General features: G+C 52.8%; 1 protein-coding gene across 2 annotated transcripts; it reads left to right on the top strand.

The window, feature by feature from the left end:
- Positions 1-13,404: 13,404 nt before the first annotated feature.
- On the top strand, positions 13,405-115,434 carry ADGRD1 (adhesion G protein-coupled receptor D1). 2 transcript variants are annotated; one of them, XM_033098034.1, is made up of 26 exons: positions 13,405-14,389; positions 14,479-14,515; positions 23,343-23,426; positions 25,507-25,602; positions 27,192-27,314; positions 38,910-39,089; positions 41,347-41,601; positions 45,272-45,336; positions 46,011-46,166; positions 47,452-47,511; positions 49,877-49,994; positions 50,963-51,073; positions 52,115-52,190; positions 55,905-56,046; positions 81,900-81,973; positions 86,499-86,622; positions 90,932-91,035; positions 92,450-92,561; positions 93,291-93,444; positions 101,133-101,199; positions 102,648-102,714; positions 108,569-108,660; positions 110,406-110,532; positions 111,657-111,698; positions 112,759-112,851; positions 113,391-115,434. In XM_033098034.1, the coding sequence occupies exons 1-26, from the start codon at positions 14,324-14,326 to the stop codon at positions 113,484-113,486; spliced, it is 2,721 nt and encodes a 906-aa protein (XP_032953925.1). In that variant the 5' UTR covers positions 13,405-14,323; the 3' UTR covers positions 113,487-115,434. The 2 variants fall into 2 exon arrangements, with proteins under 2 accessions (XP_032953925.1, XP_032953927.1); XM_033098036.1 differs by lacking the exon at positions 25,507-25,602.
- The last annotated feature ends 12,721 nt before the right edge of the window (positions 115,435-128,155 follow it).

Here is a 128,155-nt window from a genome sequence, read left to right as displayed (position 1 = left end):
GAAAGGAGGCCAACCAGGACTGAAATCTGACAGCTGGGGAGTTCGTTAAATTCTTTTCTCCCTTTCCTAAGGATTTGAGGACCAGCGATGCACAGGGATCTCTTAGCTATGTTATCAACGAAATTCCACGTCGAATTGTCTTCTTGGCTTTTTAAAAATGAAACTGTCTTCTGTGGGATAAAGTGAGAGATTAGGAAAAAAACATCCTGATGAGATTCCTACTAGCAAGGAAGGGCGGGTTTTAATGAGTCTATTTCTCTCCCCTTTTGTCATACCTCCTCACTGAAATTGCTTCTAATCTGTAGAATTCTGAGCGATATCATTGAAGAGCAGAGTTTGGCTGGGATCTGAAGGCTCTGAGATTGATATGGGGTCTAACGGTGCTGCTCTCGGGTAGAAGAAAAGATAAAGGAAGGTGCCTTTTTATTCCGGAAAGACTCACGATAGCTAAGAAAGGAAGAGAGAGACAGAGGGTGTTTCCTCCTTGGGTTTTTTTTTTTTTTAAGTTACTTTTAAGGAGTTGATTGTGGTGTCAGCTGCCTCCTTCCCTGTTCTGTTCCAGCCCAACTGGCAGGAGAGGCACATTCCACGGACACTTAGCAAAAACACTACACTGGAAACAAATAAACATGGGTGAGCCCTGTAGAAGGATGCTGGCTGATGTCTCAGGGGCAGTGAAAGGTTCTTTTGTTAACCCCAGCCGCTGGGACCCGGGGAAGGACAGAGCGGGGCCCCTCCACAGAGGCAGAGATGACACACTTCAGAAAGGCAGCTGGGAAGTGGGTGTTTCCATCCCCTTGGAATTACAGACCCAAAGTCAACAAGGACATTTTTAGTTATGCAAGCGGTTTCTGGAACGGTCCTTGTGGGCACCGTGTGAATTCTCCAGAGCTGCAGCCTCGCCAGCCCCTGATGTGGTGTGGACCAGGGACGGGTGGTGACATGTGATTTGACCTTGAGATGTGGGGGCTCAGGAGGCCCCCTCTGCCTCGACATCCCTGCTGGTGAGCCTGTTCCCAGAAGACGTCCACGTTTTGCCGATATTCTCACAATACCCATTGAGTCTCCCCAGTGTCCTCAAGGGCCCCCAACGTGGTGGCAGGGTCAGGATGTGCTGCACTCAGCCCTACAGCTCGCACGGCTCACAGCAATCCCCATCCAAGCCCGCGTGGCTCTGGGGGGGCAGGGGTCCCCCTGGAATTTGGTTGTGTACTAATTCTGCGTTTCCCGTGGCTTCAGTGCCTCCTTGCCCTCGATCCCAGCCCCTGGCTACCACCAGCCTATTGACGTCCCGCTTCATTCTTCTTATTAAATTGCACCACCATTTACCTGGTTGCTCAAACCAAAACCCAGGATTCAGGGTCCACTTCTGAGTCTCTCCTTGGTCTCGTTCAATGCATCATCACGTCCCACCTGCTTTATTTCCCAAAGCGTATCTTGAATTTGACCTACGTCTCTATTCCCAGGGCCGCCACCCTGTCCGAGCCACCATTTCCTCTTGGTTGGCTGTCCCCAAAAGCTTCTAAACTCGATTTCCTGCTTCCAATGGTGCCCTGCCCTCCAGTAACCTATGAACCACGCGGCAGCCGGAACAATCTTTTAAAAACGTAACGTAGCTCATGTCCTCATCTCTTTGAAACCTTCCGGTGGCTTCCCCTTCCACGTTGAAGCCAGTCCGAACTCTTCCCACCTGTGAGCGAGCTCGTCGCGCTCCAGACCCTGCAAACCTCCAGTCTCCTTGTGGACCTTCTCCCTCTGCTCCTGTGTTTTAGCCACATCAGTTTTCCTAATTCTCTTGACAACCACGCTCATTTCTGCCTCAGGGAGTTTGATGTCTCCCTCAGCTGGCACAGTCTCCCCTCAGTTTCACGTGTGTGCAGCCGTTAAACAACACAGGGCTCAGCTTAACCGTCGCCTGTCAGGCAGGGAAGAACTTCCCAGACCGTCAGCCGTGGGAAGGCCGCCTCCGCTCTCCCGCTCGCGGACACCAGGTGGTGCTGTATTTTATTGAAACACCGCAACTTTCCACCTTCCTGTGTTTTGTTTACTTGGGAGCTGTGTTCTTCCTCCCCCCTCTATTGGAATGTAAGTTCCTTGAGGGCAGACACCCGTTTCTCTTGTTCTCTCTCCATCCCCATGCTTAGAGGAGTATCTGGTATGCAGCAGATGCCCCTAAGTGTTTACTACTAAACCCACCCCCTAAAAAGGCAAACAGACTGCGGAGAGCAGGCTCTGCCAAGTCCACGGGCTCGTGGGTGCACGGGTAGCTTGTCCACACGTCGCTGTTGCCCAGCTCTAGCGGAAGCTTCTATGGGGGTGTGGATACAGTAAAAACAGTTTTGTTGTGGGAAGGGAGGTAGTAGTTGCAAGAAAAAAGGCTGAAGCTGAGCCCTATCTCATGATTTCTCAGCTTCCATAATCACACAAGCCAATCCCTTGTCTGTCTGTCTGTCTGTCTATCTGTCTGTCTATCTATCTATCTATCTATCTATCTATCTATCTATCTATCTGTCTATCTTCTGTCTATCACCTTCTGTTTCTCTGGAAAACCCTAAGACACCTTCTTCTCTCCCTCCATCCCACAGATATATGTATTAAGCCTGAATTGGATGTAATTGGAAGTTGGTACAACCTGGCCTTCATGCTCTGGGAACTAATAATATAATAAGGGAGTGAAGATGAAGACACAAAATTCAAGTCGTAACTTAGGACCGTCAGAGAGGCACAGATACAACACTCTTGCGTTCACAGGCAGGAGGTATAACCACAGAGTAGTAGGAGTGTGAACTCAGGAGCCAGGCTGTCTGGGCTCCATGACCTGTTCCCCTTTTTCTTTCTTGTGTGATCTTTGGCGAGTGATTTAACGGTCTGTGCCTCAGTTTCCTTACTTATGAAACATAGAGTACCTACCTCACAGAATTATCAGAAATATTAGACAAAAATAAGACCCTTAAAACAGCATCTTAATATTAAGTATTCAATACGTAGGGTTGAGGTGGAGGCATTTTGTCCTCAAGTTGGGAAGGATTTGCTTTAAGATGAAGGTGGGCAAGGAAATTCACGTGGCGCCGTGTGCCCAGAAGGAGCAGATGGGGGGCCAGCGTGCATGGCTGGCAGCAGTTGAAATGTTCCATCTGGAAAGCAGGAAGCAGGAGACAATAACATTGGGAACTTATGGCAGGTCGTAACGGGGTGGGTCATGTTAGTGACCGTCCTCTTGGGTGAGTAATTCTGTGTCACTGAAGATATCTAAGCAGAGAAATTGTTGAGATGCCTTCATTTCTGCCACAGCTCGGAAATCTCTAGTAACTTATAATGACTTAGTAAAACTGATTTCTTTCCTTCTGCTTGATTTGGGTTTATTTTCTAGTTTCTTAACATTGACGTTTAGATGATTGATTTTGGGACTTTTCCTTCTTTTACTATAAACGTTCAATGCTATAAATGTTCCTCTAAGCACTGTGTCCCACCCATTTTGATATGTTGCATTTTCATTTTCACACCGTTAAAAGTATTCCCTCATTTCCCTTGAGTGTGTCTCTTTACCTATGGATTGGTTGGAAATATGTTGTTTAATTTCCAAGGGATTTGAAATTTAACTTATTTTTTCTGTTATTGATTTCTAGTTCAATTACATTATTTCCACAGAACATACTTTGTATGATTTCACTTATTTAAATTGGTTAAGATTTGTTTTATGGACGAGGATATGGTCTATCCTGGTGAATGCTGCACGTGTATTTGTATATTCTCTGCTGTTGGGTGGAGTGTTCCATAAATGCCAATTAGAATAGATGGTTGCTCATGTTTGTTTCTTCTAATTTTCTGTCTCCTGCTTCTATCTGCTATTGAGAAAGGAGTGTTGAATCTCCATTTCTGTGGATTTGTCTATTTCTCCTTTCAATTCTGTCAGCTTTTTCTTCATGTGTTTTGTAGCGCCACACAGTTAGGTGCATACACATTTAGTATTGTTATGGCTTCTTGATGAATTGACTCTTCCATGTATGTATTATTCCTCTTTATCATTGGCAATTTTCTTTATTCTGAAGTCTATCTTGTTTGACATTAATATAACCAGTCCACCGTTTTTTCTTTGGATTAGTGTTTGCATGGTATACCTTTTTCCATTCTTTTACCTTTAAGTTACCTATAACATTATGTTTGAAGTGAGTTTCTTGTAGACAGCACATATAATACTTAGATCATTATATGAAATCTAATCTGACAATTTCTGTCTTATAATTGGTGTGCTGTATATCACTTAATTATTGATAGTTTGGATTTAGATCAATCATTTTATTATTTTTTTCTTTTTGTTTCCTTTTCTGGTCCTCTGTTTCCTCTTTCCTGAATCCTTTTGGCTATTGGAGTGTATTTTAGCATCTCATTTTGTTTATCATTTTGATTTTGACTGTGTCTCTGCATACTTTTTTAGTGGTTACTCTAAGGGTTACCAAATAAATTCTCAACTTTTCACAGTCTATTTAAAATAGTATTTGACTACTTCAATTTGAATGTAGAAATCTTGTCACTCTATAGGTCCCTTTATCTTCCTCTCTTTATGTATAGTTGTCTTACATATTACATTTGCATACATTAAAGACTTCATCAGTCAATGTTTTATATCTATATATATACACACATATATAAATATATAAAATTAAATATGTAAAATTAAATATATATATATATATACACACACACACATATATATGTGTATATATACACATAAAATTTCAATTGTCAAACATGTTCAAAAGAACTTCGGAGGGGAAGAATAGCATATTATACTTACCCATGTATCTACTCTTTCAGTTGCTTTCTCCATGCTTAGAGAATGGAGCCCACAGAAAGTAAGTGGGGACTGAGAAATAGAAACTACATTCCCGATGATACTGACCGAGTCCTGGATATACCTATACTGTCCTCTGGACTTTTCATAACTTGAGTAAATACATACTGCGTTTCCCCGAAAATAAGACGGGGTCTTATATTAAGTTTTGCTCCAAAAGACGCATTAGGGCTCATGTTCAGGGGATGTCATCCTGAAAATTCATGCTCGGGCTTATCTTCTGGTTGGGTCTTATTTTCGGGGAAACAGGGTGATACACCCCCGCCTTTTGTTTTGAGTTGGATTTTCTGTCATTTGCAATTGAAAGCACCTTGATTGACACCATCTTAGAGGAGGAGGTTCTGGAGAAGGGGATTATGATAATTTTATGGCTCTGGTTTAATTTAGGCTGATACACGACAAAACTGGTGAAATTTAACTGGATTTCAAATCCAAATAGCTTCCTTTTTGTGTGTGATTTCTAGTTTAATCCCATTTGTCGTGTCTTTAAGAAATCCAGCCTTAGAGCCTGTGCTGGCATTGGTTCTCCCGGGGACGCGTGCCTGGAAGTGCAGCAGTGTTTTGAAGGTTGACATCGTTACTCTGTGACACAGCAAGTACAGCTTTCATTAATTGCTCGTTTTGCTGCAGTGGTTCAGCAGGATTTTCTAAAAGGTGCGAGATAATTGATTGTCTTTTTCTCCGCCACTGATTGGACTTCTAAATGGCAAATCACATTGTTTGCTGGATGATATGCTAACTGCTCGTGTCATGATGGGGTTGGTAAAGACGGATGGTGGCGACTCACTTAGGGCCTCATTGTCTCTTAAGGTCTCATCTGTTAATGTCCACAGTTGTTCGTTTCTCAGTTGCAAGTAGGTGAAAACAAAAACGGACTTGTAGGTAAGGAACCCAGGACTGCTTTTGTGGCTGAGCTCAGAGACAAAGTAGAAAAGTCTGGACTGAGACATCACCTGAGATGAGCAGTCAGGATGAGGCCGTATCAGCATGTCACCCAGTAGCAGTTGGAGATGATTTTCTCGCACATGTAACAGAAACTGGACTCCAACGGTTTGGCCAAATAGAGGGGAACAGATGGCAGTTCCGTGACGTCACCGAGGCCCCAAGCTCCTTCTCATCTTTGGCTCTGCCATTCTTAGCCTCCAGGACTTTGGGGGAGGTTTATTTAGATATAATTCATAGGTAGAAAAAAAATCACCCTTTTTAGAGTGCCATTCTGAGTTTTGACAAACAAAAAGAGTTTAACAGGATATAGAACAGGCTCGACACCCCTTGCAGTTTCCCTCGTGCCCCTGTGTAGTTACAACTCCTTTCACCCCATCCTGACAAGCACTGATCTGCCTCTGTCTACTGTTTTGTCTCCAAGAATGGCATATAAATGCACTCATCCAGCGTGCAGCCTTCTGAGCTTGGACGCTTTCACTTGGAGGTAATGAATGTGACTTTATGCTGTCATGTGGATCAGTATTTTTTCCTTTTTAGAAAAACTGAGTAGTACTCTATTTCATGGACATGCCATAGTTTGTCGAGCTGTTGACTCGTTGAAGGACAGATGATTGGGTGGCTTCCAGAATTAGGAGATTACGAATCAAGCTGCTGTGAGCCTCTGCATACAGGCTTTTGTGGGAACGTGTTTCATTTCTCTTGGGTAAGGACCTAGGAGAAGGGTTGCTGCGTCATACGGTGGGTATAGGTTTAGATTTATACAAAACTGCAAAATCATATCTAGCGGCCAGACCATTCTTCCCTGTGAGGTACACAGCTCCCGTGGTTCTGTCTCCTCACCAGCAAGCATGACTGGGAGTTTTTCCCTAATCTAAGAGGGCTGTGGTGGGATCCCCTCGTGGTTCTGCTTTGCATTTCCATAATGGCAAAAGCTGTTTAGCATCTTTTCATGTGTTAATTTTCCATCTATATGTCTTCTTTGGTGAAATATCATCTTCAGATCCTTTGCCCATTTTTTTTTATTATATTGGTTGTTTGATTGAAATTTGAGAGTTTTATCAAGATACACGCTTTGCAAATATTTTCTTTCAGTCTTTCATCTTTTTATTTTCTTAACACTGTCCTTTGAAGAGCTGAATTTTGATGAAGTCCAATTTCTCATTTTTTTCTGTTATGGTTTGTCTTTTTTTTGCGTCTTTTCTAATAAGCTTTTGCCTTTCTCAAGGTCACAAAGATTTCCCCCTATGTTTTTCTAGATGTTTTATAGTTTTAGGTTTTAAGTTTAGGACTGTGATTCCATTTGAGTTCATTGTTGTTATGATGTGAGGTATGAGTGGAGATTTGTTTGTTTGTTTGTTTTGCATGTAGATGTCCAATCATTCCAGTTCCATATGTTGAAGAGATTACCATTTCTCCATGGGGTTCCCTTTGCACTTTTTATGAGCCTATTTCTACATTTTCTTTTCTGTTTTATCCATATATGTGTATAACTGTTTGCTAGTAACACTCTATTGATGACGATAGCTTTATGGCAAGCCTTGAAATCAGGTGTTAAAGTTCTCTAACTTTGTACATAATTTTCAGAATGGTTTTGATTGCCCCCAGTTTGTTGCCTTTCCATTTCCGATTCAGCAGGTCACCAAAGGTCCTGGTGGGACTTTGGTTGGGGTTGTATTGGCTGGAATCTGAGAGGGGTTACTTGGGGGCAAACTGACATCTTCACAAAATCCAATCACCCACTCCAAGGACACGGGGCATCTCTCCATTAATTTAGCTGCCCCTTCACTGATACCTATTTCATTTTTTGTGCTATTATAAATGATAGTTTTTATATTTTAATTTCTAATTATTCATTATGAGCATATCAAAATACAGTAATTTTTTATGTTGACCTTATTTCTTATGACCTTATAGCCTCATTATTAGTTCTAGTAATTTTACATACTATAACGTTCATCCATTTAAAGTGCACAATTCAGTGTTTCTTGGTGTATTGACAGACTTATGTAACCATCACCACAACCTAATTTTAGAATGTTTTCATCACCTCAAGTCCAGATACCATTCTTTCATTTGGATTTCTAGTTTAATTCCATTATGATTAGAGAACATCCTTTAGATGATTTCAGTATTTTTTTTTTAAGTTTTTTTAATGGGTCAGAGTGTGTCTACTTTGGTGAATGTTTTTTGTGCACTTAAGAAGGATGTCGTTTTTCTGTTGTTGAGTGGAACGTTTTATACATGTTGTTACTCCAAGTAGGTTGGTAATTTTGTCAGATCATCCATAGCCTTAGTGATTTTCTGTCTGCTTATTTTATTGATTCTTGAGGGAGGTGTCTCCAAATACAACTGGGTTTTGTGTATTTCTCCTTTCAGTTAGCAGCTTGGTAATCATGCATTGTGTAGTTCTTTTGTGAGACGTGTGCCTGTTTAGGGGTGTTATGTGTGGCTGAATTTGTCCCGTCATCTGTATGCAGTGACCCGGTTTTCCCTGAGAACATGCCCGCTCTGAAGTCCACTTTGTCTGATAACAGACCCTCCGGGTTTCTGTTGTGTCGTGTTTCCAGGACCTATCATGTCTGTCACTTATACTTTTAACCTAACTCTGTATGTGCATTTAAAATGTGTTTCTAAACATTAGATGGTTGGATCTTTCTATTTTGTCCAATCTGGGAAACTCTGTGTTTGATTTGGTGTGTTCAGATAATCTAAATTCAATGCAATGATTAGTATGTTTGGAATGACCTCGATGTTCTTGCCAGTTATCGTCTATTTGTTCCATCTGTGCTTTGGTCTCCCTTTATCCTTCTTTTTGCTGCTTTTGGATTAGTTCAGAATTTCCCGTGCTTCCATCCTGTCTTCTTCTTAGCTTAGCACTCACACCGCGATAGCATTTGCTCCACTGGTTGTCCTGAGGTGTACTTCACCTCTTCACGCAGAGGCTGTCATGGGATATGTCTCTTGAATTAATCACATCCTACCACTTGAGGTACAGTGCAGACACCCCACAGCTGTACACTCCCACTTCCTCCCTCCCAGCTTTTGTGATATTTTCATACATTTCACTTTTACAAACATATGCTATTAACTCACAGCACATTCTACTCTTTTTATTAGACAACGGTATTTTAATAGCAATTAAAAATAAGAGAAAATGTCTTTTGCATTTTCCTCGGTTGTAGCGGTTTCCGGATGGCTTCCTTTCTTCACACAGACCCACGTGTCTGCCTCGGGCGCCACTGGCCTGCCTAAAGGACTCTCACGTTTCTTGAGGTGCTGGTCTCCTAGTAACGGATTGTTCCAGTCAGCGCTGCTCTCAGAAAGTGTTTGTTTCTCTTTCATTTTTCATTGAGATATAATTCACATACTACGAAATTTATTTGTTTAAAGTGTAAAATTCAGTGACGTTTACACCATCACCACTATCTAACTAGGAACACTTTCATCATCCCCACAGGACCAGGAGGAGCCACACCCCCGCCCACGCCAGCTGCTCCCTCCCTCGGAAAGGCTGGTACCGGACACGGAGTCCTGGCCGGCCAGGTCCCTGCCCCACACCTGCATGTTGTCCTTTTGCTGCCTTGTTTCTGATAAGAGTGCACGGTGATTCTCGTCTTTCTCCTTCGAATGTCATGTGTGTTTTCCTATTGCTGCCTTGTGATTTCTCTTTTATATCTTATTTTTAGCAGTTTGATGACCATATCTCCAGATGTTTGTGTTGTGTGTGCTGTGTGGTATGTGGTGTGTGTGGTGTGTATGGTTTGTGTGAGGGTGTATATTTGTGTAATAAGTGATATGTGTGCTGTGTGCTGTGTATGTAGTGTGTATGTTCTGTGTGTGTTGTTTGTGTGTGTGGTTTGTGCAGGGTGTGTGTGTTGTATGTGCTGTGTGTTGTGTGTGTAGTGTATGTGTGTTTTGTGCGGGTGTATGGGTGTATGTTGTGTGTTGTATGTGGTATGTGTACTGTGTATGTTTATGGTGTGTGTGGTTTGTGCAGTGTGTGTTGTATGTACTGTTTGTGTTGTTTGTGGTGTGTGTGGTTTGTGCGAGGTGTGTGTGTGGTGTGTGCTGTGTGTGCTGTGTGATGTTGTGTGTGTGTGTGTTTGGTATTTATTGCTTGGGATTGTCTGAGTGTCTTGGGTCTGTGGTTGAACTTATTTCCTTATTTTTGAACATTCTTGGCCAATGATGTCTCTTCAAACATTTTCTGCCCCGTTTTCTCACTTCTGGGTCTGGAATTCCAATGACAAGTATCAGATTATTCGACCCTGTGACCCTGCTCCTTCACGACTTGACTTTTCTGGCCGTGAGGCTCAGGGACCGTCCCCTGCTGTGTTGTGGGCTGGGTCCCCCGCCTTGTTGTGTATCCTTGCCCTGTGTCCTGGGGGTACAGCGGTCCATCTGCCAGTGACTTAAGGACTTTGCTCGTTGGGGAGAAAGGTGTAGGCAGGCTTGTGCATTTGTACAGTGGATGCCACTCCCTTCTGCACCTGTGTCCGCTGAGAGTCTGACTCCAGGCCCCCACCTGCGTCCAGCTGTCCCCTGAGTATCCTGGGAGGGGACGCGGACTCCCTTGTGTCTGTAGCGCCAGCGTCCTGTGCTCTCAGTGGCCTTCAGCGGCTTTTCCATGTTCATTGCGGTTATTTTTCTGAGTTCTTACTTGTTTGGGCCCATCTTCCTCCCGCGTGTGAGCCGACGCTCATGTCCCCTCTCTCCTTAGCGGCGTCCGTCGTCCTCAGGCGTCAGGTGGTCTTCCTGAGCCTGCTCACTAATGGGCTCAGGAAGGAATGACAGAGGGACAGCTGGCTGTGTGAGGGGCGATGCTGTTCCCGGCATTCTGCGTCCCTGGAGGAAAAGCTGTTCCCATTCCCGTGATGGCAGGACAGCCACTCTGCATAGTGACTCTACTTGTCCCTTCCATGTTCCAGCCAGAAGAAAGGTGCGTGCCTCTGGGGTGTTCACCACTCCTTGAAGCCAGTGCCTGAGTGACCGAGACCCACAGGCCCAACACCTGACAGTCACAGGGGTTCTCAGGAAGCAGACCCCCAGGCAAAGACTTAGGCTTCTGGGTGTGATTCCGGGGTGTTCACGGGGGGAGCAGCTGTGGGTGGGGACTCCATTCAAGGACGTGCTGTGATGTTGCTACTACCTGTACCACCGAGTGAGGAGATGGGCGTTCACCCCCCGGGCCCTCGCCCTCACCCTCACCGGCCAGTCACGCCAGGTTGTTACCCCCCCACCCCCCTCACACACACCGGTTTCTGGGGGCTCACGTGCCAGCCCCCATGTCACCGCCTCAGTGGTTCATCCCTCAGATGCTCAACCCCGTAATCCACACAGAACCTGTGCTCTGGGTGTGTCCCTTCTCGCGTGGCTCCTCCTGGTCGTCTACCTTGAAACCTGCCGGCAGCTCCCGACAACATGGTGGTGGATTGAAGGAGGCGTGGCTGGGGGTACAGCTGGGTGGTGGGAGCTAGGCTTTGAGAACGCATTGTCCCTGGCTTGTCCAACCTCCTCAGCATTGGGGGACCCTACAGCGTCCTGCATGAGGTCCCAGGCTGCCCTGCTGGGCACAGGGGAAACGTACCTGCTCTGAGTGAGTAACCAGGCTGGTGCCCACTGTCAGCTTCACACTTCACTCCTCCCTGTAAAAATGCGTTGAGTGAAGCCTAATCGGTACTTCTTGTCCCCTCTTCTCACTCTCATGTTCAGTTTTATTGAGGTGTAATTAACAAGTAAAATTGTATTTATTTAAAGTGTGGACGGTAATTTGATATACGTGTGCCTTGTGACGGGCTCCCCACAGCAGAGTTAATTAACACATCTGTTGCCTCACCTGGCAAATTTCAATCACGCCGTGTGGTATCCGGGCTACACACTGGACCCTCAGGCCTGTTTGTGTCACACCTGGAAGTTTGTCCCCTCTGACCCCCCCACCCCAGCCCCTGGCAGCCACCATCTACTGTCTGTTTCTGTGAGTTTGACTCTCTTTTTTGTTAGATTCCACAGCGAAGTGATATTAAGGTCCCATTTAAAATATTTAACTAACGTCTACCTCAGTACCAACGCACCATACTGTCACCAAAGCATCACAATTTTTTCCACCCCTTACATTAAGCACACATGCACATATTAAAAAAAAAACAGCACTTATTGAATATTGAGTATTAAGTCCGTGGCGCAGTTTTAGGGGCTGAGGATACAGAGGGAACAAGACAGAAAAGTTTTCCCTGCTCATATGGAGCTTCCCTTTCCATGCGGAGACAGTGACAATAAATGAAATAAGCATTTCCAATATACAGGATTTCTGGTCGTGAAAAGTGACACAGCGGAAAGAGCAAGGCGGGCTTCGGGGGTGGGAGGCTGCAGGACGAGATCCCAGACGACCCGAAGGAGGCAGCACTCGAGAAGGGACCCACGAGCTAGTGCCGGTCTCAGAACCCCCCACATTGGGAAGTGCTGCTGTAAGTGGAGATGGGTTCACGGGACGGGGCGTGTGACCCAGGAGTGAGGACGGTGAGGGCTGTGATGTCGCTTGCTCGCGTCTGGGAGGTGAGCCCACGGTGGTGACAGCTGGAGGCCGGGCTCTGCCGGGCTTGTGTGTGGTTTTCTGACTGCCATTGGATTGGGGCGTCTCCCAGTGCCCGATGATAATTCTCGTGATTGAGAGAGGAACACATGGGCTTTGTTCAGTCTTGGAAATGGGAGAGAGCCATGTATTTCACAGGCCATTTCATGCTCAAGTTGAGACCTGGATGGGGAAACCCAGCCCCTGCCGCCCCTCCGTGCACAGCGCTCGCTTTCTTCCCGACGAGGCGAAGGGACAGACCGAAAACTCAGGGAATGCAAAGGCAGAGGCTGTAAATTAGTTTCTCCTGGCAACAGGATAAAGGTCGGTACAAACAGCGCCGTGCATTTGGGGTTCCCGGCTTCTCAAGAGCCCCAGATGAAAGTTCACAGGGATGGTCTGGAGACAGCTGCTGGTCTCGGCTCAGTGACAGCCTGGGCCCCACGTCGGACACCACGCTTTTCCTCCCTCACAGACACAGGAAGACATTTTCTTTTCCTCTTTAGGCAGGATCCTTGGGTCAGGGCTCTATTCCCATTTAAAGTCAGGCCCAAGGCAGCATATCGGCTAACATTTAATGGGTGTTACTTTCTACTGTATAATCACCATCAGGGCTAACATTTATTGAGGGATATTTTTGCTTTGCAAAGAACAGCTAGCGTGTCCAGGGTGCTCCGTAGTTCCCAAGGTCTGCTCTGAGAGCCTTGTATGTATCGGCTCGTTTGCCACTGTAGCCTTCTCAGGAGGAAGAAGTCCATTTTACAGACACATTTTCAAACAGAGAGATACAGTAACTCGCCTGAGAGCTCACAGCTAGTCAGTATTGGAGGTGGTACTGAGAGAGACGTGTTATTTAAATCACACAGCAAATTACAGCCGTGACTATAATTGTGTGTGTGAGGGGGGCGGGGTGTACATATATTTGGACCGGATTGGAGAAACTTCTGGTCTTGACTAAAGCAAGGCGCAGGCTGGCTGAGGGTCCAGCTGTTACCACATTCCCGGCTGTTGTGGGGGGTCTGGAGTCTGGTGCAGTTACACGGGGTGCCTTGTAAATAGTTGCACAGCTTTCATTCACCTCTGAAAGAGTTAAAGAGAAAAACGTGGGCCGGCACTGGTGTGGAGGCACACGGGTGGGGTTTATCTTCTCTCCATCCATAGATCATCTTCTTTCTTTCTCTGGCAAGTAGGACTCGGTGCTCCATACACCTCACGGTTTGTTGTACTTGTTCCTGTTTATGCTGACTTGCTCGGTGCCACCAGAAGGCACCCGGGGCTGAGGGTCCTGGAACTGCTCCCCGTTGTTCTGAACAGACTGGAGTTAGGACCCAGGAAGGACGCCGCAGCCCCGGGATACAGGATATAAATAGAGGACAGAAGAGAACAAAGTTTGAGGCGAGAGCCTGACATCACTCTGTCTCTCCACCCAGAGAGCTGCAGCACGAGAGGTGTAAGCTTGAGTCAGACCAGAAGGACTTGGCCGGCCACCAGCCCAGGAGCGGGCTGGGGCACCGGGACAAAGTTCCTTTGGAAGTCCTCTTGCTCTGCTGACTTCGAGGAGAAGGAGACGTCCAAGTGCAACCCTGGATGGAGACAATAAAGGCTCTTGAATAAGGGGGACGCAGCGACCGCAGACCGAGCCCCCCGCCCCTCGGCGTGCCGCTGGTCGTCTGGCATCGCTTACCCCGGACCCAGTGTGGCGTGCTGACGCCTCCTGAGTGCCACGGCCCGTCTGCTCGTCGCGATGTGTGCACTGATCACTGAAGACTCTCAAGCCTGGAGACAAGGAAGGAGCACGCAGTAACTCTCTGAGACGCCCGCTTTCACACACACGGGAGCAACAGATTTGTTTTTTTCTCCGGAACCTGGGGAAATGTCCCTTTCCCAAGGAAGTGAAAGTTAAAGTTTGTCACCGACCCTCAGGACTTTCACGTGGCTCACGTTCCACCTCTGACACCATGAGGCAGGGGCTGCCTGGATGCCGCTGGCACTCCTGGATGCTGCTATTTTATTGCAATTTTCAGGTAATGTCCCCAGGCGGCCGTCAGGGTGACGGGAGGAGGCTCTGTGGGGAGCTGCCCGTGTGTCTCACCCTGTGGTGTTTTGTGTGCAGGTGCATCGAGCCCACTCCGGGTCACAAGCACATCCAGGTAAGGACCTTCCTCCTTGTACAGTGAGCTGCCTGGTCTCCCGGCCGCAAGGGCATCTGCCCCGGGTGGCTTATCTCCCAGGCTGTCGGGTGGCCCTGCTTCGGCCTCCTGTGGCCCCGCCAGCTGCCTGCTGTACTTTGCCCCCCCGGGTCGCTCTGCTCACCCTCCATGTTTGACCTCAGTGTCCCCAGCTGTGGCTCAAGAGGCAGGTGTCTGTGCACCCAGGGCCTCTCGCTGTTGGTCATTTGAAACCTTGTGGCTAAGGAAATGGGACATTCTCAGGCTGAACGTTTTCTGTCTGTCTGTCTCCATCGTGCGTGTTCAGTGCAGCCACTGGAGCTGACGTAGGCTCAGTCTTTCAGCCTCAGGGCGCTGTCTCTCCCCTCTGTCACCGACCTGTGCCTGGGCCATTCATTCCTGCAGCCACTCTGAGATCACACAGTGTTGGGAGGAACCCCTCACCCCCGGCCGGGCCCCCTTTCGTTTGCTGTGTGAATCCTCGGTCTAGAAGCATTAGACTTTCCTGGGGTGGGGTGGTGCGGGGAACAGAGGAGGCACAGCTGTCATGGAAAGCGCCTGCCCTGTGAGCAGCCCTGCCCCCTCTGGGCACCAGTCTTTAACGACCCACCGGACGGCTGGCCCAGGTACAAAGCAGGTCCTCGGACGCACCGGGACCTTGTGAGGTGACGTTAAACCTGGGGGAGCACTTCTGTTGCCTTTGTGTTGTGACGTGGCACAGAGCTAGGGCATTCTGACCGTCGAGCTGCCTCAACTTACCCGTGTCAGAGGCAGAGATGTTGCCAGTTGTCTCTCACCCACATGTTCTAGTTAAATTTGTTGAAAAAGGTATGAAAGCAGTGAGTTTCTATGTGTTCTCCTTCTCTCAGCCACAATGCTGACAGAAAGAAGAGGGGATTTCTGTGGCTCGGGAACAAGTTACATCCAGCATCGCATTAGACAGAGGACGTCTGTGCCATGAGACCCTCCCCTTCTCCAATCCCCTCATGGAGGGGAAAATGACAGAGGAGGGGACAGTGCCCCACTAGGAATGTCAGGGTTGACGGGGCAGCCCCCAAAGACCCGGCCGCTGCTGTGTTAGGAGTGGAGCTGGGAGGGGGTCCCAGATTGGGCCTGGGCCATGTCACATCCACATGCGTCCACACGTGTCCATGCCTCGTCCACACGTGTCCACATGTGCCCATGTCTCACTCACAGGTGTCCACACATGTCCACATGCATCCACATGTGTCCGTGTCACATCCATGCACATCCACATGTGTTCACGCCTTGTCTACACATGTCCACACATGTCCACATGTGTCTATATGTGTCCACTCCGCACCCACACAGTCCACACATGTCCATGTCTCATCTACATGTGTTCACCTGTGTCCACACATGTCCACACATGTCCACACGCATCCACATGGGTGCACATGTGTCCATGTGTGTGCTTGACCATCAGCTTCAAGGAGCGGTTTGAATCCACTCTTTGTTCCATATAGAAACTTGACTCCTCTCACGTCCTAATTTAGGGCAGAAGGAACCATTTCTGGACCAACCAGCCACCTTAGAGAAGTGACAATAATTGTGGTTTTCCCAAAAGGAAGCAGTGAGCTCTGGAGCCTCACGGAAACTCAGGCAAAGGGCTAGTTGCTTCTCAAGCTCTGTGTCACCTTTTGAACAGTGTGCCACGTGGGCCTGATTCCTTTTCATCTAAGTTTCCACTTTCTAGCATTCTGTCTCTCTTCCTCTTGTTCTCTCGCACTCCCCGCCGTTCTTTGAACCCTCCACTTCCTTGTCTTTTATAGAATAATGAGGAGTGTACGGTGCTGAGCCGTCCAGAATCCTTAGCGGGATTTCCCCTGAGGGACGAAACCCTCGTGCTTCCTTTCCTTACCCTCCTCCCTCCAGCCTTTCACTCTTGTCTCCTCTTCCTGTATCTTGGCCTCTGCTCTCCCCTTTTCCTCCCTCCGTCTGTGACTGCTCAGGCCGCAGGGTCCCACGAGGAGCCCCAGGGGAGGAAACATCCACTCGTGGGCAGAGCAAACACACAGCAAGCTGGTCCTCGTAGGAAGAAGTCTGGAAACAGCCTGGATGACCGAGCAATTGATTCCAAGCAACACTAGGTGGGGACCCAAAACACCAACAGGCCAGTCTTTGGGGTGCTTGTACAAAACTCCATGCACTCCTCGCACATGGAGCTGGTTCCTCTCCTACCGGGGTACCCGGTGAGCGCCCCTCCCTCTCAGAGAGTGGTTTGCCCAAGGCCACAGCTGGCAAGGTAGGGTGCTCACGCTTAGGAAGACACAGCTCGGAGGACGTGGGGGAGACGAACAGAAAGAGATGGTGGAAAACAGCGAGGGAGGTGAGCTTGGGGTGTCGGGGGCCTTAGCAGGGCACCCCCCACAGGCTGGGAGCCGAGTCTCCTGACCGCCGGCCTGTCTCCCACCGCAGCCACACCACACTTTCCTTTTCACGGTTCTGACAGGCCTCGTAAGTCTGTCCCCTTCTGCCCCGGGCACCATGCCTTGTGCAGGGTCGATGCTCACTCACGTCTGTCACCTGCTGACGTGACTGCACTGTCAACAGAACACTGGCTGGCCGTCGGGGTGCTGCCAGTGACCTCAGCCCCCATCAACACCAGCCCAGGCACCTAGACATTCGCCATGTAGACAGATGTTTAGTTTGATAAATCACTGAAAAACAACTTCAAATAGTTTGGAGCCTTTTCGTTATCTGTATTAATCTGTGACCGTGGATGGTCCCTTGAGAGACATTAGAGCTCACTGCGGTTCAAAGGAGTGCCAGCAGTTACTAGCCTGCCTCCCATTTGATCACTGATGGAAGTGAGGCTCAGAGACGGAGAACTGGGACCCCCCACACCACCTCTGAAACCTCTCCTCTGGCCCAGTCTGCCTGATTTCTTGCTCCATTCCCCCATACAACGCTAGGAAACCGTGATGGTTGATGAGACTAAATCCATAAATGGCGCTGGCCAAGAAATTGCAGGTCATTTCTTAAAAGTTTATAAACATACCCTTTGCAGATCACTTTTGTAATGAGGAAAAGGGAACTTCAAAAATAAAGCCATGTCACTATCCAGAAGTTTCCCGGTCCCGGAGTGTGCAGAGCAGCTGGCTCCAGTCCGCTTCTAGGAGGTCGGGCAGCTCCCTTCCCGTCCCAACCCCTCCTCTCTCCTCCCCTCAGCTTGCTTCACCTCACCTCACCTCAGTTCAGCTCACGTCACGGCCCTATTCAAAGGTCAAGGAGGTCAAAGCAGATTATCGTAATTACAGTTCCCTATGTTTACTTGGTGGTGGTTTTTCTGTTCGAATCAATAGTTTGCTCCCTTTATTTTTATATTTTTAATTGAGATAGAATTGACAGGACATTATAGTGGTTTCGGGTGTTCAACATCATGATTCAATATTTGTAAATATTGCGAAATGATCACCACAATAAGTCTAATTAACATCCGTCACCGACATCGTGTTGCACAGTTTATAAAGGACCGTCAGAACCACCAGGTCAGGGTGGAAAATTCATTCTTCCTAGTGCAAAAACAAGTGTTTGTGCTGGAATTTTATGCCCTAATGAACAAACGGAAATTCGGCAAATAGAGATTTGGGGAGAGGGGGCATTAGAATCATATGTATATATATATGGAAGGCAGAGGGGGAAGAACCACGGCCGTGCTGGAGCGACCACTATCCTCTGGGTGGGGAGGCTTCAGCCACGTCAAGTCCAGGGACACTGAAGATGTGTTTCCTGCCAAAATTCAAGGGGTCAGGGTTTCCCTTCGCCGGCACAAGGAATAAGTACTAGGGAGATCTGGGAGAAAAGCTGGAAAGGAAAAATTCAAGGCTTTATTACCTTTCTTTTTGAGTATTAATACTCCTGTCTGTCTGTCTCTGTCTAAACTGAACCAATACAATATGAAATATGGACGAGAAATTACGCCTGAAGGACGGATCATAATTCTGGCGCCGTAGGCCCACTCTCCCTCTCCCTCCTCGCACCCCCATCTTATTTTTTAGGGCTGGGGGATGTTTTGAAGTCCCCAAATAAGCCACGTTGTCACTTATGGTCTGGTCTGAGTAGACATTTAATCTTTATGAGAGTTTATCTGGTGAAAAGCAAGGCCCTTATATAATTAGGAGATCTCATGTCACCTTTTTTGGAGGGGAAAGACCCGCAGTGTCTCATTCACAACGGAAGGAGATGTCCTTGTTCTAATGACACTCCGGTGTCTGGGTTGTTGACGGCTTAGCTTGTGAGACGGAATCTGTGTGTTGAACTCAGTTCTTTGGCATGTCTTGTTAACACCACACAGTGTTTTCATCAAGCAAACTTAATTCCTAACATTAAAATTGGGGGAGATTTCAAATGAAAAACTCAGGATTTCTGACTTCTCTTTAAAAGTGGGAGACCTGGCAGTGCTGGGCAGCTTCCTACGGGGCCCCGCAACTGGGCCGGGGCAGCAGCTGCCTTCATCAGACAGGATGCCTGTCTCCATGTGGCACAGCTTGCGCCACCCGTACATCTCAGGTGACACCGGGCTCTGTCCTGACTAATCTGTGCCTGTGCCTTCCAGGCTGGTAACTGTACCGGGCAGCATCCCGGCCGCAGGCCCCATGCACATTTCAGAATGCAGCCCCTACCAGTCTGTTGGACTCACTCAGTGTGGCTAGTTACAAGACCTCTGGGGCACTTAGTGGGAGTTTTACCCCTGTCTGAACTGCAATAACTTGGACCAGCAGACACTCTTCCCCACCACGGACACTGATGGACACCGGGGAGCTTGGGGATGAGTCTTTCCACTTGGATAAGACACCCTCCCTTTACTCTCTCAGTCATCCTGCCCAGAATGGACTCTGGCCATTTGCAAATGGAGATGACAGGAACACAGGGCTTGTTTTGTGAAGATGAGGATTCTGAAGACACAACATCTGTTCTTTGTACAACAGATGTCCTCTCCCTTTCCGATTTCTTCTCCCAGATGCATTGAATAACAAATCAACGATGGCTTCCCGCTTCCACAGGGGCAGCCTGGATTTTAGGAAAGGAAAAGCCTGGTAGAAACTAAAACGAGTAATTCTGACTCTGACGTTTCAGGCTCTCTCTATGGCATTGCTGACGGCCACGCCCAGCGGACGTCGGCTGCAGTCAGGTATCACTCTCTACCCCTCACTGGAGAGTACGGCTACTATTTAGCCCATATGAATGGAACCAATTCTGTTCTCGGCTTATGTTTTGGTCTCAGGCACATAACACTTTGAAAAAAATGGGACCAGCGACCTGGATGTGTGCTGGCGTTTGGCGCCCTGTGGACAAAAATTCCAATATTAGATGGGGTGCTTCCATTTTCACCCGAAAATTTAGTATGGACATTACCCAGGGGTTATTCTAACTGTAAAGCAAGTCTTAAAACACTTCTAAAATAAATATAGTCTGCATTCAAGGAGAACACGAAGGTCACGAAGTCTCTGAGTCCTCTTACCTCTCACACCGACTTCCTCAGTCTCCTCAGCCCCAAAACACTGGTGCCTGTCGCCACAGGACCCATGCAAACACCTCTCCTCCCCTTCTCTTCTTCCTACCTTTCCAGCTCCCTGAGCCACTGTGGTTTACACAAATAGCTCAGAGTACACACATATTTTTCTCACCTTGTTTTTTTTTTCTTAGCTTAGCAATAAAACTCAGAGAACATTCCATACTAATGCCTGTGTATCAGCCTCGTCATTCATCCAAGCGTCACGCCAGTCCACTATGCTGACGCTCAGTACTCACTGAGCCAAACCCCTGGTGACAAGCGTTTAGGCTGTCTCAGGCTTTGGATACTATGTATATAAAACCTGCAACAAATATCCTGTACATAGGTCTCTGGTCATACTATGTGTGAGTATATCCCCAGAATGGATTCCTAGGAGTGGAATTACGAGATCAAAGGGAATGTGCATAATTTGCATAAATATAATTTGCATAAATATTTATCAATTAGCTCTCCGGAAAGGCCCTTCTCATTTGAACTCCCACCAAAAACAGGATAGAACACGCCAACTTGTATATCCAACTTTTTGTTTGGACGGTCATAGGCTCTCTCATTGTCGTTTGAACACTCTTTTGAAAACAATGAACAAGTTTGAACATCTTATCATACAGTTAAAAATAATTTGTATTTCTTTTTCTTTATGCCCTTTGCTCCAATGTTCTGTTGGTTTAAATTTTCTTAATAATAGGAGTTTTATTAATATAATAAATGTAACACCTCTAAAAAGACATCAGTACGTCTCCATCCTATGTGTTACATATACATCATTCCCCAGTTCAGTTTTGCTTGGTTTATTTTTCTGCACAGACATTTAAAAAATTTATGTAATCAGATTTACAACCTCTTTTCCTCAGAAGCTTTTCTGTTTTATTACATTTAAATTTGATCATTCGAAGTTGTTATGGTATAAAGAGTGAAGTAGGGGTCTTACAGTTTTTAGATGGCTAACTGGCTCTAATACCTTTTGTTGAGTAATATTTCTCCTCTGATTTGAAGTAACCACCTTAATGTAAGCTGTATTTTCATATGTGCATGGGGGTGTTTGTGGATATTTTCCCACTGACCTCTGTGTATGTGTGTATTACCAAATCTCTATTTTGTGGCTTTATAGTATGTCCTACTATCTGCGAGTTTAATCTCCCCTCAGCCACTGCTGCCCCCTCTCCAGATTTTCCTGATTATTCTTGCTTATTTATTTTTCTATATACGCTTCACATTCAGCTTTCTCCCTTATAAAAAACTCTCTGCATTTTTACAACAAATTTCCTAATATTTATATATAAAGAGTAATTGATATTTTATGGTTTTGAGTTTTCTTTTCCAAGAATAGATCAAGTACTTCATTTACTCAAGGGTTCTTTTACGTCCCTCAAAATTATTTTATTGTTTTCTTCAGGAGGATTTTGTACAGCTCTGATTCTTTTGTTCTTAAATGTCTTCTCTTCATTGGGTGAATTTATAAACGAGATCTTTTATTGTGTTTTAGCGTTTCTATTTGAATACAGGGAAACAGATGACATTTGCCTATGAAGTCTGTATGAGCCGCCTTACTAAATTCCTTCATTGTTTCTAACAGTTTTTCACTCACCAAATTCTTTTCTTATTTGTAATGGTTTTTCATTTTCATTATGAGGCACACATCATTTGAAAATAACGATCATATTATCCTCTCTTTAAAAATGTGTATTACAATGAATAACACATAGATGATTAATTTTTAGTTTTCTATGATCTGGCAGACATTTAGGGCAGTTGATTATTATTTAGCCATCTGGACCATTCTTTCTTTCCACTTCTGGGAACTGAGCGCAGGGAACTAACCCAAGAGGAGACTAGAGCTGGGAGAATGGCGGAGTACTTGGTGGTGCCGCCCGTCAAGGGACCATTCTCCACACTCGTCAGGATGGCGAGATAGAAGTAAATAATGAAATACCACACATGGCACTAAGCGAGAGCGCACGCGAAAGGGCTGCGTCTGCACAAAATTATGTCTGCTCAAAGCCCAAGGATCACGAAGGAAATTGTGAAACGAGTAATTTTTAGTGGGAAGAAAACACAGAGGTAATGAAAAGGTGAGGACCGAAGTGAGAGGGCTCGTGTGTGAGCATCGCATCGAAAGCCAGCTGGCTGGTGATTGCCGAGGAAGCGTTTCGTTCCCTGTCCTTACAAATGGGTCAAGAATACAGTGACCTTACAGATTACAGGTAGGGTGGGATGAGCAAGGGTTTGTGCAGCCTTGCACAACCTCTGGCACACGACTGGTGTTGGTTGGCACCTCTTTTGTTTTCAACCTTATTTCCTTCTCTCGTCTGATTATGTCAGGTATTTCCTTAAAACAATATTTTATATATATACATATATATATATATATATATTAATTAAATTTATTGGGGTGACAGTGTTTAGTAAAATTGCATAGGTTTCAAGCGTACATTTCTATACCACATTATCTATGTCTCACATTGTGTGCTCACCACCCAGAGTCAGTTCTTCCATCACCATGTATTTGACCCCCTTTACCCTCTTCTACCACCCCCTCCGCCTTACTCTCTGGCAACCACTAAACTGTTGTCTGTGTCTATGAGTTTTTATTTATTTATTTGTTTGTCTGTTCCTTTGTTGCTTTCAGTTTTATATCCCACATATGAGTGAAGTCATATGGTTCTTGACTTTTTCTGTCCGACATATTTCGCTTAGTATTATAATCTCAAGATCCTTCCATGTTGTCGCAAATGGCACTAGTTCATCTTTTCTTATGGCAGAGTAGTATTCCATTGTGTATATATACCACATCTTCTTTATCCAATCATCTATCAAAGGACATTTTGGTTGTTTCCATGTCTTGGAAGCTGTGAATAAAGCTGCAATGAACATCAGGGTACATATATCTTACTGATAAATGTTTTCAGACTTTCTGGGTACATACCCAGGAGAGGGATTGCTGGGTATAATAATAACGTGATGTTCTTGTCTTTTTCCTGACGCGCCTGGGCGTGCTTCTGGTGTTACAGCATTAAGCATGATGGTTTTATTTTCTTTGGTTCAAAGGTATCTATCTATCGCTATTTATCATGTTTTATCCAGTTAAGGAAATAGTCATTGGTTTTTAATTTATTAGGACTTACAAAAAACACAACCCACCAGGAGACGTTGTTCAAACGCCCTTGCGGTGTGTCCCACCGTCCCCAGGACGCTTCTGCCCGCAGACGCTGCAGGTGGAGAACGGCCGTCACGCTGGCTTCTTCCCCCCTAACTTGCTTCTTTTCTCCGCAGGCTTTGAGGTCTTGGCCTCTGCCTCCCATTACTGGCCCCTGGAGCATGTGGACGGGATCCATGAGCTGCAGGACACAACTGGAGGTAGATGCGGGTGGTGAGAGCACCGAGGCCACAGGGGTGGGTGCTTGGGGATCAGGGCCTTGGGGGAGCCCCTGCCCCACACGTGCTGTGAAGCCAAGACCATGGGGACAGACAAACATTTGTGCGGCTTCCTCTAATCATTGCCATTCCAAGGTGTCTTACTGGGACTTCTATATAAAGGTTTTCAGACTTTTAGATGTTTGGATGATTGAAGGACAGAACTTATGATTCAAAACATTGTTAAAAGGTATGTTTTCCCAAAAACCTTAAAACAGAAGCTGCTCTCTTAAGCTTTAAGCTGCAGGTGTTAGATCAACTTACGTATGGGTCCCAATGTATGTTTTCTGGAGAGAAACTGGCATAACCTCCTACCCAAACACGGGCCCATCTGAGCCCAATGCCGGAGGCTGTGCCAATGAAGGCCATCTCGCATGTTCGTGGGTCAGGGTCTCACTCAGCAAAGCCACCCCCACTTCCTGCCCTGCTTCTCCCCACATCATGGCGGCCCCCACTGGAAAGATCAACACCTGCGATGCTCCAGTGGTCCCCAGTCCCATGGACAGTAAAGCCTGTACCTAGTCCGACCCAGACATTTGCCGGAAGGGGAAACCCTACATGTCCCCGAGCACTTTTTTCCATTCCAATAAGAACTTTTTTAAAAGTGTCTGTTTTGAGTGATTTGCGATGCTTTTACATTTTTATTTTTGTTCCCTTTATTGTTCTTAGTTATGTCAAATGGTGGATGTGTACAGCAAGGCTTTACTTGCAAGCATCCTGCCATGTGTGCTCCAATTGTGTCTACACTGGAGTGGATTTTTTTTTTTTTTTAAGTCCTGCATGTTGCTGATGACTATGCTTTCCAAACCAGCATGTTGGCGTTTTCCTTATACCTGTGACTTCATGTGCTGCCATAAATTGCCACCTAAAGTTCTAAAATGGTCCGTGCTCCTGGCTTCCTTAGGGTGGAGGCAGCAGTGGCAGCCACGGCGGGAAAACCATCCCGCGGCTCAGTATCTTCTCCCAGAGCAGACCTGTACTTTGTCCCCCGGGAGTTTATTACACGACTAGCTCAGGTTAACAGACACTGCTTTCCCTTGTTATAATCTAGCTTCCTTTTCTCAGGGCCTTTATTTTAAAGCCTTTGAAAGGAGATCGTTCCACCAAGTGGAAATGTATTGTCAAAACAGTTCATTGTTTAGGACACAGAAACTAAAATTGTCGGAGTTATTTCGCACAAGAGCTCAAATAACGATCCTTGTATTTCTCTCCCCACCCCTGCTCTCCAGTCGTTGTTGTGATTAAATCAGTAACTATTGGTGTCTGGGAAACCTTTACCTATGAAAAATTCTTCGTATAAGGTGATGTAATTACTCAGACACAACTATACCATGGTTAAATTGTGTTCACTAAATGTATTCATTTTCCGTAAAAGTCTAACTATATTGACGTTTGCCCCAAAACACTCTCATTATGGAGATTTTACAGCCGTTTTCTATCGCATCCATTCTTTAAGGTAGAGTGCTGGCCTGGTATATTTCAATTTGATTACAGACTTCTGAAGGAAAAAGAACAGAATCTGTGAGCCCATTTTGCTGCTGGGGGCAGTTGAATGGCTTTGGAAAGCATTTCGTGGACGTGCTTTGTTATTTGTTGCCGGAGTCTCTGTCGTTTTGTCCAGTTGTCATCATATCATGTAGCTGTTTTCATGCTGTGTTTCTGTTCCATCAGTTCCTGTGACATCACCACCTTTAATCCATTTGTTAAGGGCTGTCGTTCAGCCAAGTTCAATTTCATATCTCTCAACTAAATGTCCGGGTGGGGATTGGAGCCAGCAAATGGGAACCAAAGGCTGTGGCCAAATTCAGCGGCCATCATGCTCTAGCGTGGGACCCAGCGGGGCCACTGGAGTCAGCGTAGTGTTGGCTGAGTGGGTAGGAGGTGGGAGGAAGGTGTGGCCAGAGGAGAAACTGGGAGATGAGAGGAACCCTTCCCAACACATTTGCGTTCCGTTGAGAGATATGTTGGCTGCATTTTTTTGTGTGTCACTCATTTGTTGTGCTTTTTTTGTTGTTTCTCCCAGCATCACGAACCCACAACCTCACTGTGCTCCCCTCCCATAATGCTACCTTTGTGTCCACCAATGACTCTGCCTACTCAAATCTCTCTGCGACCGTAGGTGAGCACGCGTCCACGTCTGTCCTGCCTCCTGTCCAGTGTGGGCCTACGCTGAGCGTGAAGGCCCATCGATTTGGTTCTGTATGAATTCACTATGTCTGGGCTAGCAAACACGCAAACACACGGAAAGAGCAGAGACCCAGAGTACTGAGAATTACCACTTCCACTTAGGTTGAGAGGAGTGTCACAGGTCGATGCATTAGAAGGTTTTGATAAGCTTTCAAGCGACCGGGCTCTTCCCAACCAGCTGCTTGTTTTCAGAACAAACCAGACATATGGTGAGAGGTTTTCTAATAATAGAAATTGTTTGGAATTTTTAAATGGATTATATTCTTTGGGGGAGGAAAAACATGCCCTCTTAATGGAAAGTTAAAGTTGATTTTAAAATACCTCATAAAAAATTTGATCTCTTACAAACATTAACATCAGCATTTCTTCTGGAGCTAGAATTTTTTTTTAATCATTAGAAGCTGTTTCATAAAACACACACCCACAAGAGTCATGGTTGAATTATTATCTTATTTAATAACCTCCAGAGCCAATATGCTTCATGTTTTTCCTGCACTACTCGAAGCAAAAGGGAGAAGAGCTGTGGTGGCCTCCGTCTGACCAGCGTCGAAAGTTGGCCCAGATCACTTCAGTGTCTCCCTTTGATCTGTTTTCAACAAACACAACCAATTGCTCTTTCAGCCTGGAGGCGTCTGGCTTCCAAAATTAATTTTGCCAGTCAAACGGTCTGTTTTAGGGGTTTACAAAGCCGAATTCAGTGACGCGGCTGCTAGCTGTCCGGTCAGGCAGGTGCCCCCATGGCAGAGGGGGTATCACAGCGACTTTGACCCTGGTAACCATAAATGCCCAACCAGCCTTGTTTTTACAGCCCTCGCTTATCGATTCTGCAAACCATTTACAACTCACTCACAGCGTCAGATATGTTCACTATGGCAAAGGGACAAAACAAAGTGACGACAGGGCAGTGTGCCCTGCTAGGACTCACGGCCCCTGGGTCCTGCAGGTGGCACTTCTGGGACGATTCAAACTGTGACTCACGGTTTTCCTCTGAGAGTCTGAAAATGGATTCCCTTAACATCACGGGTTTCCGTGTGCCTGGCTAGGGGCTTCAATGAGAACTCAAAGAGAGACAGAGAGAGAGCGCAGGTGTAGTTTTAGGTTCAAACTTGTATCTAAGAGTTTCGCTTGGGAAGTTTAGCGTGAGGTGGGAGGGAGGAAAGACTCAGTAAGCCTGCTGATGGAATTCAAGTCTAGGACTTTCTGTGTTACGTAAAGATTATAATTATGTCGCTCCTGGTGGCACAACTGTTGACGAATACAGTAATTGTAACATCATTTTAGTGAGGTACAGGTTCCACACTAATATTAGTATAGAGCATAGATATTAAGGGACATAAATTTATTTAATACTCAATTGTTAATAACTAAACATGAAGCGAGGCGAGCATCAATGTTAGAGCTGTTTAAGTCTAGCTGTAAACAGTGCGGTATCTTTCTGCGTATGTTGTGCGTCTTGCATGTCTTTAGACGTCCGATCACATAAGGTCATTAACACACGACATGGGCGTTCTTCTCACTTAGACATTGTCGAAGGAAAGGTCAACAAAGGCATTTACCTCAAGGAGGAGAAAGGCGTCACGCTCCTGTACCACGGAAGGTACAAGACCTCCTGCATCAGTAACCCGGCCCAGTGCGGTCCCGAGGGTGAGTAGCAGCCATTCGGCAGTTTTTCTGGGTCTCGTTGTCAGGTACCGTGTGCTCCCCTGGGCAGTGGCAGATGTGACTGTGGCCTTCTGGTCAGTTGCCTAATTCGGGAAAATCATCACGTATGGGTTGGAGGGGAGGGACGGTGGGATGCAGGCACCCAGGATTCTCACAAGAGACCGACCCATCCTGGAGACTAAAACATCATCTTACAGAAATGTGAGATCAAAGTATTTAATCTCGTAAAGGGGAAAAAAAAACCTTCCATAAAAAGCAGGCACAGTGATGTCACACGGGGATTTGGAGAGGCCCACGGCGTTTGTGGGAAGTGAACCGGTCGCATGGCTCAGTCTCTCTGGCCCCAGGATGGTGACGGTGGGTCTGGCCAGGGTATGTCTTGCAAGACACACATTTGTGTTGCATCCACGGAGATTGGGGGCAGTGGAGAGAGCTCGTGGTTGCAGGCCTGGGCTTAAAATAATGCCACAGGCAAAACACATGTATGCAAAAGAGAAATGAGGAATCAATTCTCTGTGATTTTCCTGTGCACAATAACTTGCTCTTTGCTATCTGAGCTTCAGACAATGGACGTCTGGGCCACATTTCAAAGCTTTCTGGGCAATTGTCCCTTGCCATCCAAATCAGCTTCCAGCTTTCAAGTTCCATTATCCTCAGCAAAAGGAAAATTTTTATTTCTAGGGGAAAAAAAGAGTTTAATGCAGTCCTGTCTGAAAGCTCTCAGGCTCTTTGGGCATCCAATGGCCTTATCGAAACAGCGTTCTGATGAATTCTTGTACACAAGCCCAGGACAAAGGGATGGCATTCCAACAAAAATAAACAACAGCTTAATAAAGCAAAAGCATGCAGGAGGATGCATTTTGGACTTTGCAGAACCCAGAGTTTGAGAAATGGTTCTGAGGTCCAAAACCACGGCTGGGTTTACAGAGCTGTCGTGTGAGCTGCTCGTGACCTCAGACAGCTCTGTACACACACGAGGCTGTTTCTTTCCTCTAAGCTGCAAACATCCCCAGGCTCGGCTGCAGCGACTCTGGAAGGACAGCTGTGTCTGTCCCCACCGGGGGGCTGCAAAGTGTCTGCTAGTTTGTGTCAGGTCTCCCGGAACAGCTTCTCTCCTGGGAGGGAAGGTGTCTGGACAGACCCTGCTGCTGATAGAATTTGTTTCCTGGAAGGCAATTGGTGCAGGTCCCAAGAATTCCAGTGTAGGGACCGTCCAGGAATAGCAGCCCTCGAGGGGGGACTGGAGGGGAGAGCATGGCGAATGGGGATCAGAGCTACTGGCAAGTTTTACCTGAAATGCGAGGCCACAGTTCTCAGGCCTCAGAGCTGATTCTGGCCTGGGGTTATGTTTGGCTTCATGGGCCTGGAGTTAAGATTTATTAATTAGCTGCCAACATTGAACAGTAGGAAAAGTTCACGTAAAAATATGGTTTCTCCTGAGACCCTCCCCCACCCCCCGACTCGGGGGGCACTGAACAGTGACGGCCCCTTTCTAACGGACCTGCTCTGGGCCAGGGTCACAGCCCCTTCAGGCTGCACCCTTTTCATCCTTGTGCACGTTGAACTCAGCATGTGAAGAGCTTGGGCTCCGAGGCCGGGCTCCCGGGTCCCAATTCCAGTTCCAATTCTTTCCGCGGTGACCTTCGGCCACCTCTTAACCTCTGAGCCCAGGCTCCTCATCTGTCAAATGGGTCGCTTGTCGTGCCTGACTCATGCGCTGTTGTGAAGACTACAAGCTGACATCGGCCTGGCATGTTGGCCCAGGTTCACGAGGACATTCGTCCGAATGACACCCCAGTTTACCCCCAACAGGGGCTAACACGTTTGGCCTCACGCTAATGATGACCCACGGTCGTTTATACCTATCAGTCTTCTAATCCTAGAACGTGTGTTTACTCATTTCATCCTAAAAAAGAAGAGAGGACATGAGCTCGGGCCCCGGAAAGGGTTGTGAACTCTGCCTCCACGTCCCACTCAGTTAATGACTTCTGTGCTGTGTTAACTGGAGCCTTGGAAGACATTTTTCATTTGGGCACGTTCTTTAAAGTATGGCCAGATATAAAACAAAGCCAGGAAACCTTAAATCAGCCTTGGCTCCCTGAGCCCAGGCTGGCCTGAGGCTTGATGCACTTGTAGAGGGAGTTTGGACATTTCTCAGTCTGTCTCCTTGGTCTAGATCTCGGCCTCTGGGCATTCTAATGTCACAAGGACCCCCACATGCAGGTCCCACCCAGTTCTGTTCACTGTACCCTCTGTTCCAGGGTTCCCTGGGGGCCCAAATGAGCTTGTATTTCTGGATTCAAGAAGAGCCAGACTGAGCAGGGAAGGTCGCCTGGCGTTTCCAGGTGAAGGTCTCTAGATTGCACGAGAGGTGACTATGCGATGATCTCAGACAGTGTGAAGGGCAACTTACAAATGAGTGGTTTTGTGTTCATTTCAACACAAATAGCTCATCAGAAATGTGCTCTCGTGGGCATCATTTAGGCTGAGACTGCAGTAAGTAGTAAGCTTCAAAAACAGTATGACCTGACGCCTCATAATGGTATTGGTGGTAGTCAGACACCAGATTACCTTTTCAGGTACACGGCTCTGTTTTCCCTCCCCTTTTTTTATTTTTTTGGTGGCGATGGTGGGCACAAACTTACTGTGCATTATTTTTATAACAGAAATGAACATTTAAATAACGAGAGAAACACTCCCCACTCCTAGTCCAAAGGGTCAACTGTTTCCATATTTCTTATTTCTAAATTATCTTGTGGTCTCCAGCCATATTTTTGGCTGATTTTTTTTTTTTTTTTTAAGAAAGAATGTTTTAGGAGACAGACTTGAAGTCTGAGCTTTTCAAATGGGAGTAAAACATCCTTTTGAGGAAGCGACGTAGCTGCTCCATTGGAGTTCTCAGACAGAAAATGGAAGCTGAGCTCGCCGTCAGACCGTCCATGCCGAGTTCTTCCACCAGCGCTGGCTTTTTCTAGGGCTCATCCCCACCTGCTTTTCCACCTCCCTTTGTCTCTGTGTGCCATCGTGGGTCTTGCTGTTTGGCAGATGGAGCCTTCTGGGAGCTTTTCACGTGCCCTGGTGCAAACGTAGGGAGAGAAAAAGGCCATTTGATGCGTGGCCATTCTTGAGGGTTAGCCTGAGGGAACAGAGTCCATATTTCTCAAATCCCGAGGGGTCTATCCTGCAACCCCTAGGACCAGTGAGCACACAGAGTAGGTAGGACCCTTCCTGGAATGTTCTAGAACCTCGTTTCGCCTACCTGCAGACCCTGAGGGCTCAGCTCAGTGTTCCTTTGGCAGGTGGAGTTCCAGAGCAGGTGGGTTTCTCTGTTGGTGCTCTCACCCCCTGCACTTTCCATCTCTCCAGCTGCCTAGTCTGACGGCCGCGGACGGCCTGTCCCCTTGACCTCCGCCTCGGAGGGCAGGACTGCGTTTGTCTTGGCCATCGCTGTATTTTCAGGGATGAAAATCAACATCGTCGCTGCTTCGCTCACATTTCTTGAACAGATCCGTCTCCTCTGTCTTTCCAAGGCTTAAATCTCTTGGAATGCTGTTTGACGAGCTGTCGTTTGAAAATTGCCCAGGCTTGGCCCCTCCCCCCTCCATCTTTGCACCCCTGACTTTAGAAGGTCGTTTCTGATACTGGACTCAACTCCATCCTGAGTCACTTCCTCCCACTGCTGCTGATTCAGCTCCAAACCGCTGGCTTCTCCGGAAACAGCATCTTCCTGTTTTGCCCTCAGCACTCCCATCCCTCCCCTGTAAACGCCGTCGTCTTTTCCTCGTGTGCATTAGGACTTCCTCTACTTATAAACACCCAGAAGGCTGCCAAGGCTCTGTAGCAGCAGCTGGAGAATCTCAACGCTCGTGCTCCCTTCTTCTCAGCTTTGATACGAGCGACTCTTCCCTTAGCATCAGGTTACTAAATTTAAACACCTGTCAACAAAATGCTAAAATATTTGCAGGATAGAGTTTCTGGATAGAAACTCGGATAGAAACTCCGGATAGAAACTCTGGTGGATGCAGGCAGGGCCTGGATCCAATGGCTGCCTTCCTCAGATGACCTGTGGGGTACGTGGACGTTGGAAAGCCTGGTGGAGCAGATGGCCTCAGGCAGAAGTAGTCATTCAGTACCCTGCCTTGACAGATGGGGAAACTGAGGCCAAGTGAGCTCAGACATGCCCAGAGCTATGCAGTGATTTAGAGCAGCGTGTCCCAAAGCATTGTTTACAGAGCACAGCAGCAGTCAGTGATGGAGAGCGTTAAAAATGGAAGGTCTTAGGCTCTAACCCAGGACCCAGTGAATCAAAGTCTGTGGATGAGGCCTGGGCACCTGTATTTTAGTTCAGACCCCCAGTCACCCTCATGGACCATGTCTCAAAACCAGCCAAGGCGGACTCGGTCCCACAGGTGTGTTTTGCTTGTGGCGTTATGTTGGTCCTCCCCGGTTTTAGTTTTCAGTTAGCTCTCTAGATCGTTTTCCGCAGGATGACTGGGTCTCAATATCCTCTCAGAAACAGGTCCTCTTGCAGTGCTCTAAATATCCTTTTCAAAGATTGATGCCCAACTCCCACAAAAGAGAACAGTTCACTTAAAAACCTGTCCTTCGGACTTCTCTTTAAAAATCAGAAAACCAGCTGTATTCCTGCCCACCTGGCAGCCACTGGTTGGAGGCGGTGGCTGTCCCCTCTGGATGGGTCCGTAGCATCTGGTTTCCTCAGCCACCAGCACTCACGATGGCTTCCCGGCCGAGACTGAGGGCAGGGCCACTCGCCACACTGGCTCGTGCTGTTGCTGTCTGAAAGGAGGCCCGAGGACAGAAACAGGGACACTGAAGGAGAGTCCCACAGCACCAGGGGTTTCATGGAGGGGCCAGAGAGAGCCTTTGGGGAGGGGGTGGGAATGAGTGTGTGACCTACAAAGGGAGGCGCATGTGGAAAGAATGCAGCCCATGCTGCCTCCGTGAAACAGCGCAAGCGTCTTACACAACTGGATGGGCTTCTGAGTTCATGGCCCCTCGACCACACGAGAGTCCAAAACACTGCCAATCTGTGTCCGCTGCCTCTCTGCATCTCTTCTACGCGTGTTCTCCTCCAGCTGTCTCAAACTCAGGGTGGCTGGGCACGGAAGTCATCGTGTCTCCCGCTGCCTGTCTGCTCCCCTGATCCTCTGTCACTGTGAACTCCAGCTCTTTTTCTCTCCAAATGTTGCCCTTTGCTGCATCATTTCTCCCTCCTTACCTGGCTCTTCCTTGTCTTCTCGTCATGGAGCTGGAAAAACAACCTACCAGTGTAGTATAGAAGTTCACGTCCCCATGGCTTCCCTGTGTCAAGTCAAAATCAGGTCTCGTTAGGGAAGAATTCACTCCGGACCGTGGACTCGATACTCTGATCTTTCCCTTGCAACAGTCAGGTCTCTCGTAGTCACAGTCAAGCCCATGTAGCCTGACTGTGTGCTCCTCGATTGTTCTGTGTTTTGTAGGATGAATAGCAAGTCTTAGGAACCACCCTCCTTGTGTTTTTCGGCAGCTGGGTCTCCTCGGTATTGAGAATGGCTGATCATAGATGACTTGAAAATTGTCCCAAAGGCACTTGTACAGCCAGACATAGCCTCACAGTCCCAATGTGGACAGAAAAGGGACATGTCAGACCCTGAACTCAACTTACCCAACCGACCGCTGAGGTAGCGAGCCAGGACGGTGTGGTGCCAAACAATGAGGAAGTCCGAGGGTGGGTTATTTAGTGAGTGGAGGTTAAGGATGCATTATCTAAACCTCCGATCATCGTCGGATGTTTCTTAGCACAAGAGTCTTGAGTTTGACTCACTTTTAAACCACGTTTACAGTTTTTTGCCATAGACCCATACCACCTGAACTCTTATAATACTTCGTATTTTTCTTTAGATTTTATCCAGTTAGATTTAATTGAAAAGGAAACTATATCATTGCCATAAATTGAAAGCCAGTAGACATCCCGAAAGGAAAAGATACCTGTGTTATTGAATTCTGCTCGGGTATCACTGTCCACTAAGGGTTCTGCATTGAGATGTGGGATTTCCTTGTTAAAATGGGGGTAGGCGAGCGTTACTCACGTACGCTCGGACTCTGTCCTTGTCACGGTCAGAAGAGCTGACAGACAGCGGGAAGGGAACGAGCTGATACTGTGACTTGTGTCATATGAAGACACGTCGGTACGCTGAAACTCTCTTGGACAAAGTGCCCAAGGTACTGGGGTGTGGAATGACCAACTCTCACAAATATGTGGGTGGAGCCTGTCATACCAAGCAGTGCTGGGCTAAAATGTGGGGGTAGAAACTGCCTTTTTGTGTCCGACAAAATCAGAGTTGGGACGTACGCAAGGCAGCCATCGCTTTTCTCAGGTTAGTCAGGGGCCAGGGCCCCACGTCCCCCCGCTCCCAGCCTGTGCTCTCGTGGACATGCTTGCCAGGCGGCTGTTGCACAGTGGAGAACCTGGCGTGCCTGCTTCTCCTCTCCTGCACCGTGACCACACTGCGTGGGAAACCTGCTTAGGATGCTAGGTTTGGAGATTCTCTTGATGTCTGTATTCATTTTATGGCCCAAGAAGCCAAGGCCGTGATGCTGAAAGCCTCTCAATCCACTTCCCTGCCTGCGAGGCTCTGAGAAGCTGCAGGTGGAAGCAACCCCGTCAGAGTAAAGCCCTTTGCGACCGAGCAGTCTCTTCTGTTCTTCTAGGACTTTATTCTGAGATAATTGTCAATGACATGCAGTTGTAAAAATAATGCAAAATGTCCCCGTGTCCCCGCAACCCATCTTGCAGAGGTGAGGAAGTTCAGGAACCCGAGGTGGGCCCACAGGGGGGGATTCACGCTGTATCAGGAGTGGACGAGATCGGGGCCACAAGGAAGGCTGCGTGAGGACAGAGCCAGCAAGAGGCCTCCCCAGGAACCCGCCCAGGCCGGCACCCTGGCACAGGCGTCCAGCTGCCAGACCTGTGAGAGCCAGTGTCTGCTGTGTGAGCCCCAGTCTGTGTACTTGGTCACAGCGGCCTGAGCTGACAGACGGGATGCGAGGCCAGACCTCAGCCCAGAAGTGAAACTGATGGCACTGGTTCTTGAGGCCCTGAACAGTCCTGAGCCTGCTCTTCTGGGGCTAAGGAATTCTCGTGGAAACTTGCTTTCAGGCAGCTGTCAGAGTCCACAAGGTGTGGATCAGCTCCTGTCCTCTGATGTCACCACGTTGTAGGTAGACGTACGTCTCACACAGACCGGAGCTGCCCCGGCGGAACCATGGACATTTGTGCACAGGAGAGGGGGGAGGTCTCCCTGATCTCCCTCCTCCTCCTGCAGTTTCCTCTCCAGTGTCCTCCCCTGAGCCCACCCGGCAAAGTAGGCGTCAGGAAGGAAGGAGCGAGCCACGTGCCCCGCCCCGTGGTGGCCTGTGGGGGGCAGCGGGGTCAGGAAGGGCACGTGCCCTCTGGGGGCGGCCAGACATGATCTGGGCAGGTACCAGCGACTCAACCTGACCAGACAGAAGCCACGGGGGGAGATTGGCTCAGGGAACTGAACGGCTTTATGCAGGTGGTTTTCCGGTTACGTATTGCTGTGCCGCAAGCACCCCCAAACTCAGTACGTCACAGTTTGGTGTTTTCCGCGGTTCGGTGGGGCAGCAGGGCTGTCACACAGCTGCAGTCAGGCGGCCAGGCTGGGCTGACTTGGTGCCCGACACGGGTCTCCTCACTCCCTCCCCGGCACCGCCGAGCTCATCTGCGCGGTTTCTCTTTCCAGCCCCGGAGCCGGCACTTCTTCCGTGTGGTTGGAGGTCTGAGAGACAGAGAGCACAGGCTGTTGCACAGAACTTGGCCTGTGTCGCTTCTGCTGGCACCACTTGGTCCAGTCAGGCAGAGGCAGGTGGAGGCACTGGCTCTGAGAATGGCTGGAGAGTGGCACAGTTGTGGCACGAGAGCAGATAGGATGGGAGACAGTGTGTTTGCCTTTGAAAAATACTGCGGCCACAAGCTGGGTGCAGGTGCCCAAAATGCCATCAGAAACCTGTATCTCTCTGGCTCTGTCCTCAGGCTTTGCAGGTGGGAAACAGTGTCTGCCAGAAGCACCAGGCTATCATCCCTGGGCCTGCCCGAGTTAGCCCCAGGGGTGTGGTCGGTCCCACCCACACAAGAGGAAACGGGAGTGGGACGGATAGCCGTCCCAAGGGACATACATAGCAAGGCTGCACCCAGGTGAGGGAGGGCGGCTGCCCGGCCAGGACAACCCCTGCAGAGCCTGCCCCCCGAGCCCACTGCCGCTTGGGTCCACTTTTGATCACAAACACGGTGCTGAGTCTGTGGGTCTGGGGAGAGCTGCTCCTGTCCCCGGAAAGATTCCCTCCCCAGCCTTGCCAGCCACCCCTGTCCCTCCCACCAGAGACACAGCGAGGACAGACCTGCAGCCAGACTTCCTTGCTGGCCCAGGTCTATAGGGTACATTTTCCCCCTGGAATTCCTGGGAATCTCTTTTGTCTGGTTCAGCGAGTGAGCCCTCTCCCTCCCACCTCCCCCGAAACCCCGTCAACTAGGAAAGGTTACACAAATGTGAGCACTGTGAGCACAAATGCAAGCTCCAGAGCCAGGCTGCCTGGCTCACATCTGACTCTCACCAGCTGTGTAGCCTTGGACAAGTCACTTTCCCTCTCTGTGCTTCCATTTTCTCCCCTGTACAATAAGGACCATACCAACACCTACTTCGTGGGGCTATTGGAGGATTCATTCTTAGAACAGTCAAACTTGTTTACGGCAAGGTCCCATTAAATGCCACTGATCACACTTTTTAAAAATAAAGTGTTTTTTAGATCGTCGGGAAGTTCATTTCTTGTCTGTTAAATGTAGGACAAATACCCCGCTTCCTCCCCCTGGGTGGTCATCTGTCTTCTGACTTTGCTCTGGGAAATTTTTTGCCTTGCAGAACTTTGTCATATTTATGCACTCAAATCTATCCGTCTTTTCTTGTGACATCTGGATATTTTTTCTTTTTGTTTTTTTCTTTTAATTTTTTGTCCTGTTGAGAAAGGCCTAGGATTAGGATCACAAGAAGAAAACGTATTGAGTCGATTTGTTGACCCGTTGCCCTGGTTAGGCCTGCCTTCAGGTTTTTCCTTTTTGTATTAATGATCCCAGTACCTGAAACAAACCCCCGGCAAATGCTAATACGGGAGGCTCCTTGTGAATCTGGTCAGACTCTGAAGACGTAAATTCACGTTTCAGTATAAGCTACTCCCCAGATGGACGTGATTATGTTGCAGGTGGAATTACCAAAAAATGAAAAGCTTGGCTCCGGCACATTGTTTGCCTTCATTCTCCTCTCTCCTAACACTAAGTTCAATGTTTTATTTTTATTTTTCTTCCTGGACAGAAAGACATTTGGCCAAGACAAGATTGAATGAAAGGAATTTTTAAACGCAGCAAAGTGTTTGGAAAAAATTGACTTCCATGAATCCTACTGGGAATTCATTTCATAACCGAAATTTCACAATGTGCTGTGTTCATTTCCCTGTGAAATTGGTTTTTTTTCTGGGGAGAGGCCCGGCAGGAGGCTCAGAGTGTATTCGGGACTCAGCTCAGCACAGGAGACGCCCTCAAACGTGGTCGGGGGACCCCGCCGTGCAGTCCCCACCAGCCAGCTGTGCAGGGAGCCAGCGCGGGAGAAGGCACGGCCCGGAGACAGCACGGCTGCCCTCTGAGTGCCCTTCCAAAGTCCCGTCCTGCTCTGGTGACCCACGTTACTGGGTACTTCTGAGAACCTCCCGCTTTCCTCAGTGGCCCCGAGAACATTCGCCTTGTGACCTGGAGTTCTGCTCTGAGCCTCTCCAAGCTCAAGCAAAGTACAGGCCCCTTCCTTTTTGTTTTGAGGTTCCTCTTATAATGGAAAAGAATGGAGAAATTCCAAACCAGGGTTATAAAATTATGTATGTTGTATAGGCTTATATTAATTGTAACAGGGCTTTGAACCCACGAAAATATAATGCAATATAAGTGTCACAATTATATTGTCACAAGACGTTGAACAACTTGTAACAAATATGTTGATTCATAAAGCATGACAAAATGATCAGTAACGAGGCCCAAGTTTATAATTGATGACAAATGGCTTCCTTTAGTTCAGTGACGCTCTGAGAGTTTGTCCATAATTTCATTCGAAGATAATGTCCAGAGTCGAAATGTGGTACCATTTGTGTAAATCAGGCCCTGGGCAAATGGCCCTCACCTCACTCTGTCCACCCCGTCCTGGGCCTGTGTTGACCAGCTCTGGGCACTGTCCACTCCCCAGCGTCACCAAAGTGCTGTGCCCAAGGGCAGGGGGCCGGGGCTGGGGGGAGGCAGCTGCATTTATTTCCAGTTTTCACACAGTGAGCGCAGGCAAGTTGCTAGCTAAGCACGCACACATGCGTGCACACACACACACACACACACTTCACTCACGTGCAAAGAAAGGGTAAATGTCACCGGAGTCAGAGAAGCAGAATAGACCCAATCAGAGCTCCAAAAGGGGATGACAGGCCACTTAAGGTCCAGCCGAGCGTCCAGCCAGGTCTGGCCATTGCCTCTCCTCCCTGGGAGCCCGGCCCCAGGCCGCAAGGTAACCTCAGGCCAGGGTCTTCACACTCCCCCGGCCCCATGTGCTTCCAGAGATGGAGACACACGGGTTGCCGGCAGCTGTTTAGTCGCTGTGGATGGAGCACAACCTCAGCCCCGGAGGGGCTGGCTCAGGGCTCAGGGATTGGCAGGCAGGTGTCTTGAAAGAAGCTTTACCGGCCAGGCCTCTGTGTACCCCACGCTGTGGCTCTGCTGGAAGTGAGCCGTCACAGCTGCCAAGCCCTTCAGCATGGGCTGCCCTTTGCCTGGACGCTCCCTGCTGGGGTAGCCCCCAAAGGCGCCTGGTTTGAGAGCGCAGAAAGCTCTGGCTTCCAGTCCTGTCTGGAAGATAAAAAGCCGAGGGAAACCTTAAGACCCAGGGGGTTACCAGCAGCACAGGGTTGTTTAAATAGTTTGTGCCCATTTAGGATGCAATGCTGTGCAGACATAACAATGACAACATAAACGTGTATTCAAGGACCCAGCAGGGAGTTTGTGATGCAGTAAGTTTCTAAAATGTGGTTTACAAACCAGGGTGTGTGAGCTGTTCTTTCTTTTTAATAAATATCACGGACCACGATGCCTGTGGACTAACAGGAATAAAAACAGAATGGTGTTGGTTATTGAAAATAAGCGTTCTGGGGTCAGACTGCTTGAGGCTGACCGTAACCTTAAGCACCAGTTTAGTGACCTTGAGCAAAGTGGCCTCAGTTTCTTCACCTGCATAATGGGGATGACAGGGTCTTCGTGATATGCAAGAAGAGATAAGTCATTTAAAACTCTTAGAAAAGTGCTTGGCACTTAGTGACCTCTTAATAAACACTACCTATTATTTTTGTCTGCATTTTCCGAATTGAATATACATCGTCTCTAGAATGAAAAAAAATTGCTATTTTAAATGAAAAAGAGTAGAGAGGTGAAGTCCCTTCTGCTTGTCATTGGTACTGACCCAACGACACCTTTCCTTTCCTCAGGGGTCACATTTTCTTTTTTCTGGAAGACATACGGAGAGCCGTCCCGACCGACACCCTCTGCTTATGGGGGACAGGTCATTTCCGATGGGTTCAAAGTGTGCTCCAGTGGCGGCAAGGGCTCCGTGGAGCTGTACACACGGGACAACTCCATGCGGTGGCAGGCCAGCTTCAGCCCACCAGGTAAGGACGCCCTCAGCCCTGCGGGTCTGCAGGGAGGGGCTGAGGAGGCGAGACCCTCCCGCTGACAGGGAGCCGGTGAAGCTACCAGCCCAAGTTGCTCAGAGCCCTGTGCCTCCTGGTATGGGAGCCCCTTTCCTTATTGGGGGGCTGCCTGGGAAGGCTTCCTGGGGAGGGAGGGCGAGAGGGCGTCCTCCGCTGAGATGGCTGTAGGTGGCTCAGCGCTGCCGCCAGGCACCTGGGGCCGTGTGACCGTGAGCGGGTCCGTCAGCTGTGACTGCACCAGGCCCCCTAATGCACTGAGCCGGTTTCCGCACCTGTAGTGAAGGTAGTGACAGTATCACCGCACAGTGCGGGGGACCTTCCGTGCATCCTGCATGCAGGAGCTCACAGCACTGGTGATGGTCTCTCCTTTTCCACGTCTTCCTCCTGCTGCTCCTCCTCCTCCTCCTCCCTCTCCTCCCCCCGACTTCCTCCTGTTCCCCCCTCCCCCTTTGTACTGCTACAGACCTGGCAATGTTTACAATATGATACAGAAACGCTTTGGGGAAAGGAGGAGGATCCGAGGAGAGGGTGTGGCACCCGGACAGGAGGCAGGACGCGTGGGAGTCCTGGGACGGGTGGGGGCAGGCTGGGCAGGCACAGGCGTGGCCCTTCCAGGTGGGTGTTGAGAGGCTGCGTGGTGGTTCCGGTGTGAGGTCAGGGGTGTGGGCAGGGAGCTGGAGAAGAGGGCGGGACAGCAGACTGAGAGGTGTTTCAGGGTAGTACTGGGGGGGGCGGGGGTGCAAGGAAGGGAAGCGTGGAGGTGGAGGTGGCAGGATGAGGGCCGAGAAAGCCCTCCAGTAGGAAGTGACATCTTTGAGGTATTTAAGGAAAATTCATTTTCTGGCCCATTTAAAGTAGGCTGAGTGTCTCAGTGAAAACACATGCACTCTGGGCCCAAGTAGCCTGGGTGGAGCCCTCTCTGTACCCGCTAGCTGTGTGGACTGGGCACCTAACTTTCCCAGTTTGTGCCTCAGTTTCCTCATTCACAATATGAGCCTAATGCCAGCATTACGTCACAGGGTGACTGAGAATTCAGTCACTTAAGACGCATGAGCACCTACAATAACAGGACCCGGAGGGCACTGCCCTGTGGGAGCCGTGTGCTCGGGCCGGGCTCCACCCCTGAGTCCAGCAGACACAGAGTTTGAGAGAACCTTGCATAGTTGTCCCCTCTGGCCCCCATGGCCAGAAGCGACCTCTCCCCCGACCCCCACTCTACTGTACTGGTCCACGGCCCGGTCACGCTCTACCTGCATTCAGTGTCAGACGTAAGCATCTCAGCGCCGTGCCCCGTGGGCTGTCACAGTACCAGGCACCCCGCAGGTTCTTGAACGTGTTTTAAGGGAGCGCCAGCTGAGCCCCGCCTGTTTTCCACCCAGGGAAATGGGGGAGGACTGGAGACATTTCTGCTGGCAGCACACTCTTTGTTCAGTGGAGGGATTCGTTAATCTTGCTTCAGAGTCAAGGGCAGCAATACTTGGGACCTGTCTAGGGTCCGAGTGCTCTCCATCCAGAGACTCAGAATTGGAAAGTTGCAGGATCTTAGCAAACAGCCCTGATGCAGCTGCTGGGTGAGCCAAGATGATGCCTGGCTCAAGGACGTGTGTCCTAGGAAAGGACTACCCCGCTCATCCCGGCGAGGACAGCTGAACACAAGGCGCACAGAGTGAGGGGGGCCCTTGGGGGCAAAGTCTGACGAGCATCTTTCTGGTTGGTGAACGTGCTTCTCAGGCCAGAGACACGAGTGACCACACGAGCTCAGTAAAGGAGGTTCCTGAATGAGCCGTGACAGTGGCCCCACCTGCCACGGTGCCACCGTGTTGCTCAGTGTTACACGTCCTACGTCAGAGCACACAGTGGTACGACTGGCCTGTGGGCTGGGTCAGGCTCTCAGTGTTACTGACCTGCACTGAAGAGGCAGGCAAGATTTAAAACATGTTTTGAATAAGTTATGACCCTTGGCTATTATTTCATTTTAATTTAAAATAGCTGAGGGTCAAATTTAGAACAGGTCTTTGAACTGCTTCTGGAATGTTGAGGGTGGCGTGGTTTCTTTCCTGTGCTCTGAAGATCTGTATTACGACCCCTGTCGGGACTCACCAAAGGTGACAGGGACCCATCATCTTAAGAAAGAGGGATGTGCTGAGAAAGTGGGAAAACAAACCCACGGGGAGTTCATTCGCGCGTCTCAGAACAGCCATCTCTGCCTTTCCAGGTCCCTACTGGACTCATGTCCTGTTTACGTGGAAATCCAAGGAGGGCCTGAAAGTCTACGTGAACGGGACCCTCAGCACCTCGGACCCCAATGGGAAAGTGTCTCATGCCTACGGGGAGCCCAACGTCAACCTCGTGATAGGATCTGAGCAGGACCAGACCAAGCGCTACGAGAACAGAGCTTTCGATGAATTCATCGTCTGGGAGCGGGCCCTGACCCCGGACGAGATCACCATGTACTTCATGGCAGCCATCGGTCAGTGAGAGGGTGAGGGCGGGGCCAGGCCCGGCTCTGCTCCAGGGGGGCCCTTTGGGCCACCTCCCCTTGCCAGCCTTTATCTTCTCCCGACTCTCCTGATACAGCAGTAAATCCTGTGGGCATGACATGCGTCCTCAAGAACCTCGTAAAGACAGTGGCTTTTCATAAAATACCTGCTCCCTCAGGTAGAGGAAGTAACAATTTACTTCCTGAGATTAACACTCTACTGATATCAGGGAGTTTTTGAGGTCTGTGTGATGGATGATTGTAGAAAGATTTGGGGAGCAAATGTTCCGGGTCCATTGGTGCATTTGATCAACAAACGTTCCCCACGTGCCAGACTCGCTGGCAGGCCCTCGTGGAGCCAGGCCACCCCTCCCTGCTCAGCACAGGGTGGTCGTTCAGACCAGGGACCTGTGGGGCAGGTGGTCCTGGGTTCGAGTCTTCACTCAGCCAGCAGGAGCCATGGGACCTGGGAAGTCATGTTTTGGTTTCTCTTTTCATTGAGGGAAAACCCATGTAACGTGAACCCACCCACTTTGCAGTGTAGCGTCCGGTGGCACCGGCTGTGTTCACATGTGTGCATCTGTCACCTCTAGTTTCAAAATGTTCTCATCACCCTGAAGGGAACCCAGCGCTGTGAGCACCTGCTTTGCAGGATTCACTGTTTACGCTCTGTCTCTGGGTTTCCCTATTCTGGACACTCCCTGTAAATGGAATCCTGGAGCATGTGACCTTTTGTCTTGAGCTCTGCAAACCACAGCTTTCTGCTCTGAAAAGTGATGAAATTCACGCTCTTTCTCTGCCGGGGGCTGTGAAGACAAGCCGTGAGGCTGATAGCATGATGCCCGTTCAGGCATGTTTCCAATCCATGTCGGCTGCTGTTAGAGTTAGTATTTGTGTGTTCCCCACGTTCGCCTTCATTTACAAATGAACGCACTGTTCCTTTTACACGAAATAATCTGCCCAAACACAGCAGTCCCCAAGTGGCAGGTCCTGCACGTTTCTTGGTTGGCTGCTGCACTGACCACCCCAGCAGCGGGGGTTCAGGCCCGGCCTGCACGTCCCCAGGCAGACATGGAGCCCCTCACTTGTTAGGACCCTACTGACTGGGTGACAGAAACCCCAACGAAAATGACGTAAGCCAAGAAGGGCATTTTTAGTCTCACATAGTGGAAGTGACAGGGAGGAGTCTGCTTCAGAACTGGTTTAATCCAGTTGCCCAAATGACGTCCCCAGGGAGCTCCGCTATGGAGCCTGCCTTCCTTGCTTTCTTGTGGTGCCAAGAAGGCCACCATTCCCTCCAGGGTCACATCCTCACGCTCCAGCGACCTCAGCAGAAAGCAAGGAGCTTCTCCCTTCCGTTGAGTCCTCCAACGGTGCTGGCTGTGACTTGTATCTGCCCGAATGGGGCCATGTGCTCCCAGGTGCAGTGACTGGCTGGGTGTGGAGTACGCTGATGCCGGAAGCCTGGGTCACGTCCACCCTAATGTTGCAGGGGGTCAGCCTTGTCTGACACGCATGGAGGACGCCCGGGGATGCTGGTCTCAGATGGGGGTGGGGTGGGGGCGAAGGGGGGAGCAGCCACCGTGCACACGAAACCAGCCGGTGTCCAGGGCAGCCCCTGGCCTTTCCATCTTTCACCAAGAAAATGAAATTCATTCCCTTTCACAGAAGTGACATAGGACAAAATATCATGTCCTTTAGAAGGAAAAAAGGTATCAATCTACTGCGTTGTATTGCCCAGGAGTCAGAGATTTGTCACTCCGAGATGACCAAGATGTCATTGTGTTTTGGAAAGCCTTAAACGAATCCTGCCTTCCTGATAGTTTGCTGCTTTGATGTCATTGTTTCTGGTTCCTGTAGCTTTTGCAGCAGACCTTGTCACCGGGATATTTCTGGGCTTCGGGACCCAGACAGGGCAGCATTTCAGGAGGGCTCTGCTACTGACGTGTGTGTAGTTTACCTGGCCCTCTGCACTGGGGAGGGCACGTCCGATTCTCCAGGTGGTCGAGGATAGGTGTTCTACTAACGCTTAGCGTCCCAGGGAGCACATGCCCTACACCTTTGCAGAGTCAGAACTGGACCCATGGGACCCCCATGTCACTTGGGGATCTGGTTCTGATGTAAAGCACGTAAAGAAAAAGTGACCGGGAAGTCTCCGGGAAGGCCCTGGGTGGGGCTCCCTGTACCGTCACTCAGCCAGCCTGCAGAGCTGGAGGGAGCTGTACTTACACAGACAGCGGGGGCTGACAGCCAGCCTGCATCAGGCCAGGCCAGGCCAGGGCCCCGGTGGGGCTGTGTCCACAGGGGCAGGAGGACCTGTTCTTTGCTCAAGGATCTGGGGCTGGGGCTGCCAGTGACCTGTCCAGAGTGGGCACCCTCTTCTAATCCCATTGACTACAACAGGCCCCTTTTCTGAGGATCTGTTCGAAGGGGTGACCTTTTCTAATTCACACCAAGGCAGAGTGTTGACCATCGAGTACCTGCCTGGCTTTGCACTTCAGTGGTGGCTGTGCCTGCAGAGAACCAGAGGAAGTAGAAGACTGTGCTCAGAGTCACGTGCTTCAGACCCTGGAAACACACTGGGCTCAGTCACATGCTCCTGGAACACGTCCCTGGGCCCTGAGATGGACTGAGGGCAGGGCACGTCCTCGTTTCTCTTCTTTCTCATGTAGTCGTCAACTTCATGGCGGGCAGGACCTCTGGGCACATTTATTGTCCTTGACTTTATTGTGTGGACTCCCATGAGTTACATGTGAGATTGACGTGACCTCTATAAGTCCTTGGCACTCGCGGGATGGACGTCACTTGGACTTGGAGAACAGTCTTTTGGGCTCTCCCCACCGCGTCACACCTTCACCGTCCAGCAGCTGCACAGCCCTGCCCCACCCCAAGGGGTCAGTTCCTGGAGCCAACTAGGGGATGAGGTCACTTCTAGGTTACCCACAGCAACCTTGCGGGATTTCCCCAAAATGAGGGCGAGAATCAGTTAAGTCTGTGTTCCCGTCGGGGAACACTAAGAAATGGTTGGTGGCCAACGGTCAGAGAACAGCCCATCATGGCTGAATCCGCAGTCCCGGATGTCTTTACCGGCAGTAATTACCCACACTTAACCAAATTATGCATAATTAACTATTTGTAATTACTCACAATTAGCCAAATCAAGTCTTGAATAGGAAGAATTACTGGAATCCACAGGGAAGAAGGCTCAGGAGGGCTGTCCCCCCCCCACTTTTTGGGGTCACGCTTCATCTGTCTGATGGATGAGTTGTTTGGCCCAGTGATCACTCTGTTGCTTGTCTCTGAATAGTCCAGGCGCCACTGAAGATGGTGATTTCTTTTGGTTCTTTATTTCTTTGAAATCGGTGAAAGCTTGTGTAACGTCCGCTTTTCATGTGGTGACGCGTGTGAAGGGTGTTCAAAGGCAGCTGAGAATAGAAATGGAAACCTGACTGACCTGGGAAATTCAGACAACCTGTCCATTAAGCAGACTTGTTAGCCCCTTATCTTCGCAGAAACTTTCCTGCCCACAGCCGCCCCCAGGCTCCCTGACTTATGTCTGAAGCTGGTTGGGTTTTGAACAAGGACGGAACTTCCTTAGGATGACAGAGGTGCCCGTGGTTCAGTACTTCGTGGAGCATTATTGTTTTGGTTTTTTTTCCAGGAAAGCACGTTGCGTTGTCTTCAACACCATTGAGCTTCCTCACGACGCCCGCAGCCAACACCCTGGTGAGCAGACGCACGTGTCCTTTGCCCCCTCGTGGTGGTGTCTTTGTGCCTGGACTCTGTGCCAGGACTGTTGAAACTCCAGTAGACAGTCTGACTGTCTCTTACGGGCGGCATCATGTATGGAAGTCACACAAAAAGGAGGAGAAGCTAACGGTACTGAGACCTGCGGCTGAGAGTGGCTGACGAGAGAACTCGCGCTTCTGGTGGCCGGTGGCCTAATGAGCACTGAGGTGGTTCCTGGGGCAGGTGGCACCGTGGGCAGACAGCGAGGAGGGCCCAGCCTCCTCCAGCCCTCAGCTTCTCTCTGTGTCCTCCCTCTTCCCTTCTTGAGGAAGGGATCCATCGCACAGAAAACGTTCCTCTCTGGAATTTGTGTTTGTGACCCCACAACGTCCCTTCCTTGAGAGCAGGAACGTAATAGCGAGGGCACAGACACTTGAGCCAGTCCAGCACTTGTTTCTACCATGTCTCCCCGGGCTTCGCTTCATCTATCACGTAGGTGCATATCTCATGAGGTTGTCGGGAGGGTGACATGTGAGCGTGTGTCACACATCCACAGGTGCCCGGTCGGTAGCAGGTGCTGTTAGCATTAAAGGCATGCCAGCCATTGAACTTGGATGGCATGTCTTGACTTTAGTTCTTCGCAGAAACTCACGTCCCTGGTTTTTGTTTAGGTGCCCACCGATGCCTACCATCCCATCATCACCAACTTGACAGAGGAGAGAAAAAACTTCCAGAGTCCTGGAATTGTCCTGAATTACCTGCAAAACGTGTCCCTCAGCTTACCCAATAAGTCCCTGTCCGAGGAAACGGCACGGAATCTCGCTGAGGTAATGTTCTTGCATTTCTGTGCTTGGTGGCTTGGGGACGGCTGCCAGAGCACAGCTGACTGGTATGTATTGTCTGACCCACACGGAGTTAAAACAAAATTCGGAACTTTCGTATAACATCTGGCCTTCAGGCCTGGCGGGAACAAGCAGATGGTGTAGCCGCTGCAGCCGCCCCGGCAGCTCAGGGGGACCCCCTTCTGAGGAGACCCCCTCTGCACTTTGCTTCCCTACCTGCCAGCCTGGCCGTCTCTGCAGCCGCCTGGCCCTGTGGTCACTGGGTTGTCAACTCCTGTCTAAACTCTGCTGCCTCCCTTGGCAAGCAGGTCAGAGAGCAGTGGGGTCTGGGGCAGATTTCGCCGTGGGGCTGTGGACCAGTAGGAGCCCGACTGTGACCCACAACTCAGCGGGAACCCCAAAGTTACCTAAAGCTGTGCGTGAGGGCACCGTGTCATCAGGGGCTCTCTTCTTATCGTCCTCCAAATACTTCCCAGGTCAGCATAGAGGTGGGTCCTGGCCTCGTGGGCACGTGATACATTCTGTCCCAGCACCAGGGCTCTTGGCTGATGTGGGCGGAGAAGGGGTGTTGGCAACTGTCTCACCTCGAAAGCCCAGTGTCAGGGTTCAGAGCTGGGTGTCCAGGGTCTGACTGCGGGTGGAACTCCCTTCTGCCAGTTGTTTGCCCCATGCCCTTGGTCACGTTACTTGACATCATTCTGCCTCCGTCGTGGAGGAGATAATAGTGGTCCTCACCTCAGCGGGGAATAAATGGGCCCTGATGTGTGTAGAACAGTGTTCAGCTTTTTACCGTTCTTAATTCCTTCTGGTTTCCTTGCCGAAGACACACCACAGAAGCACGTGGAAAAGCACGTGTGTGGTAATGCAGCACGTCCTGCACAGGTGACAGGAGTGAGCTAGACTTCTCAGGGTTCAGTCACTCGTGCAGAGAGTATGCTGGGTTCCAGAGATCCAGGGTGAGAAAGAACCACTTCCTGCTTCCAAGAGGCTCAGGGTTGAGAGGATAAGATGGGCCCTTCAGTCTGAAAAAGGCTGTCACAGTATGTTCTGAACTGTGGGGGCTCAGACAAGCCTGGCTGGGCCCCCAGCTCTGTGTCCTTGGGCAAGTATTTTAACCTGTGTGAGCCTCAGTGTCTCCGTCTGTGACATGGGGGTAATTCACTCACCCACATCTCTCTGTTACCATGGTTGATAGAGTGGAAAACTACAGGTCTTGCGATTTTGTGGCTTGAGGATACATTCTAAGCAGTGTCGTTCTGTCTGCTTTTAGACCTTCTTAAAAACCATGGGAGAGGTTCTTCTGCTGCCCAGTTGGACTGCTGTGTCACAGGTAAGAAAAAAGAACATTTTGATCTTCAAAACATATGAACCTGGGGAAACATTTTGTCTTCCTAGTAGAGGCATAAACACGGCCCAGTTTGCAGCCGTAAGAAGGACGCGTCTCTCAGTGGTGACGTCTGGGATGTTAGAGTTCGTTCTGACTGCATCCCCGCTGATCTGAAAGGCCACGTTTCCGTGTGGCTCGGCAGCTGTCTGAGCATCCGTAACACGTCACCGTGCTCAGCACTGAGCCGGGCCGTGGCTACGTTTCCTCACGAGGAATGCACACTGGGGTGACCTTTGTTTATCATTTTAATAACCCATTTTTTACCATCACATTGTCCTTGAATGGCAATAAAAACATGTTTGATGTTTACAGATCACTAGATGAAGTGGAAAAAGTAGAACGTGTGACACAATGCACTTCATGATTATAAATGAAAAACAAAAAAGCTTCTTTTCTGTATTTGAGTAATTGGAAAGGAGAGAGGACTAATTTTTCTTTTCTTTTAAAAAATTATTGATTTTACTTCTTTAAAAAATAAAACAAGTGACTATGTTGTGGAGATGTTCGAAAATGCAGATCATAAAAAAGTATATACAAAGTAAAAGTCAGCTGAACTCCTAAGGCTGAGAAATAACGACTGTTAACAGTCTTGTATTGCTCTCTTACCATCCAGCTTTTAATTCACTTACATATACAGTCATTCGACAAATAGACTGTATATCTGACCTAACCTGTTTCTCCTTAGTTCAGTCAAGAACATTTCCCAACGATACTAAGTATCCTGCAAAGCTGCATCAGTCAGGCTCCGCTCGCTGGGCTGCAGTGACAAGCAGACCCTGCATCTCAGTGGCGTTAGCACAATGGGCATTCACTTCTCACGCAGGCAAAGCCCCAGTGGGTCAGAGGAACCTCTTCTCCACCCAGTGATTGATGGGTGACCCCGGCTCTCTCCACTTTCTGATACTTCTGTCTCAACACTGACTTCCGGGGTTGCCCGCAAGGGTGGAGAAGGCTGAGGTGGACTCGTAACGGTCTCGCCTAGAATGGCCACAGCCACACCAGTGTAATGATATCAAAATCAAATGGCTCACTCTCCTGACCCCCGATAACCTTTAAAAAATATGTGCCCCTTTGAGGCAGAAATGACATCCTGTTCTCTCATTATAAACAAGCTTGCACAAGGGTTTACATTTGATTAATTTTTATTTGAACAGTTTTTAAATATAATGAGATTGGACTTAACACTGGCAAAGGGAGAAAAAGGATTATCAATGTAAGAAGGATATAATTTTACTTAGAAACAAATTCATTTTTAAAGGCACAACTCTCAAGTGTTCATGATTTCCAGGGGTGCGGAGTGTGCCGGCCTGAGCTTGGGGACCCCCTGAGGACGGCAGGGGAAGTCCTGTGCAGACATATTAAATTAACTTTTTCTGAATGCTTCTCCACAAAATATGAATAATCGTGGAATGATTCAGACTTAGGCAGGCTCTCTAACGTGGAAGACGAGGTGCGGACCAGCCGCTCCCTGCAGAGCTGCGTGCCGGAAGCAGGATTTCACGTGCTCACCTGTGCTTGGCTGATTGAAAGCAAGCTACGGGCCTGAAAAAAAAAGCCTAAAATTGGCCTCAGTGTTCTCTTCCCTGCTGGTTCAATTCTCACGGAGCCTGCGTTTGCGAGAGAAAGCCAAGGACACTTAGCAGCAGATAGACGCTTTTTCAAAAGGCGGGAAGGAGAGAAGGGGTGTGACGGGGAGAATAACAGCCCCTGGCCTCTGCCTGGTAGACACTTGTGTGACGATGAGGGATAATCAGCCTGAGTCTGTGAACTGGGAGGGGAGGGGAAGCAGCAGGCAGGGCAAGGAGGCCAGAGACAATTGTGGGTGTTGACACCTCCAAAGCACCTCGTCCCTTCAGAGAAGAGGACGAAACTGTTGGTGTCCTTGTGCCAGAGATGACCTGAAGGTGGCTCGCCCCCTCCTTGTGGGACGGTGGGATGGGGTGGGGGCAGCTCAGAGACTTGCTGAGGTTCGTCGGTGCATTCAGAGCAGAGCTACGAACTGTGTGTGGGCGCGGAAGCCAGGGTGACCGGCGTCCACCTTCCAGGGGGTTGGCTGGCCTGGGTGACCTCAGCAGTCCCCTCGTGTCTGTGAAATGGGATAGCCGGCACTCTCCCTGCTCCTCCTCCCCTGGCCTTGTGAGGACAGAGCGCGGCCCGCAATGACTCGGCAGACGCTGGGTGTCCTTCTTCCTTTGGACCCACGTCCACAGTGCAAGCACACACTTGATGATGTGCGTCGGTGCACCCGTCCCGCGCGATTGCTAAGCCAGGTCCGTCTTCAATCTCCCTCCTACCGTCTTGTTTTCAGGACAACGCCGTGGTGCTGGGCTTGATAGAGACCGTGGACGTCGTCATGAACCACATCTCCTCCAACCTGCACGCCAGCGAGCCCCACGTCTCCATCATGGGCTCTTCCTCCATGGCAGGTACTTGGCAGGTCGGCGGTGCAGGCAGGTGGTGCAGGCAGACACGCGAGGGGCAGCTTTCCTGTGGACTGCACCGCGCGACCCGGGTTCTGTGACATGCACACACACACACCAGCACACACGGTGCCTCGTACACCACGGGCACAGATAACCTGCTCCGCCTTCCCAGACTCTGTTGTCTTATGTGAAATTACACTCAGGGGAAGACACAGTGAGATCAGGGCAGGTGTGTTCAGCTGTGATGTGCACATGGGCTCATGTAGCATTTGAAGGTGACTTGGGCCAGAGTCGTGTTACGTGACCGTCATCTCGGCTCAGAACGGGAGTCGAGCGGCTGTGGCTCCTTCGAGAGTCTGTGGGATGAAAGGTGCAAAGCGAGCTGGAGGCTTGGCCTGAACCTGCTTTTCTGGGGTCACTGTCACACAGTTCCACCCCAGCAGACGGCAGTCCCTTCTACTTATGTTTCTGTGGGGAGCATGGTGCTGCTGAGGTTGTGTCACTAGAGCTGACTCTGAAATAAGCTAACTGACCCACGTGGGCCAGTGTCAGTGGGGCCTGCCTGCCAGGATGGCTGCCTCCGGCACGGACACTTGTCTGATGTGTAAAACGCAAATGACCCAGGTATTTCCATTTGCTGTGTCTCCGGGTCCCCCAGAGCTTGGCGAGGGGCAGCCCCTCATCCCAGGGGTCTCATTACACAACTGAACACATTCGGTGATGAAAACTGGGGGGCAAAGAGGGGTCTCCTCAGGCAGAGAGACCCTACAAGGTGTGGCCAGGTGGACACGTTAGCTACGTGGTCGCAATTACTCCCCTGCACTCTCATTATTTGAGGTCCTCCTTTTCTGAAGGTAATTACACTCCCCGGGGGAGTGTGTTCTGCTAAAAAAAGCAAACGCAGATGGGTTTGCAGCCCGACTTCCTGCCTGGCCTGCATTGACGAGCTGCTCTCTCTGGCTTGCTCTCAGAGTTCTCAGTGGCCAAGCTCCTGCCTGACGCCATGAACTCCTCCCACTACCGCTTTCCAGCGCAGGGACGCAGCTACATTGAGATTCCCCACGAGGCCTTCCACAGCCAAGGTGAGTGCACCTGGACCCTCCGGGGAGGGCGCAACCACGGCTCTTTCTCAGGAGGGTTGGGAGCTGGCAACTGGCTGAGGCGCTGCCCGTGGGCCTCACCTGCTCCTGCGGGAGCGGCTCTGTCCTCAGAACACAAAGTGCATCATGGGAAGATCCTGAGATGTTCACTCATAATCTGACTCCAAGCCCACTGCACCCTAATGAACCAGAACCGGAGTGCAGACTGGGAACCTGCATTTCAGATAGCACCGAGTCTGTGCCTGGAATCCTGGGCTCAAATCCTGGTTCAGCCACTCACTGGCCATGAGCCCGCTGTGCCTCAGTTTACTCATCTGTAAAAGGGGGACAACATGAGCACCTGTCTCATAACACTGTTGTGAGAACTAAATGAGCTAAGCCCTTACACCAGTACGTGGCACGTGGTGTGCTATGAATTGTTAAATACATTCCTGAAATTTTAACATGGTCAACAAATGTCCCCAGAGAACTCAGGAGTCGGCTAATGGCTTGCTCCTCCCACACACCCTCCAAGCTGTGGGGAGAAACAACAGAATACGTGACTCATTTCAAGGTGGTCATATAACAGAGAGGGGTTCCAGCCGAAGGTGCAAAGGGCGGCTGGCGATTGCCACCCCCGGCACACCCTGCATTGGTGTCGCTGTAAACACTCCACGTGCAGACGTGCTCGCTGCTGCAGAGCTGCAGGCTGGCGCTGCCATCCCCATTGGCGGGGACGCTGCCTTCACAGGCTGGGTGCTGCTCCTGGCGAGTCTGGCTCTCTCCTGAGAGCTGCAGCCTCTGTGTGTTTGGAGTGGGCTCAGGGGAGGAGCAGGGGGTCACTGTCACCATCAGATTCACAGTCGAAGAGTCACAGAGTCTCTATTCAGACGACTTATGAGTGTCCCTCACTTCCTTCTCCCCTGGTTCTGGGGTATGAGGGTCTATGTTGCTGGGCGAGGGGGTCTGGCGGGGGCCTGGTGTTTTTCCTGTTTGTCACCTGGGACGTTGACCAGCATCTCTGATGCTCTGCTTCTTCCCCAGCCTGGACCACCATCGTGGGCCTCTTCTACCACTCAATGCACCATTACCTGAGCAACATCCCGCCAGACGGCACCAGGTGACTGTCGGGGTCGGGTTGTGGGCTGCTTATGGGTGGCTGGCCAGCGTGATGGCCCCTGTCCCCACACCACAGGCACAGACACTGTGTCAGAGAGCACTCACTGTCAGGGCAAGGACATGCCACAGCCTTTCAAAAGAGACGCAGGAACTCCGACACTGGGGGTTCCACAAGCCCCAGGGGGTAGGCTGACAGTGCACTGGTCAGGAACGCCATCTGAGTCACCATATTGACCCCACCTGGGGCTAACTGCATGACCTTGGACACATGACTTAACTTCTCTGAGCCTCAGTTTCCAGTTTTGTAGAATGGGAAGACAGCAGCATATGCCTACGTCAGTCAGGACTGTGTTGGATCCATCAGCTTAAGCAGAAGGCCGGGGGGACAGAGGGCTATTCTATTAGGTCTGAGAAGGGCAGGAGTATGCTGGCTTCAGGCATGGCTGGACCCAGGGACTCAGAGGCAGCTGTATAGACTGGTCTCTCTTTCTCTTGCCTCTGCTCTCTCCTGTGTGGACCCATTTCCAGGAAGGCCCCGGTATAGAAGCATGGTTGGCTCCAGTGGCTTTAGGCCCATGTGGGTTTGGGTCCTGAGATCTCATAAGGGTAGAAGTCTCTCTCCTGAATGAGCCTGTCAAGACCCAGGGAGAGCTGTGATTGGTCTGTTTGGGTCATGTGTCCATCTTGGCACCCCAATGATTGTGGCCAAGGGATCATGCTCTCTCGTTGGTCAGGTTTGCTCATGCAAACCTCTGTGGAGACCCAGGGAGAGCTTTGATTGGTTCATTTAGGTCAAGTGCCCATCCTGGCCCCCCAATGATTGTGGCCAAGGGATCCTGCTCTCTCATTGGCCAGGTCTGCTCACATGACCCCTGAAGCTTGGGGGTGGGTCAGCCTCACTCAGCCCACAGGGAGGGGCTGGTTCCCCCAGGGAGAGATTAGAGAGGCAGGAATATCATCAGGGGGTGGTCCAGTTTTCCCCTTTCATGGGGTCCCTGGGAGGGGCAAGGATGCAGAGCCCAGGGCCTGTGCAGAGAAAGTGCCAGCAAGGTGTGAGCCGAGGGACATGTTTCTGCAGTCAGTGTTTGGAGGATGAAGCTATTTCTGAGGGGCTTTGCCGAGGGCAGCTAGCGGCTCCTGCCTCCCCTGTCCCGGGAACCTGGCACCGCCTGGCTCAGAATAGGGTCTCAGAAAGGTACCTGGAGAGAGAGCCATGCATCTCAGCATGAGCCTCACAGCCCTGTACCCGGGCCTTGCTGAGGGTCCACTCCCCCACTGAGACAGCGGATGGCAGGAGGGCAGGGGAGGGCGTTCCTGCATGACCCCTGCCTCCCACCCATGGGAGGAGCTGCGGGGTGCGTTCCAGACGCTGGCAGTAGTTTGGTATTTAGATCCATCTGTGATGGAAAGCTGGCGGCACTTTCCCACCTACAGATAAACAGTATCTGACACACAGCGCAAATGCCTGAGCCCTGACGTCTCGTGTCCGTCAGTGCCGCTCCTCTCCGGTGCCTGGATGTGAGGGAGGAGTCTGGGGAGAGGGTGTGCGGCACACGGACTCCCTCAGCGTTTTGCTATCGACCTGGCCGAAAAGCCGGCTCCTGGGCCTGACTGGCCTGAGAAACTTGGACAAGTTTCCTTCTAACGGAAGGAAGGGGACCTGTCACTCTGTGTGTGATTTCCAGAATTCTTCAGAAAATTGTCAAGGGAAAACGCAACCTGGTTTCCTCTGAAAGATGCCGTTTCCACCCCTTAGGGACAATTTCTCCAAACCCAAGTTCATGAATGAAAAGTGGACCCAGCCTTGGCTCCTCTTGATTCATTTTTAGCTCTTGCTTCTGGAGGTTCAGATTCTTTAGTAAATGACATGAAACGTGTATTTATGAGGTGTAGCCAGCGGCTTCTGAGGACCACGGGGAAGGAGCGTACAGGACCGTGGTGTCTGTGCCACCATCCACGTCTCCCCCCTTCAAATAGGAAAGGAAAGACGCGTGCCAGTCACAGCCATCCACGTGCATGTGTCATGCACTGGGACCAGGGCGGGCTGCCATTCTAGCCAGGTGCCAGCTCACTTTCTCATCAAAGGCCAGACATCAGCATTTTTGGCTTCACGGGCCATGACGTATCTGTCACTGCTCAGGTCTGTACTGGGGGTTTGAAAGTGGCTGCAGATGGTACGTGAAGGGATGGGACTGGCTGTGTGCCAATAAAACTTTATTTGCAGACCAGGCGCCCCCCAGGCCTATAGTTTGCACACATCTGCTAGACCCGCCTCTGTGCTGGTACAGCAGTGGTGGGCGGGGAGAGGCCGCGTGTGTCCAGCTCTAGGGAAGCAGCTCGGCAGGCGGGGTCCCTCTGTCCCCTCTGCCATCCTCACTCCCAGAAGCCTCGGGACCCAACCCAGCAGGACCTGGGTCACCACGGGAACTCCCACCTCCCGCTGACACTCTGAGCCACACGGGTCGCGCCCCGCCCCCAGCCCCTGCCACGAGCGTCGGCGCCCAGCGACCCTGTGAACTCCACCAGCGGCAAATCCAAATCCTCGGTGGTTTTCCTAAAGTCAGAACAGAATTATTTCTCAACGATGAGAACCCATTTTTCATGTGTTGACTCTTCAGCTTGGGTGACATTCTGAAGTCAGCACTTAATGCAGAGGTGTCTTATTGTCACATGAACCTTGAAGAACCATCAGCCCAGCCGCTCACATGTGTAGTTGTTTGTCTGTTGGGTCCTCTCCTGTCACGTAGGAACAGAACAGGAGAAAGGGCAGAGGCGGGGCTGACCAATAGCGTTGGGGTGCACAGTGCAGATTTGGGTGCCGGGTGCCTGGCTTCCCCTGACAGCAGGCATCCTGGGTGGTCATGGGGACGTGGACAGGCACCTGTTGGCATCCAGGCCTGTTCTCTCCTCTAGAAGAGGGGTGACGGCCCCGACTTCTGAGGGTCACGTGAGCAGTGAGTGAGCTGACGGTTTAAATAAAGCTTGGTGCCCTTGACCACGACGTGTAAGAACTGGGAAGATGATTGGACGTCCCCGACATCCTGCCTTTAGGATAATTTCTGAATTCCACGCAGCAAACGGGCAGCAGAGAGAAGTGACCACCTCAGAGCCAGCATTTTCCATCTGACTGTTGGCATCAACAACAGAGCACATGGGACGCAGGTGGGGGAGGAGGTTGTCACCTGGAGGGAAAGGAAGGGGCCTCTGTCAGGGGAAAAACAAATGGATACTGGGCGGCAATGCAGCAGGTGTTGCCACACTGCTCTTTGTCACAGCCCCGTTGTCATGAGAGAGATTATAGCTCAGACAGGGTAGGTCACTGGCTCAAGGTCACACAGCACATTAAGTGGGTTGCTGAGATTCAAACCCGTCGTTTTGCCCTTTGTGCTCTAACACTCCCCGAGCCCTATCCCCTGCTTCTCCTACTAGATTACATACGCTGTGAGGTCAGAGGTCAGGGCCTGTCTCCCTGGAGGTGTTGGCAGGTTCTGAAAGATAGAATTCAAGCTGCAGGAGTAGAATACCAGTAGCAGGATGGGCAGCAGGCCCCCCGCCCCCCAGCCTGAGCGAGAGCAGCAGGTGCTGACTGATGGGAATCGCGTTCCATCTGAGGGACCCCAGTTCAAACCCTCAGGCTTCACACACCTGCTGAACTCAGCTTCTTACTGGGCACCCCCCTTTTCCACCAAGTAATGATTTTTCATTTGTTTCCTAGGATTCCCGAGGCGGCGAATTATAAGAGCTGCCCGCTGTCTGCCGCCAGCTCTCTCATCTCCCTAGAGGTCACCCCACCGCCCACACTCTCCCAAAACTTATCGGGTTCCCCGCTCGTCACCGTCCATCTCAGGCACAAATTGGTGAGTTAAAGCGAGTCCGTCCTCGCTTCTGTCCTTTGATTTGGTTTTGCACCGAGCAGTAATGGGTCGTCTGTGGGATTGTGTCAGGAACCTTCCATAGTAGGGGTGCTGGACAAAGTGGGTGTTTCTCTCTCGCGAGAGCTCCGTCTTGGGGAGCGTGTTTGAAGTGCAGTGCGAAGTCCTTCGGGTGGCGTGGGGCTAGTCACACAGTTTGGACGTTGGGTAAAAGGCCTCTGAGGCCACGTCGTAGCTTTCAGCCCTGTGTGCGGGTGGATGTTTTTGATAAGTGCCCCTTTTGGAGGAGGAGCTAAATGGCTCAGATCTTACTCACCTCTGTACTGGCCGATAGCAAGATGGAGAACGTTTGCCGTTCTCCGCACACACTTCATCTTTGTCGGTAGATCAGAATGACAAATGTGCTGGGACACAGACGTGTCACTGTCCCTTAGAAAAGGCACAGCTTTTCCCGTGCTGAGATTTCGTCCTGAGATCATCGTGTTATGTCAACACCCAGAGGTCGTGGCTTTTTCCAAGGAATTTATTGAAGAACACGATAGGTCTACGGCATTGGACAACAGACTAAAGCTGTTTCCTGCCAGGATTTCTGCTTCATTCCGTTCCATCCTGACCCATCCCATCTCCCCCACCATTAACCGAAGACCCACTATGTGCCAGCCACTGTGCTCACGGCCCCTTTAGTCCATTCGACATGTATGTTTTCACCGCCTTCTCAAAGCGGTCGACCCGTGGGCTGCTGAACGAGGTAGCTCCTGGAACACCCTGCCCTGCGCCCCGGCCCGACAACCTCCACCCCCTTTCCTGGTCTCCGAGAAGCCAGCTCCACCCACCCAGCTGTCCACAGTTTGGCCACCGTCCGGTGGTGCTTCCCCAGGGGATCGGTGCCCCAGCAGTGGCTGCTCCCTTTCCATTGTTCACGTTACAATCTTACGGTTTTCTTATCCAGCCCTCGTCCTCCCTCCTTTCTCAGGAAAAGATGGTCGCCTCCTCTTGTCAGAGCTGGCCTTCCCACATGGACCTCCCCTGCTCTCTGCACGACCCCACCCGGCCCTCCATCCACCGCCCCACCCCAGGCGTGCTCCAGCACCCTCTCTATGAAAACCACAAACATTTAAAAAATTTTTTAATTGTGGTAAAATACATAGAACAGAATTTCCCCTGAAGCGCACAGCTCAGGGGCATCAGGCAGTCACATTGTACGGCTGTTACCACCCTCGTCCCCGTAACTCTGTCATCTTCTCTAACTGACACTGTCCCCCTCAAACACTCCCCCAGCCCTGTCACCTCCACCTACTTCCTGTCTCCATGAATCTGATGAGTAGAAGGACCTCATATACATGGAATCCTACAGGGTGTGCCTTTTGTGACCCACGTACGTCACCGAACGTGACGTCCTCAGGGTCCACTCGTGCCGTAGCCGCTGTCAGAGGCTGCCTGGCAGCCGCCTGTTCTGTCGTCAGTGCCTACGTCGAGCTCTGGCACCGAGCTGGCTCGGCCACACCACAAGAGCAGCCTGTCCGACTGCCGTGTCATTGCTTGTGAATTTATGTCTTTGGGGACCACACTCATGGCTGGGGCAGGGGCACTTCCCCTGCTGCCGGCGTGAGAATGACACCCACTCGGGCTGGCACGAAGTAGGCACATCTTCGTGCTTCCGGTGTTGGGATATGTCATGTGGCACGTCTGTGACCAAGCGTGCACGGCAGCAGACAAGGCCTCCGTGAAGGACCCAGAGCCAACACCCCCCATGGAGGGGTCCCGGGGGCCGCAGAGCAGGACAGCTGGCGCAGACTGAGCGGGAAGGCGGGGGACGTGCGGCATGCGGACGTGCGGGGGGAGAGCACAGGCCACCTAAACACTGGGACTTTGTGGTGTCCAAACACCGGTGTGTTCACATGGGCACATATGTGTCCAGGAGCTCACACACCCCACCCTCGTGCCACCGGGCTGGTGTGAGCCCTGCGGTTTTAAGAGTGAGGACATTTGGTTTATTCGTCACAGTCCCTTCCTTCCCATCCGTCTGGGGGGGGCCCGTCTCCAGGGCACTTGACCTGAGGCCCTCACACCTGGCGGCTCTCACCTGTGCAGCCCCCGTCCCTCCTAGAACGGGCCGCTCCACATTTCATTCCCTCAGAACTCCCACCACCGGCTCCCAGCAAGGCAGCAGGGGGTAAACCAAGTCAGCTCACGTTGCTAGGCTGTGGAGCTGACCTTGGCATTTGCCTGAAGCCTGCACTCCCGGCCCTTCCCCCATGGCCTCATGACCACGGGATTCTGGGTGCTGCAGGAGGCATGGAGTCCCTGGTTCCAGTTGCATCCCACCACACCCCAGCTACGGACACTGCGCCCTGCATGCAGCCTGATCCAAACTGTACTTCTAGCAGGTGGTTCATTCTGGAGTTTCCCAAAAGAGACTTTGAATGAGTCAGTGAGACAGAAGCTAAACATTTCACACGGTTAGCCGGCCCTGCTGTCTGGTGTTCTTACTCAGATAACGTCTTTTCTGATGTTCTGCCACCGGTTTATTTCATGCCACCAGGATCCCCACATTAAAAAAAATAATAATAATAGTTTCACTATTTTCTTAGGGAACCAATTCAGGTCAGCTACTGGTCCGAAACACCAGAACCTACCTCTCTGATAATTGGAGGGGCTGTGCTCACTGGGTTCTGTGTGGGCCGGGCCTGGCAGAGTCAGGCAGGTGACAGCCAGTGTGGCCGGGCCCCTGCTCTGTCCAGTTCAGAAGCGCCATGATTGGCTGAGCCTGGAACCGAGTGTACGAATCAGACCCCAGTGTTCAAGTGCCTGCAGGCTCTGCTCCCCAAACCACCAAAGAATCCATGTTCTGACCTCTGTCCTCGGTTGGCCCCGGTTGTGCTGACATGCCGGTGCCGGTGGCCTCTGCCCACGGGCTCCTGCTGCTCCTTCAAATGTCCTGTCTGGCTCCCAGGAGCCCGCTGGGCTGTGACCTTTCAGAACTCAGGCCAGTTGGCCGTCAGGCAATAGTCCAGCTGGGAGACAGGCGCACACCACCCTTGGAAAGTTCCTGAGGGCACTAGCCTGAGTCCCAGGCAGCTCCCAGGTAGTTAGCTCCCACGTGGTCAGCTCCCCCCACAGCAAACGCCCAAGTCCTCTGATTTAAAGACGACCTGCCCAGAGCGTGTCATCGTCTTAATTTGTAAATCAAGGTTGAAATGTCACCTTTCTGGACGATGAAGATGAAACCTTTGCTGCCTGTCAGTTCCGACTACTGGTGTCTAAAACTCACTCCTCAATGGTCTTTCGCTCCGTCCGACTGTCTGTCCCAAAGCCAGGCCAACCATCAGTGTCGTCCTAAAGTTTGGAAGGGGTCAAGTCCGATGACAGTCCTTGGTGATGTTCCAGCAGCAGGACTCGGAGAACTGGCCCAAATGGAACGTGCCGCCTTGTGCACGTTCCGACGTCCCCCTCCTGAGGACCAAGCTGGGCTGGCTGCAGCCCCGGGTCAGCGACGGGCCCAGGTCAGAGCACAGACTGGGCTGGCTGCAGAGCCACCGTGAGCCACCAGCCGTGAGTCAGTGGGGCTGCTGGGGCCACCAAGACACAGGAGGGACTGAGTGACCTGCTCAGAGACTCCAGGAGGAGTGGCTGCCGTCCTAGGGTGGAGGGGACTGGCCTTTCAGAATGAGAGGGACGCAGTAATCTGGGTGGTGAAGGAAACCTACCTGACAACCTGTTTCAGGCAAACACGAGGGTACCTGTTCTCCGAGATGCCTGCTCATTGGCCACACACCCTGTCACTCACTTATTCAGCCAATGCCAGCTCTGTGCGCTCGGGGAGGGTGCAGCCTCTGTCTCACCCTTTATGGAGGGGTGACAGCCCCCAGCCCATGGCTTACTTACCGCCTGTTAGCCCCAGTCCCCCAGCAACAATGGGAGCCGGCCTCCCTAAGTTCAGCGAGCATGGAATTTTCCAGAAGGACACCTCTTTGGTAAAAGGGGAGCACAGCGGGGGGTGGTGGGAAGCGGGTGACAGAGTGCCACCTCCATGTCCCTGCTCAGACGCAAAGCCCCAGGAGAGTGCGGGGTGATGCCAGCTGGTCTGTGTGGGTCGTGCACCCGCCCTGGGCCACAGGGTGGCAGGGAAGTCAGTGCAGCCCCCCAGGGCCACACGCATAGGGCTCATTCCAGAGAGAGGACCCGCATGCAAGTGTGGGCACCCTGACACCTGCCATGTCTAAATGTGACATGCAGCTCCCCGGCTGGGGACCACGTGTGCCAGAGACTCGGACAAGTTCTAGAACTGGCCTCGCGTCTGAGGGTCCGAGCCGTCCACGGTGCCCATGAACAGGGTCTGAGGGCAGCCTGGGCCTCTGTGAGCAGCGCTCGACCGTGTGCTGTGGGCTCCGGGGCTGGCCTGGGGCTGTGAGCTCAGAACAGGCGTCGGACACCGTGCCTCTTGGGGGCCTGTCGTCCTGCGGTTCAGTGTGTGGGGCGGTCCTCGGGGGTGAGGCCACCGCTTCTGATGTTTCACGGCAGCCATAAATCTGGGTCCCAAATTACATCTTTGGATGTGTATCGCTGACAGCTAATTCAAATTTGCTTTTAACACTGTCAACCAAAATAAATCTGTGGGTTGAATTCAGCCAGTATGGTCAGCAGTTGACAACCTCCATGTTTTTTTTTTAGCTTTTTATTTGAAATGATTGTAAACTTAAAAAAAAAAGCCAAAACAGGACAGAGTTCCCACACATCAAAGTACGAGGTGTGGTCAAACAATACAGTGAATGTTTAAATTGAAAAAATTTATTGCAGTAAAAGACACATTGCCATTCATCCCCCTCAAAATACCGCCCCGGCTTTGAACACACGTATCCCATCGTTCTGGCCACTTTCTGAAGCAGCTCTGGAAGTCCTCTTTCGCGAGTGTCTTTGGTTGTGTCCTCGTGGCTGCCTCCATGTCCTGAATCATTCTGACTTTGTGGTAGAGCCAGAAGTCACACGGGGCCAGGTCCGGTGAGGAAGGTGCATGAGGACACACTGTACTGCTTTAGTTTGACAGAAATTGCCGTACAGAAGCGATGTGTGACACGGAGCATTGTCCTGATGGAGGATGATTTATGACACACTGTAAAACACACTTTCTCTCAACCGTAGCTCACACCCGACTGACTGCACTGAACGAGTTGAAACTTGTCACACACTGTTACTAAGGTTCCACGTGCTGCTTCCCGTATTGAAGGTCCCTGCCTTTCCGTTACATGGCATTTGGCAGCAGCATTCACCGTATTTTGTGATAACGGAAGTCTCTGTGTCACACATCACTTCTGGTACGGCCATTTCTGTCAAATAAAAACATTACAGTGTGTCCTCATCCACCTTATTCACTGGATCTGGCACCGTGCAACCTCTGGCTCTTCCCTAAAGTCAAAATGATTCAGGACATGGAGGCAGCCATGACAGCGCAACTAAAGACACTCACGAAAGAGGACTCCCAGAGCTGCTTCACAAAGTGCCAAGAACGACGGGATAAGTATGTTCCAAGTGAGGAGTGCTTTGAAGAGGATCAATGGTGATGTGTCTTTTACTGTAATAAATTTTTAAAATTTAAACAGTCACTGTATTTTTTGGTCACCCCTCGCACGTGATGGAACCCAGGAAACTAACAGCGCTAGTCACTGATCTGTAGGCTTGGGTTTTGTTGTCACTTTTCCGGCTCAGGGCTCCTTCCTGTCCAGGCTCTCATCGGGCGTTTGGTCGTCATGTATCCTCGGCTCCTCTGGCCTGTGATGGTCCTTCAGCTTCTCTGTCTTCACCACCTGACACTTTGAAGAGCCTGGGCCAGTTCTAGAATGTCCTCAGCCCGGGATCCGATGTGTCCTCACAACTACCTTGAGGCTGTCTGAGCGTCCGTTTCTGACAAGGATGTGTGGATGTGATGTTGGATTACAGTGGTGCCCTGGTTTTCGAATGTCTCCATTGATGAACATTTTGCTTTATGAATGTCATAAACCTGGAAGTAAATGCTTCGGTTCTCGAACATGACTCAGAAGTTGAACATGTCACACAGCTTCTGCTGAGTGCAAGATCCTGAGGCCTAGCTGTCGGCTCTTTTTGAACATTTCAGAACTTGTGGATTACGTTCGAAAACCGAGGTGCCACTGTGTTTCTTACACAATGCCGTGGCCTTTCTTCTTATATTATATTAGGACTGACTCGTTTCCTGTGGTGGCCGTAGCAAAGCACCAGACTGGGGACTTAAACCACAGATAGTTACTGTCCCCCGTCCTGGAACTGGGGAGCCTGAGATCCAGGTATGGGCAGGGCTGGTTCCCCCGAGGCCTCTCTCCTCGGCTTGTGGACGGCTGTGTCCTCCCTGGGTCCTCACAGGGTCACCCTCTGTGTGTGTCTGTGCCCTGACCTCTTCTTCTTATGAGGACCCCAGTCATATAGGATCAGGACCCCCCAGTGTCCCCATTTTACTTTAATCACCTCTTTAAAGTCCCATCTGTAATGACAGTCACAGCCTGAGGTCCTGGCCGGGTGGGGGGTGGACGATTCAGCCCAGAACAGAGGTAGCACAGGACGTGATTATTCTCGCTGGTGACGTTTGCTTTGGTCACCTTGCTGAGGTGGTGTCTGCCGGCTCATCCTCTGTAAAGTTACTGTGTTTCGCTTTGTCTTGGGGGGAAGATACCAGGAAACATATTAATAATGACGGTGGCTTTGCCTAATGAGCTTTTCTGTTCCCATCATTCCTCCTACTTTTATTAATCAGACTCTAATATAAGGGCACATTGTTATTCATGCATTCAGCTATTTATTTGCATCCCTATGACTCTTGCGTAGTTATTGATATTTTATTCCATAGGTTATAATCCAGTGCTGTCATTATTTCTTGTGTTGCTCCAACCATCCCACCTTTGACCACTGGGAGCTTCTTCCGGTCGGCTCCTGTGTCCGTTCAATATGCCTTCCTTATTTTCTGCATTGGAGATTGTCTAGTCTCATGGAAACAACTGTTTCTTCTAGAAGCCCTGGTTCCCTCTGCCTGAGGGTGGTGTTTAGAAGCCAGGATCGCAGTGCTGGGTGTGCTCGCTGCCCCTGAGCAGACGGAGCAGAGAAATGTGTGTATGTGCACACACAAGCAAACGCACACGTCTGTGTATGTATGTGTATCCCTCTGTGCACGTGTGTTTAAAAATGTGAGTTCGTTCTGATCACCATTTCCAATCTAAGACGACAGAGTTCTTGTGAGCCTTTCCTTCTATGTCCTTCTTTCTCCAAAAGTTAGACACCTGCTCTCCTAATTGGCGATATTTTCACTTACTTGCTTCAGGGCAGTACACACGGAGAGTGCTTCCAGAATGGCTCGTCTACACCCCGTGGGATGCAAAAGCGGCACGTGGGAGGGGTGTGCTCAAGTTCCCTTTGCCCTTAGCTTTCCACTATTGCATTCTGTTTCCCAAAGGAACCTACGCAGGTTCTTTTTTCCACTGTTCCCTTCGCAGCGGTTTCATTAATCATTCATGATGCAGTTTGAGTCACCTGTGCTCGTCCATATTCCATGACGGGTGCCCCTGCCCCCCATTCTGGGCGATTGAGTTATTGATTGATTTGGGGGTTATATGAAACCACCTTGCTCTGGTCCCACTCCCTGCTATTTCTATCTACACCCTCCCGCGGAGCCGTTCTCTTAGTTTCTGGTTTACCTTTTCTCTGTTTCTTTTGTGCCAAATGAGTAGACACACGTACATTTCCTTCTCTCTCCTTCTTTCTTCCATGAAGGGCAGGGAGTTACAGAAATCCTTTTGCATGTTGCAGTTTGTCACTTTTCGGATTATCCTGGAAGTCACTCGAAACCAGTTCACGAACACTGTCCACTTTTTTACAGCTGCATGCTACTCCACCGCGTAGATTTCTGGAACCACCATGCAGTTTCTCCAACTCCTGTGCGGCAGACGGGCATTTGAGTTGTTTCCAATACTTTGTGATCGCAAGTTGTTGCATGAAGCGAGCTGTGCATCTGTATTTTCCTGTTGTGAGAGGTGCAGCCTCTATTCCAGGTTCTCTGGGAAGTGTCTCCTTGGCCGTGTGAGGGACCGTGCGGTCTGTACACACGAGGTAACTGAGAGATCCCCTCCCCGTACCCCTCCTGTGACCTTGTAGCTGGGGACGCACTTTCAGCTGTTGACCACGGTAACGCAGGCTGGATCTTACACGTTGATGATCTCGCTACAGTTGCCGTGATCCAAATGGATAGCGGTCTGGGGGCTGCGAGGCCTAGCGCTAGCCGCCCCAAGTGACAGGGCGCCCCTGTCCCACAGCCGGGCCAGGGCAGGAGTGGATGTGGACGCCCCTGCTGGGCTGTGTGACCTGAGTCTGGGCTGCAGGGATGTGCAGGGTGGCTTCCTGTGGTGCCAGAGGCCACAGGTCTTCAGGCCGCCAGACGAAGCAGCATCAGATGAAATGGAGTGTTCTGTCCTTGGAAGCACCATTTTTTCCTTAAGGACACCCACCATTCAGCCTTCCAGGCGCGAGATGCTAAGGAGAGAGAGTGTTGGGAGCTGCATGTCTGTGCTGCAGGCAGGGGCTCTGTGACATGGTCTCCCGCTGGTTCTTGACACTTGCTTGTCGCTGGAGCGTCCTGCCAGGTCCAGTGGCCGTGTAACTGCCTGGGGGAGGCCCGGCTTCCCACGCACTCCTGGCTCCCGGCTGCAGCGGGCTCCAGGTTCCACGGGCCTGGCTGCCATTGTAGGGTGCTTCTTGCAAGTCGGCGTTTGAGTCTTCGCTAGTCACAAAGCTGCCAGTTTGGAAACCAGAGAAAAAGAAAGGGTGGGTTTAAATGCAACTCTTGGCTTAATGGTTGGGTGCTGTAGTTATTTTTGAAAGAGAAAGTTTCTGAGTAAAGACTTGTGTCTTGCAGGGGGGCGGAGGGGATGTTTATCATACCAGCAGGGACCGAAATTGAGGCCCACAGAGCCAAGCTCTCCCCAGGGCGTTGGGGTTTTCCTTTGAAGGCTGAGTTTACATTTCTGAGGATGGTTTTGGAGGCTCACTTTTCTGAGTTAAAATGATTTCTCCGATGGGAAACTTTTGACAGAGGGGAACTAGTGGGAAGGAGGCTTTGAGGCCCAAGGTTGGGGTGCCTGGTTTTCCTGGCTCAGAGTGGGGTGCGGGCTCCACAGAGCACCCCCAGGCCTGTCCTGGAGGTCCCTTAGAGGATCCCTAGTTAAACTATTGGCCGTCCCCCCACACCCCCTGATGGACCAAGAAAGCCCAGCAGAGGTGCTGCCCGTGTGTCTGGGACATGTGACCATTTCCACGTACGTGGGGTCTGTCGGCTAATCCAGATGGTCAGGCTGCAGAGGGCGAGTTGGAATGGGATGTGCTCTGTGACAAGGCAGGGGGTCCAGTCCCTGGCTCGCGCCTGGCCCCGCACCCTCCAGAGGGCTGATGGGTGTATTAAGCTTCCCCTTCTGAGCTGACAAAGTGCCTGTTTCAATGTCTTGGGGGCACGTTGCTCACAGAGTTGGCGCACATGTGTCTCGCCAGTGGAGATGCTGACAGGGCGCATGTCAGAAGTGGACTCCACAGCGGCTCCCGCGGGACCTGAGGCTGTGCAGCGTCAGTGTCACCTCTGAACAGAATGAGGCTGAGATACATGCAGGCGCGTCGTGGGCCCACATGCCGTCAGCGTGTCTTTCACGCACTGGCCTCCCGACTGAAGCGGATTCATCCACGTCAGCCTTCTCCACATGGAATATTGCCGGGGGCCGTCCTATGCATTTGGGGTGTGGAGCAGCACCCCTGCCTGCTACCCCCTTGAGGACAGTAGTGCCCCTCCCCGGTCGTGACAACCAAGTATGTCCCCAGATGCTGCCAGAGCCCCCAGCGACTCACGCTGAGAACCAGGGTGTGTGATTGCCGTGGCGACAGCCGAGGCCCCCGTGGCTGTGTAAGAGTCCAGCATGCGAGGACAGGAAAGTCCACAGCTCACTGCCCGTGATTGGGTTGTCTCCGGTTTGGGACTAGGACCCACAGTCACTTCTCTGTGCTTCTTACATGATGCGATTCAGAACCAGGTTTCAGAGGGGTGCTGGTGAGAGGACCGACTGCTCTTTAGGGCTGAGCCCTCTTTCCAGGCACGTGGCACACAGCCGCTGTTTCTCCAGGGTTTGTTGTGAAGGAGGAAAGTTTTATTTTCTTCTTACAGTCATTCTTGGTGCAATAGAGACCAAGAGCATTCGTACGCTGTAGACTATTGTGCAAACCATGACGCCCATGTATGGCTATTGAAAAAAATACATGTGCACACACATGTACGTGCACATGCATGAACACACATGTGCACACACACATGCACACGTGCCCTCACACCTACCCGTAGCTCTACAGCATGTACATTCCGCGCCCCAGGGATAAGCCCTGTGAACACCCTGATGAGCTTGCTCTGGGAGTTTCTTAGGAGACGTGTGTGCTGCACACACAGTGTCGTATCGGTGGGGTTACGCCGGCCACGCAGTCGTGCAGCTGCCATGTCTCCATTTACTCGTCTGTGTTCCACGCCGATAGGTAACTAAACTGCGTGATCGTTTCCATGGCTGCATCGCGTCTTCATCGTGCGCCCACGGTCACACCCTGAGTTTGTTTCACGTCTCCAGTGTCATAAGCAGCACCCTTCGTCAGGCCCTTCGCCGTGCCTGCTGGGGCTTCTCTTTAGGCTACCTCCTTACCAGTGCAAGTGCTCGGTTACAAGCCCACAGATCTTTCTTCCCATGTTTAAATTTATTTTGGATGTCTCAGCCGGATCTACATTTCCTACCAAGGGAGCGAGGACTCACAGAAAGAAAACATTAGAGCCAGGCGCTCCCCTTATCCAGACAAACTTCTCGTTTCCCCCGTTTTACAAGGAGGCGTGTCATTGGAGGACAACACACTTCCAGGAATGCATGTACACATGTGCAGGACGTTTCACAAAAAGCACACGCCCTGGAAATCAGCCCCCACAACAAAGCCGCCTCCCAGAGGACCCTCTGGACCCTGCCCATGGGTCAGCCTTGGGGATGCCAGGCTGTGCTGGTTGGACACGTGTCTGCCACGCGGTGACGTATGTGTGCGCTTCTGCTTGGTGGAAACCTAGGCGTTACTAGGTCACAGGGTACCAGACGCTCAGCTTCAATAGGTGACGCTAACCAGTTTTCCCAAAGTGGACACAGGTCACACACCATCATGTATGAGAGTCCCAATTGCCGGCACTTGGTGTCGTCTCTTGTTTCCAGCATAGCCATCCCGGTAGCGAATGGTTTCTCATTTGGGCTTTACTTGCTTTTCCCTAATGACTAAGGAGGTGGATCACCTTTTTATAAGTTTATGGAACATTCCGATGCCCTTTTTTTTTTTTTGTCTAGCCTATTCAAGTCTTTTGCCCATTTTTCTATGGGGTTGTCTGATTTCTTTTTCTTATTGATTTTTTTTTTTAGGATTTCTTTATATACTGTGTTTTGGATGTGAGCCATTGGTTGGCTATATGAATTGCAAATATCTTTTCCGACTAGGTCTTGTCTTCCCACTTGTAGCAGGTCTCCTGATGTCTGCCGTTTTCAGTTTTAATGCCGTCCCACTCGTCGAGGTCTTTCTTTGTGCCTGGTGGTTTTTGTGTCCCCGGCAGGATCTCACGTAACCCAAGGTCGTGAACGTAGTCTCCTGTGCCACCTGAACACTGTGTTGTTCTCTCGTCCCGTGTAGATCTGTGGTCCAGCTCTCAGTGTTCTGTGTGTCCATGAAGGAGGAGACGAGCTTTATTTAGTTTTCCCATGTGGAGGTCTAATTTGCGTCACTTGAAGAGATAAGCTACCCTCACATTGCAGTGTCACCTTTGTCATAAATCCAGTGGCTCTGTCATAATCAATCATAAATCAAGTGAATTGTTTACATGTGGCCCTGTTTCTGGACTCTGCCCTGTTCCTGTATCCGATGTGTTTATTCTCGTGACAATCCACCGCTGTCATAACCGCGCAGCTTTCTAACAGGTCCCGAGATCTGCTCAAGTCCCCAGCTTTGTTCTTCAGGCTGACTTGGCTGGTGTTGGTAAGAAACGCATCTTGAAATTGATACACATTGCAAAGCTGCCCTTCGGAAATGCTGTAGCAATTTATTTTGTCAATTGTCACCAGAGGGGCCCGATGCACTGATTTTCCACATCAAACTCTGATAGGCAAAAAGTCCCACAGCTATTAGGATTTGTATTAGCATTTCTTTGATAACTCGTGAGGATGGACATGTTTCCCCGTGTGACGGCGCCATTTGCATTTGCATTTTTGATGTTGCTTGTTTCCTTAGTGACTTCGGAGAGCCCTCCTGGTTAGCCTGGTGGTTCTCGCAATCGACCGCCCTTATTTTTTATTTCAACTATTTGGTCCATGTGCAAGTTCAAGGTTTTTGGACCCCCTGTTTTCTCTGGAAGAAGGGTGTGTCGTTTCCTGTCGCTGCTGTAACAAGTCCCCGCTCGCGGAGTGGCTTAGAGCAACACGGCTGGTACCTTACAGCCGCGGGCAGCAGACCTCCCACCTCAGCCTCCTCCGCCGAAATCACGATGTCAGTAGGTCTGCGCTCCTTCTGCAGCCTCTGGAGGAGACGCTGTCCCCTGCCTTTGTCACTTCCGGAGGCACTGGCGCTCCTTGGCTTGTGCCCTCTTCTGTCTGTAGAGCTGGCGGCACCTTCAAATGTCTGTCCCGGGGACCTCTGTTTCCATTTCACAGCACCTCCTCCGGCTCCGAGCCTCCTCCCTCCCTCTTACATGGACCCCGGTGCTGGCACCGGCCCTTACGAGTCGTCCAGGATGACCTCCCCATTGCAAGGTCTTTGATCGAATTGCACCTGCAAAGTCCCTTTGGCCAGTGAAGTGACATTCACAGGTTCTGGGGGAGGACGTGGGTATTGTGGGGGCCCCCGCCATCTCCACTGGGGAGCTACAGCGGGCCCCTCCCTTTCAGAGGTGCTGAGACCCTCGGGGAAGCAGCCAGCCGCCCCTGCAGGGAGCACAGACCCCTAAGTCCTGAGACTCTCTGTATCTAGACCCGTGATTTCTCTGTGATTGATGTGAGGGACACGTAGGAACCTAAATGCTTGTCGCACAGTTTTCATCCTCCCACAGAGGGCAGAGCCCGATGGGAAGTCTGCTCAGGGGTATGTCAGGGCCGGGGCGTGGGGTATCCTGCACCCCGAGGATGGTGCTCGGCCCTGGCGGTGTGGCCACGCGTGGGTGTGGCCCACTCAGCGTGTAAGCCCCGCAGTGGGTCACAGTTACTCTGAACAGGCACAGGGTGGCCACGCTGATGCCCTGGGAGTGAGGCCTGCGGCCCCACAGCCAGGCCGGGTGGCCGGGTACCCTGCTTCCTATGCGGCCTGTTGTCTGTGTGCCGGCTTTTCCTGGGAGGAACTGCTGAGGTCCGGGGTCTGGTTTGTGTCTTTCCAGCCCTGCCAGCTCCCTCCCTGCATAGCGTGGGGTGGGGATGGGGGGTTGAAGCCTCTGACAGCCAAGCCAGCTCTGTCCGGGGAGGCCCCAGCCCAGCTCAAACTCTGACCCTTACCTTATTCCTTTTATGCTGAATTTCCGCCAGGACTGGGGCCAGGGGTCCTGCAGCGGGGTTTGTGGCTTTAGGATTGATGGGGACTGTGGGACATGCTCAGAGTGTGGCGAGCTTTTGACCTGTAATTGAGAGGACCATTCCACAAACTTGATGCATAACTGTCCTAAGGCACTTATGCTTATTAGAGAAAGAACTGAGACTGTTGGCAGCCAGTTCATTTGCTAGGAGTCCATTTGTGTGGTCATTCTCCTCCCCAATTAAATAAAAATGTCATTAGCTGTTTCCCGAGGCTCCTGCTGAGGCTGTGCTGGGTGACACCAATGTGATGCCATCAGCCTGTGTTTCTCTCGGCCACAAAGAAGCAGGGCCCACGATGCCATTGTTTTCTGTTTTGTGCTCTGGTGGGTCCCCCGCAGTCACGTCCAGGCTGCGTCCAGGCAGGGCTGGCAGCCCCAAGTGGCAGGGGGCCCAGACCTTGTCATGGACGGGTGTGGACCAGACAGGTGAGGGGTGGGTCCCTGCAAGGCGGCCGCCTCCTGTCTGCCCTAAGAGGGACAGAGGATGGGAGGTGGGGGTCACTCAGCCCCTACCATGGTAAGCTCACTTTCCAGGAGGATGGACGTCCCCTCCACTTCTCCTTGGTCCCCCGTGAGCAGCAGCAGCTCACGGCCACCAAGCACATCCCCTGGAGGACTGTCCAGCCCAGAGCATGTTCTCTTTCCTCCCCCTGCAAAGTGGGGGCCCTTGTATCACATTCAGCCTCCCATGAGCTGGGCTGGTTCAAAATCAGGGGATATTGACCTTAGCATCTTAATCCCTAGTTTCTGGCCGTGCAGGTCCGGCCACGTGGCAGGGAGTGGTGCCTGTGCCCTGTGTCCCGTGCCCCCCAGGCGGGGCCATCGCACCTGACCGTGCGTGCGGACAGCTGGGTAATAACCTCTGACAGTGGCATGGCTGTGTCTCAGGGATGCCCGCGCGTGTCCTGGGTGAATATTCCTGGTGCTGTCACCAGGACGGGGAGCAGGTGCTGCCGCTCAGGGATGAGTCTGAGAATTAGGCCTTGGGGAGCCCCGAAGATGAAGTGAGGAGCCTCCCGTCGTTGTTCACGACCTGGCATTTGCGGGGAGCTTGCTGCAGATGCTGCACGTTGGGCATTCAGGGGTGGACAGAGGCAGCAGGGGGCCCAGGACCGCAGGGAGCTGGCTCTGGGCGCAGAGACGCCGGCTGCGGTGGCCGGAAACAGCAGCGCGACGGCTGCGATGAAGGCCCACGGACATGGCGGCCAGAGTTCCAGCCTCGCACTGTTTGCTCTGGACTGGCCGTGGCCTCTGTCCTCCCACCCACGCCTGCAGGAAGGGGTGTGACCTCGGGCCGCTCTGTTTCCTGGGCAGGAAGCCTGGGGCTGTGGGGTGCCAATGGCACGGATTCAGCATCAAAGCCGTGAGAAAGCAAACACTCCGGTCACATCTGGAGAAGCGTGTGTGAGGATCCCCGAGACTCATGAAAAAAACTGAGGTCCTGACCGTGGCCCTCGAAGGACACCAGGGGCTCAGGCTGGACACGGCCCGAGGCTCCAGAGTAGACACCTCTATGCGCCTGTCAGCTGGATGGGGTGGGGACAACCTGCAGCCCTGCCAGCCACCCTCAGCTCCAGGAAGGGCCAAAGGGCCGTGTCCGTCCCCCCCAGGTCAGGGTCAGACAGTGGATGGCACGAGGCCCCCCAGTCCTGCTCGACCTTGGACCACCTCCTCTCCTTCCCTGCAGCTCAGGCGGGCCGGACACAGAGAGGCTGCCCCTCACCGTCCCGTCAACCTGGATGCTGGGTCATCTCTCCCTCAGGGCTGCTGGGCATCCTGACCCCCAAATGAGAGCTCGGGGGTACAGTCAGGTCGAGAAAGCCCTGGGTGGGCGGTGAGGCCTGAGTGGAGCACAGGGAATGCACGTTCCCCTCAGGGCTGCCCTCCTGCCTCAGACAGTTAGTAAGTTTTTGGGAAAGGAGGGAAGGACGGGGGCAGGGAGGGAGGAAGGGAGGAAGGAAGGAAGGCAGGAGAGGGAAGGTGGGAGGGAGGGAGGACAGAAGGAAATACATGTGGGTCAGAGGGAAACCCACGTGGGTTAGGACTCCGTATGTTCTCCATTTGAAAAGCAACTTGACGACTGACCGCTTTGCAAAGTGGACAGGACCTGTTTTTACAGGAAACACCGCTCTGTATCAGTGTTTCCACTGGATGCGGCCACACTTGGCGCTGTCTCCCTGGGGACGGGGAAAGGCTTTCTGATTACAGGGGGAGGGGAGACCGGCAGAAGAGCCAGGGGAGGGTTTGGGTGAGCAGCACGTGCTGCCACGGCCACATTCCCATACGATTCCTGCGGCACAAACGCTGGGCACCTGTGTTTCTTCTCAGGACTTCTCAAGCAGCACTCGAGCCAGACCTGGACAATGGCCGCTTTCGGCCAGGCTGGTAATTTGATTTACTGGCAGCCGTAGAAGCTGGTTCAGTTCACACAGTGCAGACTTGGGGCCTGTTTGGGAAAACGCAGAGGCGGGGCTGGGCAGCCACATTCCTGGCTGCTAAGGGCTGTCTGCCGCCACCGAGCAGGGGCCACTCCTTGCATGGCCTGCTCAGCTCCCAGGGGCCCATCCTGCACACCCCATGGCCCTGCCTGGCCCCCGGGAAGGCGGGCTTCTTATTCCTGTCTCCAGGGAGTCTCCAGTGCTCATGAGTTAACTTAAAGCCACGTGAAGGACAGAGTTGGGGGGCTGGGGGACAGGCCTGGGGAGGACAGAGCAGCACCCACATCAGGTGTCAGGAGGGTGCATTTACACAAGCCACTTCCCCTTGGTTCTCCTCCGTGTCCCCCAGCCCCAGCCCTGGGAAGGAGCCGGTCTCACACCCTTCAGGCAGACGACCAAAGGGGTTTGCTGCTTCGGGGGCTCGAGTGCTGGGAACGTCCCTCTGCTTGTGCAGTGTCGGCCGTGGCTGCCCCGCCCACCGTGCACACGTGACGCATGGTGACCTCCAGGACAGAAGCCACGTGGGAGGGTGCTGTCCACCCTGTTGGTGAGGGCGGCGTGCCACGCTCAGTGATGGGATGACCGGACACCGGACACTGGACAGATGACATCAAAGTCGGTTTGTTAGTTGCAACTTGCACAGTCCGGGGAGGGGACAGACTCACCACGGGGCCACGCGGGGCTGCACTCAGGAGCAAAGAGTACACCTGGGGCCGTGGGTGGCCAGCTTATAGTGACAAGTGGGTGGTGGTGACCCTGCCCCATGGGAGCATGTGACGGCTTGTTTGAGTGACGGCAGAGACCCCACAGCCCCGGGTGTCACCGCTTCTGTTCTCATGTGACACTCGTTTAAGGTGACTCCCGCTCATCTCGGGGACACTGCAGGGGGACACTGGATGATGGGGCGTTCCAGGGACCCTCTGTCCCCTTATGTGCCCCCTGCTGCCTCTGGGACACAGGCTCCCATGACTGGCTCTCCAGTGGCCCTGACGGGGTGGCCGCTGATGGGACTTGTGTGAGGCGTGGGGACACAGCCCACGAGTCAGACCACGAAACGTGTCCCTCGCGGGTCAGGGTGAGGCTGCCGCCTTCAGGCAGAAGTGAGTCAGCAGCCGCAGGAGGCCCCGCATCCAGGTCCTCGGGGGGCAGTGGTGACCCCACAAACGCCCCAGCTCGGTGCTTCGCGGGACAAGAGGGGGGGCCTTTGGCTTCATGTGAAACCACGTCGTTGCCTCGTCACCAACTCCCAGGTGACAGCGGCCTAACACTGGCCTGTTTCTCTCTGAGGTGAATAACCCCAAACCTTGCAGGGCAGCCCCAGGCAAGCACTTCCCAGGATTGGGACTCTGTCCCCCAATTCTGATGGCACTGCCCTTGTCACCTCTATGTCACACATCACGGGGGGGCACGGGGGCTGCAGGGCCTGTCAGCTCCCCTGAAGGAGGGTCCTGGGACCCCACAGGTGTGTTCGGCGACACCCCACCAGTCAGAACCGAGTCACACGGCAACGCCCAGCTTCAAGGGCAGGAAGCGTGGCCTCTGCAGTGGTCAGTCAGGGGCCTTGGACTGCAGACCACAGAGAGCAGATGTCCGGTGTCCCAGGCCTGTCTTGTCCACACCTGGGCGCATGGAGCTGGAGCATCCTGTTTGCTGAGTGGAGCTTGTGGACACGGCGAATGGGGCGTGGATGGTGTGTGAGTGGGGACCCCGGTCATCTCTGAGTCCCTGTCCCAGGGACAGCGTGCCCTTCAGCTCCTCCTGCAGCTGCGGGGAGGCACATTGAAAATGGCCGTCATGCTCCGGCTCCAAGCAGCTGCTGCCGGTGACACGGCCGGATGGGCAGACGGCGCCCCTTCCCGGGTCTGAGCCGAGTCCTGGGATGGCGCTCCGTGCAATTGCAGGGTGGAGGCAAGTCCAGGTTAGTAATTACTCCCTGGTGATGACAGGGTGTTGACCCGTAACTTTTTATAGTTCACATGAAAGATTCCTGTCCTCTGAGGACCGTTTGTGGCTGGGAGGGTCGTTTTCAGATCAGGGAACACGCCCACATTCAGGGGCCGGGGTATCTGTTTGGGGCGGGGCCACGGGGCCTGCATTCTGGCTGGCCCTGTGACATCATCGTGAAGCACCAAGTGTATACCCTGGGGGGGTCTGGCTGGGTGTGACAGCAGGACGCGCTACAGGCTGTCCTAAGGTGAGCCTGGTGCCCAGCTTTTAGGAACAGGTTTTGTTGGATGGCAGCCAGAATGGCCACACCCTTCCCAGGGGTGAGTGATGAGCCGGAAAGCCCCCCGAGGCACTGTCTCTGGGGGCCGTGGAGCTGTGGGAGGGAAAGCAGCATGTCTGACAGAGCACCTGGAGCTGGAGAAGTCAGGACTGTTTGCAGCTTACACGTGTCACCCCGGGGGGTCCAGGGCATCGTCTCTTCTCTGCTTGGGCTTGGTCCCTGTGGGACTGGGCAGAAATGCCTCGCTTGCAGAGCGTCTGGAGCACATATTGGTTGCACGGGTCCCAGGAGTGTGTGCTGGAGGCTGGGACCTCAGCCTGTCCCAGGGGACAGCCCTGTGCTCCCACGGCCCAGCGTCATGGTCACCATGCAATGTTGGTCAGATGTGCTGCCTCAGTAGGAGGTCTCGCTGGGCGGCCCGCTGTTCTGGACTCGCTCAAGGTGAAGTGGGACTTGTATTTTTCTAACCCCAATTCCCAGAGAACGTGACCTATTTGTGATGGTCACCACGTCTGGCCAGCCGGGTGTGAGGGTGGCAGTGCCCTCTCGCTGATGTCCATACCATGCAGGGGGGTTTGCTGACACGCCCCAAGGAGCATCAGCGTTCCTCACGGCCTTTGATTGAGAGCCGCAGTCGCCACGGCACACTTCATTTCATTTTTTCCTTATCATTTGACTTGAAACAGAACTTGAGTATTTGCATTTCAATGGTAAATTTCCATCAAAATTCCTCTGCTTAAGCAAATTGGGGGATTTGTGTAACAACGTATGATTTTCTGGAGGATGAGAGCTCTCGGCACAGCCCCAGCAGTGGGTATCTGATTTCCTAGAGCCTGCTCAGCGGTCCTCAACCAAAAGATAACTGTTGAAAGGAAGAGGGGATGCTCTTCCAGCGTGGCTGAGATGACAGACTGAGACGTGCTTGTCTCCCCCACCTTTGTGCCTTAAGTGGTTTGTGCTGGGCCTGCTCCTCCTCACGCCACAGAAATCTGGGTCACAGGCCAATGAGCCCCGATCTGAGTTTCCAGCCCCTCCTGGGGTCTGTCTCTGTGGGAGACCCTCTGTAGCCCAGGAAAGGCCAGCTGTCGGGACAGGAGGGGCTGCAGGAGCAGAGCTGGGGGCGCTGCCCCCACCACAGGTGGACAGGTGTGCATGGATGGTGGACACTGGGTGCTGTCTCTGGCGTGAAGCTCACTGCCATCTCTCTCGGGCAGCATGGAGCCCCTGTTACAGCCCAGACTCGGAGCAAGATGGGAACCCGGTGTCAGAGGGACAAGCAGCGCTGCAGTGGGACGAGGCCAGTCCTGGGTGGTCTCCTGCCCTTCCACTACCAGAGGTCCAGGGCCGCAGTCGGCGTCTGTCACACCACATTCATGTCTGTGTCTTCTCGTCTGTTTCTGAACTCGGCCCCCAAGGGAGTTCTTGTGTCACCAGTACACCTGCCATCTGGGCAAGGACGCTGGTGTCCCTGACTGTGGAGCTGTCGCTCCTGCTGGTGGTCATCGGGGATCAGAGCAGGGTTCCCAGGCCCTTCCGGTGGCCGTGGTGGGTGGCAGGACAGACAGACAGGCTTCTCTCTTCAAGGAGCCGTCAGCTTAGCTTAGAGTCAGAGAGAGAAAGGAGAGGGGCAGGGGGAGGGAGAGGGAGAATAAAGGTAAAACTGAGAGAATGCGGACAGAGGCTGAGCGGCCAGAACACTAGGACTCCAGGGCACTGTCCCCTCACGCGTTCTCCTGCCTGTATGGTTGCGTGGCTCCCATGAGATCTGGAATTCTGCCCACTGAAATGTAAGCCCTGCGGGCAGAGGGGGAGAGCTGGTGGGGAAGCGCCTCCCCGGGGGTGTTAATCAGGTTGCCAGCTTTGTCTCCATGAAGCAGATCCATTCAGCGTTCCCGACAGCCTCCAACTCTGAGCGGTCACCCCCCTTCCCCCCCCAAGTGACAGTGCTGTCTCAGTGGTTGCCTCATTCAATAGAGTCAAATAATGTCTTTGATGTGTGTTCATTTCAGATGTTTGAGAGTGACGATTTTGCCCTTTTCAAAAGTTGTCTTTTTAATATGTGGGAGACAATTTCGGGGAAAAGGCTTTATGTGTTTTCTGTTGTCTTAAGAAAAGGATTTTTTTTTTTTTTTTTTTTTTTTGCATGTGGGTGTTTGAGGCCTAGAGAAATTTGGGCTGAACTATTTTACATAGGAACTTTAAAAAGAGAGTAGCAAACAGTGGGAAATGGGAAACGAAGGTCGTTAACCGAAATGTGTACCCCAGCATGCACTGGTCAGAGTCACAGGTTCACCTCGTCCAGCTCTCCTTAGACGGCTCTAGAATGCCTACTGTGCGCTTCTAAACTCCTCCTTTCCTCTCTGTGTAGACTGGTCATCGTTCATGGGACGTGATGTACAAGAGGGTTGGAGACCACCAACGTGGTGTGTTACTAACACCAGAGGTTGGTCTGTAAACAGCCCAGAAGTTTATAACCTTAGAAAGCCATCCCAGCATTTGCAGAGAAATAAAGGTATCCCGCTCCCTGGGCCATTCTGATGTGGCCCCTGGGGCACGGCCTGCCCGTCATCAGAATGTCCTGTCTGCCAGCCCTCCAGCCGCCACGCCCACACTGAGCGCTCTGCTCTGTAGCCTGTGCAGTGAAAAACCGTGTTTTCTCTTCCTGTCTGAGGACAACAATTGTGGGGACAGAGTCCTAGAGGCAGTTTCCAGGCTCTCAGCCTCTCGTGGAAAGGTGCTGGCTTGGGTAGTAGATGGCCGTCAGCTATAACCAGTTGGCCAATTAGCCACTGATATAACTGCTGTGGCTACACTAGCAGAAAAATGGGGGCTGAGCTAGCAAGAGTGGATTGCAGCTAGCAGGCGGAAAAGGGGACAGCAGGTTGCAGGTCATGTGGATCCAGCCTCCGGTGAGACTATGGTGGTATGACTCCCCCATCTATGGCTCCGTGGGTGTTCCTTTTTGGCCTAGCCACATTCCGCGTTCTTATGTGGGGAGCGGGACCAGAGACCCCGCAGGCCACCCTGCATGACAAATGGTGCAGCGAGCGGGGTGTCCCATCTGACACCAATACACACAGAGGCAGTGCTCACCTGTCCTTAAAAACGCTGTTTTTATAGTTACAGCCAAGGTTATACTTTAGTTTATAATCCAGGAAGGTTTTCTGGCTGGAGGAAAACCTTCCCACCCGCGGCATTGGAAACGAGACCCGATTTGGATGCCTGGCTGGGACCCACTGCCCATCTTTCCATAAGGACCGTCCTCGCGGGCCAGGCCCAGCCACACGGGGTCCAGCCAGAGGGAGAGGCCGGGCAGTCGCGGCTTGAAGCTGCGCTTTACATTTGGCTTCTTTTGTCCCTTCTTATACCTCAGGACACATAATATTAAAATGAACTTTGTGGAACCCCTTTGAAAAATTCAAAGCAGGTGTCTAGGGAAATGCAATTTATAATGCGAGTAGTCCCCAAGCATGAGACATCTGGGAAGAAAGATAATCCAGGAGGAGCCTGGGAGGCAAAGCCCAGCCGCTGGGCTGTGGGCAGCGCTCCATGAATAATCACCCCCTGGTTCTGGGCCCAGCCACAGGGACGCCTCAGGGCGAGAAGCAGACACGCGCTGGCGTGCAAATGGGGGGTGAGTGGAACAGCCGGGGCCAGAAGCGGGGCCACCGGCGTCCAGGTCTGGGGTGGGCCGGCTGGGGCTGGGGTGTCCGGCACTCGCACGTGGGACAGTCCCCAAAGGGTTGAGATTTGAGGTGCTGGGGAGCAGGGCGACGTCTTGTCTGCGATGATGAGAGTGACAGCATGTCACCTGTGGTCCCCTTGGCTGAGTTCACGTTCCTGTGAAGAGTTCAGCTAGTCCAGTGTTAAGACGCTCCTCAGCCAAAGCTGGCCTGGCGCTGGGGTCTCTTCCTTGGGGGGTTCTGGGGACACCTGGTGTCTCTGTGGTCAACTTGGGGGACACAGGGTGAGAGGTGAGGTGAGGTCAAAGGTTAGAAATCTGAGGCCAGGACAGCTGCATTGATTCTACTTGAACCAAACTGGAAGCACGTCTGTGTAGCAACCCCAGATTCACGGGAAAGCCAGAAATAAATAAAACTCCTAAAATTACAGGCAAGAAACACATAAAACTCCTAAACTTGTAGCTCAACACGCGTTGACTCACAGCCCCCTGTCCTTACATACTCCCGCCTCTTCTGTCTGGTAAGCTTTGCATCTCTAAGCTCTGAGCCCTGCGTCACCTCCTCTGTGTCCCCATCTCTCAGTCACAGCTGGAAACACCACACGCAGAGGGGGAGGGGCCAGGTCTAGCCCGTGTTAGCAGTTTTTCCACAGAGAACGTCCCTGCCAGGGGCTGCTGGGCATACGGACGATTTGAAAACACTCTGTTCAATTTTGAGGCAGGCTGTTCTAATTCCAGATCCCCAGGTAACTTCACAGGATTTTTTTCTTTGTTTTTTGCTTGAAGCATGGAAGCCATTTCTTCTGTGCATGTTCCCTCACCTGCCCTAGGTGGACACGTGACTACAAATTGCTGACTGAGTCAGGAGTCTGCGGGCTCCGTCCTTCACCCTGGGCTCCTGGGGTGACTGAGGAGGGGGCCTCATCCTGTGGGGGGGAGGGGTTCCCAGAATCCCACGCTGACAGTGAAGGTGGACACTTGGGTTCCGGGGCCTCTGGACCAGGTGGAGACATCCCGGCCATCAAACACCCTTCAGTGACGAGCCTGGTATGGTCGGGGTCCGACCCCCCAACCCCCAGAAGCCTTCACTGCAGAACCAAGAGGTCCCTCAGTAGGAATGTGGGTTTCCTGCCACCCTGATGAATACACCCCCATTTCCTGGTCCCTGGCCCCCCAGTGACTAATGGGAGGGTCCACATCTGTCCCCCAGGCTGATGGGCCCCGACGCCGCCCAGTTCCTCCAGGAAAGTGGGTGACACGCTGACTCACCGCCCCCGCTCTGGCTGCACCGCACCCCTATGTTAACACCCCCGTCCAGATAACACTTCTGGGAATGTTCCAGACCTTCCTCCTTGGAGAATGGTACACAGCCTTCCTTCCATTCGGTTGCAAACTCCAAACTCAGACGGAGGCGAGATGCTTTTCCCACGCAGGAGCTGGGCCGGGAGGGGCCTAGAGGACCCAGGGCAGCAGATTCCCGGTTCTGGGTGTGACCTTGGCCCAGCCCAGACAGCGCTGTCTGCCCTCCACCCTCTGACCACACACGCTGGGCTTGCGTCCGGCTGAATGTTACATTCCCCTTGATGAGCGCAATTGGGGTGTAGAATCGGGGTGGGGACTTCCGCCTCTGAGCTGGAGGCGATGGGGGTGACACATGGTCCCTCTAGCCCTGGCTTGCGTTAGCATTCTGTTTACATGGTGCAAGCAACACACAAACGCACCTGCTGTTAAAATGACACGTAAAGCTGTCCTGGAGGGCGTGGGTCCAGGCACAGGAGGCCTCACACATGCGAGGTGGGGTCCCACCAGGTTTCTATTTGTAGGTTTGATTCTATAGGTTTCTTGCATAACAGTTTCCCCCACTGGTGACCTTCCGTGGCACAGACAGGGCTGTGTCTGAGCAGGAAGTCACAGTCGGCTGAGGCATTCCACGGGGACAGAGGAGGAAGCATCCCTCAGCTTTCAGTGGGTCTAAATCCCTGTGCATTGTCACCCGAAAGGCTTCTGACACCCAGGGGCCGGCTCCCACCAGTTTCTGGTTCTTGCGGCCGTCCGACCAGCCATTCCAGGTCCTCCGTGGTGCTGGTGGGACCAGGTGTGGAAAACCGCCCTCCTCAGTGAACATGGAAGGGGTGCCAGGCACGGTGTCCCCAGGTGGCATTGCGGATGGCGTTGGGTGTCTTGGCCACAGACTAGAAAAACGGATGAGAAAAGAATGAAGGCTCGAGGTTTCAGGGGGTTTTTCCCATGGACTTTCTAGATCCTGACGTTGTGTCGTTTGGGCTCCCCGAGTTTCTTTATGGGGTTGGAGGTTCAGTTAAGCCCACTTACCTGACCCATGCGAGCTCAGACAGTGGGTAGCCCGACTGGCGTCTCACGTTGTCCTGCGGTCAGCGCCAGGCCCAGTCTGTCGGAATGGACGTCCCCTCAGGGGCCCTTCTTAGGAATCAGAAATCACACCTTCCCGCCTGTAAACTTACATTTCCTCAGTAAGTCACACACAAGTGCCTCTGAGTGTCCCACGCAAGCCACCATATGCTGGGCCGTGGGCACAGGAGCATTAAGACAGAGAGGGTCCCTGCCCGGGAGCTTTATTCTAAGGGGGGGACACAGGTGACAGACCGATGAACAGATAAATAACTAAAGACGTTTCACATAGTGTTCGGTGCTGTGGGAAAACGGAAGAGGCCACGGGAGAGAGAGACGGGCTCAGCCTCCGAGGAGGTGACATATGAAGTATTAGAGGAACTAGCCCCGGTCGGGGGAAGAATGTTCCAGGCAGGAGCTGCAGGGTTTTCAGGCAGTTTCAAGAGACCCCACAGTGTATTAAAATAACAAGGTACTAGAAGAAGAAAGCAAGAGGTGGGAAGATTCCATTTTGTCAAAACATCAGCAACGGACAGCGTTAATACGATTATAAATGCCACGGGGATGATCAGAGAAGATTCTAGAATCAGGAAACGATGGAGGAGCCCTCTGGTTTTGCGGGGGCCCCGTCTGGGTTGCCACAGGCTTGCCCACCATCAGGGAAACAGCAAAGCTTACGTGTGTGAGTTAGAATAGCGCTGAGGACAGAACGTCACCACTGCCCATCCTGCAGAAAAGAGCAGCGGACGTCTGGCCACCGCAGCCCTGAGGCCAGGGTGAGTGACGGCTCGTGAGCGGCAGCGTTTGCAGATGGGAGAATGCTCCGCGTTCTGAGCAATTAGAGGCCGGGAATCAATGAGACGCCCTTTGTCCCGCGAGCAGCCCTGGTTTCTGTGGAGCTGCTGGCTCCCTGAGCTTCTTGGGGACAGTTCCTGGAGGGGTCTCTGCGTCTTGTGTAGGACAGAGCGGCTGCTGCCATGTGCCCTGAGCTGGCATCCAGGAATGTCCAGGAGCAGAGTTCCATCTCTTGGGAGACAGCGGTAGTTGTAGGAAGCGGGTCGTGGACTCTTGTTCATTCTTCTGTCCACTCATTCAACAAATATTTAGTAAGCGCCTGCTGTGTGCCAGGCACTGCGGGTGGAGCCAGGCACTGTGGGCACGGCCTAGAGGGGAAGATGGCAGACAAACCAATCAGTCAATACGCAACCTGGGCTGCCTGGGGACCAAGGCTAAGAACCTGGAGATAAGAGGGCGGGGCCTGCAGGGGGGCGTGGCTCCGCATCGGCCCAAGGTCTGTCTGAGGAGACCTGAAGGGAACAACGTTTGAAGGGGCGGGCCAGCACGTGCCAAGGCCCTGCGGCAGAGCCCTGGACCACAGCGAGCATGAGCTGGGAAGTCAGTGGCTGTCACGTCAGTGCCGGGAGCCTGCTCCTCCGGCTGCATCACTAAAGGTGTCGTTCTCTCTCATTTCAGAGTAGGAGGCAGTACAGCGAGGCCACCAACCAGAGTAACCACGTCTTCCTGTACTGCGCCTTCCTGGATTTCAGGTACTGTCTGCATGGGAGACTCCCGGGCCAGGGGTGGGGGAGGATGAGCAGGGGCCATGCCACAGGGGTGCCAGGTGTGCACAGGCCAGGCCATGACCACGGCCCCCCATTTCTGGAAGCCACACGGTTGCCTGCTCTGTGAGTCGGGAAACGACACTGGACATGGGGCAGGTCACATCAGGACTTACTAGGAACAGCCTCTTAAAGCCCAGGGGACCTTCAAAACCCTGACCCCGTTCCGCAGAGACACTGAGGCCGCAGGACGGGTGACGCTGTTTGGGGAGCACGGTCCCTGCTGAAAACCCTGTGAGACCCCACCTCTGCCGCTCAGCCCGGACCCAGGGCCTCCCCCACCTCCCTCCCTCATGACCCCGTCCCGGCTCACCTGTGAGGCCTCACCTGCCGCCGTCCGGGCCTTCTGCTGACCTAGTCGTGATGCCCACTGCCAGTGTCTCCACACTCAAAGCAGGGATGGGAAACAGGTGCCCAGGGGCCAGGGAGGGGCCATCAGCGACCATGAAAGAGAACTGGGCGTGGGTGGGCTGTGGGCAGGGCGTGGGGCTCATGGACCCTCTCGGCTGCTCAGGTCTGGCCCCGTGCCTCGTTCCACGTGGGGTCCAGGCCCAGTGTTGCCGGAGCTTCTGACTGTTGGATTTTTATGTGAAGCGTGAAATGCTGCAGAAGCAGCAGAACACACCTGGGGCCTCCAGCTCACACCCCACCTGATGGCTGCTCACGCTTCCTGTCACCAGGGCTCCCACACAGGCACTCTTCCTCCGCTGTCCCCCCCCAGGGCTGTGCTGCCTTTGCTGGCGAGGACCCACCCATCAGAGAACCAGGAGGCTCAGGATGCTAGATTGGGGGGGGCCACAGGGCATTGGCTGATCCCCCTTTATCTCTGCTCCATGGGCGGTGGTGATTATGCACCCGGTCCTGCATAATGGTCAGCAAATACCTTTTTTGTTTTTGTCATCCTGGTGGAGTGGCTTTCTCTGGCTGTGACCTTGAGCAGTGCACCCCTCCTGCCATCTGCAAAAGGGATCGACGGCTCTGTGATTTCAGGGGTTCTGCCTGGGCCAAGCTCAGCAAGTTGCAGCCCATTGTTTGTAAATTATGAAAATTTGGAAGCATATTCTCTTAGAAAAAGCCATCCTGATTTTGGGGGCACTGCTTGTAGAGAAAAAAAAAAAAGTATGGCTAGAAAAAGGGAAACAGGATTTGGCAAGAACCCAATGGCATGTTGGGTTTTATTTCTGAAGAAATTTTAAGAACAAATTTTAAAAACAGAATAATGTAACACATGCAGATACCCATTGCCCCAAATTCATAAGTATTAGCAGGTTTATATTTTTAAGAGTAAAACTACTGAACCATCAGAGAAGGTGTGAAATGGCACTGTGACCTCCTGGCCTCCGTTCCCAGCCACCATGGGGGAAACAGCCTGTGTGTCCTCCCTGTCCATTTTCCCAATTGTTATTTAATAGGATACAGTTTACATTCAGCAAACCCACACTTTTCTTACACAGTTCTGTGAGCTTTCACACATGAACGTATTTGTGTAACCACTGAATCACGATGAAGAACAATTCCATCAGCTTCAAAGAGTCCCCTGTGTCCACCTGCGGTCGCCCCTCCTGCCCCCCCAGCTCACTGGGTTCATCTACTTCTCCTTTGCGTTTTATCGGTTCTTTTTAAGTGTATTTTGAAGCTTTGTTCTTAGGTGCATGCATCATCAGGATTGTTACGTCTTCTTGGAAAATTGGCCCTTTTATCATTCTCCAATGTCCCTTTTAATCCCGGGAAATATTTGTTGTTCTGAACTCCACTTAGTCTAATGTTGATGTAGCTATTCTGGCTTTCTTAATTAGTGTTTGCGTGTTTTATTTTTCCCATCCTTTTATTTTAGTCAAGTTAAATCTTTATATTTAAAGTGGGTTTCTTTTAGAGTGCATATGACTGGCCTTGCTTTTTTTTATCCAACGTGAAAATTTCTGTTTTTAATCGGTATGTTTAGATCGTTTATATTTAATATAATTATTGGTGTGGTTGGATTATAATCTACCCTCTTGCTAGCTGTTTTCTAATTTTCCGATCTTTGTTTCTGATGTTCTCTTTTTCTTACTTCATTTGGATTGGCAGGTATACTTTGTGATGCCATTTTATCCCACTATTCACTTCGATTGTGTACCTCCTTTAATTTGAGGTACAGAGTGTATATCTCTAATTCATCTGTGTCTGCCTTCAAATAGTTATTATCATGTCACATATATTCTAAGTCGTTACAATAATCTTTTTACAATTCCTTTTGACCATCGCTCATGCTATTCTTGCCATACATTTTCGATTTATAGATGCCATAAATGCATGATACAATGCTAATAATTTTGCTTTAGTTAATTAGTTATCTTCTAGAGCAATTAAAAATAAGAAAATAATAATTGCATATTTTCCCTTTGCAGCTGTTTTATTTCTTTATGTAGATCCAAGTTTCTGTCTGGTATCATATGCCTTTAACTTTTCTTGTACATTCCCAGGTTTGTTTGTCTAAGAAAGTATTCTCTTTCATTTTTGAAAGATATTCTCACTGGACTTAGAATTCTGGGTCATTCTTTTCTAGACTATACTTTAAGAAATGATACAAGCAATCTGCAACACTTTATTCCTTTAAAAAGTAAAACATCATAAACAAACACACATCCCATGGACCTTTATATCTTCTCTCAGTCTCCTTCCCTTTCCCCAGCAGTAACCACAATGTGTGTGGGGGTGGGGGGGGTGGGGGTTGAGTGTGTTTTCTCAATAATTTAGGTATGATTTATATTTGTGTGCAAAGGAAATATACGGTACTGTTTAGTGTCACATTTCCGGTGTCATTCCAGAAGTTTTGCCTTCTGCCCACAATTCTTTTAACCGATGTCCAGTATTTTATCATGTCCATGCATTGTTTTACTTAGACTTCCTGGGTCACAGGCTCACCCACATTTTCTCTGTAATATCGCGTGGCCTGGCTTCTGCGGCAGATTCATTTATGCACAGGCTGGGGAGCGCTTCTTGTTTTCACGGCTCCCTGGGAGTAGATCATGTGACTTCGGCAGCGGTAATGTCACTTGGGGCTAATTAAGGCACTCATTGTCACACCTTGGTGGCTTCATCTGGGAAACGTGACTTTCATGGTTTTAATTCCCAGCCACCCTTTGCATAGCAGAAGGTACAGTTTTTGTCCCCGTGGCTGTGTTTACCTAATTCAGTGCCTGTTCATTTCCAGGTCACCTTCTAGTGGAAGTATGGCATTCAGACCCTCAATAGACAGCCAAGCGCTATAAATAACACAGCAGCTGGAGCTGCTGACTCTGCTCAGGGCCTGGGAAAATTAGACCAAAAGGGATGGTGGGGAGGAGGACGTGACCCCACCTTTAAGTCCCTTTCCTTCTGACATGATTTGTAGGGTTCTGCTCCTCTAAGCTGGCAGGTTCCAGTGGCCCTGGCTGTGCTTCCTGCTAAATGCCCCCACCTGCCCGAGGAGGGCAGACCTTTCACCATGCAAACCACCCTGAAGCTGCTGTGCGGAGTCCCAGCCATCAGGCTCCGTGCCCACCCCCACCCGAGACTCACCCAGAGTTACAGTCACACCACGTCCTCATAGGGACACTCTCTGCCTCAGGGATGAAGGTCAAAATGCTGCCAGTGTGTGTCCCTGTCCCAGGACACCAGCAGCAGCAGTAAAGGGCTGAGCACTGGTCAGCCCATTGGGACACATGTCCACGGTTGGCGTCTTAGTTAAAACTGAACATAAAACAAAGAGAAGCCAGAGCCCCTTCATTTCTTCAACTTTACACGAGCTTTTCTCACAGGCCCCTGCCAAACACATCTGCCTTTGCTGATGATGCAAATTTGCAATATCCGGGAAGAACCACTTAAACATCATTTTGTTTTTTAATTTGAAAATCTAGAGAGATACAGAGAAGGAAGTTGTCATCGCTGATGGTCTCACCGTAAGGATTAAGCACAGTTACCCTTTAAGCATATTTGCTTCAAGTTGTTTTGGTCTAAGTTTATACTTTAAGAAGTGATACAAGTAATACACTGATACATTGTTCTTTTAAACAGTGAAGCATTATAAAAAAGCAAATCTTTTCTGTCTTATTCTGATCTCTTCCCCTGTCTCTGGAGGTAAGCACTCTGGGGAATTTTCTCAATAATTTATAATTTATGCTTATGTTCGTAGAAAATACATGGTCTTCTGTTTCACGTGTTAAACGTGATAGTACGTTCTGTTCTGTTTCACCCATGTTGGTGCACGTTCTGTCACATTTGTACGTCCCTTGTATTGATCCAGTCTCCAGGGAGGACGGACACTTCATGTTCTCACATGTCACCCATCACTCAGTGATTGCCCCGACCTGTCCCTGTGCATGGGGCTCAGAAACGCACCAGAAGGGGCTGCTGGGCCGACAGACTGGGACACGTCAGGATTTAACGGATTTGCTCCAGGTGTTTCCACTGACCACTTGTCCCATGTCTGCAGCTCCGGAGAGGGGGTCTGGTCCACCCAGGGCTGTGTCCTCACAGAAGGGAACCTCGGCTACTCCACCTGCCACTGCTCTCACCTCACCAACTTCGCCATCCTCATGCAGGTGGTCCCGCTGGAGGTAAGAGCCAGGAGTGGGGGACCCAGGCCCCAAGAAGGTACCCTTTCTACATCAGGCTGCAGGCAGGGCCAGAGCGACATGTCTTCCCCAGCAGTGCCCAGGGGGCTGTCAGCCTCAGGGGACAGATGGGGAGTGGACGGGGGCTGCTGGCCAGGAGGACCCCATGGTTAGGGACACCTGTGAGGCTCTGCTTATTGGCAAAAGAAATGTTTGCTTCAGGTGTTATCGTGGCCCCCAGGCGTCCTCGGGCAGCTCTCCCCCGCCCCCCACCCCCAAGAGGACCCCGTCCCTCTCAAGGAGTTGTGTGCAGACTGGAAGGCAGGCTCTGCAACTTGGGTGGGTGTCGTGGGGTGCACAGCTCAGTGCAATAAGCGAAAAAAGCCTGCGCACCATGTTTATAAGTATCAATCTGCCACCACTCAATGTAGGTGAACAGATTTAGACAAACTGTGGGTGTCTTCATGGAAGCAAACTATTTCTACTCATTGCCAGGAAAGGTCAATTTGAAATGGTTTACAATTACCCATGCTAAAAACGAACATAAAAAAAATGGAGGCAGTTATCACAGAAGACACCAGGTCCGAGGCGTTTAGAGAATTAATGAAAATGGCAGGAGGGGCCTGCCCCCCCCCCCACGTCAGGCCTTGTCTTCCTGAGCTCTGCCTTCTGGTGGTGAGAACAGGGCTGGGGGTGGGGGGTGGGGGAGGGCAGTGGGACAAACCGAGTCCAGAACAGACCCCGTCACCTACCAGCACACGCCTGGGCGTCTACGCCGCAGAACGGAGGGAATCAGAAAGCAAGGTGAGATGTAAGCGTGTCAAGTAGAAGGACCTTCACACCCTCCCCTAGAGTGGAAGTGGAATGGAGAAACACTAGTGAACATGACACGGATGATTTTGTAAATCCCGCCCAATTCGTCTACACCAAGGGAGGCCGCACCGTCCTGTGGATGGAGGGGATTGATCAGGAAATAACCTGCGGCTACTCAAGGATGAGTTACAACTATGCAAAGATTTGGATGGATTTCCATGTGAAAAGGGCAAGAGGGAGAGAACAATGGTGGACAGTCCCCGAGGCCCAGCCGGTGGGGAGGGGTGGGCGGTGGTGGTGGGCCCCCCCCAGGGCAGAACCCCCAGAAGCCCCGCGAGTGGCTGTTCTCTGTCCCAGTGGCTGGCCCCACCTGTGGCCGTTTCCCTGCACTGGCCCCCCTGGGCTGCTCCGGTGGGCTCCATGGGCAGCTGTCCTGGGCAGGGAGCAGGACCCAGGCGTGGGGCGGGCGGAGGCCGGAGGGGGGTGTGGCAGCCATAGGGAAGGTAGGTCAGTGAGACCGAGTCACACGCCAGTCTGGAGGCTGACCTGGGCCAGTGGCCATGCTGCACTTAGCCCACAGAGGTTTAAAAACATAGTTGTCAATATTTCGAAACTGACATATCTAAAATTTTGGATTTCTGGTTTTCTTAAACGAAGAAGGCTTCCACGCCTGACTGGTGATGGAGCAGCCACTGCCCCCTGCAGGCGGGGTGGGCTCAGTCCCCACCACTGCCATCGCTGCCCTCACCATCACGTCTGCACCGTTGTTCTGATTTTAGGAAGATAGTGAAATGTTTCCTGTTCTTCTCTAGGCAGGAAGATGGCATGTTCACCTAGGGGGACTCTTATCAAAAGAAAAGGAAGATAAATATATTCCTTTTTGGAAGGACAGCCCCACTTGTTCCGATGCAGCGCGCTCCCAGCTGGCCTCCCGTGTTATAGTAAATGCCTCTCCAGAGGCACTGGAGTTTGTGGTCTGTGACTCACAGCAGTCATGTCCTGAAGCAAACCCAGGCTTTTCTGGGCTTTTCTAAATCTAGCCGTGGGCTGGGAAAGGCAGGGCACCGCTGGGGCACAGAACGCCTTCCCACGACGGGAACTGTGGTGTGTGTGTGTGTGTGTGTGTGTGTGTGTGTGTGTGTGTGTGTGTGTGTGGTGGGGGGGGTCCCGCCTTCACAGGACCCCCTCCCCCACCCCTCAGGGCTACGTCCACTCGGCCCCTGATTATAGGACCTGGCCAGGTGCAGCCACCTGAAGCCATTGAGCCCGGCTCTGCCTGCCAGGGAGGGCACAGGCGAGTGTTGTGTGCAGCCCAACACCAGCGGGGAGCTGGTGAAAAGCCCAGCCTGGGAGCTGCATCTGTGTTGCGGTGGGTGTAGCACGAGCAGGCCGGGCCACGCAGCCGGTGCTGGGGCAGCTTCCCTCCTCCGGGGTTTCTGCGTGTGCCAGTCACTTACTCATGCAACTTCTGACACGTTCTGTCGTCACAACCCCTACCCCCTACGCCAGCCTTGGGTGCCGTCAGCAGTGGGTCCTACCCCACCTCTCCTATCTCCTGGTCCCTGTCGCCTTTCCCAGTGGCGCCTGTCTGTCACTCAACCCTCGGCCCCCCACGACTCCTTTACTGGGGTGACTGTAGCCAGAGGAAGGCAAGTCCCCAACATCTTTTTAAGGATGTAGGAGCCAAGTGCTGTGCTCCCTGAGGGCCCATTGGCCCAGCCCCCTCCTCCCCGGCCCCAGCCAGCAACCAAAAACCTCACCTGTGTCTGTCCTGGGCGGTCGGTGCATTTCTGTCACCGGGACGTGGGAGGCACCTGCAGCTGGCCTGAGGCACAGGCAGGCCGGCTGGGCTGCTGACAGATCTAGAGCTAGTTAAGCCCAGGGTGTCATCAAGCCTGGCTGCCTGGAGCCACATGCTCATGCTGTCCAGGGCCTGGAGGACAGAGGCGCGGGTCAGCACTGGGCAGCGTGGGTCGGAGCAGCTCCGTGGAAGGGCGACCCGGGGCCCGGAAGGCGGGCAGGGCCAGCCTTCCAGAGCCAGTGGGCGGGGGAGGCACAGGCCCAGGAGCAGCCAGGGGCCACTGCTGCGAGCTCCTGCCCTCTCACGTGTCCCCACTTGTCCTTGACTCTGTCTGAGGTTCCCTTTACAGCGGGAATGAGAGCCAGTGAGAGACGGGCACTGGGGGTGAGCCTGTGTGTCTGCTTAGAGCTGCTGGTGTTGGCTGTGCCCCTCTGAGTCCGTGCGCCCTGTACCCCCCGGCCCCCGGGCAGGCCTGTCCTGGTTCCAGCTCTGCCACAGCCCGGCCTCCCTCATGTCACCCCCTCCCATCGTCCTTCCATCCTACAAGCCCGGAGGCTCTCGCTGTGGCTGTCTCTGGGCATCTGGCCCATGTCTCTGCGTCTCCGTGCTTTCCCACTCTTCCGTACCTGGTTGTCCAGGTTAAGTCCCCTCCCCAGAGTGACTGGGAGGGTCTTGCTTTGCTGTCTGGCCCCTCCCGGCAGAATGACTGAGGCGGTGAGGCCTTGGGGAGCACGGGTACCCGCAGAGGGGCCCCTGGGGTGCGATGTGTGCTGAGTGGCCCAGGGTGCAGAGGATGGGGCACGGGAGGCGGCCCGGGCTGGAGGAGGTGGACACGGGAGACGTGGAGACACACATGGATACATGTTATGGTGTTTGAGGCGCGTGGCTCAGGGAGCGTGGAGCTCGCGGGGGCCCAGGGCTGGTGTGTCTGACTTGAGACCCCAGCTCCTGCAGCTGAGAGGGCTGCCATTTGGGGTTGCACAGTTCCATGAGCAGTGGCTTCTGTCACCATCCTTTGTGGCTTTGCCCCTTAATTTACCACGTTTTGTTATGGTCAACGGTGACAGGGATACTAGCAAACTCCCACACAGCCTCTCACACAGCACATCCTGTGACCCCGAACAGGCCTAGTCACTTTATACACCACGTTGGTGGAGTCCCCGCAGCGTCCCGGAAGTCACATGTCCAGGCCATCAGCTGGGATGTGGGCACACTGGGCCTTGAACCCGGCCTGTGGCTCCCGGGACCGGCTCTTAAGCAAACCCAGCATCTCCTCTGCAGCTATGGACACACCGCAGTCTAGACTAGGCGGCGTGTCCACCATGGGGATGGGGGTGTGCACGGCGGGGGTGGGGGGCGGCTCCCCTGTTAGGAGGGAAGGATTAGGCAGTAGTGAGGTGCGGCTGGCTGGGTGGAGAAGTTTCAGGACTGAGGGAGCCATTTGGAGCCTTTGAAATGTACAAACCCAATGGCTAACACCCAAGGACTGGACCTCTACCCGTGGCAACAACAGGACATTTGAAGGAAGAAGCAGGACCTGGTGGTCACCACACACTCATGGCCGCGCATTCAGCTGTGCATTCGCCCCGAGCCTTTCCAGCCTAAGCGCCCATCAGGCTCAGGCCCCACGAACCACCGCCCAGTTCCCATCCAGGACCCGGGCCTGCCGGCTGACCCTCTGCTCTGCTTCCTGCACAGCTCACGCGCGGACACCAGGTGGCGCTCTCGTCCATCAGTTACGTCGGCTGCTCCGTGTCCGTGCTCTGCCTGATCATTACTTTGGTCACCTTCGCCATGCTCTCGTGAGTCACCTTCCGTGCCCCTCCCCCCCACCGCCCTGCTGGCACTTGCACTCGGGAGCTGGAGAATGCCCCGGGGCCTCTTAGATTCTGTGCATCACCCACTTTTCATTTCGCGACATGAGATGCAGGGAGAGGCCCCAGTGGACTGGAGAGAGGAGAGGAGGGCTGTGGAATTGGAGCTAAGCTGGAAGGTTCTGGAAAGGTCCCTGACCCACGGGGCCTTCTGGCCCTTGGACTGGCCAGTGAGAGCCCGAACTGAGGACTTCTCCCCAGGACATCAAAGTGGATGCGACTTGTGGGGGCTGAGCGCTGGGAGGGGTCCCTGGTGTGAGGGCGCTGGCGGTGGGGGGGGGGCGGGGGAAGCACTTTCCAGGAGGCCCTGCCCCTCCCCTCTGAAGCCACGTGGTCTGGTCAGAACTCAAGGAGCCCCTGCACCCCCTGAGCGAGGGGGCAGCTAAGTCCCTCTGTGGCCTTTCCGAAGGGGGACAGGGAAATAAAATGGGAGATGTGCCTCTTGATGGACAGCTGTGAAGCCACACCCCCTGGGCCCTGGTGTGTGTCCTCCCTCTTGGGCTTCCCCTGGGGTTCCTCCTGGAGTCCTGCATCCTGCCCTCACCTGCTCTGCTGTCCTGAGGACCTGTCACCTGGGTGGTTACGTGACTGGGGCGGGGGGGTCCAAGCTGCTGCAAGGTCAGCAAGGGGAGGCCAGCAGCATCCCTGGGCCTCACCCACTGCTGCTGTCATCAGGACCCAGGACCTTTGGGACAGGGCAGGTGTGCATGGAGACAGATAAGGAGGTTCTGGGGAATCCCAGCCAGGGAGGAGGGGACGAGTACACGTCTGGAGGGGCCACGCCTTATGCTCGGGACAGTCAGTTTCTGATCCCTTGGTTCCTCTGCTGTTTGCTCAGCATGGCCCCCCACCCAGGTGTGGTCAGCTCTGAGGACACAGCTGTGCCTAAGACATAGACACGTCTGGTGGGGCCCGGCAATGACCAAGGCCACAGAGGCACGAACACGCTTCACAGATGGCAGTGCCAGGAGGTGATGGTTTAGAGAGTGGGGAGGTGAAACCCCTTCAGGGTGGGGCCTGGAGCTGATCCTAGAGGAACAGCTGGTGTGGAGGCCCGAGGCTAGAGCAGGCTGGGATGTGTGGGCACCAGAAAGGGCATTGAGTGCAGGAAAAAGGAAAGGACTGTGTCCAAGCAGTGGGCAGGTCAGGCCAGGCAGGGCTGTGTGGCTGCAAGGGGCTGGGTGGTTTCCAAGAGCAGCAAGGAGCCTGAAGGTCCAGGGCCGGAGGGACGGCACCGGGGCCAGCTTCCCAAAGGCCCCTTCGGTGGTTCTGGGAGGCGTGTGCAGCGGCCACAGCTGTGCCCACCCAAGCCTGGGCCTCAGCCCTGCCTGTCTGTCCTCAGCTCAGTCAGCACCATCCGGAACCAGCGTTACCACATCCACGCCAACCTGTCCTTTGCGGTCCTCGTGGCCCAAGTTCTGCTGCTCATCAGCTTCCACTGCCAGCCGGGCACGGTGAGTATTCTCCTGTCCTGCTGGCCTCCCTCTGCTTTCACTGGGGCTGATCCCTTCTCCTGCTGGCTAGAATGCTTCAACTCAGAATTCGGATATATGCCCCCAGAAAGCCCAGCCGTGGTTCCTCCCGGGAGACAGAGAAGATGACATACAAGTCTGCTTTCTCTGCTCAGCATCTAGGTAGCCAGCTAACACCTTCCAGTGGATGAACTGAAAGTTCTAGAACCTAAGGTGTAAGCCATGTCACAAGGCTGCTTCCTCTCTGTCTCTCAACTCCCTTCCCAGCCCCCCACCCCCACCCCTCGAGCTAAGATGACTTCCAAGGCCCAGGTGCCTGTCCTCATGTCTGGAGGGAGGATGGAGGATGGAAACCTTGCTCCCTGGTGGCCCCGCCCACCCTGGAACCCACCCCATTGGACCAGATGGGTCATGTGCCCACCCCTGAGCCAGAGGATGAGGATATTTAGGCTGATTGGCTCTGCCTCAACCCACACCTGCTGGAACCTATCACTGTGCCTGGGAGGGTCATGGAGCAGTGACTGGTGACCCCTGAGTCACATGCCCAAATCCTTCAGACTAGAAAGGGGAGCCGTGACTCTCAGGAAAAAAATGAGGCACCGTGACCAGAAGATGCCCCCAAAAAAGGATGCTGGGAGGCTGAGACAACAGGAAACACCCAGTGCACCACCCAGGCAGGTCTCACCTTCTACCTCTCTGCTCTGACCCCAGGTCCCATGCCAGGTGCTGGCCATGCTCCTGCACTACTTCTTCCTGAGTGCCTTTGCGTGGATGCTGGTGGAGGGCTTGCACCTCTACAGCATGGTCATCAAGGTCTTCGGCTCGGAGGACAGCAAGCACCTATACTACTATGGGATAGGATGGGGTAGGTGAGGCCTGGGTGGGGGGGTGGGGTGGGGTGGGAGGGTGTAGGGTAGGGTAGGACGGGATGGGATTTTCTCTTCATATTGTCCTTTGCAACTTGAAGAGGGCAAGACAGAAGGAGAAGGATGTTGGCCAATCAAAAGCAAAGTCTCACATCATTGGAAAACACTTTCTCCCAGCATTTCTGACTTATTTTGGTGATTTTTACTAAGATTGACCTATTTATTTTATTGATTCTATCTATTGTTTTTTATTTTATTATCTAGTTCAATAATTTCTGGTATAATCTTCATTATTTCTTCTCTTTTGCTTGCTTTTCATTTAGCGTGCTCTTTTTCTAGTACATTAAAGTGAAAGTTTAAGTTATTAACTTGAGATCTATCTTTTAAATATAGGCGTTTTAGCTATAAATCCCTGTAAGCATTACTTTAGCTGCACCTCATAGGTTTGGTATGTGTGGCTTCATTTTCATTCACCTGAAAGTATTTTCTAATTTGCTTTTAGATTTCTTCTTTGATCCGTTGATTATTTGTAGCGTGCTGTTTCATTTCCACACATCTTTGAATTTCTCTTTTTTTTTTCTGTTATTGATTTCTAATTTCATTCAGTTGTAGACAAGCAGCATGCTTTGTAAAATTTCAGTCTTTTTAAATGTATTCAAATTTGTTTTGCGGACTAACAAATGGCCTACCCTGGAGAATATTCCATATACTCTTGAGAAGAATATATATTCTGCAGTTGTTGGATGAGTATTCTGTAAATGCCTGTTATTTCTAGTGGTTTATAATGTCGTTCAAGTCTTTCATTTCCTTGTTGATCTGTCTAGTTGTTACATTCATTTTTGAAAGTGAGGTATTGAAGTCACCAACTATTATTGTTGAATTGTCATTTCTCCCTTCAATTCTGTTAGTTTTGCTTCATCTCTTTGGGGCTCTATTGTTAGGTATGCCAATGTTTATAATTATGTCTTCCTGGTGGATTGACACTTTTTATTATAAAATATCCCTCTTCATCTCTAGTAATATTTTATGTTTTAAAGGCTATTTTATCTGATGTTAGTATAGCCACTCTACTTTTCTTGTGGTTGCTGCTTGCATGGTATATCTTTTTCCATCCATTTACTTTCCACTTATTTGTGTCTTTGCATACAAAGTGTGTCTTCTGTAGAAAAGACAGAGTTAGATCTTGGTTTTTATAAAATCCAGTCTGACAGTCTGTGCCTTTTGATTAAATTGTTTAATCCTTTTACATTAAATATTATCTTATATAATTGGATTTATACTTGCCATTTTACTCTGTTTTCTATGTGTCTGTTTGGTTCCTCTATTTCTCCTTTTCTGCTTACTTTTGCATGATTTTACCACATTTTTGAGTTATTTTCTTAGTAATTGCTGGCATATATATATATGTATATATATATATATGAATGTATTTCAGATTTATGATAAATTATAGTGAGATATGGAAATGCCTTTTCTCTACAGCTCTTTTTCCCTTCCTTCTAACTGCAGTTATTGTTATATAATTACATCTGTATATGGCTACTGAACAATACATTGTTATAATTATTGCTTTATTTCATCTTACGTCCTTTAAAGAAGTTGAGAGAAGAAAGAACAAGTAAATTTTCATGGAGTTTGTTATATTATCCTTCTTATTTTCTATTTCTGATTCTCTTAATTTGTTTCTGTGGACTTGAGTTACTGTCTGGTGGTATTTCTTATCTCAAATACAGCTTTGCTATAATCTACTTCCCTTGTGTTATCATTGTCAAATACATTACATTTCTATATTTTATAGGTCCAGCAATACAATTATATACATTTCATTGTATACTGTTGCTTTTAAATCAGTTATGAGAAAAAAAGGGAGAAGAGATATGCATCTATCCTATCTTTTATAGTTACATAATTTCCTTTACTAATCTTGTGTGTGTGTGTGTGTGTGTGTGTGTGTTGTCTGGGGTCATTTTCTTTCAGCCTGAAGAAGTTTCTTTAGTATTTCTTGTAGGGCAAGTCTGTTAACAACAAATCTCTCATTTGTTGTTTATCTGGAAATATCTATTTCATCTTCACTTTTGAGAGATAGTTTTGCTAGATATAGCTTCTTGGTTGACACGGTTTTTTTTCCTTAGATTATGTCATCTCACTGCCTTCTGGCTCCATTGTTTCTTATGATAATTAGTCTCTTAATCTTACCAGGATCCCTTGTACATGAAGACTTATTTTTCTGTTGATTCTTTTAAGATTTTCTCTTTGTCTTTTGTCTTCCAACATATTTATTCTGATTTGTCTGGGTGTATATGTCTTTGTGGTCATCTTACTTGGAGTTTGTTGAGATTCAGTCTATCTTCAAGTTCACTGATTCTTCTGCCATTTCAGATCTACTATTGGGGTCCTCTACTGAATTTTTCATTTTAGTTATTGTACTTTTCATTTCAGTTATTTGGGAGGTTAGATGGAGCTCTGATCTCTCAGCTGTTCTTACCTGGAGTACAACTTCTGCAACATGGAGCTGAGGAATTGAGAAATGCTGGCAGCCAGGGAGATATTGTGGCTCTTGGTTGGGTGTTGGGGGAGAGGGAACCCTGTCTTCTTGGTCATACGTGTCTGAAGTGGTGCTTTGCTCATGCTGAGCTGTGCAGAGAGGTGGGTTGTATCTCAACTGTCTCAGAATCTTTGTTCTTATCAAGACTTAGTAGGATTTCTTGAATAAAGTTTTCTTAATTTGCTGTAGGCCCTTAGAAAAATGTATGGAGACTTTAAATGGTTGGGCTTTTTTTTTTTTTAAAAGCTAATTTTCACCAGTTAAGATTGTCTCACTAAGGCATGGGTCTATGGAGCAATGCATGCCATCATTCTGGAAGTCAGCTCCACACGAATGTGGCTTCTGTGTTTAATTTCCTTCTTGCCCATCCTTGCGAGCACAGGAGGTCCCACTTCCTGCCAGACTGTAGCAATTGACAACTGGTTTCTTGAATTTGCTATAAAGCATTCATCTGGCATTGGGGACCTGCTACTCTGCTTTTCTTCAAGTCGATTTAATTTCAGTCTTCATTGTGCAAAAAGCAGTAAACATGTTTATTTTTGCTTTGAGCTAGCTAATGCATTTACTTGAGGGTGAAGTGGAGGTAAATGATGCATCCATCATGGGTTCACTGGGTGATGTGAGAGAGACGGCTCAGCCCCCACTTCCCATGGCTGTGCAGGGACTCCGGTGGTCTCGCTGGGGTCCTGTACCCAGCCTGGGAGCGGGCCTGCTGTGTGTGCTTTCCACACCTGGACACCTTTGCCCACTGTGGGCTCCCAGCACAAATGTCCTATTCCTTCCACTCTCCGCCATGGTGAGCCCGGTTCAAGCATAACCTGCTCCTTCAGTCCTTCCATGACTCCCCGAGAGGACGCTTGTTCCTACCTGCAACTTCTGTCTTCATTTACAGGAAGGATTTATAGGACAGTATGTGACCAACCAACTGTGATTGCTAGTTTCTTTATGGATATGGGCATACAGTTAGAAATGTACACACACACACACACACACACCATAAGCCACAGCAAAGACAATGGAAGTGAAGTAAAGTGTTTATGAAATTTGTCTCTGCAGTGAAAGGAACCTGGCGAGTGGAGTTGTGTGTTGGTTATAAGATAGGGTGTGTGTGTCAACCCAATGTAATCCAGCTTTGAAGGCTCTTATTTGGTCTGCACAGTGTTGGAGAAAGACATAATTATTTGCCGATATTTTTAAATGGAGAGATTTTACATAAAATGACAGAGTTCTTTGGAGAAGTGAGGTGATCTGGGAACCCCGAGTTTACATTCCTCCTTGAGGACATCAGCTGGGACTGGGTGGTTTCTGATACCGACCCGGCCCCTGGAGGTCTGAGTGTGTAACCCCTGACGGGAGTTGTGTTCGGATAGAGAGCTGGCTGGGTTTCAGCCGCCTGCAGCCTCCGCCGCCACGTCAGCTCTCCCTTAATTAATTTCATCAGGGCTCATGAACTGCGTCCTTTGTTCTGATTAGGTTAGATTTAGCTTTGGGCCTAAATAAAGACGGTCTGCAGGCAGCTGTGCTCTCTCAACCTTCAGTTAGTAATTAAGAAGGAGCTGGAGGCTGAACCGGGCGTGCGGAGGCCACGCTGCAAGGCGCCCGGCGGAGGGAGCCCCCTCCCGTAGGTGTGTGCCCGGCTCTTGCTCCAACCTTCCAACAGTCATTTCTGAAACCCTGGGACTGTGTTTCGAGCTGAATTGGGATTGGAGGTGTCAAATCAATAGTATCTCTTGAGGTTCTGTTGGCTGTCAGCCCTGCGCTGGGACGTGCGAGGTGAATGAAACAGAATCTCCAGCCACGGCGTCCAGGTGGCGATGAGTGACAAACGTTTCAGAGTTTGCACATCAGTGCAGCAGACACGAATCTCCGATCACAGACTCGGAGGTGAAAGAAATGTAACTTGCTTGGTTTTTTTCTATTACAACTTCATTTCTTTTGGGAGCCCCCACTCATCTGGGGGTGAGAATTTATCATAGCTCATTCTCGACCCCCCTTTTCTCTGAATGGCATTTGTGCTCGGGGCTGATCACACAGTGCCAGGCTCTTGGAGCTGTACCAGTTGGGGTGTCACCGTGGCAACAAGCAGCTTCCACCTCTCATTGATGGAAAAGCAGCAAGTACTTCCTGTTTATGTGCCACATCCCCACCCGCCAGTGGTGGTGCAGGAGCTCTGCTCACAGCAGTCACGCAGGAGCCCAGGGGGTCGCAGAAGTCACCAGCTCGAGTCATTGCCAGTAGCTGTGAGAGAAGAGGACCCAGGACAAAGTCACACTGGAAATTCACACTCAGCTGACAGGCATATGTCACTTCTGTCTGCTCCTCATTGCCCTGAAGGAGGCTTTGGCCCAACAGCCCCTGGGTGCGGGCAGGCACACCTCCCACATGTCCAGAGCCGGCCTCCAGAAATATGTGGCAGTCGGCACTGGTGACTTCCACAGGAGGGGGCGTCTGTGTGCTGGTGATGTCACGCTCTGCCCCTCTCTCTGTTGAGACCACCCACGCTGTGTGGGGCCTCATATTAGCCCCGCTGTCCGCTGCTCTGACAGCCCCCCCCCACGTCTCCCCTCCCTGGACCTTAGGAGCCGCAGCCATGGAGGTGCCATGAGGCCCCCCTCCATGGTCACCACGTTCCAGAGAGCACATGTGGGACCCCATACATGGGCCAGAGGGACCCAAGCTGTCTGCAGAAGCATGTCACGTGTCTGTGTGGCTATGGGAGGCGATGCAGGTGACGGTACCCGAGGAAATGGGATCCAAGTCGCTTGATAACCGTGGGGGTTGCGGGTGAGCGTCTTCCCTCCAGTGCCTCATGCCTCACACGGGCACATCTGTGACCCTCACAGCAGCTTGGGGACGACGGGCTGCTGTGTCCATTTCCACAGTGAGAACGTGGAGGCCCAGAGAGGTCCAGCCAGTTTCCTGAGGCTGCCCCCTGGTCCCGGTAGCTCTGGACGTAGAACCAGGTGGTGTTTGGCTCTGAAGCCCAGACTTTTCCCAGCCGCTGTTTTCTCCATCTTGCTGACCTGTCCTCATTCACCCACCTGTGATTTCACCCAGTCTCTGTGGCCCCCACAGTTTGCCTCAGAGGAAGCAGACTGTGGGCCTGGCATCTTCTCAGACAGACCCTCTGGTCACTGCCCCATGGCCTGGCCCTGCTGGACATGGGGGCTGACACGGGGAGAAATGGCAAAGGAGCGTCCGGCATTGGTTTGGGGATCACACAAGAAACAAGTCAGTTGTGAACGCAGAAAAAGAACATCAACTCCTCCGTTTACAAAGAGTCCTTACAAAGAGGTGCCAACCCCAGACCTGGGCCCCTCGTCATGGCCAGGACCAGGGGAAGGGGTGCAGGCACGGACTTAAAGCAAAGCCTCAGCTGCCGAATCTGAAAATCCATCCTTGGGACCCCTGGCTGCACCTTCCAGAACCCATGAGATGGCCCTGGACTCATCACTCCTGGCAGAAGACAGACGCCGCGGCCTCTGCACCTCCCACCCCCGTGGGGCAGCCTCCTCAGTGCAGACTGGGGGTCTTGGTGGTGGCGCCACTGGGGGCTGGGAGGCTGGCTGACGCTGCCCCTGGCCTGATAGCCCCAAGGCCACTCAGCATCTCAGCCGTCATGTGATGTTCCCACCGCACTTGGACCTGGTAGCAAGGATTCCGTGTGACCCGAGCACAGGGGTGAGTGTGGTGCCGTCCTCACCCCGTGTGAGTCTGGTCCATTCAGGCAGGAGGCGCCAGGAGCATTCACCACCACAGAAAGCTCTGCCTCCCAACAGGCCGTGGTCATGCCTGGAAAATGCGAGTGTGACGAGGGTGCACGGTGAGGCGTGGGTCCCCTCCTGGCCCCTGGCCTGCCCGCCTCTCCCCCGAGGCCTCTGGTCTCCAGGGTGGGCCCGGTGGCTTTCTTCCAGACGTTCCGTAATACAGGTAAACTATTTTGGTATCAAAACAAAGTATTTGAGAGGCAGAAAGACTCTTCAGGAAAGTCCTTTTCAAGGAGATTATTTAAAACTGATGCAGTAGCTGCCTTATCCATGGTTTCAATGACAGCCACAAACATTAAATGGAAAATTCCAGAAATGAACAATCACAAGTGTTACATCGCATGCCGTTCCGAGTAGTGTGATGAGATCTTGCACTGTCTAGGGCAGCCCGGGACGTGACTCACCCCGTGGTCCCGCATGTCAGTCACTCCGTCCCCAGCTCGGGCATCAGATGGACTGTCACACTATTGCCGGGCTTGTGATCCAGTCGCCCTGTTTTACTCACGACGCCACATCCGCATGACACTCATTACAGTGTGTTGTCATAGTCGTTCCATTTCATTACTAGGTATTGTGGCTAATCTTTTACTGTGCCTAGTTTCTAAGTTAAACTTCATCGTGTATAAACGTATCATGTTTGTACAGGAAAGAACATGGTATATACAGGGTTCACTACTATCTGCAGTTTTAGGCATGCACTGGGGGTCTTGGACCGCATCTCCTGAGAATAAGGGGCCTGCTGTGCTCAGATGGACAGGCCCGGCGCTGGCGGTGGCACTGGGGGTCGTGGGAGAGCTGCAGCTTTGAGCGCCCAGGCCTGGAGCCAGGGCGAGCTTCCCGGAGCACAGATCCCCGCGGGCCGTGCACACTCAGCCGCCGGCTGGGCTGGCAACACAAGCGCCTCGAGTTTCCATGTATTTCCACCCCTCCGCCACCCTTTCATTCTAGGAGCCGTTTCTCGCGGACGCCCTCCCCAGGACAGCGTCATGGCTGGAATAAGGGACTGGGTCCTTTCTGTCTTTCCTCCTCATCCCCACCCTTCACGGCAGGGGGAGCAGAGGGAGAGGCTGAGCGCGGGGCAGCAGAGCAGAGCAGACATGGGCCCTGAGGACACAGGCTTCCTGAGCATCCGGACACGGGTCGTTTTCAGAAACAACAGGATCTATAAGGGAATTGCCTGAATTTCACAGGAGCATGTGCGTGTGTGTGTGTTAGCTCCTTATTTAGGCTGTGGGTTCTTGGGGGACGGGGCTGCTCCGCGTGTGGCAGCCAGCACCTGCCTTTTGTCTGGGTCAGGTACAAAGCAGATAAGTGAGCTCGTGACTGTGAGGAGGATGGGGCAAGCTAATGTGCTCCTCTGTCGGCTTCTCTGCAGGTTTTCCTCTTCTGATCTGTATCATTTCCATATCGTCAGCCATGGACAGTTATGGAACCACTAACAAGTAAGTGAGGTGTCTGCCATGAAGTCCTGTGTTGGCAGGGCTCCCGTGAGAGGGGGGCCTGGGAGGGGTCCCAGGGCCTTGGTGTCTGTCTCCCATGTTCTCCTGGGGCGGGTGTGTACGAGGCTGGCTCCCCCCAGGCCCTGGCTGTGAGAAAGGCCACACGGAGTGAGAAACAACCCCCGCTGTGCCCAGGGCACTGTCCCCCTTTGGAACTAGCAACTGGGGTGTCAAGGGGCCCCCAGGATGGTGAGGTTTCTTATGAGAACTGTGTCATCCACGTGGTCGTCCTAGATACACGGTCACCCGGGGAGCCTGATTCTGTGACCTGTTAGCCCTCTGTGGGGTGGTTGGCAGGGGCCCCCGACACAGGTACCGTGGTTACAGCCGCGTGAATATACGCATGTGTGGGGAAGTGTTGTCTGCTGTGCAGCACGCAGGGCCGTTGGTCGGGACCCAAAAGTGTTCGAGACCTCGTGCCACACTCCAGACTGTAGCTGACGGGCCCAGAGCTATGGGCCAGGTCCTGTTTCCAAGATCCAGGGAAATTGCCTGCCTTCCAAGAAAATGAAACAGATTCTAGCTCCAGTGTCTCCAGGAAGCTGCATCCTCCCCTCAGCCATGCTGAGGAAGCACCGACTGAAAACCAAAGGAGAGCACCATGGAGAGTGTTCACGAAGAGAAAAGGAGTTAAACATTTTTATAGCTTCAGGACGATGGTTTTTCAGCTGAACTGCTCAGCGGGGAGAAATCTGGCCTTTTCTACTTCAGGGCAACAATTTATAGGGGAAGAGACATGTGAAGAAAGTGCCGTCTGAGCACGTATCAAAACGAATGACGAGACAGACGGTTGTTCCGGTCCATTCCTTCCAAGCGTGAAAGGTTTCAGAAGTCGAGGCACTAATTAAAGAAGCTTCTTGTCGGATGTGTTTCCACGGCATTTGTTCCGCGTTGATCCATCTGGAGCGTGTGGGTGCCACGTCCCGCGCAGTGCGGGCCCAGGTCTGTGCCTGACACCAGCCTGTGTCCCTCTCACCTGCCCGAGAGTGAGGTGCCCGGGCGAAGGTGTCGGAAGCTGTCTCTGCAGAGGACAGGGCGTTGGCAGGCCCTCATCAGCGGGAAGTCCTCGTGGAGCCGTGGGCCAGCCTGGCTTTCGCTGCAGGCAGCTCACTCTCGGAAGCCTGAGTGCACGCGGCAGAAGCGCCCCAGACTCGCTGTGCCTGTAAAAGCCCTTTTCCCTGAGCCAGTCTGCAAACCTGCAGAACTCTTTCCACAACTGAAACGTGAGATCCTCGTGCACAGGGTCCAGACACAGTTGTTGGGATAAAGTGCCATGTGACTGTGCCCAGGCTGACCCTGGACTGTCCTGTCAGCTCCTCCTGGATGAAGGCGCCCAGGGCCAGGGCAGGGGGCTCGAGCTGTTGAAGTAACGGTCCTGCTTCCCTCCACAGCTGCTGGCTGTCCCTGCAGAGTGGTGCCATCTGGGCCTTCGTAGCCCCTGCCCTGCTGGTCATCGTGGTAAGTTCCCTGCCCACGTGGGCACAGGGCTGGGTGGGGGCGGGCCCTGGGCTGGGCGGAGACAGGCCTGGTCCCTGAGACCCATCCTACCTGGTGAGTGTCACTCCTGTGACAGGGCCTCGTGGGGGTGTGGCCCTTTCATTCCCGAGTGACACACAGGGAGATGGGCTCCTTTTCAGGTTTCCAGCTGTAGGTACGGCCGCTGGCCCCAGGGGCAGGGGCACAGACACGTGGGTTCTTCTGTAGTTTTCTCACCCAATCTCTTCTTGGTCACGGAGCTCTAGGACCCCAGGGCTGTGTTGGGGACTCTTAGTGAAAGCCTCCTGGGGCCCACACACGCCGCCAGAAGCCCTGTGGTTTCAGAGACAGGAAACCCCACTCGACGTTGAGCAGAAACCAGGCGCTGTGGGGGTCCCAGTGGGACAGCAGACGACAGGGAGCCATTGCCCCTCCCATGCCACCCCCTCCTGCCCTCGCTGTGCCCCCAGTGCTAGTCCACATGGACATAGACCAGGCTCCCTGCCCTCCAGTCTCAGGGACGTTTGGCCAGTGGGGGCCCCGGCAGGTCAGGGCGGAGGAAGGTGAGGCCAGGTCCACCCCCAGCCTCCCCCATGCAGCTGTGAGCAGAGGGGCTGCTGCGTCCCAGCCACACTCCTGTCCAGCCACAGCGCTACCCGGTCCCTACGTGTCTCACCGGAGCCTGTGCCCCAGGCACCCTGCAGCCCTGCCCGTCTGTCTCTCTGGTTGCCCGTTCCAGGTGGTGCCTGCTGTTCCCTTTGTCCATCAGCGATTGTCAAAATTGCATCCCTGCGTCCCCACTGTGAGCGGAGGGTCACCGCAGTCTGTCAGTCCAGGGGCCCCACACCTGTGCTGTAAAGGAAGTTCCTTCCAGGAGGGGACCTGGTGGGGACGGGGACCCGACTGTGCCCTCAGAGCGCCCTACTTTGTGTCACCACCGAGTTCTGAGGACACTGTCCTCCAGCTAATCGTTCAGGGGCAGGAGGCAGCGCGTTGTCGTGGAGATGTGTTACTGAGCTTCCAGAGCCAGGGCTGCCCTGTCCCCAGGGCTGCCCGGCTCGTCCCAATCACTTTGTCACGCGGCCTTTCACAGGATTACAGAGGCTTTGGGAACAGATCTGTGCTTCCTCCCTCCTGCTCTCCGGGCTCTGGCTGAGTTGTTCTCTTCTCCAACCAAAATGGAGAACATTTCTAGGACAGACATCAGCCACCTGCAGTAATTCCATGCCTGCCACTTGGGAGAGAGATTTATGGGGAAAACAATGACGGGTGTGAAGGGGGCACATATGTGTACGTCCCACGTCCCCCGCCGTCTCCCTGTCCTGACCTAACCCTCCAGATCTGCAGGCCTGGACAGAGTCGCCCCCCCAGATGTTTCTGGGTGATCTGAGTTTTTCTCTTGATAGGTCAGTGACAGTGGAATCTCTGGGGGGCCCCCCGCTCGGGTCCTTCTCCTTCAGCCACTGCTGCGTGGGGTCCAGGACCAGGAGTCCAGCGTCCGCATGTCCTCCAGATTTGCTGGAGCCCCTGCTGCCACTCCTGAGGGGGCGTGACCCCAGGCCCCACACCCAGCCCACTGCTTGCAAGGTGGGGAGGGAAGCAGGGGCAGAAAAGGAGGTTCATTGGTTTCAGGGTCCTGTCAGGGCCAGCTCACGAGAGCCCGCTGTGGCCCACCGCCCGCTTTTATAAATGGCACTTCAGTGGCACACAGCCACGATTTAGGAACTGTCTGTGGCTGCGTTTACACTGCAGCACGGGCTGTGTTACTGCAAAGCCAACAATAGTTACTGCCTTGGCACAAAGAGCACGTGGACCCCAGCTCTAGGTGGGGTCCTGAGACCCGTGCCACTCTGATGTTGTCAGGCCTCACGCTGGTGGGGGGTCCTTCTCCTCAGAGGACCCGTGGTGCCAGCTAGAGTTCTGCCACTATTTTCCCAGGGGTCCTCTGCCCACTTTCCAACTGGGGAAGAAAGTTTCAGAATAACACATCTGGCCGGCACCCAGGGGTGTCCGAGCAGCAGGTGCTTCCACACTCCAGGCATTTAAACAGCCAGAAGCCACTTGCAGATTTGAAACTGTAACACTTTAGAAAGGTGTTTGTGTTGTGAGTGTGGTTTATGTGTGTCCTGCTGAGGTTCATCCTGGAGGAGCAGGAACAAGGTGTCATTCCCTGGGTGACTCCAGGTGGGTTAAAGGCAGACATGGCCCTGGGACCAGCAGGCTTTACCAAAGCTGCAGTCTGGACCCCTGAGCAGGGACCCTGGGGGCAGGGTGTGGGCAGGACCATCTTAGCCTGAACCCCCAAAAGGGCTTGTCCTGTGCCGGCCCCACCGGGGAGGGAGCCCCCATACTGGGAGGAGAAAGAGTCTGGCGTTTTCAAATCGTACAGTCGCTCCAGCAGGAGCCAGGCCACGTAGATACAAATGCAGTTACAGTAGCAGGTAGTGACTGAGACAGATGCAGAAGCTGCATACGGAGAGACCGGGAAACGGCAGACACCTCAGTGTTTACGGAAGATGAATGTGTGTGTGTGGGTACCCCTTCCATCACGAGCTGCGTCCTGGTGACCTGTCAAATAAATACCACGTGGCTGTGAGCGAGGTCGAGACACGGAACACGCTCTGACCCCCAGAAGGCCTGTCCAGTCGTCCCCTCCTCCCACCCGAGTCCCCAGGACCTTGAGCGCATATCCTCCCCCACTTTTTTGTTTTGCTGAAATGCAGCCCGAGAGTTATTCCTTTGACAGCTGCCGGAAGCCGCCTGCTGGCAGTTCTAACATGGAGACGCCCAGTTGCCTGCATTCGCGTTCCGTACCGCTCACCCCAGGGCCTTTCTGATCTGCAGCCAGGCCCGAACCAGGACGAGCAGCATGGGTGCAGGGGCAGGCCTGGTGCTGTGGTGTGTTTTCACGCAGTTCCAGACTGGTCTTTCTCGAAGCTGCCGTCCGTCTCCCCTTAGTGGCTCACTGATGTGGGATCAGAGCTTAGCTGTGCCCCCCTCAGAATGCCACAGCAAGTGTGGCGGTCCTACTAGGTGGAGGGAGCGGGCATGCAAATGAAATCAGACAGACCAGGGATGAGAGCGAGGGAAAAACACATAAACCCCGGCAAAACCTTTGGAGAAATGGGGATGGTGACAAATTGTCACAGCCGATAGATACCGTGAACACCGATAGATACCGTGAACAGCTTAACCATTGTTCAGACACTTCCTTCCGATCTTAAATAGAAAAGCCAGGAAATAAGAGAAGACCTGGAATCTAATTAATCACGAGTGGCATTACTATGTGTGTAAAACATTTTGCCATAATTTGAATGCACACCCCACACCCTGAAGTCGGTGGAGAGCAGTCTGTGTGCCGTGACTTCTCACCTGAGCGGCTGGGGCGGGTACATTCCTGTCGTCCAGCAGCAGCCGGGGTTGTGATGACACCACCGGGCTCGTGTGTGTGTGTGTGTGTGTGTGTGTGTGTGTGTTAGAGCTTCTCCCCAGGGGCTTCCAGGCGTCCCTCTCCCTGGTCCCAGGCCCCAGCGCTCCTCCCACCTTCCTGAATCCCTGGGACACTTCAGGGTTAGGTTTTTCCTCCTGAGCCTGAGGACACTTGCTGAGTCTTTCATAAGAGAAGGGACTTCCGTCATTTCCTTTTTAATTCATAATTGTTCTAAACTGATATTTAGTTAAGTCATTTGATTTTCAAATTTTAACACACGTGGTCGAACATGTGAAGGAAAAACTGAATAACATATAAGAAAGTTTCCTTTCCGCGTGTCCAGCCCCCAGCTTCCACTGCCCCCCACAGACCACCCTCGTGCCGGTGCCTCTCGCAGCCCAGGGCCGTCTGTGGAACCCGCTGGGCCTCTCTGGCTTCCTGGCCCTGGGACAGCTGCTGCGTCCTCTACATGCAGCACGGGGGCCACAGAAGCCCTCACCCCCTGGCCCTGTTGTGTAAGGGGGTTACAACCTGTTGCTGTTACAGATAAGCCCTCAGGTCGCCCGTGTGTGAGGACCCAGGACACACTCCCCCAAAGCAAGGGAGGCAGGACTTGCAGGGTGGCAGGCAGAAGGCCTAGGGGATGCTCCCCCCAAATGTGAGCTTTCCGCTGGGTGAATCATACGCGTGAAACCCCAGGCAGCTCAGAGCTCTAGAAATGCCCCACAGGCTGAAAAGCTGAACGCATTTATTCAAGAAAAAATGACTGCGTCTCAGGGAGAGCAGCTGGGTCTGTGGCATTTTGACGTCCCCCCCACCTTCACACACCCCCCGACCCCCATGAGGCAGTCGACGCTGCAGGAGGCAGAATGCTTCCGGGCGGACGCGCAGCCGGTCCCAGACGGTCACTGGCATGGCCTGGAATGGACGCTCCCCTCCTTGGAGCACTGACTGCACCTGAGGCACCTCGCTTTGGTCCCGTCCGTGGCATTTTGACACCAGTCCCCGTGTCCTGCTGGCCCATCTCCCTCTGGCTGAGTGTGGCTCTCTGGTGGCTGTGACGCAGGCAGTCGGCAGTGAGGAGGGGTGGGGGGCAGGGGGCTGCTGGGCACTCACCTCTGTGACCTCCTTCCACTCTCCCTGACCTTGGGAGATATCACGATCGCCCTCATATTACAGGCGAGAAGATGGGGCCAGCCAGGTGGGAGGGGGGTGCCAGGGGGTGAGCTGCTCGGTTAAGACAAGGCGCCAAACAGAAAGCAACAATTAGACCTTTACCTGCCTATTGAAATGGGATAAGCAAGGGGCCAGACAGGAAAAGGTGCCACACGCTGTGTCCCATTTCCCAGGGACAACAGACAGGGGTGCCTCACCGGGGTCCCCACCGGCTTAGGACAGGGAGCAGGGTGGGAGGAGGGTCAGGACAACGGCTGGGAGTGGAAGAGGGCTGAGCAGTCAGGCTGCAAGGCCTGCAGGGTGAGGTGGTGCTGCAGACGTGTTTGGAAAAGCCTCAGGCTGGGCCCCAGACGAGATCTCACATGCAGGAGCCCAGGCTGTGTGTGTGGCATGGCCAGCCAGGGTGGGAGGTGCCCCGGGGGTGCATGCCTGCAGCTCCCTTCAGAGCCCCGAAGCCCTGCTGCGTGCAGGGTCTGGTGGGTGGCCGCCTTCCCTCTGAGGACTGCCAGGTGAAGCCTTTGTCATTGCCTGTGGCCGGCCCGGAATTCACACAGCGAGCTGGAGTCCTCAGCGACTCTGTAAATGACCTGGGAGTTTTTCAGAAATAAGGGAGAGGCCGCTGGCCACAGCACAGCCCTGAATCCCGCTGTGGACCCCACAGCAGAGGGATATCGGGGCTGCCACACCCCTGCTGTCACCTGCGCTGACCCAGCCTCTCATCCAGGACCCTGGAGAGCTGCCGTGGGAGGGGACCAGCTCTGGAGCCTTTGCCAGGATGTGCCCCCCCACCCTGCACAGACCCCAAGGGGAGCCTTCCAGCAGGTGCCCAGCAAGGAGGGGGCACGGGCAGGGGGGTCACACAGCCATATGTCAGGGTGGGGCCTTCACACATACGACTCCTCGTCCTCTCAGTGGTCAGCGGGCACCTGGGCTGCAGAGCTGTTTCGCATCAAATGGGGAAGCTGAGGTTCAGGGGACGTCTGTGAGGTACCCAGGGTGGCACGGCGGGCCAGTGCTGAGCGGAGGGCTGACCCACGGGCTCCCCGCTGGCTCCTCAGGACCAGAAGTGGTGTGTTTTGCTGTCTTTTCTCCGTAGCACAGGTGTGAGTCCCCAGCGGGCAGTGTTGTGGGGGCCTGAGGGCCAGTGCTCATGGCCAGGTGGGCTCAGGTGGCCCTCAGGTGTCCCTCAGGTGCAGCTCCAGCCTCACCTGCTCCCCTGTCCCCATGCAGGTCAACATCAGCATCCTCATCGCCGTGACCAGGGTCATCTCACAGATCAGCGCTGACAACTACAAGATCCACGGAGATCCCAGCGCCTTCAAGTAAGCCGGCCGTGGCCGCCACCAGTGTCCCCAGTGTCCCCACCCACAGAGGGCGGCACCCGGGCGGTCACTGGCAGTGTCCTCACGGTCTCGCTGGGACAGCGCTGGGCGCACGTGCCCGCTTAGCCCCTTATTCAGCCCCCGTGGCCGGGACCCGCCACTCTTCCCAGCCGCAGTGCCCCTGTCTGTGGAAGACGGGCACCTACTAGATGTTTTCCTGGGGGCCACTTCACCCGAGGGGCAGAAGCAGTTGCGAGGGTTGAAGAGGAAGATTCTAGAGCCGGACTGTCCCTGTGTCAGTCGTGTCCCGGCTCCTACCGTCCGCGGGGACCTTGGGACGTATCTAATCCCTCAGTGCCTTCTTCATCCATAGGGAGCAACGGGATGTGACAGCAGTTTCTCATGGGCTGTCATGGGAGGATGTCCTAGGAGAGGGAGACCCCACCGTGCTGCGGGCTGGGCCGTCCAGAGACGGGCAGGTGTGTAGGGCGGGTTTCCTGTCCTGTGTCAGTTAAGGCTCTGCCAACTGCAGGTGACAGAACGCCCAGCACAAACTGGCTAAAGAAAAGAGGGACCTGTCAACATGATGACCGTGAAGCCCAGGGGGGTGTCTAGTTGGCTTGTACAGGGTATCAAACCACAGCCCCAGGGCCGGTTCCCACTGCCCCTCACGACCCTGTGACCTCTGGGTCAGCTTCATGCGGAGACAGACCCCACTCCTGCTGACAACGTGGCTGCAACACAGAGCTCAAGTCTAGCAAAGTGTCTCTTTCCCAACAATCAGACAGAGGTCCTGAGGCCCAGCCTCAGTGAGTCACATGTGCCCCCCAACCTGATGACCTGGGCCTGGGACGCAGTCAGCACCCCCAAACCTCAGGCCACGAAAGGGGGTGACTGCTTCCAGAGGACCTGGGGCTGACGCTGGTGTAAGTTCCCTTAGCTGTAGTGTATCGTTCCTGACCTGAAGGGGACACAGTATGTCAACAGCAAATCGATAAGGCGATTATTCTGTAATGAATTCCAGCCTCGGGGGCTCTTTCAGCTGCTGGAAACCATGGAGGGTGCGTCTTGTGGGAGAAAAGGTGACCCTGGGTCAGGGAGCACGTGCTGTCCTCCTCCGTGGCGAGAGCAAACAGTGCTGCCCTGTGAGGCTGGCCTGTGCCCCCAGGCCCGTGCCCGCAGACTGGCAGTGGCCTGGCCAGCGAGGAGCCTGTCCCTCCCTCACTCCAACCTCAGCTCCCCCAGGCCTGGCGTGCTCACCCCACACCTGTGGCCCCTCTGTGTCCACACCCCGCTCCCTCCATCACTCACCACAGGCCCCTCCGTCATGGCCTTGGCTCTGCCTCCGTGGGAGTGTCTCCTGAATGGAGGGATGACACGGGTGGAGGAGGAGAATGTGGGGGAGGCGTTTCCGTGTGTCTGCAGAGCCTTCCTCGTAGAGGTCACCTTCACAGGGGAGCCCACTAGGCCGACCCTACAGGTGTCCCGGTGCTGGGCACACCTCCCACCCCATTGCTGTGGGCACCTGGGACCAGCCCTTCCATCTGGTGGTCAGTCTGTGTGCCCAGAGGGCATGCTGGCTCCTGGGTCCCACGGCGGCTGCAATAGGACAGAAGCGGTGCTATTGACGCCCTGTCTCATCTGTCCCTGGGTTACCAAGTCTACTGCAGGGAGGAGCCCAGGCCCCGCTCCCCGAGGCCGGTCCTCTAGACACCCCCAGAGCAGACACCCCATTTCCCTTTCAGGTTGACAGCGAAAGCTGTGGCTGTACTGCTGCCCATCCTGGGCACGGCCTGGGTGTTTGGCGTGCTGGCTGTCAACAACCAGGCGCTGGTCTTCCAGTACGTGTTTGCCGTACTCAACTCCCTACAGGTAGGAGCCCGGGCGACCCTCAGGTGGGGGTGTTGGCTGTCAGCTTTGCGAGTGGACATGCAAGGAGCAGGTTGTCCCAGGGCTGGAGCGACACCCTCTCTGTCTTCCCTGCATACACCCCGTGAGCCCATAGCATGGGGCGTCCCCAAGGCCCGAGGACAAGGAAATCTGCGAGGCACACTCAAGGGTGTCTGAGCAAACGGGGCTGCAGGATCGCGACCTGTTCACGAGGCCGGTACCTGTGGGAGGCACGTCCAGGCCTGACAGGGAGGATGGTCTGTGTGGACAGCTCCCAAAAGGGGGCTGGGCCTGGAGAGCCGGTGGTGGGGGTACCTCGGTTATGAGTTCACATCTGTCCCCTGCACGGACAGGTGGGGAAGGGTCACCAGCCTGGAAACCAGAGGCTTGGATGCCCAGAGGCTGAAGCCCCAGACGCACAAGCCCCTGAACGTGGAGCCTGTCACCGTCCACAGCCCCCGCCCTGCATGTGGGTCTGGAGACCGGTGACCATCTTACTGTGGTGTGTCAGGTTTCTAATTTGTAATAAGCTTCATGCATACTTTCCGTCTGGCTGTTTATCACGTAAGTGATAGGTGGTCCTGCGGCCGTCCTCACACACGGCAGGTCCTGGGTCTCATATCCTCTATGTGTCCCGGTTTCCTCCCCATAAAATGGGGCCAATGACAGGACTCACTCCATGGGGCTGCTTCCAGCACAGATGAGACATGTGACGTGTTTGCCTAGATGTTAGGGGACATCTCGGTCTCGTGTCTGCTGCTCAGTCTGCAGCGAGGACCCCGAGATTCAGCTCAGGTGACAGTCTGATGTCCTCGCCTTGGTCCGTCCCCAGAGTTTGACTGTCTGGGGACCCGCCTGTCCTTGAGTCTTTGCCCATCACAGGCCACCTGCGACCCCACTCTAGTGGCTGCCTGCCTCCAGGTCACGTTGCAGGTGGGATCCAGGACACCCCTGTTCCTCACAGACCGCAGCCCTGACAGCGCACTCCCAGGCTCCCCAGGAGGGGGTGCCACCCTTGGAGCCATCTGAAGTGCTGGGAAGAACTTTGAGGATGATTGTAACAAAATGCAATTGGTTCTAACTGAGGTGCCTCCCTTCCTTTCCAGGGATTTTTCATCTTCCTCTTTCACTGTCTCCTGAATTCAGAGGTACGTCTCCTGCGCTCCCAACAATAGGAGGCGGGTTTTCATTTTTTTCTGAAAGGGTGCAGAACGTGAGAACAGTGTGGCCCTGTCAGGCTGGCCTCTGGGAACGTAATTCTGAATAAGCCTTGCGATTGGTGACCAGTTGTGTAGAGTGGGGCTGCTTTCCATCAGCCCTTGTGTCTCACCCGGTTGCTAAGCAACGCCCCAGCCTCCTTCCTCAGGCAGGGCTGGCTGCCTGGAGGACAACGCGATGGATGTGGAGACCCAGGGCCTTGCTGGTGTCTGCGGGGCAGTGCAACCTCCAAGTGCTCCCAAGGGTCCTCCCCAAAGACACTGGGAAACAGTCCTGGGGTGGAAGAAGGGGTCTCCTGGTGGCAGGGGCTGGAGAGGGGACATGGTGATGTGGCCCCCAAGGGCATCCTGGCAGCTGGCACTGGCTCTGGGGCACTGCACCTGCTGTGAGCTTGGCCTTCAGGAGGGTGGGGCTGCTCCAGGCCTGGCCTGCCCTCGGGACCCACAGTCCTGAACTGTGGGCTTGGCGGTGTGTTCCCTGGCACTATAGCCCCTTCCAGGTTGTGGGTGCGGGGAAATTCCTCTGGAGTGGTGAGTGGGGGCGGGGCAGAGGCACCCCCCATCTGGTCAGGCAGGGGGGAGGAGACGGGGGGGGCAGGCAGGGAGAGTCACTGAGGAAGACGGGGCCAGTTTGGGGGGGTCGTGTGATTGGTCAGACCAGGGAGCAGCCCAGGGCCCCCCGTGTGCACCTGTCTTCACCTCTGGTTTCTGCCGCCTGCCACTCGCTGTGCCCTCTACGCCACTCACTGCTGTGTGTGCCCCATGTCCCCGCCCAGGCTGTGAGGGGCCAGCAAAGACCGTGCCAGACCCAGCTCCCCACACGGGGTTGGTACGGTGGTGGGGACACGAGCTGTCCCTGCCAAGTGAGTCTGAGACTCTGACAACAGAGCTGTCCCCAGATCCTGTCCCTTAGCGGCGTTCAGGTGGCCTCTGACTGTGGCTTGTTCAACCTCTGGAACCACTTCTAGTGACCCTCGTTCTGCCCTCAAAGGTGAGAGCCGCCTTCAAGCACAAAACCAAGGTGTGGACCCTCACAAGCAGCTCCAGCCGCCACCCCAACGTGAAACCCTTCAGCTCGGACGTGGTGAGTGCAGCGTGGGGTGTCGTGTCCTCCCCTTCCTGCAGCAGCTGCCTGCGCTGCCGAGCCCAGGGTGCGGGGGCTCTCTCCCCGTCACCTGGCGATTTATTTGTCTCTTCACTTTGGGGCTTCGCTGAGCCGAGGACCTCCACAACCTCTGTCCTGTGAAACCTCCTCCCCCTTTCCCAGGGTCAGCCCTTCTTGTGTTGACTTAGGGGGGTGGAAAGACATACAGGTTGCTCACTGACCAAGAGGCAGACACCACACGTGCTGGTGGGGTCCCGTGGGCACAGGAACTTGTCCCCTGCATCGGGTCTCCAGCCCGCGGGTGCCTGAGAAGTTGGGCAGGAGGGAAACCACGCAGAGCAGGTGGGAGAAGGGTACCCTCTGGAGTCCAGGATCCTCGCTTCTGGGGGAGCAGGGCCCCCGACAGGGAGGACCTCGGCACCGTCCTGCCAGGCTCCCTTCCGTGCTCACATGGGTTCAGATTCAGGAGTCCCATTTTGGAGCAGAGTTTGCACCCCTCACCCCCCTGTGCTTTGCAGATCAATGGGACCCAGCTGGGCACGGCCTCCACCAAGCTCAGCGCCTGGGACAAGAGCAGCCAGTCTGCTCACCGCGTGGACCTGTCCCCCGTGTGAGCAGCGGCCGTGGGCCTGGCCTGCCTGCCACTCAGAGCACCGCCCCCCCAACAAAATGCCTTCACCGGTGAGACCTCTCCTGCTGCTGTCTGGCTGCCGTGTCACGGCCCCTCCCTGGGTGACAGAGCCCCCTGTGAGTCCCCAGCCTGGTGCCCAGTGACGGGTAGACCCCTGGCTCAGGTCCTCCTGTGGGCTGAGTGACCACCCTTGGATTCCCCCGGAGGACACAATGGTCTGGCTGGGACTCTGTGTGGGCCTGCTGTCATCGCTGCACGTGTGCGAGCATCCAACCTGCGACGTATGAGCACATAGGACCTGGGGACTCAGGACCACAGAGGCGGGGCCCAGCCAGCGAGCCAAGGTCCCCACAGGCCCCCAGCGGGTCAGGCGGAGGCAGATGGGGACACCTGGGGCGAGTATGAGGACCGTGTTCAACCTGCTGAATTCACCAAACACGCTCTAGCTGAAGATGGCTTTGTGTCGGGTGTCGTCCTGGTGTGGGGTCCTCGCTGGGTCTGCTGGGCTGGCTGTGAGCCGAGCAGCCCCGTCCTGAGTGGGGGCCTCGCCAGGGTGGAGTGCCAGGTGTGGCGAGGCACAGCGGGGCCTGGAGAGCTGCTCAGCCGTCCTCACAAGTGTTGACACTTCTGACTGGAAGCCAGCCCTCAGAGAGCGCCTCGAGCATCCGAGCCTGTGTTCACGGCGGGCGGGCTGCGCCCTGGGGTGGCTTCCCCATCAGATCTCGGTTTCTCCAGGCCCTAAGTTCCCTTTGAGAATTCTTTCCTCCTCACTTACAAATGCTTTTTTCTATGTCTCTATCGCACTGTCACAGTGGTGGCTGGCAAGGTTGCCCGTGCCCACATGGCAGACAGCTCTGAAGGACAGTCTGATCTGGGCGAGAAGCCGGAGGTGTGACAAGCGCTGTGTCTTCTGAGTAGATGTTAATCTGTGGCTCAGCCCCTTAGGCCAGGGAGTCACGTCAGCACTCTGTGTGGGGGCGGAGCTTGTGCAGCGCCAGCTTTGCCATCCCAGAGATGAACCAAACGCCACTGACACATTCAGAAGCAGGAGCCGGAATATCCTGCAGTGACCATTGCTCATGGTGTCCGTGAGATGTGTCCTGCGGAATTCAGACCTGCCTTCCATCGTGGAGACGGTCCTTTGACACTGACCACGCCAGCAGCAAGCCCTTCCCTACCCCCCCGTGTCTGCTGGGTTGCAGAGTAAGTTCTTTGTGTAGTTCCGTGGAGCTTTGCCACCCTCTTCTGGTCCCTTCTACATGGAACTCGCCCCAACCACAGTGAGCACGACGTCATGCACGGCCACCGGCCGCAGGCGGGAGTCGGCCGGCCGCAGACCAGCCCACCCACACTGAATCTGTGGCCCGTCCAGGCGAGCTCCCCGGAGCGCCAGTCAACTGAGCACATTGTGACGTATGCAGCTCGAGTGCAGTCCCCATGGGCGTGCTGGGGGGTGCCTGGTCGACACAGGTGGACACCCCCGCTTGGGGAAAGTCCGATGTGCCAGCCCAGCTACTCCTCGTGCCTCAGAATCTTCTGTGCCCGTGAGCACCTGCCAGTGACAACACTGTATCCCTGGGATTTACACTTGGATTTTCCCTCGTTTAGTTTCCGGTGAAGCAAAGCAAGTGGGAACAGCCTTCATCGTACATGGACTCCTTTGCTTCTTAACCCTCGGCGTCCGCACTCTCCGTGGCTGATACAGCAGGAGAGGTGGTGAGCGAGCCTTTAACGTCCAGTGAATGAAGAGTGCACTTTATTTATATGCGAGCTGCTCTGGCTGCTGCAGTATTTTATCATCTGCACACACTGGGCCAAAGCTAAGACATTGGAAAGAATCGTGTGTTTAGAGTAGTTCACAGCACAGGCCAGGTGATGAATGCCACTCCGTAGTGAAAGTGTGTTGTGACTTTTATGAAATAAAATCTTAATGTCCTTAAAAGAGAGTGTGTACTTGAAAGTCTTCTGCTTGTGGCAGTGACCAGGACTGTGGGTCTCTCGACAAAAATCTAAAGAGAATCACATGTGGGTCCAGTGCCACTCTCGACACATTGACTTGGCAACATGTACGCAGAACGTTCTAGCTCTGGGGACACGGTGATGGATGATGTGCCCTCCACCCCACCCCACCCCACTGCTCTCCAGGTGCCTGGGAAGGGGGACAGCAGCCAGCGTGCATGGCGTGAGGGGAAGGACAGGGCATGGTACACTGTGTCCCCTTGTCATGTCCTGCGTAACATACGGGTGCTTCTTCACAGGAGGGGCAGGGTCCGTGCGCATGCTACCGTCCCAGCTACACGGTTCATTTGCCCCAGGCCTGAGCCCCTGATGCCCTCATGGTCCCCACCTCCTCTGGCCAGAGCCCCCAGCCCCAGCCCTGCCTCTCGCCGCCATCTCCTTACGCCTTCTTCCCTCCAGAGAGTCCTCAGCACTTGGAGTCCACACGTGGAGGGAATTGTTGTTCTGGGCCTGAAGAGCCCTTTGAAGCATCTTTTTCACCGTGTTTAGAGAGTTCGTGAGCGAGTGGTGGTGCTGTGCAGAGACAGGGGTGGTGTGCAGCTCCTGTCACTGGCTGGTGCCCTACTTTCTTTTTAATTTTATTTCTTTTTTATTGAGGTATAATTGACATGCAACATTGTAACAGTTTCAGGTGTGCGGCATCATGATTCGATACATGTATGTGTTACAAAGTGGTGACAATAAGTCTAGTTAACAAGTGTCACCACATATAGTTACAAATTACTTTTTCTTTTGATGAGAGCTTTGTAGATCTACCCTCTTAGCAACTTTCTCATATGCAACAGCGTATGATGGACTGTAGTCCCCACGCTGTGCATCACACCCCAGGACTTGGTTATCTCACAACTGGAAGTTTGGACCTGTGGCCACCTTCTCCCCTTTTGCCTCCCCGCCCCCACTTCTGATAACCACCAAGCTGCTGTTTCAATGAGTTCAGCCTTTTTGGATTCTTCATATAATGGAGATTACACAGTATTTGTCTTTGACTTATTTCTCCCGGCATCATACCTTCAAAATCCATCCATGTTGTCTCACATGGCAGGATTTCCTTCTTTTGGCAGCTGAATAATATTCCACTGTATATTGTATATATAGCCATTGTAAATATATAATATAGCACATATTCTTTATCCATTTATTCATTGATGCTGATTTTGTATCCTGCAACTTTACTGAATTCCTTTATTCCATCAGTAGTGTGTGTGTGTGTAATCTTTAGGGATTTCTATGTAGAAGATATGTCATCTGCAAACAGAGATAATGTCACTTCTCCCTTTATGATTTGGATGCCTTTATTCTTCTTCCTCTTGCTCTCGCTGGGACTCCTAGTGCTGTGTAGAATAAGAGTGGTGAAAGTGGGCACCCTCGTTCCTAATCTTAGAGGAAAAGCTTTCAAACGTTCACCATTGACTGTGATGGTAGCTGTGAGCTTATCATCTATGGACTTTTTATGTTGAGAGTTTATCATGAAAGGAACTGAATTTTGTGAAATGCTTCTCTGCATCTATTGAGATGATCATACAATTTTTCTTTCATCCTGCTAACGTGGCGTATCACATCTGCTGTTTGGGTATGCCGAGCCGTCCTGCATCCCGGGGGTCCATCCCACCTGGTCGTGGTGTATGATCCTGGAATGTGCTGCTGAACTCGGGTTGCTAGTATTTTGTTAAGAATTTTGCCTCTACATTCATCAGTGGTGTTGGTTTGTAGTTTTCTTGTGGTGTCCTTGTCTGGCTTTAGTATAAGGGTGACACTGGCCTCATCAAATGACTTTGGGAGTGTTCCCTCCTTTTCAATTTGTTGGAAAAGTTTAAGAAGAGTTGGTATTAATTTTGTTTAAACATTTGATAAAATTCACCAGAGAGCCATGTGGTCCTGGGCTTTTCTTTTGGGGGAGGTTTTTGATTAGTGATTCAATCTCATTATTCTTTATTCCTATTCCTTCATGATTTAGTCTCGCGGGTTGTTTGTATCTAGGAATGTATCCATTTCTTCCAGGTTTTCCAATTTGTTGTCATAACTGTTCACAGTGGTATCCATGCTGTCAGTTGTAATGTCTCCTCTTTCGTTTCTGACTTTATTTATTTCAGTCTTCTGTCTCTTGGGGGGTACGTTCTCTCAGCCCCACGACATAACCTGAGGCTTTCTCCAGCCTTATCTATGGATGTACCTGCTCCACACTTGTTCCCTCTTGTGGCAGAATTCTTGGGCTCATGAGCCTCCTCTCGAGCCTGCAGAGCACGGGGCCACATGTGTCACCTCCCTTCTGCCTTTTGCTTTCCCGGGGCTGTGCGGCTGCTCAAACCTCTGTGGCTCCTCCCAGGCCCACGCGGCCTGGCCGGCTTTGTGCACACGCTCAAAGCCATCTTTCAGAGGCCGCCTCTCGCTGCCCTCAGGAGCGCACAGGGAATGTGTCCCGGGAAGCTGTGTGTGGTGGCGAGGCGTAGAGTGTAGGGTTCCTCTGAGCCAGTCCAGCTCCCTGATGGAGTTGCAACGTGCTGAGCAGGTTCTGTACCGTTTGGTGCCCTCCAAGAGCCCCGCCTGCTGTCCTCCCAGCGGCTCCCGCTGCCTGTCACTCAGCACACTCAGTGTTCTGGGTGGATGCGAAACAAGCAGGTCTGGAAGCACCCACACGGCCGGGGTGATCACTCCCGCACGCCCACTCACCCGTGGGAGAAATCATAGACCGAGAAGCTCTCTCTGGGCCCTGAGCTGAGCCGCACGGGGAAGGGTAATGCGGGTAAAGAGAAACTGCTTCTCTTACCCTCAATGCATCCAGCTTCTGGTGGGTTTGCTCCAAGGGTGAGCTGGACCCCTGGGCTTCCACAGAGGTGACTGTGTACGTTGCTGTTCTTTGGCGGGAAGGGGAAGAAAACTCTTGGCCTGCCATGATCACGCTTTCCTTGCCTCTGCCCTGGACGCTGAGGTGTCTGCGCAGGAAGCCTGGAGCCCTGACGTGAGCCGGGGGAGCTGGCCAGGCCACGGGATGGCTGTGGGGACGACGGACAGAGCTGGGGGCCCTGGGCTCTTGTGGAGCTGCTGCTGGGAGAGCATCCCCTCACTTCCTGGGGCCAGCAGCAGAGTTCCCTGTCAGTTCCCAGCGCGGGCAGGGCCCCCTGTGGCAGCCTCTTACCCGGGCTGGGGGGGGAGGGGCTGTGGGGGCCATTCCTGGGGGCTCCACCCACTGCCCTCACGTCTGCCCTGGCTGGTGTGTGACCACTCCCACCCCACCCCACCCCGATGGGCACCCTTAGAGGAGATTTAATCAAGAAGAGCAATGGGTCTAATGAAGTCTGTCAGATAAATGGGTCAGTGGCCTGGCCTGTGTGTGCTGTGCGGCCTATTCACATAATTGGATTCTGGAACCTCCTCTGCTTCTATTAGGGTAAAAGCTGCGTTTGTCAGTTCGATTGCAAACAGCTCTGCCCCTGGTTCTATTCCTGGTTTTACAGGCCTCCTGGGTATGAAGAGATTTCTCCTCACTAAGTGTATCGACTTTCTCTCTTCCCTCCCTGGTGTGTCCTACAGATGGATGCTGTGCAGGCTCTTTCCATGTGGGGGCGGGAGCACGGGGCACACAGAACACGCATGCCTGGCGCTGCTGGGAGAATTAGTCCGACCGCCCCAGTGTTCATCGCCGGCTGCAGGCTGTGGCTGCCGTGACTGTATGTGAAGCTGGCCCCCCAAGCCCGGAGGTGACTGGAGAAGTTCGAGAGAGCAGAGTCAGATAAGGACGATGGCCGGCCTGTCCCAGGCAGCTGGAACGTAGATGTGAGGGCTGGCGCTCGAGCAGCCATCAGGGAACATAAGGAGGCATCAGATGTTGAGGAATTCCTAGAAACGAGACAGAGGAGCCCTCTTCCCTTAGGATGATGGACGATGGTGCCCACCCTGGACTGCACTTGTCCACACTTGGTTTTTGTGAGAGAGAAGTAAATTCTGTCTTGGCTAAGCTCCTGTGAGTGGTGGTCTGCAGTCACTCACAGCTGACTCACCCTACAGACGCAGCCAGGACAGGTGCACGTCTCCCCTCAGGCTGTGCTGCCGGGAGAACAGCTGGCCTCCGACGGGACTCAGCACTGAGCTCATCAAGGTCCCCTGGGGCTGCTGGCACTGCAGGTGCTGCTTCCCGGGCCTGGGTTCTGCATTTCCAACAGGCTGCCGGGCTGCAGGTCCCCAACCACACCTGAGACAGCGGGGTGTAGGATGCACCTGCCTGCTGGGGTCCCTGCCCAGGTGACCTCACCCACCCCCCAGGACAGCTCCTGCCCAGCCCCTGCCCACAGGAACAGCTGCCAGAGAGAAGCCAGCAGCAGGGAGGGTTCAGCGAGGACGGGCTGGTGGGAAGGGAGGGACTGGGCCCTGAGGCGACTCATGCTCTTCAGCCCTGAGTAACAGGACATGGGGACCTCTCCTCGCCGGGCTGCCCCTGCGAGCGTCATGCCCACGTGATGGGCGTTGCGCTGTCGGGCCCAGGGAGGACCCAGAGGTCCAGCTAACAGTTTCTGTTTATGCTTCGCTTTATCTGCAAGGTAGGTTTTATCAGCCTTGTGCTATGTACAGATTGGCTTCCCCCTGTCTCCTGAAGGCTGGTTGGACACTGGAGGCCGTGGCTGGGGACCCTGACTTACCTTAGTTCCACCTGGGACGTTAGCAGCCTGCAGACAGCGGGCCACCTCCCTCCACCATGTCCAGTCCTCCCTTTGTCTCCGGCACAGACTCTCACTATACGCGTTGCCGACAGGTCAGATCCTGGAGTGGAGGACGGCGCTGGGGGAAATGTCACTCTGACCTCTCTCTGGGGGTCCACCGTCCTCAGCATCCTCTCCTTGTCACCCACTGCCCTGCAGGGAGCCGGCCCGGACACCCCCTGCTTTGCATGATGAACCCTCAGACCTCCTCTGTAACTGTGCGGTCTTCCTGGCTGAGATTCCCCCGCTCTGTGAGTGAGGTGTCGCTACGATCATTCCTTCTGGAACTGAGTCAAGTTTCACGGAGCTCCTCTACTTACTCGTGTGCATTTATTCATCTTTAAACAGCAGTTTCTTGAGCAGCTTTACAGAGAAAAGATTAGCCAACGACTACTAGACTCCAGGTATGCAAATATATTTAAATTAATTTCCAACGCTTGGCAGTTCCCGGGGCTGTAATCAGTGCTAAAATTGCTCTTTTTGGTTCTGTAGTTTTCTACCTTGTGGTATTTTCATTATTATCTCCTATATGCATCCCCAAAATTCAAGCGCCATCAACTGTGTTTGGAGGATTAGGAGGATGTTTAAAAATGTTATCCTTTTTTGTTATAAAAATACGCAATTATTGTAGAAAATGTGTTAATTATTGATGAGCAAAAGGAAGGGAAAAAATCGCCTATTCTCTCGGAAAAAAATTAGGTATTCCGTGGTTTTTCAGGTTATGTCTACGTGAGGTTGGTGTATGCACTTCCTGTTGTGTGTGCATTGTCTTGATGACAGTGGGTTGGTATCACACACGTTTTCCTCCAGCTGTGTTTTCTTAGTACAATGAATGTATCAATGCAGTGTAACTGTATTGTTACCCACGGCAGTGCTGTCTCCAGCAGGGGCTGCCCTCTGGCTGCAGATCCCAGGAGGCTCCCAGGCGCCCCGGCGTCTCTGGTTGAACAAGGCTGACTGGTGGCCATGGTGCCTTATCTTTCATTTGCCTGACCTCTAATTTCATCTATTCCAAGCTGTTGGGAACTTGGGATAGTTTGTCATTACAAGTATATGTGGGGTATTATGCCGTTCTACATACATAAATATTTGTCGATGTATCTTTCATACAACTATTGTGCATAAATCCTGGATCACAGGTGTGTCCACCCTCTGATGTGTGCTCATGTGTATTTTCACTCACACTCCAGAGAGAGGAGACCAGTGAACACTGCACGCCAGGAATGGCTGTGCCCGGCAGGCCAGAGCTCAGCCAGAGCAGGACAAGGAGAGAGACTGGGCGACCGTGCCCTACAGCAAGGCCTGTGATGTCACCACAGCCCACAGTCCTGTGTCCAGATGAGGCGGGCTCACTCCCTCCCGTGGTGACAGGTGTGTCCTGCGTGGAGAGAGTACCCAGACCCCACGAACCTGGTCCGCCAGCCCTCGGTGCTGCCGGGGGAAACCCACATCAGCAGTGAAGGAGCAGGACCCCGAAACCCTGAGGGCTGGGCCCACGCGGCACTCGGACCTCCCCCACGGGAAAGCTCTAGAACGTCTGAGGCGGGCCTCCCCGAGCGCCCCTCACCTCTGGGCCGCCCTCACCTGCGCCCCGGAGCCCCACCAGAACCCCGTGGCCCCAGCGCGGGGAGCCCATTGAGAACGGAGTCCATGCCCCTCTCGGAGCTGGTCTCTGCCTGGAACGATGGCATTGAATGGGGCGTCAGGAGTCACTGGGACTCACATGTGACGTCCTTGTCGAGCTGTCTGAGCCCCTGAGATGCGGGGCTGGCACGTGCCGGCCGCGCCCCCTGCTGCTCAGAGCGGCTCCGCGCAGCTTCTCTCCGCACAGGCTGAGCCACCGCCCTGTCCCTGTTCCAGGGCCCCCAGCCTCGCCCCCGCTTCCGAGAGCGCCCCCTTCTGCAAGGATGGGGTCCTTTTCATCTGCTTCTGGTGCGTCTGTTTTCTTCGGGCTCACGTGTTTCCTCTCACGTCGTTCCCAATCTGTCTTTTAAGTTTTATATTCGCGTTTATTTGTCTTCAGTGTTCCGTCTTCGTGGGTTAGGATTAGGAGTTAGCTTTGCTGACCATTAATCTGTGCTCTCGGCCCCCAGAGGCGTTTCTTCTACGGTTTTCACAGCAAATAAACAGGATTCGGAGTGTTTGTACTGAGTATTCTCACCCTGCGGCAGAGAGCTCGCTGTTTACAAACAAGGGATCCGAGGCTCAGAGCGAGAGCCCCGACCTGTGAGACCCTCAGGGAGCTGAGTACACTGGCCCGGAGGACACGCAGCTGTTTATTAAGTTAAACGCCCAGAAACACACCTACTCACGCAGTAGTTGGTGTTGTGTACATTTAAGAGAGCACGCATGTGCCTAAAGACACGCGGTGTAGAGACAAACGTAGGAAAGAAGAAATATTCAGAATCACATTCAAGCTTTACACAGAACCCACGCACATCTGCCACCCTCAATCCAGGCTTATGAGTTAAGAGTGGTCTCCACTGACCACGGGGATGGTGTGCCCTCCCCACCTGGACGGAGCACAGGACAGCCCACCCTGGGGCCCCGGGAACAGGCCTTGGGTGCATGTGTGGATGCAGCCGTCACGGCTGGGAGCTGGCATGTCAGGAGCTCCCACGTGTGATCTCAGCCCTCACGCCTGCCTCTGAGTCAGGTACGACTGTGCCGGCCCCGTGTGAGGAGACAGTCCCCGAGTTGGCCATGGCGTTGCACTTAAGGGGGAAGATAGGACAGGTGTGTGTAGCACGCGTCACAAGGACCTGTGGTCAGCGTGGCACACGCAGATGCGGAGAGGGGGCGGGGGCCACGGTGGGGACAGTGAGGCTGCTGTTCACGGCTGGGATTCAGCCCCCACCCGGGGCCCGGGTCACTGCTGCAGCCTCGACCTTGTGGGAGACAACACCTCAGCCCTCCAGCAGATGTTCACCCTGCCACATGGTAGGGAACGTTCTAGAAACTGGAGGGGACACTGGCCAAGTCTGATGGTGTTGAGGCTCTAGTGGGAGAGAGGCCGACGGTGACCAAGTGACCGAAGCATGGGCACCGTGACCCCAGGTGGTGATGTGTGAGACGGGGACGACGATGCAGGGCAGTGTGATTGTGTGTGTGTGTGTGTGTGTGTGTGTGCGTGTGCACACGTGTGTAAAGGTGGGGTGTGTTGTGTGTGCCAGTAAAATCTTGATGGTCACGCTGTCTGAACCCTTCCTCATCAGCCCCACAATAAAAGGGCTGTGCATATTCCTAGACTTTCAATCACCCCAAGCCCCAGATGTACCCCGTGGTTTTGCCAAGCTGCCTTGCAGCAGCACGGAGTTCCTCTTTTTATCATCTATCAGCACGAATTACAGCGTCCAATGAGCACGACTCACTTGTGCGTAAAGGTCCAGACACTGTCCCAGAAGTAATTTCATGAGCTGCCTCATTTTCTGCCACACATGGCTCTATCAAAGGCTCCTCTTAGGAGTTATGTTTCCACGCTTGGTTTCCACCTGATGGTGACTTCATTGTGGAATTTAGTGAAATGTATGTCAGTCCTTTGTGAAGTGACCGAGTGTGCACTTCTTACCAGCAGGTGGGTTTTTAGAACTTTACATCTGTACACACCCGGGAGCTGCCCAGGGGGTTCTGTGTGGAAACGTTAGCCTTGTCTTTCCAAATGTGCACACGACAGGACACAAGGGATGGGGTTTGGCAAACGTCCTCCTTGGGGGTCCTGTCCAATCAGCTTGCTACTCAAGGTCCACAGTTTGCTCATACACACCCGCCTTGTTCTCAAACGTGCAGGTTAACTCCCCACTGAGGCTACCACCATCCTGTAAGGTTTTTGTTTCATCGAGAGAGCATTTAAGAGAGTCTTTCCTTCATTATCAAACATTCATTCAGTCATTCAGTGTTCATTGAAAAACTGTTCTTATTAGCACCTGGCCTCTTGCTAATGGTACAGATGGGAAGATAACACATTCACTCCTTTCAGGAACTTGCCCTCTGTAGGAAAGACTGGTGTGTAACCTCTAGTATCCATTTTCCCTTCTATTTGTAATAGAGCCCCTGAGTTTAGCTGGATGAATGCCCCCCCCCAGTTGGAGACTACATTTCCCAGGCTTCTTTGCAGTGAGATATGGTCATGCGACTAAGTTCTGGCCAATGGGATGTGAGCAGGTGTGCTGCTCTCACTTCCCAGAGGGTCGCACCTGCTCCAACTTTCCAGCCAACCCCAACTTTCCTATGAGAAAGAGACCTCTGGTCTTGCTCAGATAGGACGAGGCCGACTGGTGAAACAGCCACAGCAGTATGCTGGACAGACCCCCGAACAGGTCATTGAAATACTGCCATCCTTCCTCTAATAAGCTTGTCAGAGGTGACGTGAGCACAGGGAGAAGCATCAGAGCCAGTGTGAAGGACTTGGGAAGGTTGACACCCCTGGAGTGTGTCTACAGGTCCTCCCCACCCCCCCTGCCCCAGGTGACCAAGCCAGCCCGTTGCTCTGCGTGCTCCCCACCACTGCATCCCATTCCATCCCCACAGCTGGCGTCGCTGTCTGCAGGACTGTCCTGCTCACTGCTTCATCCTCAGGACATCGTAACAACTACGTTTGTCTTGGTTGCCTCCGTGGGCAGTTATCATGGGTGACGACTCGTCTGTTATGAGAATGTGCTAGCACAGGGGAGGGTGCTGCAGAGTCCCCTGGAGAAGCCCAGGAAGGCTTCCCAGAGGAGAGCACGCCACGAAGAGAGATTCTCCAGGCTGAAAGTGGGGAGAGGACATCGCAGGCCTAGGAACCAGAGCTCAAGGTGTGAACTCGTGGGGCAACTGAGGACTGCTGTGGGGCCACAGGAGGTGGGAGGAGGGCTGGGTCTACAGGTGGGGCACAGAGGAGGCGGGGAGACCTCTGAGGGGTGTGAAGTGACCCCGACGTCAGGTCTGATCTTAGAAATGTCCCACTGGAGGCCTGTGAGGGAGGAGCTGAGCTGGTTTGTCAGATGCGGACTTTCCCCAGGTAGAGACTGCAAACAGGAGACCACCATCTGGGCAGGACCCCTGGTGCCCACTTAGCCCAGTCAGTGCTTAAACAATTTGGACTTGCGGCCAATCTTCAGAGGTGAGATGTTTTGCCTGGAATTCTGATTTCTGCATGTTCTTGAGGACTGAGGGCTCAGGCAGCCCTGGGCCCCGTTCACATGGCAGCTGTGGGCAGCCAAGCAGGGGACGCCCATTGGGGGGCCACCTCTCACTAGTGCCTCAGCCCCACCTGGTCCATTGTGTCATGTAACCACCTGCCCGGCAGTGTCCTGAGGCGCCCGCCTTTGCATCAGCTCATATCCACTGAGTGGACCTTTGGAAATTTGAGACCATTCTGGACCTTGAGAAGGTTTGACCCTCAAGTCAGACAACATGGACAGACAAGTAGTTCAACAAATCACAGCACAACATCTCGTCCAGGAACAGAGTGAGAAACCTGGATTCAAGTCCATGATGGTGTGGCGGCAGCACAATGTCCCCCAAAGATGTCCACCTCGACCCCCAGAATCTGTGACTGTGTTGCCTTACCCAGGAAAGGACTTTGCAAATATGACTAGGGGTACAGACCTTAGATGGGGAGGGCGTCCTGATTATCCAGGTGGGCCCAAGGTAATCATACGAGTCCATAGATAGGGTGCTCTTTCCCAGCTGGGTCAGAGAGACAGGAAGGGGGAGGAAGAGGGATTTGAAGTGTGAGAGGCACTCAACCTCCACTGCTGGCTCTGAAGATGGACGAGAGGGCCGTGAGCCAAGGCACACACGCGGCCCTTAGCAGACAGCCAGGAGGAAACAGGGATCTTAGTCCTACAGCCACAAGGACTTATGCCAACATCCCAGCCGAGCGAGGAAGCAGACCCTCCCCTGGGACCTCCAGGAAGAAATGCAGCCTCAGACACCCTGATTCTGGCACCATGTGACCACATCTGACTTCTGACCTTCGGAACGGTGAGATAATAAATGTGTGTCACCCAAGCCACGGATTGTGGTAATTTGTTAGGGCAGCCATAGAAAACTGTACAGATGGTCATGTTTCTGGATGTGAGAAAAAGCTGACCTTCACCTGTCACAGACAGGGAGAAGCCAGGTGTGTGTGCAAGGCACTGGGGAAGGAACTGGTTTGGGATGAGAAATAGAATCCTGGTAAGATGGGGACACAAGGATGAGTGCAGCCGCCCAGGAGAGGACGTCAGCAGCGTTCAGTTTCCTGACCGGTAGGAACCACCACGGACCAGACCCTCCAGAGTTTGTCACCCACGGGCAGTGCCCACACTGCCGTCTGCTTAGCAAACCTGGCAAAGAATCAACAGATAACCTAGAAATGTTTGGGGAAGGAAGGAGGCTCAGAAAATGTGTGATGTGCCAAAGCGATTTCATTTTCTAAGAGGTGGTCACACCTGTGCTTTTTGTGTCCCAGCTGTGATGACACATCTGCAGATTTCTTTCATTAAGAAAGCTAGTCTTTATCTCCTATGTGTTTCACACACTTTCTAGACGTTCTCAGGGAGGGTCACTTTTTCTTTCACTGGCAGGTCTGAAACACTCTCCATTATCTCTCAGGTAGTTGGGGCATTTGTCTCAGTGTCCCTGTCATTGCAGCTGTACCAGCTCTGGTGTTGGTCCCGGAATGTCCTCTGTGACCTCTGGCAGATGACGGCTTCCTCTGAAGACCCAGTGAGTCCCTAGGATGATGCTGAGCCTGTGTCTGATGGACGGACACCCCGCAGACTCGGTGCGTGGACCTAGAACCTTGGCTAAACCAGCTAACCCGTCTCCAGTTCCCTCAGCAGCCTCCAGAGGTTGGCTCTACGGCTCCTGAAAGCGGCCGTGGCCGTGATGGCCACCAGTTCCCGAGCACGGGCTGGAGCCCAAGCCACACACAGAGACAGGCTCTGCCTTCCTTCCCTGAGAGCTGGCTCAGGCTGGAACTCGGGCAAATGACTGCGGTGAGATCGGAGCAGGCTTCCCTAACCTTCCTGCAGGCCTGTGCCCGCGTTCATCGGACAACAGCCCCACCTTCTCAGCGTCTGACCAAGACAGGCAGGCAGCTGGTCCCAGTCCTGGGAACGCCTCCCGCATCCGTGTGCACGGAGGGCCAGGCTCTTGAAAGGGGCCGTTTTCGTGAAGGTCAGCCTGCATCAGGACTCCTGTGCCCTTCACGCTGGTGCCGAGGAGAACTGGGAACCCGCTGTCGGGGCCCAGCTAGTCCCCCAAAGATGTGCTCACACAGCCCCAGCCAGCGGCTCACACCCCACAAACAGGATCAACAAAGTGGAGCAGTTCTGTGCCTAGAATGTTCCTTCCGGGAGGAGCCCACATGTGTCTGGAACATTCCACGAGCATCCATGGTGGGGCCCTGCCAGTGTCATGAGGTCTGGGTAAGTGAAGAGCTGTGGCCTGAGGCGGAAGACACTTTATAATCGTGTGCCAGCGGGGAGGGCAGTGGTGACCGTCTCTGCCAGGTTCTCAGTGACTCCGGCCTTGGTTGGGCGTGCTGGCATGTGGTCGGAAAAAGCCTTTCCGCGGAAGTGACATTTGGGCCGAGGCCAGGCTGGAGATGTGGGAGAACATTCTAGAAGGGCAGGTGGGGAGAGGGGTGTGTGGTGAGGTGCAGGGGGTCGTGCACGTACAAGGGTGAGGCGTGCACGCACACAAACCATGTTTCCCCGAAAATCAGCCCCAGCAAAGACCTCAGCCAGACGGACGCATTTAGTACGTCATGCCAATGTTCCAGAGAAGATGACGTGACTATATTCGAATAAATGTAGCTCGTTGTACATGAAAAAATAAGACATCCCCTGAAAATACGCCCTAACCTGTCTTTTGGAGCAAAAATTGATATAAGGCCCGGTCTTATTTTCGGGGAAACACAGTAAGAACCGGGAGAATTCCCACCGACAGAAAGAGCACAGCCACGGGCCGG

The sequence above is a fragment of the Rhinolophus ferrumequinum genome, chromosome 25 (assembly GCF_004115265.2).
Source record: "Rhinolophus ferrumequinum isolate MPI-CBG mRhiFer1 chromosome 25, mRhiFer1_v1.p, whole genome shotgun sequence".
In the NCBI taxonomy this organism is placed as follows: domain Eukaryota; kingdom Metazoa; phylum Chordata; class Mammalia; order Chiroptera; family Rhinolophidae; genus Rhinolophus; species Rhinolophus ferrumequinum.
Note: the sequence above shows the minus strand (reverse complement) of the source record. Positions and strands in the feature narration are given on the sequence as shown.

Excerpts from the sequence above, each read along its gene's own strand:
- ADGRD1 (XM_033098034.1), top strand. The coding sequence starts at position 14,324 with ATGAGGCAGGGGCTGCCTGGATGCCGCTGGCACTCCTGGATGCTGCTA. Across the intron at positions 14,390-14,478 it reads TATTTTATTGCAATTTTCAG|GTGCATCGAGCCCACTCCGG; the intron begins GTAATGTCCCCA and ends TTTTGTGTGCAG. Across the intron at positions 86,623-90,931 it reads TGCAGGTGGTCCCGCTGGAG|CTCACGCGCGGACACCAGGT; the intron begins GTAAGAGCCAGG and ends CTTCCTGCACAG.